At 42.6% G+C, this 128,291-nt stretch overlaps 3 protein-coding genes across 4 annotated transcripts; 2 read left to right on the plus strand and 1 right to left on the minus strand.

The window, feature by feature from the left end:
* The first annotated feature begins 3,701 nt into the window (after nucleotides 1–3,701).
* On the plus strand, nucleotides 3,702–23,003 carry LOC139443451 (protein-L-isoaspartate(D-aspartate) O-methyltransferase-like). 2 transcript variants are annotated; one of them, XM_071224437.1, is made up of 8 exons: nucleotides 3,702–3,729; nucleotides 3,894–4,073; nucleotides 5,550–5,686; nucleotides 7,165–7,269; nucleotides 8,384–8,596; nucleotides 13,897–14,066; nucleotides 20,545–20,585; nucleotides 21,784–23,003. In XM_071224437.1, the coding sequence occupies exons 2-7, from the start codon at nucleotides 3,944–3,946 to the stop codon at nucleotides 20,567–20,569; spliced, it is 780 nt and encodes a 259-aa protein (XP_071080538.1). In that variant the 5' UTR covers nucleotides 3,702–3,729; nucleotides 3,894–3,943; the 3' UTR covers nucleotides 20,570–20,585; nucleotides 21,784–23,003. The 2 variants fall into 2 exon arrangements, with proteins under 2 accessions (XP_071080538.1, XP_071080539.1); XM_071224438.1 differs by lacking the exon at nucleotides 20,545–20,585.
* Nucleotides 23,004–24,164: 1,161 nt separating this feature from the next.
* LOC139442554 (uncharacterized) lies at nucleotides 24,165–53,584 on the minus strand. The gene is made up of 8 exons (XM_071223379.1): nucleotides 53,102–53,584; nucleotides 49,144–49,417; nucleotides 41,321–41,437; nucleotides 38,396–38,539; nucleotides 35,296–36,420; nucleotides 33,568–33,612; nucleotides 33,033–33,137; nucleotides 24,165–27,435 (listed from the first exon to the last, which is right to left on the minus strand). Exons 1-8 carry the CDS (start codon nucleotides 53,510–53,512, stop codon nucleotides 26,861–26,863), a joined length of 2,796 nt encoding a protein of 931 aa, XP_071079480.1. The 5' UTR covers nucleotides 53,513–53,584; the 3' UTR covers nucleotides 24,165–26,860.
* LOC139442555 (protein phosphatase 1 regulatory subunit 14C-like) lies at nucleotides 46,747–93,070 on the plus strand. The gene is made up of 5 exons (XM_071223380.1): nucleotides 46,747–46,839; nucleotides 54,608–54,949; nucleotides 81,051–81,137; nucleotides 87,567–87,608; nucleotides 87,837–93,070. The coding sequence occupies exons 1-5, from the start codon at nucleotides 46,747–46,749 to the stop codon at nucleotides 87,876–87,878; spliced, it is 606 nt and encodes a 201-aa protein (XP_071079481.1). The 3' UTR covers nucleotides 87,879–93,070.
* The last annotated feature ends 35,221 nt before the right edge of the window (nucleotides 93,071–128,291 follow it).

Genomic DNA, 128,291 nt, shown 5'->3' on the forward strand with positions numbered 1-128,291 from the left:
GATGGGGGTAGGAATGACACATGTTCACCCCTGGCTGTAACAGGCCACGAGATGGGGGTAGGAATGACACACGTTCAACCCTCGCTGAAATGATTTGAAAAAACACCAGGTTGTCAATCTTGAAGAGAGAAGGAACCTACAACTCACATTGGTATACACTTTGTCCTTGGTCCTTCCTAAGAGGAACATAAACCTGTAAGCTTTGCAGAGTTATTTCCCTTGTAATGTGAGCTGTTTCAGCTATGTTGGGATTACTGATAGCACTGTGGAGATCATCTGTTAAAGACTGATGCTATTGTAGCGGACATGACATTTCAGAGGCCAAGAACCTTCTGATCCAAAGTCGAACATCTTGTCCACGTGACCAAAAAGATTTACAATGTCGGCAAGCTAATAAGATGATGGTGTCATCAATTATTATGGTAGTATTTGCGATGTGCAATCTGAAATAGTCATGTCAGTTCCCTTAGGTGTGTTTTTGAAACATATTTACTTGTACGTATAAGTTGGTAGCAGTGGTTAAATCTGTATTTGAAAACGACAGCTAAATCTACAAGTCCAAAACGTATTGCTGACATGGAATTGTATGTTGGGCATTGCAGGTGTGAGACACTAGATCACGGTTTAACGTCTACAGCGAGGGGTTCCTCTGCTCAAAACACACGCACAAACTGAACATATTACAATCAAATCGTATTAGTAGAAGGAGCTGTATACGTTCCCTTGACATACCTCCAAATACTTCTCCTTGACTGACAATCTTGGCTGCTCATTGGCAGCAGACGACGCCCTGTCATCAGCCGTGTTTTCACGTGATGCACGTGCATTCTTTTAGGCCACGCCCACTTAGCACGGGGCGGCACCATGGTAATGGTGCTATTTCTAAATTGCATGTTGACTCAGTTATATTATCATAAGATTTGTTTTCTAATATATACAATGCAGATGGCGGGTACATGTCATGGGTACATCATGTCTTGAAAGTGGGACCCCCATCGCGATCCTCAACAGTTGAGCGACATGATATACTGGAAAGTTGCTGACTGAGCTTTCACCGATTCTTTAGTATTTGATTGGCGGGCTATACGTTGAACAAAATTGTCAATATTTATATTTTTCAGAATTAATATGACATTTACTTGATGGAATGCGCACTGTTCTAATAATGTGACGAGTCACTTGATTGTATGTCAACTCACATCCCTGGCGACTTGGTCTATTTCCCACACTAACGACAAACGGTTGCCGTGGTTCAGTGGCCACGGTGATGCAGCTGTGATGTCGTTGACTGGACGAGACACGATCACTCACTCGATAATCTCAATATATTCAGATCCAGTTTCTTGCATCAGAAGAGACCGTGTGTTGCTTTATTTAGCAGATTTAATTTCAATCACTTTGTACCTCAGAACAGTGATCACTGTAGAGATTGTACTACATATCTCTGCAATAGACAACGCTAAAAACGTGAACAGACGCATGTACCTCTGAAAGGGTTACCTGCGACTCGAGATAATTATACGTTTCAGTTTTGTTTGTAAGTGGATTTGGCCAATAAGTTAAAATTACTTCAGGTATATACATGACATCGTTCAATAATGGTCCAATTTCCACTCTCTTCCAGTGATTTAACTACCTGATCTAGAAATATAAGAGACCGCTTGAAACAGCCTCATCTGTTTCACATTTAGATCTATGCACAAAGATTAAGAGTGACAACGAATATCCATAAGACTGTATGTATGGCTAAAGGGATGTTTTTAACTTTCCAATAGTCAATTTTCCCTGTCAGTCGAGCAATATTCCACTACCTCCAGCCTTTGGTATCTTCATTTCACAACTTTTGATGTACAATTGAGCATGCTCTATCTACGAAGATTTCAAAGACCGACATACGACGCTTGCTCAAACTTTGTTTGATCATCATGATGATAACACATTTAAGGACTTAGTTAAAGCTTTCAAAACGTTTTATGGTAGACGTGTGGAGAACATTTCCAAATTTGATCATCAGTGACAAAAATAATATCTGATTCCCCTTGTCTCAGGTGGACAATTGACCTGCCTCTGTGTGTGTTTGGGACGGGTACCACCTTTTCGCGGACACCTGGGATCATATGTAGCTATATTTAATAGTAATTAATGAACACATGCGTATGACATAGTGGGAATCGTGCAGTGGACAGAAATTCTTACGATTATGGAAAGGGTTTTGTCCCTTATATTTATGGTTATGTGTCGCCCTGTGTGTCGGCTGTCAGGAAGCTCTCGTAAAATATATAAGATATGCAGGGCATTGATATTTTATATTAACTGTCGGGCAAAAGAAAGTATACATTTGAAAATTGGATTTGACCATAAATTTACAAACGTTATCAAAACGTTCAAACAGTCACCGAAACACTGGTACCTCAAGGTCCAAATCACGACCCCTTGGTTAAGAAGATGCACGTGCGGAAGTGAAAAATCGCTAAACACCCTTTTTTTTTTCCGGTACCCGAAAAAATGCACGCGTACAAATGGTATAAAATGCAATGTATCGTTGCTGAGACATTACGGGTAATGAAAAAGAACAAAAGATATTTCACGTTTAACTACACAACAGAGAGAAAAAGGGCCGTCATCCTCTATATCTCTAGGGTTAGCATTTCAGTCAACCAAAGGTAGTAACATTTCACCAGATTTACTCCAGGGTATTTACGGTTTCGACTAAAAACTAGATAACGAATAATAACAATTCACAAGAGAGAAAAATGACAATTCAAAGAAAACGGGTAACTTATTTTCGAATATACGATAACAGGACTGTTGAGAAATAACGTATCATAGCTAATTCGTAACGTGAAATGTGGAATCACGGCAAATCAGGGCCAATTAAAAGAGTATAACGAAATATAGTACGTAATCCCTGCCCCCGACAAACAACCAACGAAACAATATAGGCGGACATCTACATTTTCCGATAAATCGTCTTACGTCAAAAGTGAAAGGGAATTAGGAAGTCTTCTAAATTGGTAAACTTTGTATCCATATGTGTTTACATATTTTGAAAAGATGAATACTACCAATCACACATCTATTGGCGCACCCCTAGGACATGTACAGCTACCCGCTCCTTTTCCATTTTGCTGGTTAGGTTAATTCATTGAGATTATACAAATACCTATTTTAGAAAACATGAAATTTTCTGAACATAAATCAGCAAACATCATTAACAAAACAAAACAATCGCTTGTTATTTCTTTTTATGCACATGAATTACAAGTCACCCTACTAAAGCTGAAACACATCTTGATAAGTATTAAGTGTGTGTGTGTGCGTGTGTGTGTGTGTGTGTGTGTGTGTGTGTGTGTGTGTGTGTACGTGATAATATATATCTCCGCGACAAAGAATTTTCTTTTAGGGGAGAAGGAAATCTTAGAAAGACTGATCCACATTCCCTGGAGGAAAGCGAAGTATTTATATTCTAGGTATTTATAGAGACTCCCTCTTTTATATACACACATCGGGCAGTGTATTTTTACTTTATGTCGCAAATGTCGGGAGATATTTTCTACTCGAAGTGTATTATTCTCTTGATAAATGGTCTCGGAAATTCCAACCTAAAAGAGCGTGCGTCATTGCTTCTATTATTTCAATGAACGGCTATCTAGTGGTATGCGTTTATCGTCCCTTCATGAATGATGAGCACCTGTCGCTCAAAGGTGAAGGTCACTGTCGGCGGTCAAGGTCAGTAATGGGGTCTGGTCTGTGAGTGCGCGTGTCAGTTTAAAACGCGCAAGCGTCATCAAATGTACCAATGGCAATTTGACAACATCTGCAAGAAATACATAATGAACTAAGCTTTCAAATTATCATTACTAAATCTGCAATTCCTTTCCCTTATTTTGTAGTTTCGCCGAGTAATGGCGATGGCCATTAGCTGGAATCACTGGGATATGTGATGTTTTGGGACAGACTGAGAGCTGTCGTTTTAAGTTCAGTGTCTTTCGTCTTTGCTGTGCTGCCCAGGGAAACAATGGCGTGGAGATCGAGCGGTACCAGCAATTCCAATCTCGTAGACAACTTGCATGGTAAGCGAAATGTATCGAAATTAGGAGATCAGTTATATCTTTTGTTTTGCATCCGAAAGGTCTGGTCGACATTCCACTCTAGCCTATCGGGTAAATATCTCAAATTTTAGACATAGCAATAGCTTCTATTTCGGATTTTGAGATGTTAGAGCAATAACATATTGTTTGGATGTGTGAAAAACAAAATGATTGGTCTCGCTTTGGTATGTTTACTTCGGTTGTGTGGTTGTTATTATTGTGATAAACATACTAAGGCCACATGCACAGTATGCATACGCAAAAGTGAAGTGCTTTGAAAGTGTTGGAAGTTCTGTTTTATGAACCAAAATATTAATAGTGTTGTTATTTAGTTCATCAACATGAATGATTATATATTTATATTAAAACTAAACCTGTATACTTATGTATTTATGTGTAATTTTAAGTAATTAAGTAATACCAGTTCATGGAACAGATTTGTTGTTTGTATTACAAGATCAATGAATACCTAATCCAGCGATAGTAATGCACTTTATTTTAGCTGTGTGTATATATGCCCAGGTCTGCTACATGTGCAAGAGGTGGTAGATGAAAGATTGAGAAGTAACAAATGTCAGGGAATTATGGAAGTTTCACACAATGCTAATTTTTACGTCTATATTGCAGTGCCAGCGGTAGAAACTAACATGTTTAAGCTACTAGTCCTTATAATGATAACATATAGCAAAACCCTTAAAAATGATGCCTGAACTGGACTACAAGGACTACAGGACTAGTGCCAATTTCTAAAGTTGAGTACTGAGAAGGGCCATGGTGTTGTTCCATCTTAAATTATGTTCTTAGTTTTTCTAACTAATCCTTCAACACAGCTTACTTCATAGTTTCATGATATTTATGCTAAAATATATTCCCATTGTAAGATTTCACCATCTTGTTCGTGTGTTTTTTTTAACTGCTTTGGGGGTTGGAGTGATATCAAGATCATCTTCAGCGGTAGAAACGAACATATTTAGTTTACTAGTCCTTATAATGATAACACATAGCAAAACCCTTAAAAATGGCATATTTCTACTAGTCCTTATGATACCTTAACTATTGTCTAGTTTGGCAAGGTCTATACGACTAGTGCCAATTTCTAATGCTGCTCTTGTGTGGACTTTGATGCCTCGATTGTTAGTGAAGCCGTTTGTGTCAAAGATTTCTGCTGGTCTGTACTCTGAATATTTAAAAAAGACGACGGTGAATGTTATTGCGCTGGGCACACTTAAATTTATACTACCTACCACACCAAATTCAACAGGTAACAGTATTGCTTAATACTTAAAAGCCTTTTTTAAATAGTAAAACAACATATTTGTATGACTTTTAGCTATAAGAAATATAATATCTATGTATAATGACATGTATTTTAGTATTGTTAGTGTGAAAATATTTTCGTGAAAAAAGGACATTTACATATTTCTCTCTAAAGTAAGCAATTTTGTTATTTTGTTTCAGCGAATGGTATTATCAAATCTCCACAAGTTGTTCAAGTAATGAAGGCTGTAGATCGAGTACACTTCTGCAAGTTCAACCCATACAATGACTCACCCCAGAGTATAGGATATGCGGTAACAATTAGTGCACCCCACATGGTAAGTGATAATCATGGCAATAAAGGTTATCACACAAGTTTGGGGATGGTAAATAGCCTGTACATTGTATTTAACGAGCCTTCACAACAGTCAGTATAGTTACAACAGGAATCTATATTTAAGTGGCATTACTACAATACAGGTATAAAGACAATTGTTTTCAAATAATGTTTCAATAATTATTTATTTAAAGGAGTGTCATTGATCCTCTTTTGCTGGAAGCCACTCTAGTCTATGAGATGTCACGTTTGTTTTGTCTGCCTTGTTCAAAACTTGTCATAATGTTATGAAATGCATCAGATGTTCCCCACAGCGACAGTAAGAAACAAGGTAAAATTATGGACATGTGTTTGCCAAATCCAATTGTTTTCAATTCGGGGAAAAACCCCAAGCCGCTGAGGAAGAGAAGCATAGATAAAGGAACTGAACCCACTAGCATCCTTGCTAACATTGCTTTGCAATTTATATATCGATTTATATATCGATAGCGATAACAAGGGCCATGTATGTTTGTAAACACTGAAAGTAGTGCCCAACAGGTACCATTTTTGTCCTTATCCTGCCGAGAAACATACCCATTATATGATAAATTGTTTCATCTGTCTTACACTGGAAAAGATGCTCAGAATATTTGTTGTGTTTTGAATAGGTTATTGTATTTTGTTAGTGATCAGTAGCTATTTAATGTATCAGCTCTGCTACAAGGCCATCAATTTATTGCTCTCCTGTCTATGAGCTGAGCTTCTGTCATGGTAAGGGTGAAATTATACATCGGTGCAATGGTGCATCGTTAGTCTTCATGCGATGATACAATGCAAGATATGTTTTTCCTCTATCAATACAAGACGGTACACTTAATTTACTTTAATTACTTACTACTAGTTTAATGACCTCAGCATTTTCTGTCAGTCAAATATGCACATTGTTTTGTAATTAGCGTTTCAAGTTCACTACTAAAAATAGCTCCTACGAACGTGTGTCTACAGCCTAGCTTTTCCTTTTGAACCTGCTCTGAAATATTTAATGTAAGAAGTTTCCACGCGATTTGACGTAAATATGAGTATCACGATACATATTGTATTGTAACCTATGTATCTTGATACATATATTGTGACCTTGCTGTACCGTTTCACCCCCGTGTCATGGCCATGTCCATCATAGTCATTGTTTGTATCAACAAGTGTGTCTGATGGACCACTAAATTACTCAATACATTTCACCATGGTAACCATGTTGAAATGTTATTTTTTACAATAAAATCACTAGGGATGTCATGATTCACTGATTGTACCGATGCATCTATTTATCTTACTGTTTGAGTTGCTTTGAAATGTTACCATGTGAGCTTCAATGCTGTGGCACTATTTTCATTTTCACACATAGGTTTGATAGATTGTTGAGAAGTCGACATGATATTAATCCAGTAAAACTGTGACATTGAGCTGCTGGTGAAATGACCTTTTCCCTGTACTTGCCAGCATGCACATGCCCTGGAGTTGCTGTCGGAGAACCTGAAGGAGGGTGGGCGTGCCCTGGACGTGGGATCAGGCAGTGGCTACCTCACCGCATGCATGGCACTGATGGTAGGCAGATGGGGGCACTCTGGAGTAGATAGGTCATCCCTACCACATGCTTCTTGTAAAAGCCAAGGGATCAAAGGTGGTCATAAGAGTCACTCTTAGCTGTGGCGGGATCTTCTTATTTTGATAGACTGTTGCTGTGTCCAGACAGTGGCTTTGACACAAAAAGCTGTACATAGGCCAATGACTTTGACCCAAGAAATGTAATAAGTGATAGTCTATGGCAAAGGTCAGTAAGCGAAATAAACAAAACACAAAATTGCTAATGCCATGTCGTCACAAATCAACAAAACTGGCAGATAAACCATAACAAATCATTGCAATACTGTTCACTATTGGATGAATATAGACGATCTGGCCAATAAATGTCGAGATAAGAAAAGCGCTTGACTAAGTCACTATTTTCTCTTTGTTTTTTAATATTTCAAGACGAAGTCGCTACAAATGGATATTTAACCTAGAAATAGACCAGGGGTAACCCTGATGGTAACAGACATGCAGACTTAGTTTGAAAAATGAATATCCCCGATGTTTTGTTCAACAACAAGGATTTATAAGTATTTTATTTACCAATTTTACCGATAAAAACCTGGTAATTACCGGTAAACGGGAACGATGACTAAACCTCCTGACAGTGTTTCCCTATGATACAGAAAGTATGATGCAAAGACATGCACTGCAAAGACATGATGGTGACCGATGGCCATCTGAAACTCTGTGTCAGCACCATATATATACATGGGGGATTCCCCTTGGGCTTCTGTGACACAGCCATGATATCACTCACTCACTCACTCAGCACGAGCACAGGTTTGTCTGGTCTCGGCATGTTGCAGGCTGCAATGGTCATGATGATACAGCTGTAATGTTGCCCAGTGCTCATTTCCGGAGCATCTTATAGAGTTTTAACCTAAGTTTGGTTGGCTCATGATGTGTTGTTTGCTAGGAGGGCTGGTTACACAGGGACAACATTGGCACATGTTGTGTTGGTAACATTACCATTTCCTTGTTTAATGTAGAATATAATATTCATCGACTTGCCAGATGTTGAAAAGGAACATCCTCATGTGAGTCAGTTTTGCCAGGCGTATTCAGCTGTGTTGTCCTGTATCTGCAGGTGGGGGAGAAGGGTGTGGCTGTGGGTATAGACCACATAGATGAGCTTATCCAGATGGCTACCACCAACGTCAGGAAGGACAAGAGCCTGGGCCAACTTCTGGATAGAGGTCAGCTGAAATTTGTTCTGGGTGATGGCAGACTTGGCTTCGAGGAAGATGCACCATTTGATGCTATACATGTAGGAGCTGCAGCACCTGAGCTGCCCCAGGCTGTAAGTCAGTGCACCTGTATGTACCTGTCTGTAGAATCCTGTACCTCCATACACCTGTATGTACCTGTCTGTAGAGTCCTGTACCCCAATACACCTGCATGCACCTGTCTGTAGACAGTCCTGTACCTCCATACACCTGTATGTACCTGTCTGTAGAGTCCTGTACCTCCATACACCTGTATGTACCTGTCTGTAGAGTCCTGTACCCCAATACACCTGTATGTACCTGTCTGTAGAGTCCTGTACCTCCATACACCTGTATGTACCTGTCTGTAGACAGTCCTGTACCTCCATACACCTGTATGTACCTGTCTGTAGAGTCCTGTACCTCCATACACCTGTATGTACCTGTCTGTAGAGTCCTGTACCCCAATACACCTGCATGCACCTGTCTGTAGAGTCCTGTACCTCAATACACTTGTATGCACCTGTCTGTAGACAGTCCTGTACCTCCATACACCTGTATGTACCTGTCTGTAGAGTCCTGTACCTCCATACACCTGTATGTACCTGTCTGTAGACAGTCCTGTACCTCCATACACCTGTATGTACCTGTCTGTAGAGTCCTTTACCTCCATACACCTGTATGTACCTGTCTGTAGAGTCCTGTACCCCAATACACCTGCATGCACCTGTCTGTAGACAGTCCTGTACCTCAATACACCTGCATGCACCTGTCTGTAGACAGTCCTTTACCTCAATACACCTGCATGTACCTGTCTGTAGACAGTCCTGTACCTCAATACACCTGCATGCACCTGTCTGTAGACAGTCCTGTACCTCCATACACCTGTATGTACCTGTCTGTAGAGTCCTGTACCTCCATACACCTGTATGTACCTGTCTGTAGAGTCCTGTACCCCAATACACCTGCATGCACCTGTCTGTAGAGTCCTGTACCTCAATACACTTGTATGCACCTGTCTGTAGACAGTCCTGTACCTCCATACACCTGTATGTACCTGTCTGTAGAGTCCTGTACCTCCATACACCTGTATGTACCTGTCTGTAGACAGTCCTGTACCTCCATACACCTGTATGTACCTGTCTGTAGAGTCCTGTACCTCCATACACCTGTATGTACCTGTCTGTAGAGTCCTGTACCCCAATACACCTGCATGCACCTGTCTGTAGACAGTCCTGTACCTCAATACACCTGCATGCACCTGTCTGTAGACAGTCCTTTACCTCAATACACCTGCATGTACCTGTCTGTAGACAGTCCTGTACCTCAATACACCTGCATGCACCTGTCTGTAGACAGTCCTGTACCTCCATACACCTGTATGTACCTGTCTGTACCTGTCTGTAGAGTCCTGTACCTCAATACACCTTATGTACCTGTCTGTAGAGTCCTGTACCCCAATACACCTGTATGCACCTGTCTGTAGAGTCCTGTACCTCAATACACCTGTATGCACCTGTCTGTAGACAGTCCTGTACCTCCATACACCTGTATGTACCTGTCTGTAGTGTCCTGTACCTCCATACACCTGTATGTACCTGTCTGTAGAGTCCTGTACCCCAATACACCTGCATGCACCTGTCTGTAGACAGTCCTGTACCTCAATACACCTGCATGCACCTGTCTGTAGACAGTCCTGTACCTCAATACACCTGCATGTAACTGTCTGTAGACAGTCCTTTACCTCAATACACCTTCATGTACCTGTCTGTAGACAGTCCTGTACCTCAATACACCTGCATGCACCTGTCTGTAGACAGTCCTGTACCTCCATACACCTGTATGTACCTGTCTGTAGAGTCCTGTACCTCAATACACCTTATGTACCTGTCTGTAGAGTCCTGTACCCCAATACACCTGTATGCACCTGTCTGTAGAGTCCTGTACCCCAATACACCTGCATGCACCTGTCTGTAGACAGTCCTGTACCTCAATACACCTGCATGCACCTGTCTGTAGAGTCCTGTACCCCAATACACCTGTATGCACCTGTCTGTAGAGTCCTGTACCTCAATACACCTGTATGTACCTGTCTGTAGAGTCCTGTACCTCAATACACCTGTATGCACCTGTCTGTAGAGTCCTGTACCTCCATACACCTTATGTACCTGTCTGTAGAGTCCTGTACCCCAATACACCTGCATGCACCTGTCTGTAGACAGTCCTGTACCTCAATACACCTGCATGCACCTGTCTGTAGACAGTCCTTTACCTCAATACACCTGCATGTACCTGTCTGTAGACAGTCCTGTACCTCAATACACCTGCATGCACCTGTCTGTAGACAGTCCTGTACCTCCATACACCTGTATGTACCTGTCTGTACCTGTCTGTAGAGTCCTGTACCTCAATACACCTTATGTACCTGTCTGTAGAGTCCTGTACCCCAATACACCTGTATGCACCTGTCTGTAGAGTCCTGTACCTCAATACACCTGTATGCACCTGTCTGTAGACAGTCCTGTACCTCCATACACCTGTATGTACCTGTCTGTAGTGTCCTGTACCTCCATACACCTGTATGTACCTGTCTGTAGAGTCCTGTACCCCAATACACCTGCATGCACCTGTCTGTAGACAGTCCTGTACCTCAATACACCTGCATGCACCTGTCTGTAGACAGTCCTGTACCTCAATACACCTGCATGTAACTGTCTGTAGACAGTCCTTTACCTCAATACACCTTCATGTACCTGTCTGTAGACAGTCCTGTACCTCAATACACCTGCATGCACCTGTCTGTAGACAGTCCTGTACCTCCATACACCTGTATGTACCTGTCTGTAGAGTCCTGTACCTCAATACACCTTATGTACCTGTCTGTAGAGTCCTGTACCCCAATACACCTGTATGCACCTGTCTGTAGAGTCCTGTACCCCAATACACCTGCATGCACCTGTCTGTAGACAGTCCTGTACCTCAATACACCTGCATGCACCTGTCTGTAGAGTCCTGTACCTCAATACACCTGTATGCACCTGTCTGTAGAGTCCTGTACCTCAATACACCTTATGTACCTGTCTGTAGAGTCCTGTACCCCAATACACCTGCATGCACCTGTCTGTAGACAGTCCTGTACCTCAATACACCTGCATGCACCTGTCTGTAGAGTCCTGTACCCCAATACACCTGTATGCACCTGTCTGTAGAGTCCTGTACCTCAATACACCTGTATGTACCTGTCTGTAGAGTCCTGTACCTCAATACACCTGTATGCACCTGTCTGTAGAGTCCTGTACCTCCATACACCTTATGTACCTGTCTGTAGAGTCCTGTACCCCAATACACCTGCATGCACCTGTCTGTAGACAGTCCTGTACCTCAATACACCTGCATGCACCTGTCTGTAGACAGTCCTTTACCTCAATACACCTGCATGTACCTGTCTGTAGACAGTCCTGTACCTCAATACACCTGCATGCACCTGTCTGTAGACAGTCCTGTACCTCCATACACCTGTATGTACCTGTCTGTACCTGTCTGTAGAGTCCTGTACCTCAATACACCTTATGTACCTGTCTGTAGAGTCCTGTACCCCAATACACCTGTATGCACCTGTCTGTAGAGTCCTGTACCTCAATACACCTGTATGCACCTGTCTGTAGACAGTCCTGTACCTCCATACACCTGTATGTACCTGTCTGTAGTGTCCTGTACCTCCATACACCTGTATGTACCTGTCTGTAGAGTCCTGTACCCCAATACACCTGCATGCACCTGTCTGTAGACAGTCCTGTACCTCAATACACCTGCATGCACCTGTCTGTAGACAGTCCTGTACCTCAATACACCTGCATGTAACTGTCTGTAGACAGTCCTTTACCTCAATACACCTTCATGTACCTGTCTGTAGACAGTCCTGTACCTCAATACACCTGCATGCACCTGTCTGTAGACAGTCCTGTACCTCCATACACCTGTATGTACCTGTCTGTAGAGTCCTGTACCTCAATACACCTTATGTACCTGTCTGTAGAGTCCTGTACCCCAATACACCTGTATGCACCTGTCTGTAGAGTCCTGTACCTCAATACACCTGTATGTACCTGTCTGTAGAGTCCTGTACCTCAATACACCTGTATGCACCTGTCTGTAGAGTCCTGTACCTCCATACACCTTATGTACCTGTCTGTAGAGTCCTGTACCTCCATACACCTGTATGTACCTGTCTGTAGAGTCCTGTACCCCAATACACCTGTATGTACCTGTCTGTAGAGTCCTGTACCCCAATACACCTGTATGCACCTGTCTGTAGACAGTCCTGTACCTCCATACACCTGTATGTACCTGTCTGTAGAGTCCTGTACCCCAGTACAACTTATGTACCTGTCTGTAGAGTCCTTTCCCCCAATACACCTTATGTACCTGTCTGTAGAGTCCTGTACCCCAATACACCTGTATGTACCTGTCTGTAGAGTCCTGTATCTCAATACACCTTATGTACCTGTCTGTAGACAGTCCTGTACCTCCATACACCTTATGTACCTGTCTGTAGAGTTCTGTATCTCAATGCACCTGTATGTACCTGTCTGTAGAGTCCTGTACCCCAATACACCTTATGCACCTGTCTGTAGACAGTCCTGTACCTCAATACACCTTATGTACCTGTTTGTAGACAATCCTGTACCTCAATACACCTTATGCACCTGTCTGTAGAGTCCTGTACCTCAATACACCTTATGCACCTGTCTGTAGAGTCCTGTACCTCAATACACCTTATGCACCTGTCTGTAGAGTCCTGTACCTCAATACACATTATGCACCTGTCTGTAGAGTCCTGTACCTCAATACACCTTATGCACCTGTCTGTAGAGTCCTGTACCTCAATACACCTTATGCACCTGTCTGTAGAGTCCTGTACCCCAATACACCTTATGCACCTGTCTGTAGAGTCCTGTACCTCAATACACCTTATGCACCTGTCTGTAGAGTCCTGTACCCCAATACACCTTATGCACCTGTCTGTAGAGTCCTGTTCCTCAATACACCTTATGTACCTGTCTGTAGACAGTCCTGTACTTGTCCTGTACTTCAGTATGTCTGAATGTTACCTGTGTAGCAGAATATTAGTCCTACACCCTCCCATGTTGCCTACACCTTTGTAAATTGTTACTACTTGACATCTCTTCGGTGATCCTAAGTCAGAATAGGTTCCCAGTACCTCATGCTTGTCATTACAGTCCAGTAAACTGGGAATTGTTGTAAGGGTCTGTTCCTGGCTTACTGCAGGTCAGCCCGCTGGCATAGCTTGGTGCTCAGTCTCTTCTGCAGCATTCCGTCACTGACTGTTTTACTGTTCAACTCTGTCTGAGTGTAGGTTGCTGTATGTTTACAGTTGGTGGATCAGCTGAAACCAGGAGGCCGGTTGATCATCCCAGTGGGAGGACAGGGAGAGAACCAGAAGCTGATGCAGATCGACAAAACCCTTGATGGCCAGGTGGTCAGGAAGAACCTGATGGGGGTCATCTATGTGCCACTGACCAGCAAGGACAAGCAGTGGCCCAGGTGGAGATAGTAGCTGGCACAGCATGTACTAGCATGGGGCACACAGCAGAGGTGCATGCTTAGGGAACACAGCACAGGGACATGCTTAGGGAAACAGGTGCTTGCTTAGGGAAACAAGTGCTTGCTTAGGGAAACAAATGCTTGCTTAGGGAACACAGCACAGGTGCATGCTTAGGGAACACAGCACAGGGACATGCTTAGGGAAACAGGTGCTTGCTTAGGGAAACAAGTGCTTGCTTAGGGAAACAAGTGCTTGCTTAGGGAAACAGGTGCTTGCTTAGGGAAACAAGTGCTTGCTTAGGGAACACAGCACAGGTGCATGCTTAGGGAAACAGGTGCTCACTTAGAGAAACAGGTGCTTGCAAAGGGAAACAACTGCTTGCTTAGGGAAACAACAGCTTGCATAGGGAAACAGGTGCTTGCTTAGGAAACACAGAACATGTGCTTGCTTAGGGAAACAGGTGCTTGCTTAGGGAAACAGGTGCTTGCTTAGGGAAACAGGTGCATGCTTATGGAAACAGGTGCTTGCTAAGGGAAACAGGTGCTTGCTTAGGGAAACAGGTGCTTGCTAAGGGAAACAGGTGCTTACTTAGGGAAACACAGTAAATTCCATGCGGGTATGAGGTGTCTCCCCTCAGTGTCAGGTAGTGCAGGTATAAGATGTCTCTCTCTCAGTGTCAGGTAGTACAGGTATAAGGTGTCTCCCTCTCAGTGTCAGGTAGTACAGGTATAAGGTGTCTCCCCTCATTGTCAAGTAGTACAGGTATAAGGTGTCTCCCCTCAGTGTCAGGTAGTGCAGGTATAAGATGTCTCTCTCTCAGTGTCAGGTAGTACAGGTATAAGGTGTCTCCCTCTCAGTGTCAGGTAGTACAGGTATAAGGTGTCTCCCCTCATTGTCAGGTAGTACAGGTATAAGGTGTCTCCCCTCCCTGTCAGGTAGTACAGGTATAAGGTGTTCCCTCTCAGTGTCAGGTAGTACAGGTATAAGGTGTCTCCCTCTCAGTGTCAGGTAGTACAGGTATGAGGTGTCTCCCCTCAGTGTGAGGTAGTACAGGTATAAGGTGTTCCCTCACAGTACATGTGTGTATGTTGATGCTAGTGTCAGGTAGTACAGGTATTAGGTGTTCCCTCAGTGTCAGGTAGTACAGGTATAAGGTGTTCCCTCACAGTACATGTGTGTATGTTGATGCTAGTGTCAGGTAGTACAGGTATAAGGTGTCTCCCCACAGTGTCAGGTAGTACAGGTATAAGGTGTCTCCCCTCAGTGTCAGGTAGTACAGGTATGAGGTGTCTCCCCTCAGTGTCAGGTAGTACAGGTATAAGGTGTTCCCTCGGTGTCAGGTAGTACAGGTATAAGGTGTTCCCCCTCAGTGTCAGGTAGTACAGGTATAAGGTGTTCCCCCACAGTGTCAGGTAGTACAGGTATAAGGTGTTCCCCCTCAGTGTCAGGTAGTACAGGTATAAGGTGTCTCCACTCAGTGTCAGGTAGTACAGGTATAAGGTGTTCCCCCACAGTGTCAGGTAGTACAGGTATAAGGTGTCTCCCCCACAGTGTCAGGTAGTACAGGTATAAGGTGTTCCCCCACAGTGTCAGGTAGTACAGGTATAAGGTGTTCCCCCACAGTGTCAGGTAGTACAGGTATAAGGTGTTCCCTCTCAGTGTCAGGTAGTACAGGTATAAGGTGTCTCCCCACAGTGTCAGGTAGTACAGGTATAAGGTGTCTCCACTCAGTGTCAGGTAGTACAGGTATAAGGTGTTCCCTCTCAGTGTCAGGTAGTACAGGTATAAGGTGTTCCCCCTCAGTGTCAGGTAGTACAGGTATAAGGTGTCTCCACTCAGTGTCAGGTAGTACAGGTATAAGGTGTCTCCCCTCAGTGTCAGGTAGTACAGGTATAAGGTGTTCCCTCAGTGTCAGGTAGTACAGGTATAAGGTGTTCCCTCAGTGTCAGGTAGTACAGGTATGAGGTGTCTCCCCTCAGTGTCAGGTAGTACAGGTATAAGGTGTCTCCCCTCAGTGTCAGGTAGTGCAGGTATAAGGTGTTCCCTCAGTGTCAGGTAGTACAGGTATAAGGTGTCTCCCTCTCAGTGTCAGGTAGTACAGGTATAAGGTGTTCCCCCTCAGTGTCAGGTTGTACAGGTATAAGGTGTCTCCCCACAGTGTCAGGTAGTACAGGTATAAGGTGTCTCCCTCTCAGTGTCAGGTAGTACAGGTATAAGGTGTTCCCTCTCAGTGTCAGGTAGTACAGGTATAAGGTGTCTCCCCTCAGTGTCAGGTAGTGCAGGTATAAGGTGTCTCCCACTCAGTGTCAGGTAGTACAGGTATAAGGTGTCTCCCCACAGTGTCAGGTAGTACAGGTATAAGGTATCTCCCCTCAGTGTCAGGTAGTACAGGTATAAGGTGTCTCCCACTCAGTAGCGGGTAGTACAGGTATAAGGTGTCTCCCTCTCAGTGTCAGGTAGTACAGGTATGAGGTGTCTCCCCTCAGTGTCAGGTAGTACAGGTATGAGGTGTTCCCTCTCAGTGTCAGGTAGTACAGGTATAAGGTGTCTCCCTCTCAGTGTCAGGTAGTACAGGTATAAGGTGTCTCCCTCTCAGTGTCAGGTAGTACAGGTATAAGGTGTCTCCCCTCAGTGTCAGGTAGTACAGGTATGAGGTGTTCCCTCTCAGTGTCAGGTAGTACAGGTATAAGGTGTTCCCTCTCAGTGTCAGGTAGTACAGGTATAAGGTGTCTCCCCACAGTGTCAGGTAGTACAGGTATAAGGTGTTCCCTCTCAGTGTCAGGTAGTACAGGTATGAGGTGTTCCCTCTCAGTGTCAGGTAGTACAGGTATGAGGTGTCTCCCCCTCAGTGTCAGGTAGTACAGGTATAAGGTGTTCCCCTCAGTGTCAGGTAGTACAGGTATGAGGTGTCTCCCCACAGTGTCAGGTAGTACAGGTATAAGGTGTCTCCCCACAGTGTCAGGTAGTACAGGTATAAGGTGTTCCCCTCAGTGTCAGGTAGTACAGGTATAAGGTGTCTCCCCACAGTGTCAGGTAGTACAGGTATAAGGTGTCTCCTCTCAGTGTCAGGTAGTACAGGTATAAGGTGTCTCCCCCTCAGTGTCAGGTAGTACAGGTATAAGGTGTCTCCCTCTCAGTGTCAGGTATAAGGTGTCTCCCTCTCAGTGTCAGGTAGTACAGGTATAAGGTGTCTCCCTCGCAGTGTCAGGTAGTACAGGTATAAGGTGTCTCCCCTCAGTGTGAGGTAGTGCAGGTATAAGGTGTTCCCTCAGTGTCAGGTAGAACAGGTATAAGGTGTTCCCTCACAGTACATGTGCGTATGTTGATGCTGGTGTCAGGTAGTACAGGTATAAGGTGTTCCCTCACAGTACATGTGTGTATGTTGATGCTAGTGTCAGGTAGTACAGGTATAAGGTGTTCCCTCAGTGTCAGGTAGTACAGGTATAAGGTGTCTCCCCCTCAGTGTCAGGTAGTACAGGTATAAGGTGTTCCCTCAGTGTCAGGTAGTACATGTATAAGGTGTCTCCCCCTCAGTGTCAGGTAGTGCAGGTATAAGGTGTCTCCCTCTCAGTGTCAGGTAGTACAGGTATGAGGTGTCTCCCCTCAGTGTGAGGTAGTACAGGTATAAGGTGTTCCCCCTCAGTGTCAGGTAGTACAGGTATGAGGTGTTCCCTCTCAGTGTCAGGTAGTACAGGTATGAGGTGTCTCCCCACAGTGTCAGGTAGTGCAGGTATAAGGTGTTCCCCCTCAGTGTGAGGTAGTACAGGTATAAGGTGTCTCCCCTCAGTGTCAGGTAGTGCAGGTATAAGGTGTCTCCCCTCAGTGTCAGGTAGTACAGGTATAAGGTGTCTCCCTCTCAGTGTCAGGTAGTACAGGTATAAGGTGTTCCCTCAGTGTCAGGTAGTACAGGTATAAGGTGTCTCCCTCTCAGTGTCAGGTAGTACAGGTATAAGGTGTTCCCTCAGTGTCAGGTAGTACAGGTATAAGGTGTTCCCTCAGTGCCAGGTAGTACAGGTATAAGGTGTCTCCCTCTCAGTGTCAGGTAGTACAGGTATAAGGTGTTCCCTCAGTGTCAGGTAGTACAGGTATAAGGTGTTCCCTCAGTGTCAGGTAGTGCAGGTATAAGGTGTTCCCTCTCAGTGTCAGGTAGTACAGGTATGAGGTGTCTCCCCTCAGTGTCAGGTAGTACAGGTATAAGGTGTTCCCTCAGTGTCAGGTAGTACAGGTATAAGGTGTCTCCCTCTCAGTGTCAGGTAGTACAGGTATAAGGTGTTCCCTCAGTGTCAGGTAGTACAGGTATAAGGTGTTCCCTCAGTGCCAGGTAGTACAGGTATAAGGTGTCTCCCTCTCAGTGTCAGGTAGTACAGGTATAAGGTGTTCCCTCAGTGTCAGGTAGTACAGGTATAAGGTGTTCCCTCAGTGTCAGGTAGTACAGGTATGAGGTGTCTCCCCTCAGTGTCAGGTAGTACAGGTATAAGGTGTTCCCCACAGTGTCAGGTAGTACAGGTATAAGGTGTTCCCTCTCAGTGTCAGGTAGTACAGGTATAAGGTGTTCCCTCAGTGCCAGGTAGTACAGGTATAAGGTGTCTCCCCCTCAGTGTCAGGTAGTGCAGGTATAAGGTGTCTCCCTCTCAGTGTCAGGTAGTACAGGTATAAGGTGTCTCCCCCTCAGTGTCAGGTAGTGCAGGTATAAGGTGTCTCCCCTCAGTGTCAGGTAGTACAGGTATAAGGTGTCTCCCTCTCAGTGTCAGGTAGTACAGGTATAAGGTGTCTCCCCTCAGTGTCAGGTAGTACAGGTATAAGGTGTTCCCTCAGTGTCAGGTAGTACAGGTATAAGGTGTCTCCCTCTCAGTGTCAGGTAGTACAGGTATGAGGTGTCTCCCCTCAGTGTGAGGTAGTACAGGTATAAGGTGTTCCCCCTCAGTGTCAGGTAGTACAGGTATAAGGTGTTCCCCCTCAGTGTCAGGTAGTACAGGTATAAGGTGTCTCCCCTCAGTGTCAGGTAGTGCAGGTATAAGGTGTTCCCTCACAGTACATGTGTGTATGTTGATGCTAGTGTCAGGTAGTGCAGGTATAAGATGTCTCTCTCTCAGTGTCAGGTAGTGCAGGTATAAGGTGTTCCCTCAGTGTCAGGTAGTACAGGTATAAGGTGTCTCCCTCTCAGTGTCAGGTAGTACAGGTATAAGGTGTCTCCCTCTCAGTGTCAGGTAGTGCAGGTATAAGGTGTTCCCTCAGTGTCAGGTAGTACAGGTATAAGGTGTTTCCTCACAGTACATGTGTGTATGTTGATGCTAGTGTCAGGTGGGGCAGGTGTGCTGGAAAACGCTGTGTGGTGGGAGTAACCTGCTTTAGTAACATGGCGTAGTATTGGGCGCTGGTCGTTTTCATAACAAAATGTACCACTGATCTATATAATGTGCCTAATAACAGAAACTGAATCATGACTGGTGCCACTGATATTTTGGTATTGAGAAGTCAGGTTTGTTATCACTTGAATCTTTAAGGACCCATGGATTACGAACTATTATTGTATTCCAATCCACATGACAATATTGCAGCAGTGTATAGCATATACAGCAATATTATGTAGAAAGTAATTATATCGATGCAAATATTTTCAGTACGTTTTATTGGGCATTATAACATTTGTTTCATATTGAATAGCTTGTTTACATTGTTTGTTACAGATAGTTTTATGTGAAGCTTTGGAAACAATACATTGTCCAAGCTGTTGTCTCCCCACATTTTGTCCACATTTTCATAGAAAAATAGACTGTTATAACATAATAACGTAATATATATATATTATAATCTACATGCAACTCAGAATGATGGTTTATCTGTCCCTCATGCAATAATGTTGAAAGTCCCAAGCTTTGGCTTACTCAGGATAGATTGTCCTTGATTCTGTGTTGTGCACAGGTTATTCACTAAATGTATTGGCAAAAAAACTATAACTGATGATGATACTGATTATTAGTTGTAGCAGTATCAATCGGGGTACATGTGGTTTTATGCGTCCCTCGCTAGGTTTTATGCCACAAGCAGGATACTGCTACAACAAATTTATCTTACCAACATGTTTTAATGTGACATTGTAAAAGAATTAAAAAAAATTCAAAACTGATGGAAAACAGACGTTTGATTCAGCTAAGGTTAACTTGTGCTATGTCACTTTCATTGACTTGGAAAAAGAGTGTTGCTTTTTGCTTTGACGCAAGGTATAAGAGATTTATTCACCCGCTCAGAAATATATTTCCCTACCCAGCAGAATTCATAGTATTTTATCAAGATCACATGAACCAATCAGATGTCGTCATTCTGACATGGAGGTATGATAAAGCAACTTCGCCCTATTGCATACATCCACAATGACTTACAATGAATACCTGAAGGGAGACAACTCTTCGAACTTTGCATGCAGTAGTTTTGTGGTTCAGCTGTGATTGATGTAAGGTCTGTTGTCTGTTTGTGTAGGTACAGTCAATGCTGTCTGTTGTAAGGGGGAGCTCTTGTAGGTAGGATTTAGTTGCCAATTCACACTGTAGAAACTTATTATCAAACACAGTGGTGTTAATTCCTTTGGTTATTCAGTTAATACACCATCTTCCCGAGGCAAGGGAGTTAACTGACTGTATTGAAGTCCAGTTTCCACCCTTGCCAACCTAGGCTGGGATTTCGGAGTTATGTTTTGGAATGAGTACGAGTCTATGCATAGTCCAATCAAAATCGCGTAATGAAATTGCCATCTGGTTTGTAAACTGCTGTGCACTTATCAGTTAATTTCAGAATTTGCAAAGCATGTGTACCGTCAATTCAGGTGTTGACAGATATTTTCCAAATCTTTTTAATCAAGGTGCTCAAGTACAGTGATGCATTTTGTGAAGTAAGACCTGTTTTAGTACAATATAGATCTTGATTATCAATCAGATCGTCTTGACTGCACGTCACCATTCTGCTTGAAACAAATGCAAGTAATATGATAGGTGGAATCTAGCAGGGACATAGAAGAGACATGACTCGTAATAGCCACTGGTGGCGCTATGATCTATCCTAAAAATTCCAGCCTAGTTTGAGTTATGTATTGACTGCATTTCGAATATAACACTTCACAAGTAGATTGCATCCTTGATTATCTAGGGTACTATGTCACCATTCTATTAGGATAAATACCCTGAATGACACAATGCTAATAATAGCCATCCAATCAAATTACGCTTTTCTTTCATGACTGCAGCAAGCGGCAATGTCACCATGACTCACTCGCCTTGTTGCATATGGTCACAAAATAAAACTGAAAATGTCTGGTAACATAAGATCTTCCTTCCCAATATCGTAACTATCAGGATAACAGCTTTGGTATTGAAAAGGTCATATTCTGATTCAGTTATATATATCAGGAGGTCTCTCATACAATTTGAATTTCGATGTATGATGATCTCACATTCAGAAGTGGTATTGTAGTTGGTTATTGATTTAAAGCTGATGAACGATAGAAACTGAGTGTAAAGTTAGTGATAACGGAGGTGATTATGTCACTCCTGAAATGAAGTAATGGTGGCGAATGGGTCCAGGGTATTTATACACTGGATAATCGAGGAATTTGAAGAAAGTAGGGTGAACTGTTTGTTGTGAGCAGTATGGAGACATTAGCTGATTTCTGTTGCCTCTTGAGACAATACCGGTACCTCTCTGTAGCTGTGTCTTACATTTCAGACCCAAGCCGGAGCTGTGAGTACAAGAAGCCCTGCTGCTGACCAGTTTGAGTCCCAGTGATAGTGTCTCCAACTGTCTTACGCTTGCTGACAGCCTTGACCTTGATGTGATGAGGTCAGCACTGCAGTCAGTGTCGCTGGTGTTCCCATGCCACTTTGTGCAGTAGTCACCACGGCAACTGTAGAGCAATATGCCAGTTGAAGCAGTGTTTCTCACCTGACTGTAATTGTGTTGATTGTTTTAACCACGTTTCCAGAGTTATGTTTTACCGTACAGTTAACCTGAATGCTGATACATGTTCCACACTGAGCTTATTTGTTAGATGAAAGCAAGTGTTACAGTAGAATGATACATGCGATTTGTTTTTGTTCATTATTTTAGTGTAGACCTGTAATACACTGTAGCATATTTTATTTTATACTTTGTGTACAGGTGAATGTTGCGACAAATCAGTCCTTTTTATGCTGATCATCTCAAACCCCTACGATCCTGTCCATAGTCCCAGGTAGATGACAAACATAGGAATCAAGCCAGCTCCACCATGTCAGATCTCTTCAGGTCAGAACTTAGAAATTACAAACATGTCAAGGTAACTGTGGGCCTGCCCTGTATGTTCACTTCAACCTTGTGCTGTGGATGTGTCCAGGTGTACATAGGTCACTATGCTGAGTGTATATATTTGTCACTGACTGTGGGCGAGGGGTGTATATTTCATGCATCTGTCAGCTGGAGTAGTGTCATGTGTCATGTGACAGGCAGTCTGGAACGGCACCATTGTCATTCCATATTTAGGTGGCTCACATACATTTCAAAAAGGAATTTTTGGCATTGTGTTAAATACATAGCCCCTGTTCCAGTTTCAAATGCTTTCTTCTTCAATGAAATGTTAAGTATCTAGTTGTAGTGATCAGTATTGAGAAAAGCAATGGCAGTCAAAATATGTCTGGATGATAAAGTTTGTAGTGTATTAGTAGCTTGAGCTCTGAGATTGTCTAAATGAGCAATGTTTATCATGGTGTCGTCTCTTAACAACACTCACTGTTGTATGATGCTACAACTAGACCTAAAACCAAACTGGTCAATTTCTTGCTCTTCTTTGCAAAGGCAACTGTGGACTGTTGCCAACCCTCTGCTGATTAGAGCAAATTGTCCATCTACATTTGTGTGCTTGTTTTGTAACAGTTTGTACATATTTGCTCAATAAACTGCTTTAACAAGCTCTTGGTTCCTTATTAAAAGAGATTTGATAGTTTTGATATTAAAGATAACATTTGGGATTGATTTGGGGTTCAGTGTAGCAATCTATGATGACATGCCATCAACCAAGTCCGGAAGTCTGAACCACTGATCTGCCACTTACCACAAGCATAGCTTGCTGGGGACCACTCTAACCCAGAGTCTGAAACTTGTCCCTAAAAGTCGAAGTATTGTAATAATTGCAACTTTTGTTGAGCCATTTGTAACTATGGATGAGCCTTGGGTTCAACACGATCAGCCAGAGGTTAAACAAGGCAGGGGAAACATCCAGTATCAACTCAGACAAAGATTGGTTGGTTGGTTGGTTGTTTTACGCCGCAGTCAGCAATATTCCAGCTATATGACGGCGGTCTGTAAAAAATCAAGTCTGGACCAGACAATCCAGTGATTGATATCATGAGCATCGATCCACACAATTAGGATCGATGACATGCATCAACCAAGTCAGCGAGCTGACCACCCGATCCCGTTAGTCGCCTCTTACGACAAGCAAGAGGCATAAGTCTGTTCCTTCACTAAAGGTGCATTGTTCCACCAGGAAAATGCACCTGTGCACAGGTTTGTTGTCGCCATGGCTGCAATGCATGACTGTGGCATTGAACTCACTGAACATCTACCATATTCACTGGATTTGGTACCATCAGATATACACCTCTTCCCAAACTTGAGAGAACTATCTGACAAGGATTATGCAAATGATGTCATTTCTGCTGTGGTGGATGTTTCACCCCACCAGGAGGATGCCTTCCACACCAGCATTGTTGGTAGAAGTGTGTGGACCTAGGAGGGGGATACACTCAAAAGTAATAAGCATCAAACTCAACAGTCCATCATTGTCAGGCTCATAACCTTTCAGGCACCCCTCCTTCAAGAGCCGTCATGTGTTCATGGCCATAAATGTAGTCCTGCTAACACTGCTGTATGAACTACATTGCCTGATGATCTGTAAAACACAGGAGGTTAGTCCACTTGTCTCACAGCTAAACCAGCAGAGCATATCAGACCAAATACACTTCCTAAAGATTACCTGAGGAGTCGGGAAGTTTGTATCACAAAGAATTCCACTGAGTATGGCCTTCAACTGGTTTCACATCCTCGTTGACAAACAAAAACAATTATTACAAAATACTTTTTATTTCTGTGAAAGAAACAAATATCACAGACAACAGTGAAAAAGAGACTGATGTCATCCCTACACACGATCAATAATGTTTGTACACTAAAACTGAAAGTTACAGGGTACAGGATATATAATATGTGGTAAACTTTCTTTGAAAAACAAACGTTTGATTTCCAATGCTACTCCAGATATCCCCACTGGCCCAGTGTTGGGACCTTTCTACAGCAGTGGGATATCATGCCCCCCACCTGAAGTAAAAACAAAGTTTTCCACCTACATCACACACAAGACACGTGGGCAACACAAAATGAAAGACACAAGAAATACATCTCTACAGTTATTGCAAACTATCACTGATTTTAGATCGTCTTGTTAAATGTCTTGACTAATCAGAAATATGAATAAATAGTAGTCCAACCAACTACAAACTATTATTTATTCATTTACATTTATATAGAAAACTCTCCATTAAATGTTACTAATATTTTTGTTATTACCTAGTGGGTATGTACATCACTGACATGATCACTGAAATACAGGCCTACTATATCTGGAATTCATTCTCAACCTCATTTGAAGCCTTGTTTTCCTGGAGTGAACAAATTCTGCACAGCTGAAGATTCTTGTTCAATGAGATATGACCATTAAGTAGAGAAAACTCCTAAGCTGATGTACATAAATACACTGCAGAAATTTACAGTGACCTACCTCAGTGTTTTTTCTCGCAGTTTTGTCATTTTATGTGCATAATGACAGATGACTTGTGATAGCACATTGTAAGGACGAATGAGGTACTGCTACATAGAGATAAGTAGTACATTTGAAGTTGGCTGCTCTTTAAAGTTGCTTTATGAATAGCTACAAAAAGTTACAATTGTGCACCTCATTTCTAGTCTTTGTCCCAATTGTAAGTAGAGTTCTTGGTTGTCTCCCCCCTACAACCCATCCTGACCCTGTTACCATGGTTGCACAGAAGTTACTGATGCATCATGTCACAGTGATGTCTGCTAACATTAAACATGCATACAATTGATGAGAACCCACTTGCACAAGGCTGGCTTGGCCCCACTATTTAATCACGGTCTTCGATGACGTGGAATGCAAGCAGATTCTTGTCCGTGCACAAAATTAGGATCTACATGATGAAGATATGGACCAGTCCCCATCTGGACCTGTCATTTAGAATCATCAGTCACTCCGATCCAGCAAGGCAGGCAATGTACCATTTTAACTTGAATACACTGCATTGGATTTGTAAACAAATATTCGTACACCTTCATCAAACTTTTAAAATGAAAGATGGAGCAGATCAACTGAACTTGCACAACCATGTCAAAATAAAACATGAACATAATGAAGACTGATTTGTTACTGTCTGATTTAAAACATATTTCATGAAATTTCAAATTCATTGATTTGCAAGAAAATTTGAAGAGCACAGATTTCACAACACATCAGTAAGAGACACACTAAATACTGTTTAACAAGATGTCTACATAGTGTATAAATACAAATGCAGAGCAAAATAGTCACCAACTTGGCATACATAAATGTAGTTGATTGCAGGTAATAAATGAGTTTTTTTCATTAAAATTTGATTTGACATGAGCAAGTCAACAGTGATAAAAAGTATGTCGAGTAACTCAGGGAGTAACAAGGGTAGACAGAAATCAATATTTTCAAAACATCACATATGAGCAAAAGAAATAAAATGGAATGTATAAATATAGTTTTGATTAGAATGTATTTTTCTGGCTGCTGTATACTGAACCGATAACTGCATAATGATCCAGATTGAATACACAGTAACAAACAAAATGAACCAGACAAATTATTTACAATAGCATCCGATACAAACAATACTACTTTGAAGTAATTCAAAGAATAGCGAAGGATAAAGCAACCATATTTCTTCACACATATATGAATATGTTCCTCACAACAGAGGTAACCTCGAGTTCAGTCCTCACTTCTGAATGTTTGGATCAAATATCCTAATTTGTATACACCTATAGAAAACGCTGATTTAGCCTAAATGCACACTGACGTGGAGGGCTGCAGTATTACATGTACATGGGGATGCTGGAGGAAACGGCTAACAAAGCCTGACAATATTGCATCCTAATTAGCAGTGCATATCTACATCGTTAAAGTATAAGATAATAAGAGAAAAGATATTTTTAAGTAAGAACAGTTCTAATAAACTGAGTATGTTATCCTTTCAATGAAAGTCAATGATTAAAGGAATTACCATTGTAAAATCAGTCAAAAATATGCCAATGGATTTCTAATTCCAAGATACACTTCACACACTTAAAGCTGATGTAAAAGTAAGAAATGGGAGTATAAAAAGGTTTCATGTATTCCTTTAGAATGTTACTTTACTAGCATGAGAGTGGAGTGGCAATGCTTAATATGGCTTAATGTATACATGTGTACATTTCCGTCCTTGGTGGGAATTGTTGAAATTAGAGATCAGATCAGAGAAAAATACATCTTGAGATCACTTAAATGTAGGATTTTATGCACTTAATATCATAAACCTCTTTGAAGGAATGTTTAAGTTTTCTCTCTATATTGGATTTGCAACTCGGCAAAATGTTTATTTACGTTTGATACACAAGGACACTGATGTACACAATTAAAAGATATTAAAACAAACTTTTTGTTTGAACAACCTATGATTAGAAATTATTTTGTTTACAAGTACATCCCATTTATGAGATAGTCTGCCTCATTGGAATGTAGGGGTCGTCCTTTTCGTAACCGCCGTCGCACATTTCTAAGACGACATCCAACGAACACAAGCAATATGACTGTTATGGCCAGACCAAGTGACAGAGCAACTATGGGTCCCTGAGCATTGTCTGTTGGGCTAGCTACAATGACTTTTTCCTTGGTGAGAAATACTGTCTCCTCTTCGTTACTTACCACATTAACATGTGGATGTTGTTCTGGTGTAGCAGCTAGTTTCACACCCGGGCCAGCAGCTGGTTTCACACTCGGGCCAGCAGCTGGTTTCACACTCTGGCCAGCAGCTGTTTTCATTGCAGTGTCGCTCTTAGTAGGAGGCTGTGTTTTGTCATCCCTAAATTTTTCTTCAGATTCTGTTGGTCTCATTTTGCTGTCTGTCTGTTGGGTATCTTTGTTACTTTGGCTGTCATTGGACACATGCTTGTCATCTTTGTCTTCACTGACTGGCTTTTTCTCTGCTTTAACCATGTTAGTGGACACTGCTGTATCAGTTTTAGCCTCTGAAGAGTGTGAGGCTGCATCTAAAAAAAAAAAACCAGGACATTTTAGATTGTCGCACAATTTCCATGTCCGGTCTCTAAAGGGATGCATCTCTCACCAACTCAGCTCTACCATTTCAGAATTTTGTAGAATTTTCCTATTCGGAATATTTTTTCCTATTCGGAATATTCTATAAGTAATACGTTACCACTGTTATACAAAGGCTGATGTCCCCCACAACTGCTCTTATAGCGAAATCTTCCACAGAGATCTCAATTACCTCATGCAGCATGTGCGTAGCCACCTAGCTGCCATGTGACACCCTTCACTCTTGTCTCTTGTGAGAGCAAGTGCTCGGGGGACGGACGGGCGGGCAGCAGCCTAGTGGTAACATATTACTTATAGAATATTCTGAATAGGAAAATTCTACAAATTACATTAAGTAATACGTTACCACTGTTCTACCGAGGCTGACTACCACAGTAGGCGGTGGGGAGCACCTACAACCCGAAACCTGACTGCTCGTGTTCCTTCCGGCCAGCGGAAGTATACAACAAGGCGGAAGCACTCGATGCGCATGCTCCCAGCTTGGCGTTACCATATAGGGATACCAAAGCACTGTCAAGCGTTTACCGTAAGGCTCAATCGTCATTGCCAAAACGATTGGTGACTCAAAACGGCCCCACTGGATAGGTATTTCATCGCCTCAGCGGATGAGAACACAGTATCCGTGTGAGCTAAATCTTAGATCAGGTTAAACAGTCGAAAAGAGGGAAATTAATTTCATTCGGACCGTATATCCCGAGAACAAGCCTACTTAAGCGTGTGTAATGGGCGCGTGACCTAAATTCAATATTGGAAAGCATGCATTAGAAGGTTGCAATACACGACAGACAATTAAGTTAATAATTGTCAAATCCAAATAAAGAAACACACAGAAAGCCGCACTCACCTGTGGATGAGCGCGCTGGGTTGCGGGACCCCCACTCCCGTACCCACGGCTGTGGGAGCGTTGGAGTAGACCCAGATTGACCACCGTGCAAGGTCTGAAGCCGGAGGAGTTCGGAATTGCGCTGGGCACGCTGGGCACGCTGAACAGATATATTCGAGTGTAGGGCAAATGGTGCCGCTAGCGCCCTGATCTCGTGCAGGTTTGACCCCGCTACCGGTAACCCCTGAGACCGGTACGCCAGATTGATGACAGAACGAAGCCATAACGCAATCGAGTTGCGAGTTATGTCAACCGTACGATTAGGGTTACACGATATGAACAGACGGTCACGCCCTTGTCTGCGTTCATTCGAAGCCTTAAGATAATACTTAAGGGCCCTAACCGGACACAGCGATCTGTCCTCAGTACCAGCAGGAGGTAAGATTTCTTTGAGGGATCTTACAGTGAATTCTCTCTCCGTTTGGCCAAATTTCTGATTCTTAGCGACGAAGCCCATCAGCAAGCCCAGGCGGACCGCTCCTTCGTCGCCCCTATCGAATCGTACTTTGGTGACATCAAGTGTGTGTATTTCCGACACTCGTGCCGCCGTGGCAAAGGAGAGAAGAAATGCTGTTTTCCAAGTCAACATGCCGGAACGAAGCACCACCCAAGGGTTCATACGGAGCCTCCGTAAGTGATTGTAACACTAAGGAGAGATCCCAGGCCAGTGCCCGAAGGCGGCCCTTTTTAAGATCTTGCTGTTTGAAACCCTTGATAATACCCCGAATCACCGGCTCTTTTGAGAGACGGGTACCCATAGCAACTTCCCGTACCGTAGCAACAGACGAGACATAGTTGGCAATGGAACCCCCGGAGAGTTTCCGGGTCTCTCGTAAGTGAGACATGAAACGAGCAATATCCTGCACAGATACCTTATCTGGCGAATGAATGTGATGTTTGCAACACCACTTCGTGAAAATAGCCCAACATGCATTATACACCTTCTGGGTAGAATCACGATGCATACTAACGTATGCCCGAGACGCCCGACGAGAAAAACTTTTACTCCTCAGACACTCGGTGACAACATCCACGCGTGCAGATTGAACTGCACTGCGTTTGGATGAAGCTGACGGGTCTGAGGGTGGATCAGCAGATCCGGTCTCACAGGCAGTGGAAGTGGCGACTGCATGGCCTGGGCCAGCAAGTCGGGGTAACACGATCTGTTCGGCCACATGGGCGCGATCAGTAACATTCGACAGCGAACTCCTCGGAGCCGGCTTAGAATGAGTGGTATTAACCCCGTCCGCGGGTAAGCATAAGCGTCAATATATGCCCGTCCAGTCTAACGCGAGAGCATCGTGATCGATGGCCCTTGGGTCCAGGACTGGTGATACAAACAACGGGAGTTGATTGTTGAACCTGGTTGCGAACAGGTCGACCATCGGACGACCCAAACGTTCGCACAGCCACTGAACACCACTGGGATTAGCATCCACTCCGTGGGGCTCGGATCCCGAGGCATTGATAGAGCGTCGGCCAGTACATTCCGCACACCTGGGATGTGATGGGCCGACCCTGGCACGGGACACTGTCCACCAGAGCGTAAAACTCGAACGCGAGATCGAGTAGCGAGGGACTGTGGGTTCCCCCCCGTTTGTTCACATAGGACACTACCGTCGTGTTGTCGGTCGCCAGCATGAGCCAGGCGTCGACGAGACGATGCTTCCAGTGATTGACTGGTTCAACGTGGCGCGGAAGGGCCGCATAGAGACACCTGATAAGACGTTGCAAGGGACCGTCCACAACTCCAGATGCGGTCGGAGCCGATCTGCGAGGGCGACGATCGCAGTGTTCTCCTGTGCTAACAACCGGATTAGAAACCGTTGCAGGGGGCGGAGTTGGAGACGACCCCGAATGGTGCAGTCCTGGGCTGACACAAGTAGCCCTAACAGCTGTTCCGTCATTCGATTGGCCACTAGCGAGTCGTCCAGATACGCGAAGTACCTGATACCCCTCTTGTGGAGGAACCCCACTATGGCGGTGGTTAACCGGGTGAACAGCCATGGAGCGGACGAAAGACCAAATGGGAGTACAACCCACTCGTAGTGCCTGCCTTGAAAGACAAACCTGAGATACTTGTGATGATCCGAGTGAATCGGAACATGCAGATAAGCATCCTTCAGTCGGCCGGCATGATCAGAGCTTTCAGGTCCGCCAAGGTCAACATTCTGAACTTGGGCGGCATGTGCAGGTAAAACTCGTTGAACGATTTCAGATTGTGAATCATTCTGAGTTCGGCACTGTCTTTCTTGGGAACAAGAAATATCCTGGAGTAAAACCCCGGTGTTATTTCTGGTAGGACTAACTCCCGTACCGCCCTCTTCTCCACCTATGGCATCGGCGAGGATGGGAAGATCGGCTTCCGAATAGAAACCTTCCAACGGGGCGACGGTGAGCGGAGGATCCGCTTTGAGATCTAGCCGATAGCCGTACCAAATCGTGTTGACCACCCACAGGTCGTCGAACACTTTTTCCCAATTCTCCCAGTAAGTCTGGAGTCTGGCTCCTACAGGGGAAGAGAAGGGAGGCCTGACAGGCTGCGGCAGACGCAACTGTCCAGGGCTGAATGACTCAGGTTCGCCTACAGGCCAACCGAAGCTAGCGCTGTTGGCAAAAGAACCCTGCAAGAAAGAGTCATTTGGAGGAGCCCTTACCGTCCCGAGACGGCTTAGGCTTCCCCCAGTGTCCCTTCTTCCCCCGAAAGGGCCGCAGGTTGCCTTACCGGGGCCCTCAGAGCAGGACCTCTTTCCGGAGGAAGAAGACACTGACCCCTTGGACTTTCCGGTCGCAGCATCCTGAGGGGCACTCCGTTTAGGGGCACCACCCAGGCGTCTGAGCAGAGACCCAACCAGATCCAACGTATGCTGCGAAGCCGTGGCAGACGAAGCAGACTGCTGTTCTTTTAGAACACCAGGGATCCGATTATTAAAAAGGGTCTGCGCAGACCAAGGCTGCGAAAGTAACACCTCCTGGTTGGCGGCGTCCAACCCAGAAGAGGCAAGGTACGCTTGCCGCCTCCAAAAATGGCACGTGCCGGAAAGAAAGGCTGAAGCCCCGGCAACGTACTCAAGGGTTGCATTCAAACCGATCAAACAGTTGTAAATGCGCTGGTCTCGGTCCGTGGGGGAACCTTCGACCAGACTGGCGGCCGCCGCCAAGTAGGTGTCGCCATGTGACATAGCGAGCATGGAGTGCCGAGACAGGGTGTCCATCTGCTGTAAAGTCGCTTGAGTGACTGTAGCAGCAGGTGGGGCACGGACACCCAACCTCTCCACATGGGATTCCGGGAAGGCCAAGTCATGCACCGGGAACGAACCCTTTCTCCACGACGGAGGAGGTAACGGGAGCCCCCGACCGGAGGCCGCCGCGAAGGCTTTCTCCAGAGACGGTTTGATCCTGCGCAACAAAGTTGACGCGGGAAAAGCCTCGTCGGCGGACTCGTCGAAAACCTCGGAGGAACCCACCGAGCCGTGGATTCCCCGGGGTACCGGCTGTGGCCGTGGCATGTCCTCAAAGAGGTCATTCACCATGACCACACGGTCCTTTGTCGATAACGGGAGTATCGGCTCGGGGGAAAGACCGGTGACTACGGTAGCCGTCGCCGTACCCGTAGACCCCGCATCCGAACCCGCAGCCACCAAAGGGGCTGGGGCCGGAACAACCTGCGCCAGTTTGGAGTCCACCAATTGCGACAACAAAGCCGCAACGGAATCCCCGGACAGCCCAAGGGCCGCCAAGGGATCCGCCGCCGAGGAGGTAGTGCCCGCAATGGGCGCCCGACCGGACGAACTGGCCACCTCAGGGATGATAGCAGAACGCACGTAGCGCCTGTATGGCGCAAAATCCTCAGGCCCTAGACCCACGCACAGGGTGCACCGGGTGTCCTCGCAAGGGACCTGGCACCGTGGGCATCGATCGTGGGGATCCCGGGACAACAAAAACTTCTGACAAGCGCCGCAGCGCCTGGCAGCAGGAGTAGTCGGGTCGCTGGACAAATCCAATTCCATGTCAGACATTGCTCTTTGAACAAAAAGCAAAACATGGTTACAACACACACACCAAACATATTCACAAACGTAGATTTTCCGAAGAAAAACTAACGATAATAGCGAATACATAAATACATATATTATAGATATAGATATAGATATATATATATATATATATATATATATATAATAATAGGTGATGCAAAAAAACGCCCCACAATATACCACTAAAGGTAGACGGAAAACACAAAGTGCCGCGGCCGCCACACCCCGTTAGTAGCGAAAAAAGGCGGGAAAATTTAGGGGGAAAATTTTCTAAGCGCCGAATAACGAACGCCCCGTAAATTACAGTTTACTTAGGACGAAGAAACAGTAATAAATATCACCAAGGATAGCAGGAGGCTGGTAGAACGCAGAGCAGTCTATGGATACGTCTTGCGAAGGCAAGCGAAGAGACAAGAGTGAAGGGTGTCACATGGTAGCTAGGTGGCTACGCACGTGCTGCATGAGGTAATTGAGATCTCTGTGGAAGATTTCGCTATAAGAGCAGTTGTGGGGGACAACAGCCTCGGTATAACAGTGGTAACGTATTACTTAATGTAATTACTCATTACAGGGTTGCAATTTTTACACACCAATAATGGTCAACACAAACCTGTACTTTTACCGCCATGTTCAGTAGGTTTGTCTTCTGTGACAGCGGGTAAGTTGTTGGACTTGACGGAATCCTGAGATGATGTAACCTGTTCATCTGTCATGTCTGCAAAATAGATATTTTCATCTGACATATACCACTTGACACACAGATCTCACCTCCCAGTACATTCTCATATGAAACACAGATCTCATCTACCAGTACATTCTCATATGAAACACAGATCTCACCTCCCAGTACATACTCACATGAAACACAGATCTCACCTCCCAATACATTCTCACATGAAACACAGATCTCACCTCCCAGTACATTCTCACATGAAACACAGACCTCACCTCCCAGTACATTCTCACATGAAACACAGATCTCAGTACATTTTCACATGAAACACAGATCTCACCTCCCAGTACATTCTCACATAGTACAGATCTTACCTCCCAGTACATTCTCACATGAAACACAGATCTCACCTCCCAGTACATTCTCACATGAAACACAGATCTCACATTACATGACAATACATATATCTCACCTTGGGAAGGTACCATGTCCTGGGCTCTGTTTCCATCATGATAGTCTGCAAATACAAGAAATTGCATGAGTATATGCATGTTCCTCTATATCACAAGACACAATACAAGGAACATGATGTTCCCTTAAGACTTGGAAACCGTGCACATTTTGTACAATACATTTAAAGATGTTTCAAAGTTTTGAAGAATTGAGTTTGATTGAATGTTTACATGATAAAGTTCCCAGAGACTCTAGGGTGATAGATGAAGTCTATATTTATGCAAAACATCTTTGTTGCTACATGTCATAATGTTTAAAAATATGAAAGTTATCACATTATTTAAACAAAGCACTGATAACATTTACATTATTAAAAATGAAAACTAACATATTCAGGAAGTTCAGATTAAGCACCAAGGCAATAATGACAATTTTCGTAACTATTTTGTTTTTTATTTTCAAGTAATCGGAAAATGATGATAAAAAGAGTTTTAAATACCATCTATCATCACCTATTTCCTGATAATAGTTGCTTTCCACTCAGCAACATACGAAAATACCGGGAAATACCTCTGTTTTTGAAGCTTTGTATGAATAAACATGTGCAAAGATTTGTTCGATGTTTGGTACCATCAGGAAGCTTTGAACATGAATAATATTACAGTAACCTTGCCAGGAGTATTTTCATAGTTGTAACACTTGATTTTACTGAATAGAAATTGATATCTAACGGCACTTTTTACTGTTATTTCTATAAGGACCACGATCTATTACCTCAATGGATACTGTCCTCTCGTATGATGTATAAATTGTGTTATTCTGAATGTTTTATGCAGGAAGTCATGACCTATAACTAACCTTAAAATATGGAACTTTGCGGACATATCATGCTTGGTTACAACCTGTGTCTTAGATTTCACATGCATATATTTTGGCATCATGGCTGAGCCTACAAATTGATGATACAAATGCTGATGTCATTTGACTTACATTACACAATTTTGTGAAAAGATAGAACTAGTAACCTAGGTATAACATGTATAAGTTTGACCATTTATAGAAATATTATTGTTGATTTATCACTTTATTTAATTTATTGAATGATTTGCTTGATGTATCTATATTGCTCTTTCACATGTTCAATATGGACAGTTGGGGCATGTGTCTCAGAAATATTGTTTCAACAACACCGAGGAAATAGTTAATATTTCAAAATCTATTGATAAAATATGATAAATTTAAAAGCAATAAGTATTTTCAAACATTGTGAAAAGTGATAAGATTTAATAAATGAATGATGTGACAGGTGGCTGTCAGAGCAAACATTCTGGTGAAAGAATTCAGTGCTATGAAATACAATCTTTTGTGATACAGGTGATGAAGCAAGATGAAAAATAGTGTCACATCAACACGGTACAACACTGACAACTGCAGGGGGTGATGAGCAGAAGAAAACACACAAGTGGCATCCAGGAGAAGCTTGTAGGACTTCAACCAAAAACAACCATAATGTTAAAAAGGATTTTCATAGGAATTACTACATTTTAAACACCAATTTTAAAACAATACAGTTTGTCTATCTGGACTAAATAATTCACAAATACAGCACAGCATAAGAGACTTTCTGCAACTAAAAGGAAAACAAGGAGACAGAAGGAACTGAAGAGTATATTGCAACACAATGAAGACAAAAAGCCCACAACACACTATGCTGGTGGTTCCAGTGAGCACAACAACGATAGAGTACCTCCACCATAAGACTTAAAAGGGTAGTTCGCTTTGTCATGGCTTCCATAAGTTCTGTGGTTGTCAGGACTGTTGTAGTCAGTGCCTTGGAGGGGAACATAGGGATCAAAGTCATTGTAGTCATAGTTGTTGTAGCCTCCTGTGTATGGGTGGTTGAAACCAGTATCAGGGAACTTCCGATACGGGCCATTAGGACGGCCTTGCTGGTATGGTCTCCTCATGGGGTAAGGGCGTTGCTGCCCAAGCCCATACAGACTGGTGTCATAATCTGGAGCAGGAATATTGGAGTTTATTTTCTGGATCCTTGAGGGTTGTCTGTTCAGGCCATGTGGTGAATATGGTCTGTCAAATGGCCTGTAGCCCATGTTAGAGGCAGGTTTATTGTCCATCATGCTGGCATCTTCCTGTGATGGAGCATCAGGGGCCAGTGTCTGGAATGCAGAGTCCTGACTGCTGGGTTTCAGATACACTTGACTTGGCTGAGCTTCAGGCAAGCTTGCCTGTGAGGGAGTGTGAGGAATCTCAGGTTTAGCTCTTTGAGGAGCTCGAGGTTTTGCTTCAGGACGACCAGCTGCAGCTGCATGTAGATCATGCTTTGGAGCCTTGTTTCCTGAAGTCCCTGGAAGTCTATGTCCACTTTCCTCAACAGTTGTGTCGACCCTGTGAACCCTCTTACTGGCATCTGAGTTGCCCTTGTGCCTGTCCTCAAACCTCGGCCCCTCAGGGGTCTCATCATCTCTGTACCATGATGCCACTGGCTTAGATGGGAGGAATGTAGGCTTCACCATAGGCCGGTCAGTCACAGACACGCTTACTCTCTCCAGCTCTTTATCCACATCAGATGAGTACTGGTAATCATGCACCTTTCCCCTGGTATTGCTGTATGCATTGTTGACACTGTCAGCGAGTTTGTCAGAGTGATCAGCATCCTTAGTGTAGCCTCCCAGTCCCACTTCCTTGCCGTCACTCAGCTCCTTCTCAAGATCTGTCCTGGAGTACTTTCCCTGTGGTAAGTCAGGGATCTGTAGGTCATTGCCATAGCCCATACTATCATAGTTCCCATCACCAGGGAGACTTGCTGGGGATTTCCTTTGCCATGGTTCTAACTGTTTATCCGCCACCAGTGCTAACAAAATCAACAACCAATAAACTAGTTATGAACATAATCTCTAACATACCACACCCAGCCAGACTAGGATGTAACTGTTATCACTGTACATCATGCTGAGTCAACCAAGCTCAAGTCTATCTGACAAGGAAGAAACTCCTTTCTAAACCTACAGCATTCTGATACATATGTTGCTTGAAGCAGTTCAAACCTTATTATTCTGAGAAAATATTAATATCAAAATCAGAGCTGTAGATAAGCTGAGTGTTTAATACACATTAAATATAACCGAAATATGCAGACAATCCTATCCCTAGCATATCAAATACACAACAAAAACTATAAAAACATTTTTGAAATAAAACTCGTGCATATAATACAATTGTTAGATAAAACAATTGCAGCTGATCATGAAATTCATTTACAGACAGCTACATTCGGTAAAACGTGTACACTAGGGGTGACTATTGGTCTGGAAATCACTATTGCAATAACTATTGATAATGAAAATAACTACTGCAATAACTATTGATATTGCAAGCAACTATTGCAATAAATATCGATAGTTTTCACTTTCAGTCTATCACTTCAGATGGATTTTAGAGATGAATTAAACTTTGGAACTGAAGTTTATCAACAATAATAAAAAAGTAAAGTTTGAGATATGACTGATTAGTTTTTTCTTTAGCCTATCGATCTAAGAAAAAGAGACTTCCACATTACCATGTGTACTAACACACATGATCAAAAGAAAAACAAATATGAACAGCATTGCATGTACAATCGAAACTTTCAATATTCCTAACTGAAATCGATACAATTGTTTCGAAACTGATTTAACAATCGATTTATTGACTTTAAGTGCTTACCAGTTAGCAATCCATTGATATTTCAATTTATCATGACACCCCTAGTGTACACTACTATTTATTTGTTTTTATGACTTACAGGGATTATAAATAAAATGGGTAAAATACCCAAATAACCAAAAACTTATCTAGAGCTCTGAATTTTCATATTTCTATTTAAAAATGAACTGTATCCAAATAATAACATAATGAAAAATTACCTTAAATGCATGCCATAGAGTATATATTTCATGTTGCCGTCTTAGCTTGGCATTGTAATTCAGATTTATATAAGGAAACTGTACATCCATGAGTTCCATCCATTAAACGACCATGGAAACTATATCAGATGTCATATTTGATTGTGATTGGCCACATAGTAATAACATGGTTCTTCTTATTGAGTACAGTGAATACAATTCCCTTTCTTGATAATTCAATCCCACCACCAGTTGGACATTACATTCGTTCTATTTAATAGTAGTCCTCTATCTCCCAATAGAATTGATAACACAACTTGCACTACGCACCAGTGACTCAGAACAAAAGTGCAGCATTCGGCTTGTTGTTCGCATTCAATCACTTTCATTTCATTTCAGTTTTAATTTGTGTGTGTATGTTTGTGTGCATATGTGTGAATAGGTAGTAGTAATTTTATGTCACCATAATTGAATATGTGAGTCAAGTAGGTTGGGGTGTATGTGTCATGTGCGAGTCTGTAGATATTTGTGTATTTACAATGGTTAAATATTATGTACAGGGTAGAAATTAATGTTATATATTTTAGGTGTATGAAGGTACTATGCTCTCTCTGTATGGATTCAGTTGGAGCCAAGTGAATGATGAATGATAACTGCAGTTCAAATAATAACATCATCCTCCCCCTCTCTCTCTCATATACAGATTTGTGTCGTGTCAAGGTGGTAACATTCTAACAGCCGCATTCATTCCCAGTAATTTTGAATGCTAACTTATATGACAATGAATCCCTATCAATCTAGTACATCATGAATGTCTGATACCCCTCATTTAAAACCTACCTAAACCAAACACTGGAATCCCCCGCCTTCTGGTCATGTACTAAATATTAGGTCAAGTTGGAGGTAAGTAGAATGTTGGCCTGACAACGTGCCAAGTCTATTCACCTGAAGAGGCGCAGTCTCTCTCATCCGATCCATCCGCACATTCTGTGGTACCATCACAAAGCTTGGACTTCGGGATGCAGTCTGGTCCCACCCATGACGTCCCTCGAATCTTGCACTCTGCCTGATCTGGGCCACATACCTCTCCTGGAGTAAACAGTCACAACAATAAATATCACACAGAAGGCAGCACACATGGTGCCTGCACAATACATGCATGCACATCAAAGTGACTCCCAAGTCAGCAGCATGCACCTTATATCAATAATATCAATAATATCAATAATATCCTATATCCTTGGGGCTTGATTGCGAATCAGGGGGGCATCACATTCAGTGTCCGAAGCAACTGCCTGCCCACTTGTCCACATCCTCCCCCAGCAAGGGAGTTTACAGACTAAGAAAGTCCAGTTTCAACCCTTGCTGAACTATGCTGAAATTTCGTGCCTTGATCATAGGGTCACCAGTGGCTATAGCAAGTTATGTCTGTTCCATGTGCCTCCTATTCACCAATCAGATTCCACAACTCATATCACTTGCACTTGCTTCAAACGAAATGGTGGCGCCAAGTCAAGACGATCTGATCAATAATCAAGATCTATGTTTTGTATATACGGGTCTTACCTTGCGAAGGGAATCAAATCATTTGAATATCTTGATGTAAAACATGAAAAACATTTGCAAAATATGTCAACACCCAGTTGACGGTACACATGCTTTGCAAATCCTGCAGTCGATCAAAATTTGCATGTTGAAATTCATGTTGTTTACGAACAGGATGTCTAGTTCATTGTGCGATTTTTATTGGACTATGCATATGCTCGTTAGTCCAGCCAAAACGTAACTCTGAAATTTCAGCCTACTTCGGCCACTTAACTCTTTGCCTTGGGAAGATGGCCTGCCCCTGGTTGGTAACTATTTCAGTTGGGCTGCATATAGTTTTCCTCCACCTGCCCAAATGTCTGGATGATTATTTTAAGGCTACTTACGCATTAGGTTTTATCGTAACTCCTTGAAGATTCTCAAGTAATTGCATTATTTCAAGTGAATCAAGACAATTTGTCTCATATTTTTTTTGACTTTTCAATATTTAAAATGTCTGAATGCAGGCAGTTAATCTCTTACCAGACTGTTTTGTTGGGTGTTCAAATCATTTAAAACACTGATAATATAACAGTGTAGATTCTGAGACTTCAGATCCTATATGAATGAAAACAAACAAACACACAAACACACACACACACACACACACACACACACACACACACACACACACACACACACACACACACACACACACACACACACACACACACACCATGTTAATGATCATATGTAAATACAGTCATGTCAACACTGTATTGCATATTAGACAACTGAACATACTGGAGAGAGCTTTAAGTGTACAGACACAATAATGGAAATCAATATGAGCAACTGGCAATATGATATTCTGGTCTCTTTCATAAAGAATGTAAAACATTCTAAAAATGACAGTCATTTGAAAGAAACATATGAGCTGTGCCAGTACAGAAGAGGTACAGCTCCTTAACTTGAGCATTGGGTGGGTCACGCTGCAGTAGATACTCCTGAAGAACCACCTCACAGGTATAACATGCAGAGAAGAATCCTACCACAAACACCATCTGAAGCAACTAACACAAGTATATTCATTCCATTCCACACTAATTCTGATTGAAATACTTTTCACAACTCCAAATAATACTTCACCTACATAAAGATTTACAGCTGTGTAGCTTTCAAAGCTGGCGTCAGCAAGTAGCCGAAATGACAACAAACTCTGTTTTTCTATCTGAAAGGCAGCAAACATCTGCTATGAGCCTTAATTGGAATTTGTGATTATTAAACTGATGAAACAAAAGTTACATCATCAAAGTTGTTGATTAAGCAAGTGGTTGATTGTTTAAGAAGGTACAGTTGAAGGCCGTTAATAGTCTGAAATACTTGCAGATGCTTACTTCTTTCATATCTAGCCATGAAAGCTGAGCAAACTCAACCACAAAGGCAAGCCAATGCCAACTTCCAAACATTTTAACTGAAACCTGAATCACAACACCACTCCTGCTCTGAGTTCAACTTGTATTGAAACTCATATACGCCATAGCAAAAACTTATTCTTAATCAAACTCTTCAACCTAGGAACATGCAATTTAAAATTAGACACTTGACACATACTGCGATTTTAGCATAAATTTAAATGAAACACTGGCCTTTGACCTTTACAAATTTGACAAACAGGAACTGTTACGAAAATGGAGTTACTTTCTCTATCTGAGCATATTGACTTTGGAAAATGCAATATACGAGTTCATGAAATCTACTTGGCGTCCTGTCTACTCCAACTGTTTGCTCTGCTGGAAGGTAAACACACCAGGGATTGTGAATAACAGGGCCATTAAGCAACCGTCTGACACCAAAACAAGACAGTATTTGAAGGTCAAATACTTATATATATGCATGTCACACTAGGACAGCTTTTTGAAGAAACCAGAGAATCAAAAGCTCATTCTAAAAAAATATAAAATCACATAAAGATTGGGTGGGAGGGATGTGCTAAACCATCTAATTTGTACAGCATACTCCTAAAGATTGGGAGACTAGAATGTAGGACAATGTTGATTGTTGCCAATTACTTTTTACAACTGGTTTGTTTGGCCAGGACTTCCAAGTGCAAAAAGATTTAGTGGTAGTATTTGTGTACAGTGGTAGAAAGGACCATTTTTAGTCCACTAGTCCTTATAACGTTTAACATATAGCAAAGCCCTTCCCTTCAAAATGGCAAATTTCTACTTGTCCTAATGATATCTTGACTATTGGGCAGTTTCTAATGCAGGTGTACAATAGCATTAACTTGTTGTGAACCCAACAGTGTAACCAGGGCCTTGTGCTGACCAACGTGGGACTTACTGCAGAAACCACTTTTCTCATTGTAGCTGTCCTGACATTTGCAGAAACCTGTTGAGGAGCATACAGCATGTGGGTCCTCACAGCTCAAGTCAGCTAGACAGGAACCACCCAAGGCCACTGCAAAATAAAGCCTTTTGTCAGTCCTAGAGCTCAGTGATGGTAATGTTGTCTGAATTGTAAACAGTAGTGATGGAGCAATTGATAGAATAATCTGATGAAATGAATCATTGCTACAGAACTGAAGGTGAGATCAAACTAATATAAAATCAAGACAACAGCTTAATTGACAAAACTCGAATAATCTACATGAACTCATAGTTATAAACAATAAAAAATACCAAATGATAACTACAAATTCCTGTGAGAGGTCACAACCATGCTTATGGCGTGACCACAGACTTCCAATAGCACCAAGTGTCTCCAATAACCCTGTTCACCAGATGTTTCACTGGTCTCGCCTGTTCTTACGATTCTACGTAAAATAGATTTATATTGTATGTTTCATAATCTTATTATATGACAGTGACAGTTGACAGCGTATGTGCATGTGAAGCTGGACTTAGTGTCAGATGCATTACGTTGGCCAATCATTATGCTAGTCTAAGTATAGAAAGTACCGCTTACTTTAGCGAAAGAACTGTCAAACTTATTAGAAGCTGGTTAGTCGTAGTTACTGAACATTTCCTATCAGTGTGCCACGTTTCAACTTGAAATAATTGTATTGTTAAATATATAATATAATTCACGGAAACAATGTAGGGAACAGTGTGGTTATCAGCTAAACCTGTATCAAGGTAATTCATTTTCGAAGGCATGAAAGTATGAGCTGTACAAATACTAAGACAAGCAAACACTGAAGGAATATTCAATGAATTAACTTTACCATGATAAAAGTCTGGGGAAAAAAACATGCTTAAAATAACATCATATTTAGAAATGCATATATTAACTGTTGAACAACCATCTAGACAAAGTTTTTGATATTTACGTCATCGATTGTCTGAAAGTGGGAATTCCATGACGTAAATTTCAAGCAGTAAGCACTGATCAAGAGTGCAGTGATCAGCTAGTGATGGGCATATGTAATTCTTCCCACAGGCATTGTTTACAGAGGCGTTATTTTGACCACAATGCTGTCCTGGAGAGTTTCATTGAATGTTATTTAGTACTTCGGTCTACTGATGTGACTGAATTTGAACCAAGCAACATATCAGGAAGCTTCACTTGCTGGAATCAAAATTCAACTATATGATGGCGTGTTTGCTCACCAATACAGTATGGATTCAAAATAATCAATAACAATAGATTATTGAAAGATTTGAGAGCAGTGTAACAAATAAAAATTATAAATAACTGCCTGCCTGGCTGACCGACCGTGGTTAGTAACTCTTCTGTTGGGCTGCATGGAATTTTCCTCTACCTGTCCCACTGTCTGGCAGATAGTTATAAGCCAACTTATGAATTCCTTTATTATAACTCCTCGTAGATTCTCAAGTAATTGTCAGCATTACTTAAACTGAATTAAGATGATTTGTCTCTAATTTTCACAACAACCAGCATTAGCACACAGGATATAAAAAGTCATTCTTTTCTGCAAATCCTTCACTTTGTGAATTTAGCTATGTCATGAGCGAGGTTCCAATATGCCCACAATATTTCATCTATGCAACCAACAAGTTATCAACACTATCCTGTGTCAATACACAGGTCTCCTGTGACAGCGTAGGCCTGACTATCTGGCTTGTATGACAGTATTATCTCCAAACAAGTCCAGTGGGAGTTCACTCGACTTACCTATGACACGATACGACTGACAAGTCTATAAATGCGTACAGGTCCCTTGTCAGTGGGAATCTACTGGCCCAGGAAAATAATATTCTTCACAGACTCACAGCAGACGATGAAAGGATTGCAGTACACAAATAGCCATCTAAAAGTTATTTTGTGACTTTAAGTCATCACACCATGCTAATGACATTAATCTATACATCCATGTTTTACCTTTTCTCAAGACTAATATTACCAGTGTTGCCTAACCAGCTTATCCGTCCTGACTATTCCTACCCACTGGTCAGTATCTGGTGAATCCTACATTGGAGTTTTCCTATATTGAACTCGGGTGTCATGACGTAAATGAAAATCTAACACTTGAACCCCTGGCTACCAACATACTCTAGAATAAACAGTATCTCATACTCACAGTTGTTTTGTGGTCCATTAGATCTTGTAGATTCAAGATATTTTGATCAATGATTGACTGTCTCTGTGGTTTTTTAAACATCCCAGACCCAATGAATAAAATGCTTGAACAGAGTTTGGGTTGTCCGGTGCTCTTTTAAGTGACAAGACCCAATTTAGCTAATGATGGAGCCAATCTGTTTTGGGCTCTTTCACAATGTTTACAATACACGTTCAAAAATATCTCTTGAAAGGAATATGACAGACTTAAATCTCCTATCCAAGTTTTCTCCTAATCTTCATGAAGCAGTGTTGAGTAACCCTAAAGTTATGAACATAGGCGGTACCAGAGTGCATCAGTGTTACTGTTCCAGTTCTGCATTTGAAATTATGGAGACACCTTACCAAGGATCATGTACAAGTTGCATGCCAAGTAATAAGCAGTCATGTGCTGACAATCAAACGGAGATTAGCACCTCCACAAATCACTGGATGGAACATCAGAGAGGTGGACAACAACAAAGACTTGTCAAGACGCTTAACCTAAACATGGCAGAGTCAGATGCATTATGCTAGGGACTGTAGCATCTCTGAACAAACACCCCACAAATCTCACCAACCTGACACCTTTTGTTATAGACACATATTTTAACAGGTCAAGGAAATATTGGATCTGCAGATTTTTCAAAGGACGAAAGAAACCTAATGTGATTTACCAATTTGGAAATAAATCCATGCTTTGACACCAAATAATGGCCTCACTGCTCTCCTTCATCCTAAATAAGCTCTTGTTAAATCCTTGGCAGGTGTGTTTGGAAACAAACTGTACCAACGGGACCTGAAATCATGTCACAGTCTCCTTCTTCCAGGAATCACTTTGTCTAATCAGCACTATAACATAAATATATTCACCTGCCAACATCCAATTATCATTTTCATTATTTCTTATAATTATAGTCTGGAGTCACTACTAACATGACTGAAGATAATCAATCCCCTGTACGTCTGCCTCAAAGATTGCCCTCAGGTGACACAATCAATACCCACTTACATCTGACTCTCTATAACCCTAAACTGGAGTGTCTCGTGGAAATAATTGAAATTATTGTTCATATTCAGCATTTGAATCATCAGCTTGGCACACATATAATATTTTATATACATTTTATCAGCATTCTGACCACATAAAATAACTGAAATAAACATAGTCATTACCAAGAGTATAGAACTATATTCAACATGCACAAGCAGAATTCATAAATGAATGAAATACTATATTATTTCTAATTTTATCAGGCTTCAATGCCAATTTTTCATACTAAAGGCTACATGAGGAGTTTCATCCAGTTCTTATCCACGTTGTCTACAATACTTAAATGACACGTCTGAATACAACTTTCATATTCAATATTTCCCTAATTTTGATTTTGTTTTTCATAATGTCAGATGTCCTTCCCGCTTTCAATTTCAGTATCTGATAGTTTTTAATAAACCTTCCATGATTGAAACGAAGAGACATGAATAACCTTCCTCTTCTGGGCGTCTATGACCACAACTAACATCTACATCAGCAACTCAACTACTTTCTCATCTGCATCCTGAACACAGGATCAGTTAGCATCAAGGATGAGTAACCATCTACTGGTTCCCCAGTCCAGATATACTAGTGAGTTACAATAAATACACTGTTGTATTTGAATTTGTTGAACTAGTTGAAGTAACTACTTAATACTCAGAGGCACTTTCCCAGACAACTAATCCCTAATCCTGAACAAAGCCACAATACCACTGGAATAAATGTGCCCCTCACAAAAACTTCCTGTTTGGTAATTCAGTTCATATCATCATCTCTCATGCATGACCATGATGACACTGCAACATACATCCTGGAATGGTGTTAAGGAGGACCCGTGTTCCAACTCTTTGTCCTAAACCTGTACACAATTCACTGTGTCTTTCAATCAGATATTCATTCTCCGACATCCATAAAGGTACAGTAGAGGTCTAATACTTGACAATCACATTGGCTGTGTTATAGTGTTTGGATATCAGATATATTTCAACTGGTGGAAAGAGCCAGTCTGGCCCCAGGTCAACCTAGATAACAAAGCATCTGCTGGCAAAATTTCAAACAGCTCAGTGGGTATAGTTGGGAGGGCTACTATTACATCTTGTCAGAGGTGATCATATATCTGGAGCGTGTTCGACACGATATGGGTTGTACAGGCCTAAGGTGTTGCTAGAGGCTCTACTCGCTGTTCCCTCTTGTGTGAAGGTAAGTCAGCTAAACATCAGAAAGGGCTGTGGTTACACAACAAAGCACAATCAACAATTATTAGATCTACTGGTTGGATGTGGGCCATGTAGTAAGACAAGGTGATCAGATGGTGGATGATAGTGTTGATCTGGTTTTGACTGTATGACAGGTGAGCTTGCTCTCCTCTCACTTCCAACTAGCTGTATCAACCCTCACTACTCGTGAGGTGTCATGTCTTGGTTTTGTTTGGCATACAGGTAGGAAAGGTGTGATCTTTCGATGCGGGAAGGACAGATAAAGTCGGGAACATATTTACTTTGTGATCAAGAAATTTCTTCTCCTGGAAGGTCACAAAGACTGATCATGTCCATACAGATAAAGTTCAACATTATTTTCACATATATAGCTTTGTGTTTGGTACAGGAATACAAGTGTCATATGTTATGTACAGCTGTAAGTCTACATGTGGCAATTAAATTATAATAACATTCATTTCTAATGAATTAAAACCTGTTAAAACACAAAACCTATTCGAAAAGACTCATAACTCAATCTAAACAAAGACCCATAACAAAGAAAGAATAATTTGTATCAAACATGGCCAGACAAAGTGATAATCATCTGTTCATTTGTAAAGCAATAGTTTTGTTTTCACTATGTCCCTACTGTGGATGATTTCCTGTCAAGGTATTCATGGTATGTCATGTGGTAATGTTGGACGATTAAATCTCCAATCCCTGAAATGGCATACACTTAACTATGGCATACACAACAAACATTATACATCACAAAATAATATGTTAGAGGAGGTATTTTGTATGTGTTCATTGAAGCAGCGTTTTTTCCACAGCTGGTTAATTATCTTACAGCAAAGTGTATCAGTGCTACGTGATTCTGTCTCCACCGATGACTGGCTACGTATGTCAGTTTCAAAAACCTTAATGTACAGACATTTAAATAGCATGTATGTCACCGTAGGTGTGTCAGGTGGATGTATCATCTGATAACAGCCTTCAGTTTAGTGTCGTGTCAGTTTCACTACAATGTGTCATCTTCGTACAATGCCAGTACGAGAACATATCAGGTAGGTCTCCATCACACTCCTACAACCACAGCAATAATCGACACATGATTTTTCAAGTCATATCCCAGAGGGAGTGATATCTTCAAATACCACCAGCCATCTACATTTGACCATGTTATACATCATATTGATATTAAGAATATTTCACTGGTATATATTCAAAACATTCTGAAAGGTTAAAATATTTGGTAGAATTTGTTTACATCAATGTACATACAGATTCAAAGATCTGCTTTATCTGTGTTAGAAATTAGCACTAGTCCCACAGTCCTTGCCAAATTGCCCTATAGTAAGGTATCATAAGGACTATAAGAAATTTGCCATAATTACAGGTTTTTTAATATGTTATCATTATAAGGAATAGTGAACTAAAACAGTTAGTTTCTGTTGCTGTTTATTAATAATTTAATATATCATTGATCCTCTCATGACATAAGTACTGAAGAGGGTAAGATAGGTACTGGTCCAGTACTTGACACATGAAGTTACTGACAGACATTTTATTGCCACACCACTGATGCCCGAATATTATCCTGTGAAGATAAATGGTCTCACGTCTTTCATAGTAAGAAAATAAGGATTTGTCTCAAAAGCACCATCCTTAACAAAACATGAAACTTCTCACAACCAGATAGCAGACCTGTCAACCCTCCCGCAATTTGATGAAATCTCCCAGTCTCCCGCAAGATGGACTATTTCTCCCGCAAAACAGGATTCTTCATTATTTCAAAAATTCGCCGCCATTGTCCCGTGAGTAAAAACAATGAACGGGAAGTTTGCGTCCCGATCTGTCCGGTAGGCTCCCGGATTAGCGACCCTTATCACAGCCACCCTCAGGGGGAACCCAGATGGGCCTTTGTACAGTTATCAACTGGTAATTAAATTCATATGGTGAACGATTGAACAATGTAAACTGTTAAGAAAACTCTGATAGTCCTAACAGGTGCCTGAAAGGTTGAACTTGAAATGAAAAATCAGCCAAGTATTCATCACTTCATGAAATGAACTGTTGTTTTCATGTTCTTACTCTTAGCGTGTTTATTCTTCCATAATTTAAGAACGTAGATACATATGGCCGGTCCAGTTATACATGACTTTATTGGTTATCAGATTTGTCAGAAACGTTGCTAAAACATCAACATACCTCAAAGTTACGTCATTGAACTCTTGGAAATGAAAACATAATATGTCCTGCAAGCGCCGTCTTCAGAAACAACACTGTGCGTGATTGGTTGATTCGGTAGTCGAAATAACAATGAGTTAAACGATCAGGCTTCCTCACAGCTAGGATTTCAAAGTCAAAGTTTAAAGTGAAACTTACAAATTTCCTTTTGACTGACATCGTGACTTGTGTGCACAGAAAATATCAAAACAGAACTTTATCAAATTTCGCGAGAATGTATCATGTGATTATTTTACACAATTTGATTGGCTAATAGTTTGCTTGCGTCCCAGATCTGCAATCTAATTTCATACAACAGTACTAGTCAACCAATGAGATTAATACACGTCAAGGTCAGAAAGGTCAACAAGGACAACGTGACTCATTTCATTCATAAATTGTAGTAAAACGTAATAGTACTTCCAAATATGGCATACATCTCTTGGAATGGAATAACGTGAACATTTCTAGGAAATTTAAGAAGCGAAGTAATGGGACTGTCAACAGACTACCGCGGACAGAAAAAACCCAGTACATCTTATTGAAATTAAGGGCGATGATGTTGCGTCAGGATGAATGCATTTGATATTTCTTTGGCGAATTTTGTAACCAACATCGCGCCAAATACTCAGAAAACCTGCATCCTAACGAAGCCTGACAACTGGTCGGATTGAACACGTCGTCAACTGGTCAAGCTACCGATTGTGAAATTTCAATATCTGTTTGCGTTTATCTGAGATGATCATTGAACGAAAGTTATATGGGTAGATTGTGCTGGGTTTATTTTTGGAGGAGGAAAATGCAAACGGAAATTAAGCAAGCTGTACGTATAAGAAACTTATTGATTATTTATTGTTTCAAAATATTTGGTTTTCTTTGTAACATTATTAAAAATAAAAGTTGGAAATTATCTTATCTTCACTATCTTAAAAATCTCCCCCTTTGGAGGCAAATCTCCCCCATTTTGAAGTCAAATCTCCCACATTGTCATGATGAGGGGTTGACAGGTCTGAGATAGCACAGAGATAGATTTCAGAACAAAACGTCTACCAAGTCCTATATGATTACCAAAATCAGCATCATGTAACAGTGGATCTTCATCCAATCTGTAATCCACAAATAAAAAAGACAGTAAGCTCTACCTGAATGTGGCAGTTGTGTGGGCCTCGGAGTTGATTTCACCTCGGTATGAGGGGGTATGGTCGGTTCTGTCACTTTTTCCTTCTGCCTACCAGCCAGGCTGTCAGGGTCTGGTTCCACATGATGACCACTGTCCAGTGTGTCTACTGACTTAAGGGTATCCTCATCAGAGCTGGATATTCTTGTGGAGACATAGTCAGCATGGATGTCAAACTTGCACTTGTTCTCCCCCGACACTGCATCTCGACATGTAAACAGGTAGCAGTTGTGTTTTGTCTGAAATTAAATGTTCTTGCTGGTTAATAGTACATTTTCTTTTGCACTTGTAGGTGAATAATCCATCTGAGATAAATGTTATCAAACATATGCGTGAGATTGAATTCTAGGCCTGTGATTGGCTTATCCATGGTGGTGAGCTACGGTCAGATTATAAAAGACTACTTCCCTGATCGTAATTTCAGTCGAATTCACCTACGTCTGTACATGTGTTGAACGGTATGGTTTTAGATGTGTCTCCTCATCAACCCTCACTTCGGGGTCGCTGTATTGGACATTGTTAACAAAATCAAGTTTCACACATGCTGATTATGAGATGCCTATTAGATCACAGACATTTCTCAGCTGTGATACATTAATTCCTGAATTCCAGAATTTCTAAATCAAATGACAACTGGTCTTTGTCATCAATACAAATCATCCAGGTGAAATCAGGCGAAATAAATTAAATGTGGGAATGAACGCTGTGCTCGAAAAACTGTACTTTATTGTAGATTTTACACTGCATAGCATCTTCGCCTATTTTGGGAGATACATTTTCGCGTTTGAGAATATTCATGGGAAGAATAATAAAATCTTTGTTGTGTTCATTGAAATTCCTGCATTCTGATTAGCTGAATTGGTCATGTGTTGTTGCATTCATTTACCAATGAATGTAAAAATTTAGCCACGCCCTAAAGGCACACTACTTTTATTATTGCTTGGACGGTGGCCAAGGTGATGCTGGGTTGTTTGGGCAAATGAAACTTGGAAGCTGGAAACTTTGTTCAAGGATATTTCAACACAAGAAGACGGATAAAATGCATAGAGTGAGATAGGATAAGTGTAAAAATATGGTATCTGACGGAGACTCGTATAATAATCTCTGTATCTCATACCAATAACAAAACAAACAAGAAGACAGACTAACATTAATTCACTGAAATGGAAATATTTTTAAAGGATATTTAAGTTAACTTGTCTTTCAATAGTATGATATACAGTGCATAATGAAGAGAGCCCAGAGAATTTGTTTATTTTCAGGAACTGAAGAAATCTAGACTTGGCGAAGCATTTTAAACTTGCTTGGGATATTTTTCTTTCAGTGTCTGTGTGAGAGACTATGTTCCTACAGTACAGAATCGTTGAGATGCTATTTCCAGTGTTATGGCCTAGTTGTAATGTTTTCACTTTAAGGATTTTTTTGGTTACTAGTCTGACATTTGCTACTGGTCCAAAGCCAAAGTTTGAAAAATCTTAGAGACTAACTATGCCAGAAGAGCTGTTCTTGAACATGCTGAAGCTGTCTAAAAACCTATCGCAACATTATCTTACAACACAAATCGACCCAGGAAGATTCTGGGTAGAATATGTCTTCAGCAACCCATGCTTGCTGTAAAAGGCGACTATGCTTGTCGTAAGAGGCGACTAACAGGATCGGGTGGTCAGGCTCACTAACTTGGTTGATGCATGTCATCGATCCCAATTGCCTGGATCAATGCTCATGATATTAATCCCTGGATTGTCTGGTCCAGACTCGATTACTTAGAGACCGCCGTCATATAGCTGGAATATTGCTGAGTGTGGCGTTAAACAACAAACAAACGAAAACAACACAAATCTTTGCTAATATAGTGAGCTCTATTGAGACTGACGTAAAATAAGTTTTGGGGATGTCACAAACAGATTGCAATATCTGAAATAATTTTTAAACAAAGTTAGGATGATAGGAATGAACTGCTTAACCTTTGAAAGGATATTCAATTTGAACAACTTTTGCATTTACTGATATTGTTGCTGTATGTTATTTTAATATTCCAGCCTGCAATAACTATGCTATACTGAGACTAGTTAAATCACAAAGACAAGTAAAAAGCAGTTTCACCCTGTGCCAGTTATTTAAATATAAATAGAAATCCTGATTTTATTTTACCACAGAATAAGGTTATATCATCTGATCATCTCAAAATTAATTGGCGAAATAAATCTTAGAAAGATTGTGAGTTGAAAACAACCGAAATTTCAGCTAGAAATTCACACCAAACAAATAAACATAGCACTTTGTAAATATCCTGTATGTGTGTTTCTTTGTTTTATGTTCATGATTTCATTGTGTTATCTTGTAAGCTATCCCCTGTAAACTGTCACTATGTATACTGATAGCTTGTGTAAAAATAATATTGCAACCTCAATTCTAATTAAAATAAGATCTGCTTATGTATGCTCTAGCTAGTGTAGTAGACATTAATTATAAACATTTTACTCCAATCTGAACAGACATACAAGGTCGGTTTACAGTCTACAAAAACTCTACGTTGTTTTGCCTGCAAATGAGGTTAAGTATTTTTTACACATCACTGTAACAATAAACTTGAATCATCTCTTTCATTATTTGTTATGGAAAATGCATTCATGGATTAAATATTTTTCAACAAGCATGCTATTCACCAATATATTATCAACAAGGTGGTCACTCCAATTGAATCCATTTCTTTCGCTGTAGTCAAAAGAGAAACCACTCCCACACAATATAAATTCACTGCTCTTGACTAAAAACGGACACATTGATGGCGATAATATGAAAAGAAGCTGCTTGTGGTTCATGTGAGATAAACAAAAAGGTAAACTGATTTTTGTACTGGATAATTTTTGATCTTTTACCAACTGTGTGTAAAGCATAAGTCATAATTGGAAAATTCAATGCTTGTGGTGTGTTTTCAAGGATCTGTTGTTCATGTTTTGAAAGTGCAAGTGGAAACTACTCGGCTAATTTTTTGTAAAATGAAATATGTATTATGATGTGGTCCAACTTTTGCCACATGACTTTGCACAACCCAACAACACTACAAATCAGGTTAAGTCTTTCTACTGGGATCCACAGAGTGTGCGTGATCATGAAAATTTGTATAGGTGTATTTGAGCAACCTGATAGCCTGAAGCATATCTTTCAACTTTGCTGTATATACTGCTCACTTTATTGTGCCCCCACACAGAGCACTGTGACTGACACAATGCTAATGAGAGGGGAGGACAATATACACTGCCCAAACAAACCTTTCTGACAATACATAATCACTGAGGCATGGCTAGCTAGACTTGGAAAGACAATACGCTGATAGCATGATAAAATGATTCGAGACCACTCAACACTGAACAGGTGCAAGTGGACTTTCTGGTAAGTAGACATAACCTGTTTCATTCAGTCTGTTGACTTAACAGAGATATTTTATTCATTTAGTTGGAAGTATTAACTATTATAGGTCAAGTGAGGAAAAGAAACCATATATATCTGCTGAATACAATCTGTCAAACATTACTTGCAGATGCTACTTCTCAAATCAAAATATTAATAATAATAACATAGTCACACTTATCCAGCTGTTAAATGTAAAGGCAAAGAGTTGTTAAACTATTCCTCTGGTTCATAAACTATTGATAGATGGTTTCAGAGAAATCGTACTGTATCCAATGTATATTACTGAATTTCTATCTCCTCACAATTCCTAGGTACAGGCTATAACACCAATCACTGATCCAGTGTATTTTGCATTGGTATATATCATATTGCTGACTTGTGAGGATTAAATTGTTTAGTGAATAGATAATAGATCATCAGGCAGAGCTGATTCCGTACGGCTATTTAAAGATATTTCTCGGGACTCTTTGAAGGTTACTTCATTTTAATCTCTTAATTCAAATACTTACTTTGTTCTCATAAACAGCAAGTTCACAACCTTTCGAAGAACAACATTTCGATACACATTCTTCATTTGTCGCAATATTTTCCAATGAACCGAGAAATATTGCACCGGCTTGTCTAGAATCTTCGGTCCTTATTATCGTCTTTTCAGATGTACGAGTCTTGCATGACAGCTTGTCTTCACTATTAACGAGATCGTGATTAATATCAGTTCCTTCATGTGTCGTCGAATCGGAATGTTTATCCGAATATGATTTTTTCTGAGGAGATGAAGATATATCGACATCACTTCCGAGCCGCTTAACAAGGTCATATATAAGCTGTGGGTCTTTCAGAAGTTGTGAAATATCATCTGCATATTCTTTAGTTGCCATTGAAGGCACCAAAACTAAAAATAAGGCTGTAATTATCCTCATTTTCGCAGTCTGGGGGAATATCTATCACAAAATTTCGCACACAAATAAACATCAAAACATGGCTTCGTACTTGACGCATGCGCAATGGAACCGGGATTAGTTACAACATACTATTCCCCGAACGAAATATTACATTTCTTATTGTAATGGTACCAGGCTTCAGTCGCTCGTCTCACGACTGGCTTAAAATTAAAAAAAAATCCCTCATCGCCGTCATTCAAAACTTACAGTTTGTATGATCTAAAGAAAATGCTCAAGATTAGGTTAATACATTACTATAAACTCACACACACACATTTCTTTATTTAGATGTAAATGAATTGTAAACTGCATAATAAATATTCTTAACTTACTGGGCGATCGGGGAGCCTAGTGGTTAAAGCGTTCGCTCGTCACGCCGAAGGCCCGACGTCGATTCTCCACATGGGAACAATGTGTGAATCCCATTTCTGGTGTCCTTTGCCGTGATATTGCTGGAATATTGCTAAAAGCGGCGTAAAACTATATTCACTGTGAACTTATGAAGTATCTTTTCAGAAACATAAGTCGTTTCTGATTCACTCAGAGATGGTAAGATACCAATTTTTTTTTATGTTTATGGCTTGTTGATTTGAATATACTTAGATGTTTGCATTGTTTGTAAATACCAGTGTATTACATAGATTGCAAGACTGCGTATAGAGGTGAATCCAGAATTTCGAAGGAGGCGTTTGTGTGTAGGGTGGGAATGGTGAAAGGGTCTAATTTTAATTATCAACACGTTTAATATTTTTATGAGTTACAGTTTCAGTATTTAGATTGTCATATTAGGCACTTCGAAAAAAATGTCTTTATACGTATGTCATTAATCTAAAATCATATTTCATTTTGTATATTTGTGTTTAGTATTCTTGAATACATTTGGCATGTCAACGTACTTTATCATCTCAAGTTCTTAATTTATGCGTTCATATATGTAATCTGCTTCGAAGAAACTAGTATGACAAATAATTAATATAGTTCTAACTATAAAAACATGTTTTGTTCGTTTGTATCAATAACATTTTAAAGTAATATCATAATTACATTTAAATACATTTTTTCTTTATTTTACAGCTGAAAGAGCGGCGAGACAGTTGCATTTTAAAAGGCGTATTAATCGAGTCAAGTCGCGTAAGCTGCACTATGAGTCGATTTCCCTTCAGTAGAAAGACAGTAGGCTTCTATCAAGTCATGGCTACACCGGTACCGCAAGCGCCCGAATCAAGTTGTACAATGGATTATAGACAACACGACTCGAATAAGAAGTCTGTGTTATTCAGAAGGGAGCAAGATAAGGAAACCAAGAAGAAATATTTCACGCAGAAATACGGACAGGACCAAATGATGTTGATTAGAAAAAGGCTGGCAGTAGAAGACTGGGTGTTTGAGCAGTTACGGGATTTATACAATTGTGTGGTATGTAACATTTGGATTGTTAATATTTAAGTGGTGATATAATAATTTGAATGTTTAACGTTTGTTGCCAAATATTTCGTTCCAACTTTGGGAAGACCCATTGCTAAGGTGATATTGTATTGAGTGTATTCATTTGTACAACAATGCGACCAAGGGACAGTTCGTTATTAGATTATGTCAAGTTGTCCTGAAAACCCCCAATGCATTATGTCCTCTTGACTGTGTGATAAACCCTGTCCACGAATATATGTAGCACTATGTTTGTTTATGGGCCGATAACTACAGGGCACCCCAAGAACACTGACACCCTGCACACTGACGAGGCATTCTCTCCCAACGTTCAGAGCGAGGAATGAAACCCTATCGCTTTACGAAAAATAGTGTTGGCAAATATTTCCCATGCATGATATAATATTGAAAATATCATCTTTAAAACATAGGAACTTTTACAAATCCATATCTTTGAAACGTTTCAGGATCATATGATATCAAGTTGGAAACTAATAATTTTAGCTCAATAAATTTACCAGTGTGGATATTATTTTTTAGAGTTCACAAATTTGCTTGTAATGGTTGTGTGGCATTTAGTGCAAATGTGATAGTAGTAGTGTAGGCTCTATCTGCTGTAAACCAATATGATAGTAAAGTTGTTTATCTCATTTGTAAATTCTTGTTATCTGTTAATGGACAAGTATCTGCCCGAAGTGACTCTGCACTTTGATAAATTAGGACATAGGAGTTAAGTTCATTCTGAGTACAAATCATCGAATAAAATGGAGTGTATTATGTATGTGATCATTTAATGAACAGTGTACTTCATGGCTGTTTCTGAACACATTAATATGATAATCAAATAGCTTGTGAAACATTGCAAAGAAAGTGTGTAAGTTCCATTTTCATTCACACATGGTTACATTTTTACTTTAATCAGCAATTATAGGAAACTTGGTGTCATAGAAATTGGCAATAGGTCAAATAAAGTAAGAACTATTACCATGATAGCACAATTGCTATGTTCATTACTATTTGCACATTAATATGTGACCTTTAGATTGCTAAACTCCCAATCTATTTGTTCCTCTGTTGCTAAACAGATACATAGCGTGTTTCTTTTTTTGCATGACTTGTGACCAACTGTTCTGTGGAGTACTAGATGACAGCATTTACAGAACCAATGCTGTGTCTCTATGTTGTGGTTTACACCTAACTGTAACTATTGAGGGTCACAGCACACTGCTGTAAGGATATTGAGACATTCATCCTTTGTTCTTGTATTATGTGCCCCAATCTGGTCTGTACAGAGGGAGCCAGGACCAGGATGTGTCACAAGGTGTTAAATGTTGTGTCAAGCCTGTAACTATTCAACTGTTGTTGAGGACTTTTCTCTGCTATGTCATGTATATGTACCTGTCGTGCGCAGCATGGCTGTACAATGGGTACTGTGAGAAGTTGAAACACTAAACTTTGGCAGCCTTGAGGCAGGAGTTATGTTCTCCTGCAGTACCAGGCCTTTGTTAGTGTTAATCAGATAAGCAAGTTAAAATTGTGCTGTACTAGACCAGGCAAGGCTTGAGCTCTATCATGCCACATGGCCACTAGAACAAGCCCACATGTTCAATGAACATAGACCTGCACTGAATATAGCCTTTTTGTTGTGTTAGTCATTGTTAGTTGTTTTATAACCATGATAACGCTTTTAGCACAGTCTTTAGTGTACATGATGAAGGTGATGAAATGGGAGAAAAGTTACCCCTATGTGATCATCATATAGTTTTATCTCTGAAATAATGTACAATGTAAGGTAAGGATTGAATATGAAAAAAACCTATCCCCTAATGGAATCTTATAACCACACACACCGTTAGATAATATTTTGTTCATGATGTCAATCACTGGATTGTCTGGTTACAGACTGACGTCATATAGCTCGAATATTTATGAGTGTGGCGTTACACAACAAACAAACAAAACAAATAGATAATATTTATTGTTACACCAAATGACGGGGATGTCACACCATTTTCCTCAAAGAAAAAATGTAGTTCACAAGGAATGGGCAGCTTAGAAAACAGAACACCAGTGTTCTAATAATGGAAAATATGTACTCGCATATATCATTAGTGTGCTTCTTTATACTATTATGATCATTATAGAACAATACAGAACACATGTTCAGCAAATAGACCATATATGTTTTATGGCACACATTTGCGCTCCAGGTAAAATCAGCCAATAGAATACCACTGTTCTGATACATGTAAATGTCCTGTAATGCAAGCAAGTTATTTCCATGTACATGATGTTGTATCGGTAAAATGTATTTCAATCATGTTTCTTGTGATATTCAGTCAGGCTACATATGAGTGATTATTAAATAATTATTGAAATTCCTGCATTCTGATTAGATGGTATTGGTCACGTGTTATTGCATTCATTTCCCAATGAATGTAAAAAAATAAGCCACACATTCCCCCCCCCCCCCCCCGAGGCGCACTACTTTTATTACTGCGGAATGTTGGGGAATCCCAATATTACAATCGAGGGAATCCCCTTTCTGCTCACGTGTATCGTCATGCACAGGTCATTCGGCGACTTTCATGCATATTCATTGTCGGAACTACCCTTTGAAACCGAAGGCCGAGAATGAATGAAACAGCAAACGTGCAGGCTTGCTCGCCTGTTTTTTCCTGCTCGCTTCGGTTCAACTTTCATGTCCTCGGGTTTCATTTCTGACTAGCATTTTTACTACTGTGTTTTACCGTAACCAGGGATGTTTGAATCTGGCGGTAACTGACCATGGTATTTGGCACAGCCGCCTTCTCCCGGATATTTCTTCCGGTTCGTTACAGTCTGACTGTTGCAGTTCTTTTCACCTCTTGTCTTAATTGACAGGTCCAATGAACATTGTTTTGATCCTACTCTCCGTTGATTGGCTACTTACCATGTAGGTGTGTCAAGTTATGTGCATAAATGAAACAATCACCTGATTCATGTCACGCCACAGTATGTATTCCTACACCTTGAATGTTAATCAATCTCGTCATTTTGTCTGTTTTGATATATACAACTGTTTTTGGTTTTACTAATGTAGATAAAACATGTTTTACGTTGTCGAATTTAATTATAAGCATTGACTGTGTATTTTTTTTTCGGTTCATTGAGGTATGAATCGCAAAGCCGATGTGCAAACTTTTGTAAGAATCCAAACATGGTGTTTCATCACTAACATGAAGATGAATTTCATATTTCCTTGGCTGCCCCATGATCCATTGAAAGCCAGTATGGCCTACCATGACTTGTTACAAAACTTGCCCACAGCAAGAACAAGGAAGTAAACAATACTCTACTGTCAGTTGTATTGGTCATACTCGTGATGTTTACAATGTTTCTATTATGAATATTTTATCGAACTTGGCGACGGTCTGCTTAGTTTTAAGGTTGTCAGTGGATAACTGAAGCTTGTTACGTTTTTTGGTCCTGCCCTCTCACACAAGTCGGGCATTGATTTTCCACATCCTAGGGCAGGAAATGAAGCACCATTTCTCAAAACAAGTAGGATTCCTTCCTTCAGTATTAATTATTAATTTGAACATTAATTTTCCTTAGCAATTACATGTTTATGACATATTTATGATCACCTTCAACTGAGCATTTTGTAGAGGGGGCTATTGTTACAAGGGAACACAAGTTGAAAGTGGTTGAAAGTGGGTTAAACTTAAAGTCCCACTGTCCTTGGTATCCTGTATGTCCCACTGTCCTTGATATCCTGTACCTTCCACTGTCCTTGATATCCTGTAAGTCCCACTGTCCTTGATATCCTGTAAGTCCCACTGTCCTTGATATCCTGTAAGTCTCACTGTCCTTGATATCCTGTACGTCCCACTGTCCTTGATATCCTGTAAGTCCCACTGTCCTTGATATCCTGTACGTCCCACTGTCCTTGATATCCTGTATGTCCCACTATCCTTGATATCCTGTATGTCCCACTGTCCTTGATATCCTGTAAGTCTCACTGTCCTTGATATCCTGTAAGTCCCACTGTCCTTGATATCCTGTACGTCCCTCTGTCCTTGATATCCTGTATGTCCCTCTGTCCTTGATATCCTGTATGTCCCACTGTCCTTGATATCCTGTATGTCCCACTGTCCTTGATATCCTGTACATCCCACTGTCCTTGATATCCTGTATGTCCCACTGTCCTTGATATCCTGTACGTCCCACTGTCCTTGATATTCTGTACGTCCCACTGTCCTTGATATCCCGTATGTCCCACTGTCCTTGATATCCCATATGTCCCACTGTCCTTGATATCCCATATGTCCCACTGTCCTTGATATCCTGTAAGTCACACTGTCCTTGATATCCTGTACGTCCCTCTGTCCTTGATATCCTGTAAGTCCCACTGTCCTTGATATCTGCAGGATCACCCTTGTGTAACATGTCTATAGTAGATGCTGATGGTCACTGTTGCAATTTTTTCTAGGAACTGCCCTGTGTACCATGTCTAAATTAAACTGCAATTTGTGCACACCACTGCATGTGACAACATGTGTAATTCAAGTGGGTAGGTTCTTGCTGCCCTGCATGTGATCCCGGCTGCAGGGAGCACCAGCCAGCCCCATGTACGCACTCCAGGCACCCCTGCTGCTCGGGTAGGTTCTTGCTGCCCTAGGGTGCTGTCTCTGTGCTGCATGTGATCCCGGCTGCAGGGAGCACCAGCCAGCCCCATGTACGCACTCCAGGCACCCCTGCTGCTCGGGTAGGTTCTTGCTGCCCTAGGGTGCTGTCTCTGTGCTGCATGTGATCCCGGCTGCAGGGAGCACCAGCCAGCCCCATGTACACACTCCAGGCACCCCTGCTGCTCGGGTAGGTTCTTGCTGCCCTAGGGTGCTGTCTCTGTGCTGCATGTGATCCCGGCTGCAGGGAGCACCAGCCAGCCCCATGTACGCACTCCAGGCACCCCTGCTGCTCGGGTAGGTTCTTGCTGCCCTAGGGTGCTGTCTCTGTGCTGCATGTGATCCCGGCTGCAGGGAGCACCAGCCAGCCCCATGTACACACTCCAGGCACCCCTGCTGCTCGGGTAGGTTCTTGCTGCCCTAGGGTGCTGTTTCTGTGCTGCATGTGATCCCGGCTGCAGGGAGCACCAGCCAGCCCCATGTACGCACTCCAGGCACCCCTGCTGCTCGGGTAGGTTCTTGCTGCCCTAGGGTGCTGTCTCTGTGCTGCATGTGATCCCGGCTGCAGGGAGCACCAGCCAGCCCCATGTACACACTCCAGGCACCCCTGCTGCTCGGGTAGGTTCTTGCTGCCCTAGGGTGCTGTCTCTGTGCTGCATGTGATCCCGGCTGCAGGAAGCACCAGCCAGCCCCATCTCCACACTCCAGACACCCCTGCTGCTCGGGTAGGTTCTTGCTGTCCTAGGGTGCTGTCTCTGTGCTGCATGTGATCCCGGCTGCAGGGAGCACCAGCCAGCCCCATCTTCACACTCCAGGCACCCCTGCTGCTCATGTAGCTTCAGCTGTGCTTACAAGGGTCGCTTCAAAGGGCCACAGATTGAGAACATTAACAGAAACTGAACTCAGTAGAGTTGGCAGAGTATGTGAGAACTGTGAAAACATGCTCTCTGATACTGATCAGTTGCTGATAGTTTCCTCTTTTGGAGTTCAATTAGATTTGGAAGTGTTGTAATGTACAGCAGCATGTAGTTAAATAAGTACCACAAAGTCATGACAGTTACACTGTCTGTTGTAACAGATCTCGATAGAACAAGACAGGAGAATATGTGTCAGTCAGGAATGGCAGGAAGAATACACATTGTGCTGTTGTGCACAACACTGTCACTAGTTGTTGTCTCAGTTACTATGCTAGGAATATTCATGTAGGTTAGGAATATGTGAATTGATATGTGTTCAAAGGTAGCATTTTCCCCCCCCCCCCCCCCGGTAAAAATAATGACATTGGACAAGGAAGATATGTATAAAGCTATATTTCAGGAAGTCTTGATCTCTACTTGTGATCTATACAGCTGTCTCCGATTTGATCAGTGTGTTGTATTTGCAGCTCTCAGTTTCAAAGTATCCCAGGGCTTAAGCGAAGCAGTTGATCTGTTGTTTTGGTGGAATAGTTCCCCATTGTGATGAAGCAAGAGTTGTCCAAATGTTAGAGGCAGTGTTTGCTGACATTTGACTTGTGACATTTGGATGTCGTGGTGAGTTTCCTGTGCTGTGGAGCAGATGACATGGTGACAGGGCCGAGAGGAGCGGGCTAGGGAGCACAGCTTGGGATGGGTCTGCCAGGAGGAAGCCAAGCCTGGAGTGGATCATGATGCACACATAAACCACTAGGCTGTGACATTCTTCACACACAACTTGTGCTGCCTTGGACACTGTCAGTGCTACCATCATGTCAACTCGGGAGGCAGGGCTGGAGTTGGTCTGAGACACTCTGAGCAGGGTATACTGACCCTGCACTTCTCAAAGAGACAAACTTGCCTCAACACTGTTTGTAAGGGGTTCCTCCTCAACAGAGCTGTGTCTGGCTGAAGGATATTCAGGGGCCTGTTATTAACCTGGATTTAGTCTCTCGACCAAACAAAAGCTTGAATGCCCATTGGGATTTCCTTGAGTGTTTCAAAACATCTGTTTTATTTAAGTGTTTCTGTCTGCAGTGTCTAGCGTGTCTAGCTGATGTCTTCATGTGTGCATGGGGATGGAAGTGGGAGTATATCACTACAATGGTGCATCAACCGTTTGTGTTGTCATCTGTCAACAAACCACTTTCATCTGACTAATTCTAACCAAAATAATAACATATATATCCCAGTAAATCAATTACCATATTTGCCAATTTACCAGTATTACCAATTGGCCATATTAAGTTCCTTGCTGCAAAAAGCACCCCTGACCAGTTATCTTTATCACTGCCCCCTACTAATGGCAAACAATTACATGTCAGTTACTATTGTCAAGTCTACATTACAGATTTGTTTTACAACAAACAGCAGCCAAAAGGGTGCTTTGAAACAAATATTTAAAATGTTTTAGTTTCATCAACTATGAATGTTCACAACTGCTTTATCTCCGAAAACAAGTTTAACTCGTCGCGTGTGGTTGTCATAAGCCCCCCTCTTATATATTTGAAGCATGTATATTTGGTAGGACAATGTATATGGTGTATTTCATCTGTCAAAGAAAAAAGGAAACACACTTGGCAATTTCTTTGTCTGTAGGTACTTTATGATAATTAATCTATTTATTGCCTTATCATGCTAATAGCAATAAGTAATGTGATTACTATATGACAATAATGTTGTGCTTGGACATAGATGTACACATTACTAAATAAGTTTCCAGATAAGCATTATTGATATAAAACATGAATGTTGTATATTAAAGGAAAGTAGAACACCATTCTTCATGCCTAGCATCAAAAATCAGTGTTCATCGACAGAAGCTGTGAACCCAGCTCACGAGGCATTGAATTGTCCTGCTTGTACTACTATGTGTTCCTTGTTTAATTACACACCAACATTTATTCTGCTTTCGACTGCTACCATTGAAACTGGGGTTTTGCACCAGGTACTTCACACTTCTACAGCCAGCAGCTGTCTTGGTAGCAGTTTAGTGTACCATTGACGATTAGAACTGTTCAAGAATGACTGGGTAGTTTGTTTTATCAGATCATAAGCCATGGGGGATGTCACATTGATATCACATTGAGACACCTGAGTGTTCCCTCCCCACATCCATGTGCATTATACAAGTTGAAAATGGAGGAACAGCCTTGTTTCATACAAGGGGAAAAAATGAAGCAGTCATCTATTAGAAATATGGGTGCAGAGTTTTATGGTTTGATGCTTCTGAGCAATGTTACAGCATACACTGGCCATCTTCAGAATGTAAACTGCTGAAACCTAGCTGGCTATGTGTGTGGGAATGATAGGGAAAGTCAATGTAAAGTGTTGATTTGGTCCCACCTGTGCTTCAGTTTCAGGACGGCATGCAGCTATCCAGGCATTGGTAATGATCTGACGATTTAGCAGTCAGAACACCTATGATATATATCTGTGGAAAAGCCATGAATATCATGGAGTACTGATAAATGTGCCCCACTTCTAGCCTACCGGTAGTGTTTACACTACCCCATAGGTAAGGTCTCTAGTTCCCAGTATATGTCTCCCATGTAAGTAGGCAGTCAGGCCCGCCGGGCTCACTGATAGTGTACAGAATGGTCTGCAAAGTAAACACACAGCCTTATCATGGGCCTTGTGCCGTGGAAGAAGTAGTCATGACTTTCGTTGGGGTGCCGCCATGTGGCTGTGAGGCACCTGACCAGCTTAGTGAACACTACATTTCCATCATGCATAATTGTGCCTGTACTGTGTATTGGTTACAGTTACATAGCAGTTACATTGTTCCTGCTACATCCTGGTACTTGGTGTGAAGGTACCGGTCGTCCTGCTACATCCTGGTACATCCTGGTACTTAGTGTGAAGGTACCGGTCGTCCTGCTACATCCTGGTACTTGGTGTGAAGGTACCGGTCGTCCTGCTACATCCTGGTACTTGGTGTGAAGGTACCAGTCGTCCTGCTACATCCTGGTACTTGGTGTGAAGGTACCGGTCGTCCTGCTACATCCTGGTACTTGGTGTGAAGATACCGGTCGTCCTGCTACATCCTGGTACTTGGTGTGAAGGTACCGGTCGTCCTGCTACATCCTGGTACTTGGTGTGAAGGTACCGGTCGTCCTGCTACATCCTGGTATTTGGTGTGAAGGTACCGGTCGTCCTGGTACTTGGTGTGAAGGTACCGGTCATCCTGGTACTTGGTGTGAAGGTACCGGTCGTCCTGGTACTTGCTTTGAAGGTACCGGTCGTCCTGGTTCTTGGTGTTAAGGTACTGGTCATCCTGACACTTGGTGTAAAGGGACTGGTCGTCCTGGCACTTTTTGTGAAGGTACCGGTCATCCTGGTACATCTTGATGGGACATTGTGTGAAGGTCACTTGTCCCTTGTAGGGTTCATCTATAGTTATATTAGAATTACAAGACTTTAATTTGGTTCTGCTATGAATGTAAATTTCTTAATCAAAATGTATTTTCTGACCAGAAAATAAATCAGGCACTTATAATTGTGATTGAAGTCACAGGTATATTTATTCTGTCTGTTACATTCTGGGAAACTCTGCTTCAGAAATAACATGTGTGTAAGGTTTGACGGTTTAGTTGCATTAATATCTCCTACCAAGGCAAATGTACGCCAGACTGCAGCATCACTCAACACCTAACAACACAGACTTGTGTCCCTAGCAACCAGAGAAGGTGAACAGAGTTGGGTTGAAGTGCATTGCACTACATGTTCATTTCCCAGCAGCAAGGACAGCAAGGCAAGACTGACTTGTCAGGCAGTGGAGTGGTGGTGTTGGTTACCATGTATACCAGGGATACTTTCACCACTTGATTCACATGTTTGCCTCTTTATTGACTTGTATGACCGACAACATCCTGTGTTGTGTTTAGTGCGGCAGTACTTATTTAATTGCTCTTCTCTGCCCGCTGGTTAAGTTTGTCCCCCTTTACCTGGGTAATCCACATAATTAGTTGCCACCTCTTGTGACACCAGTGACTTGGTGAGATGGATGTGCCAGTTGCATGTCCTTCCACCATTTTGAAGATGGTGGTGATCCTCACAGCAGTGACAATTGGTGAGGAAATTATTATCTGTCCTCATGTCACTATATGGTGTCAAGACAGCCGTGGACTTCATGCAGGGGAAGCAGGGTGTCTTTGTCTGCTGACAGTGAGGTGGGGGGGCTGTAGATCTGTTGGGGAATTTGTAGAACATTTTTGATATTGTTTGTCTCACAGTGAGGTCTAGGAGAAAATGTAGAACATTGTTGATAATTAGGTCTGTGTAAGGGAAGCATTATCAAATTCTATTTATGTTTGTTGATATATGGCCATAGCAGTAATTAGCTTAGGCATGATACATACTGAGGATTTGCTTCTTTGCATATCTGTGAGTTAGGTAGTTGACATTGTATGAGCTGATTGTCGCACATCTCTGTTCCTGACCTGGAGGAGGCCAACAATTGGCTGATGTAGGCTCTTCTGTACTGTATTATGTCACAGTAAAGTAGGTCATGAAATAGGTTGTCTACATTGAAGTTTCGTGTGGATAGGTATTAGGATAATTCCACAGCAGTGTTGAATAGAGCAGTCACCCAGCAGTGAGATACTGACTCAGCCAAGTGTGTCCTCGCCCATACATGTGAGATTGCCTGGCTACGCCATGGGAATGGCACAACTTGACACTTATCAACAGCTATCAATACACATAATGTGTATGTATGTATCTGTGACCCCAGTATGAGGGCAGTGTGTATGATTGCAGGAGATGGATGTATGTTGATATGTATCTGTGACCCTAGTTTGAAGGCAGTGTGTAGGATGGCAAGAGATGGATGTATGTTAATATGTATTTGTTACCCTAGTTTGAAGGCAGTGTGTAGGATGGCAAGAGATGGATGTATGTTAATATGTATCTGTGACCCTAGTTTGAAGGCAGTGTGTAGGATGGCAGGAGATGGATGTATATTTATATGTATCTGTGACCCTAGTTTGAGGGCAGTGTGTTGGTTGGTTCATTGTTTTACACCGCACTCAGCAATATTCCAGCTATATGACGGCAGTCTGTAAGAATCTGGTTGCAGGACATGTTGGACTGGAAGAAGACACTGTGTTCGACTGAGGAGCATGAAGGGGAGGAGGCCTATCAGCTCCAGTCTGTGCCACACAATCCTGTATTGGCTTGCCCCTGATGTGGCACCATCCACAACATCTTCTGCATCACAGTGCAGACATCCATCTGTAAACCTTTTTTGCCATCATTATTGTGGTGTAGATCAAGCATGGCAAAGACTACTCTTGTTGGGGAAGGTCCTGGTTTACTTGCTTCAAGTTGTAATATTGTAATAGTGACTGTAATATATCCTATGGCTATGGCTACCATGGCTTTCATAGCAGCAATACATTTGTCATGTCATAGACAATGATAGAAGAGACACTGAATTATATATGTGTACCTGAGAACTTGAACTAATGCCAGCTAAATATAATAGATGATCATTGGTTGCAAGTCCTGGGGGTGAGTCTAGTCATTGGTATTGTCAGCTTTTTCATGTTTTTAAAATAAAAACTCATAATATCTGTGCATCATTCTTTATTTTGTACCTAGAAACAACTTGGCTGGCTATTGATATAGATTATAGAGCTCGATAATCGCTGACTAAATATCAATCAATTATCGATAAATATAGGAGATGTAACAATTTCATATTGATAATTCTTAATATTTCTTCTTGAGGATAATTCCGATTATCGATCCCTTTAGCTAGTCCCAGAAACAACACTGCATGTGTCATCAGATCGGAAAGTGGGCAGTTTGGTGTCAAAAGTTGGCTGTCGGCTGGAGTGACAGCCTCGTCATTACTGCAGGCACTTCACAGACATGTACGATGATGTAGTTTATGAATCTTCATGACACTGATAGCTTGGTTCATGTTTGTTGGTTAGTGTGGTTAGGGTCATGAGCGTATTCAAGCAGACTTGATAAGTGGTGACAGTTTCATGAGTTAATAACAGCTTCCTGTCAGAGGTTTGTGGTGTTAGTTGTTTCATCATGTACGTTCATGGGCACAGAGAGACACAGCAGTAATTAATGACCACATGATGTTTCGGTGATGCCATCTAGATGCTATTTGGCTTGCTTGGTGCAAGGATAAAAGAATGGTGAAGACAGGAATAAGGCACACCCAGACACGTGGAACTGAAACACTGCAGTGGTTGTTGCATACTACATGCATCCACTGCCTGTCCAACAGTGAACAGCCAGGTTGTCTGTGTCTTGCTTTAGCCGCTTGCTGGCTCACACTTGAAATTAGCAGCCACAAGTTAAAATGTTGCCGGCTGGCTGTTAGTTCAGCTTTCTGCTCTCCTCACTATGGGTAGTTAACATTGTCAACATGCTTTATCAGTGGCTGAACTTTACCTTTCATTTCAAATGGTACCTTAGTGTGGGAACAAACTCAGTGTCACTACAGGGATATTTTCATTAGAGGCGTGCACCTGTTCTCAGTTTATTGAGATATGACTTGCAGGATGTTTTGGCAGTACAGATAATAGGAGAAGCATGCATATTAGATGGCAAATTAATTTTCATGGGAGGGAATTGTTTTGTTTTTGCTCATGAAATACAAGGAAATATCCTCTGAGCTTAGTTATTGCTGAGTTTGAGTTTCAAAGGGGTGTAAATGAAGCAAGTTGTCTTTTTTAAGGTCCACTTTGTCTGTGTTTTGCCATAGTTGATAAAAGGGAGCATCAGTGTTGATGTGTGTTGCCCTTGCGCTCTCCCTCAGTCAATAACAAAGGCACAAAAGGTGAAGAGAGAAACATGTTTAACCTATTGAGGACAAACAAATCCCACAATTCATTTACTGTTTACTTACTTGGCTGAAAAAAGGGGTAAAGCAGGAATTCAAACACCCAGTTAGAAGACAAACAGACAAAAAGGTTTAATAAGTATGAAGAAAGAACTGGGTGTTGGTCTGAAACGAAGGTGGTTGAATTAACCTAAGTAGCTAACCCATGCTAGATACCACAACAAAGCCAGCACTGGTTGTGGTAAATACCTGATAATTTGCTTCACCAGTTTACAACACAATCTCCTTGTCCCTCTGTCTGGTTGGGTCAGCCAAGCAAATTCTTGTCCCATGATGCAACTGAATGATGAAAGGCCCTCTCCTACTCAGAGCGTGTCATGTGGCATTCATTTGTGCATGTGTCAATGCAACATTTAGCAAAATTAACTTCCATGAAAATATAGGGTAAAATTTGTATCTGAACAATCTGGTTTCAGAAAGTTATTTCTGAAGAATATGTGATGTGAGCTAAACTTTGACCTATGGAGAACTAAGCCAGAAGGCCGCAATCTTGTGTTAGGACTTTGTAGATGCCATTGTTACCATATATGATATACACATTTATTCCCCATCAAGGTTGGGATATATATATATATTCGCCTTCAACATTTGGTTATCTATGCAGATATATTCTTCTTCACTGTTAGGATATATACACATGTGGTGATAGCTAATGCCTACATGCAGACAAATGTCAGCATCAGGTGATGCCCTGCAATACATGTTACAAGGGACTGTTTTGCTGGTATTCTATGGAGCATGTTGAGTTTATTGAGAACACATTTACATTGCCAAATATTGAACCAAGGAAAACCACTCACCAATAACCAATGAAATTTAAGTTCATGATTTAACAATTTCCCTGTGCCTAGCTAACAACTTACAATGTTGCAGCAATGCCTGTGGAGTTGAAGTGATTACAACTATTGATCTGTGAGGAAGCCAGTGGTAAAATGGCGACAGCCTTATTTGGCAGACTATAGTCAAGCCTCTGAGCTGCTGCTGGAGTTATGGATATTGATGAACATATCTGCATATAAACCAGCCGGTGTATGTAGTAAAGGTTCTGTTGACAAAGCCAACTTCTCATTCAACTCATTGCATGTCCATTGCTGTTGATTACACACCATTAACTTTGTATTGCCAACCACACCCAACTTTCACTCCATCGGCAGCTATTTCATGGTGACTTGATTACCTGTTGTTATGGCAATAATCTCGGCAGCTGTTAGCCATAAACAATGTGTTGTATGAATATAATCAATGTACAGAAAGTCAACACCTGTGCCACTGATGGCTCCTGCCAAAGGTGTGATAGCTTCTATACACAAACAGCCTTCAATTAATAATGTAACACAATCCACAACTGCACACTGCCAATTCTTGCCCTAAGTGGCATCTTAGAATTCAGAACAAAACACACCCAATTGATGAAGAAGGATGGTGATGTTTTCGTCTGTGTCCTAGTGGTGAGAATGCAGGTAATTGGAGGATTGGGTCACTACTTCGGCCATTTTCTGAATGGACTGCTCTTGCTTGACGATTACACACCCTTGATCTGGTCACTGTCATGAAACAAGTGAATATCCATCATGTGCGTACAAAAGGATGGTGGGTCAGTGATGGGTGGTTTGTGTCTGCTTAGAATGAGAATGAAGTAGGACAGGTGGGTGGAAAGCATTTGTAGTGGACAGAATGAAATAAGATGGGTGGCTGGGTAGTGGTCGCTAGGGCCTCAGGACACAGAATGAAATACGATAGGTGGCTTGGGAGTGGTCGCTAGGCCCTCAGGGCACGGAATGAAATAAGATGGCTGGGGAGTGGTTGCTAGCGCCTCAGGGCAACAAGAGGGTGGGCAGTGGTTGCTAGGGCCTCAGGGCACAGAATGAAATAAGATGGGTGCCTGGGTAGTGGTCGCTAGGGCCTCAGGGCACAGAATGAAATAAGATTGGTCACTAGGGCCTCAGGGCGACAAGAGGATGGGTAGTGGTCACTAGGGCCTCAGGGCGACAAGAGGATGGGTAGTGGTCACTAGGGCCTCAGGGCACAGAATAAGATAAGAAAGGTGAAAGTAACTTGGGTTGTGGTCGCTGTTGTGTTTGCCATGTTGAATGCCTGAAATGAAGCATTAAGTACGCAGCCCGCGATTGTAGGGTCTGTGTGTGTATTGGCTGATTGAACACATGCTTAGATAGGGTTGTCAGGTGTGTTTACAAATATGTCTTGTTCGATTGTAGTCTGCCATGGTCACTGTTAATATTTGGTAGATCTATTTGCTGTGTCTCTATTTGCGATTTAATTAATTTGCAACTGAGAGGTGTTTTTCATCATCTATTCATTGTCCCTGAAAGAAATATTCAACCTGGATAATGTTTTTGGAGCCTATTAGTGCATAGATCCTTGAAGCATAGATCCTTCATGGCCACATTGTAGTTGTCAGGGGTTGTCATCTGCCACCTGGCAGTGTTAGGCTACTCTGGTGGGACAACATCTACTCACAACGTCATGTACATTGGAGGAGATTGAGCATTTTATACAATGTCAAATATGCAAATAATTTGAAGGAAAAGAACTTGACTTGATTTAGATTTGATTATGTGCTATTGTTTGAACAGTGTATTGAGTTGACTGTTGAGTGAGACACACCCGATCAAGAGAGCGGACAGCCCTGGCACACTGCCAAGTCGGGTACAGTGTTGTTGAGTAGTCACCCAGGTTTTATATTGATCTCTCTGCACAGGGATCTCACAGTGGGAAACTCGGGACAGGGGAACACAGCACATGAAAGAAATGTTCATTGCTGAGTGCATCTAAATTCAAATTGTTTCTGTGGGTGTCTACTGTTCTAAATGAGTATCTAGTCCAAGATGATCGCTGAACAATATGTTGGTCCAACCTGTTTCCTTCGCGCCGTGTCCTGGGTGCTGAAACCACTGACGTTGGTTCCTGCCGCTCACACCCTCTTCTCCAGTCTATACATGTCCCAACTCACACAGATACAGGACACGGAGGATCAGAGGGAATCTACAGCAGAGTAGTGTGTAGAATGCTTGGCAATACATGATCTGTATCCTCAACAATGATTATACGTTACACTTACATGCTGGGAAGGATTACCGGTAATCATGAAATCGTTTTGGTATTTAGTTTTCAAGTATTATGTGAGAAAAGACAAGTCAACAAATAAATGATATATAAAAATATATTCATAAGATATTAATTTGAGCTATGCAGAGTTTGGTTTTACTTTGTCCTAGGTCTCTGCCCATGCTCATCATGTTGCATGGTAGGTGCAGTTGTGTACGGCAAGTGAGCTGCCTGGCAAACATGGCCATGACTCCATGTACCACAGCAAACAGTGGTCACTGCTACCTGGCAGCCCATGCCAACACCACTGGTCAACACAGACAACCGGCCCATGACCCTCCTCCACCAGCCATTACCTGTTCATGTTTGGTCAATAAACACCAACACACACTCTTAGGTTCAAAACAAGGTTTAAACAAATGCATTTAGAATTTCTTATAGTGCAGCAACACAATGAGTAGACAGTGCAGTGTTTTTGTCTTCAGTCAAAGCTTGCTATGATGAAAGAATTGCCAACCACAGAGAACCCTGTCCTCAGCCCACCAGCATGCTGCAGGGGTGGAGCCTACTAGCATGCTGCAGGGGTGGAGCCTACAGAGCACTGAGCTTGCTGTATGGGTGGAGCCCACTAGCACACTGCAGGGGTGGAGCCTACTAGCACGCTGCATGGAAGGAGCCCACTAGCACACTGCATGGGTGGAGCCCACTAGCACACTGCATGGGTGGAGCCCACTAGCACGCTGCATGGGTGGAGCCCACACAGCATGCCGCAGGGGTGGATCCCACTAGCCAATGGACCATGGAGCAGGGGTGGAGCCCACTAGCACACTGCATGGGTGGAGCCCACTAGCACACTGCATGGGTGGAGCCCACACAGCATGCCTCAGGGGTGGATCCCACTAGCCAATGGACCATGGAGCAGGGGTGGAACCCACTAGCATGCTGCAGGGGTTGAGCCTACAGAGCACTGAGCTTGCTGCATGGGTGGAGCCCACTAGCACGCTGCATGGGTGGAGCCCATTAGCCAATGGACCATGGAGCAGGGGTGGAACCCACTAGCATGCTGCATGGGTTGAGCCTACAGAGCACTGAGCTTGCTGCATGGGTGGAGCCCACTAGCACACTATGTGGGTGGAGCCCACAAGCACACTGCATGGGTGGAGCCCACTAGCACGCTGCATGGGTGGAGCCCACTAGCACGCTGCATGGGTGAAGCCCACAGAGCATGCCGCAGGGGTGGAGCCCACTAGCCAATGGACAATGGAGCATGGGTGGAGCCCACTAGCACGCTGCAGGGGTCTATGTGCTGCAAGGTACAGGTCGTTGCACCGCCTGTCTGGCAGCTGTGTGTGCAATGCTGTGCGTTGCCCCCAACAGACACACTATCTGTCAGTGTCCCAGCAGCAGCAGCAGATACTGCACCATGCCCCGCAGAATGCCTCATAACTGCTGCCAGCTCAGATAATAGCCCAACATCCCTGTTAAACGACACATTTGGTATATGCTACATTCCTCATCTAATACACGAGCAGATGTGGAAACTGATTCACTAGTTTTATTGAGGCACATGCAAAAATGTCAACATCAGAATGTGAATGTCGCTTTTCACTGCCAAGATCAGCAAACTGTTTCAGTACATTTGACATGCAGCTAAGTTCAGTTACACATGCAAGCATGATTTCAACATTGATGCATAGGCAGCAGGTTGAGAATTCCAGTGACAGTCACTGTGTTTAAGTGAGCAATGTGCTATTCAAGTAATGCAATCAAACTGGTTTAGCTTGAATCAGAAGCAGGGTTATATAATAAAAGGGATTTGTTTGTGCAGCAAAAGATGCATAGTTATTGAATATAACATGTCCAGAAACATCCCATAGATCGTTTTATATTTTAAGACTGAACAGAAACTGGCCAGACTGTGCTAAGGACAACATGCACACTATTAATGTGAAACAACGCACCTACCAATGTCAACTACTCCGAGGCAGACAGTTGGAACCTACCACAGACATATATCTCTGTATCTGTTTTCAATGGCATAGCTCATCACTGAGGTCCATACTTAGAGGTTAAGTATTCTGTAGCTTTATCCAAAAAGTAAACATAACACCAAACAGGATACTGTAGGGTAAAGGGCCAGAGGTAATGAATAATGGACATTACAAAGAGGGACAAACTTGGTGTCAGACTGCAGACAATCAATACCTTTTGAATAAGCATGTTAAAGACTTGCTTAACATCAGGGCTGACACTGAGTACGCTGTTTGCAAAACATAAATCAAAAAGTTTAAAAAGAAGAAAAGTTGGTTAAAGATAAAAAGATCTGTGACAGCTTGTTGAAGATGAGGCAGATGAAGAAGCCTTGCCAAGGGCAGATAATTAGGATACAAACACAGGGAAGCAACTGAAGCTTTACGGCCACAGCAGCCTGTGGGGCAAGTGTGGCCGCCAAGACAACACACAACCATCGTGTCAACAACACTTGGGAAGCCCCAAAACATCCACACAGATAAAGATAATATTCACACTACCCATGTTTAGATGCTATTAACACTAGACCCTGGTGGGCTTGGACAAAAGTTTGGTGATCGCCCAGTACACATTTGTGACCTAATTTAGTGAATGTTCAAGAGGTGTTAGCTTTAAAACATGCAAATGACAGCCACCGATAGAAGGGATGTAAGATGTAGCAGAAATGTGACAACAGTTTAGCATTTGCTTACCAATACATAAGTACACATAGCCCCACTGCTAGCAAGGTTGCAGGCATGTTCACAAAATAACATGAGTGCATTTATACCAATCAAGAACAAGATTGAAATGATTTATTGGAAATATAGGCAAATTTGTCGTAAAAAAAAGAAACTATTTGTGGATGTGAGCTGCCCTTCGTCATAAAAGGTGAACTGATGCATGTTTAAATGCAGAGCCACATTGGTTTTTCTTCAGTCAAAAGAATGGGTTGTGATATTTCTCTAAGGTCAAATGTCAACAGTGTAAATTAATTGTCAAGTTTGTGTAGTGAGCAGCAGATAATGAGGCGGAAGCATGCTCTTGACATGTTGACCTGCGCCATTAAGTTTGTCTTGGATAGCTTCCTGGGGCTCCATGTAATCAATTGATCGTGGCAGACTTCTTGACATGCTGCAACCAAAGGCCAAGTTACGTGAACTTGGTGTGTAGCCAGGGTAGTGCCATGAGATTATACTGTGTGGTGTAGCGACAGGGGATTATACTGTGTGGTGTAGAGACAGGGGATTATTAAGTGTGGTTTAGCGACAGGGGATTATACTGTGTGGTTTAGCGACAGGGGATTATACTGTGTGGTGTAGAGACAGGGGATTATACTGTGTGGTGTAGCGACAGGGGATTATACTGTGTGGTGTAGCGACAGGGGATTATACTGTGTGGTGTAGAGACAGGGGATTATACTGTGTGGTGTAGCGACAGGGGATTATACTGTGTGGTGTAGCGACAGGGGATTATACTTTGTGGTGTAGCGACAGGGGATTATACTGTGTGGTGTAGCGACAGGGGATTATACTGTGTGGTGTAGCGACATGGGATTATACTGTGTGGTGTAGCGACAGGGGATTATACTGTGTGGTGTAGAGACATAGGGATTATACAGTGTGGTGTAGCGACAGGGGATTATACTGTGTGGTGTAGCGACAGGGGATTATACATTGTGGTGTAGCGACAGGGGATTATACTGTGTGGTGTAGCGACAGGGGATTATACTGTGTGGTGTAGCGACATGGGATTATACTGTGTGGTGTAGAGATATAGGGATTATACTGTGTGGTGTACAGTACAGTTTAAGTACAGATGTCTACACTCTAAACCAGTGTGAAAGCTATGTCTGCAGTGACTCATGTGGCGATGTATTGTCATTGTATATTCTGCACTAATTTGATCATGTTGACCAGACACAGTATTTGTTGTTTAAAGCCACACCAAGAAATAGTCCAGCTATATGATGGCAGTCTGAAAATAATGGAGTCTGGACCAGACAACCCAGTGATTGACATCATGAAGACATATTCTAACCACCGAATGTTCATTACATGAATGACCGAATTCATTACAAGCACCTTTGTCATGATGACAGCTGGAAACATTGCGAAACTAGATTAACTTGAGATGTCGTTTTTATTTATTGATGCCCTTTCCTTTCATTATTGATCAAATTTGTGTTCTTTGTCCGATTACTGTATGGAAGTTGGTACAATGAATAGGTATTTTGATAATGTCATATTGTGTGTACATAAACACCTGGCTCAGTCAGGTTTATGGTGGAATGTGGCAAATCTAGGTGTGTAGAGGAGACATCCTGGCACACCTAGTGCACCTAGTGTTCGCTGGTTGGGTTGGCACTTCTATAAATCTTACAAAAATATAGAAAAAAAGTTATAGTCTTTAAATTGAATAATGTTGAGTATTATAAATAGACATTAAACTATTGAATAATGTGGAGTATGATAAATAGGCATTAAACTATTGAATAGTGTTGTATTATAAATAGACATTAAACTATTGAATAATGTGGAGTATTATAAATAGGCATTTAACTATTGAATAATGTTGTATTATAAATAGGCATTAAACTATGGAAAAATTTGGAGTATTATAGATAGGCATTAAACTATGGAATAGCATGGAGTATTATAAATAGGCATTAAACTATGGAATAATGTAGAGTATTATAAATAGGCATTAAACTATTGAATAATGTGGAGTATTATAAAAATTGCATTAAACTATGGAAAAATGTGGAGTATTATAGATAGGCATTAAACTATGGAATAATGTGGAGTATTATAAATATGCATTAAAAAATATTGAATAATGTGGAGTATTATAAGTAGGCATTAAACTTTTGAATAATGTGGAGTATTATAGATAGGCATTAAACTATGGTATAATGTGGAGTATTATAAATAGGCGTTCAACTATGGAATAAGGTGGAGTATTATAAATAGGCATTAAACTATGGAATAGCGTGGAGTATTATAAATAGGCATTTAACTATGGAATAGCATGGAGTATTATAAATAGGCATTAAACTATTGAATAATGTGGAGTATTATAAATAGGCATGAAACTATTGAATAATGTGGAGTATTATAAATAGGCATTAAACTATGGAATAATGTGGAGTATTAAACAACACATGAAACTATGGAATAATGTGGAGTATTATATATAGGCATTAAACTATTGAATAATGTGGAGTATTATAAATAGGCATTAAACTATTGAATAATGTGGAGTATTATAAATAGGCATTAAACTATGGAATAATGTGGAGTATTATATATAGGCATTCAACTATGGAATAATGTGGAGTATTATAAATAGGCATTAAACTATGGAATAATATGGAGTATTAAAAAACACATTAAACTATGGAATAATGTGGAATATTATATATAGGCATTAAACTATGGAATAATGTGGAGAATTTTTGGGGTCTCGGGCTTTAGTTTGAGGACTGTAATGATTTGTTGTGTCGCTGTGAGTTACATACTCTTGTCATGTGCGCTGGCAAAGGGACTAGGAGTTGAGACTCTGCTAAATCATATTCTGCCAGCTGGAGTTATTAATCATTGTATTGTCTGGTTCAGACTTGATTATTTGCAGAATGTCGTCATGTAGCTGGAATATTGCTGAGTGCAGTGTTAAACAACATCATTAGGCTAGCAATTTTTTGATAACTCTTGTATAGATCATCAGAAAATAGTATTTCACAGTTTATGTTTCACATAACATGTATATCATGCTATAGCCCATCATTATTATAACCCTAGCGGAAAATCAAATAGTTGACACAACTGCTTTGGTTGCATATGTAAGACATGACTTAAGTCCTGTTAGTCAGTCAGCATGTTGTCCTGTGCACTGCTACTGGTGCTAGGAAAGAGTAAATCTACAATGACACTGCTCCCTTTGTGTTGAAAGTAGACAGTTCTACTGTAGGCAGTTCAGGGAATGCCATTCACTAGATCCTGCCCTAAAGAGCAATTGTATTGCTAGCAATTGAAAGTGAGTTGAACCAGTTATCACAAAGTATGGTAGGTCTCCTGCCAAGAATAAATGTCTGGATCAGCAAACACTTGAAGAAGAATGTGATCTATCACCTGGGGAGGGTATTGCTATTGGATAGGGTTCTAATGGATGTCATTTCTATTGAGACAGTTTACTGCTTAAGTATGTATATCCTTCTCCGCTCTCTTCTGTCCATCACCGTGTGTGTGTGCGTGATAAGGGGCTAAAAGCATGAGTGTGTGATGCAGGACTGACAGTATGCATACATAATGTGTGTGTGTGTGTGTGTGTGATGCGTGCGGGCATGGGTGTATGTAATAAAGGGTTGACAACATGCATATCTGTGATAATTGACTGAGAACTTTCATGCATATAGAACACTTATATGGCACAGATATAAGAACATGGTAAATATACATAACATAAATTCATGAAAACATGATGAAAATAAAAATACAGGCGACAAAGCCCTTTCCATACATAGAATTTTACAAATGTTATTGGCAATGTTCATCAGTGAATGTTTGGAAGATAACGTTATCCTATTATGATTATTGCACAGATGTTAATGACGCATCAAAACAGAATTGTCCCGTTTTCGTTCTTATGTTGGTCTTAGCTGAAACATGTGAAATACAGTCCAGGCAACAAAACTTGACCATTAATTTGAAAATTTCAAGATTTGTTTTGATAGGTTGGTTTTGTAATTCTGAGAAGGGTTGCCTATTTCTAACAGAGCCATTAGATTGCTCCATGCATGCATGTGTTAAGAGCTAACAGCATGTGCTGACGTGTGTGTGATAAAGAACCTCCTTACAGAAACAGCTTGAAATTAAATGCCCTCCTCCTCTCCCCCACCCCCCAGCACGCACGCACACGCACACGCACACGCATACGCACACGCACACACACACACACCTGGACCAACTTGATGGAGGTGTGGGCATGAGTGGGTGACTAAACAAGTATTAATTGTCTTATTGCTCTGTCGATAGATTCATTGAACTCCTGGCGATTTGGGTGGCAGATAATGGATTGTGACTTAAACTACAGCTTGATTTCTGTATGTATATATCTTAGAAGCATAGAAGTCTGTAGACATGGACAGGCCTGTTCAAATGTGTCAGGCACACACACTCTGGACTAAATTAGTATCACTTATTCAGCCTCATTAGGAACACTAGGGATCGTGTCTTTCTTCACTGCTGCTTGGAAGGCATTGATAAGCATGTTCCCAGTGTAACTCTACATAAGTCATTTCCCAGTGTAACTCTACATAAGTCATTTCCCAGTGTAACTCTACATAAGTCATTTTCCCAGTGCAACTCTACGTAAGTCATTTTCCAAGTGTAACTCTACATAAGTCATTTTCCAAGTGTAACTCTACGTAAGTCATTTTCCAAGTGTAACTCTACATAAGTCATTTTCCCAGTGTAACTCTACATAAGTCATTTTCCAAGTGTAGCTCTACATAAGTCATTTTCCAAGTGTAACCCTTTATCAGTCATGGGTGCTTGGCCATGTGGCCTGACATTATATTATCCACTGCTGCAACTATTACATGCAGATTTTCATATGTTGGTTTCTGAGATGCAATTATCTAAAGTGGTTAGGCATTAAACATCATGAAACTGGTTCATTTGAGAACACATTCAAGTGAAATTTAGCTTCCTACTAGCCATTGTGCAAGTACACACATCCTCTTTGGCATGTGGAACTGGTTGTCTGGACGATAGCACAATGTCTGCAGCACATGACCACCTCCTGCAGCCATTGTGTTCTACTTCCTGAAGCTGCCTCTGGTATGGCCCCAACAGATGGTTGCTCTTGCATCATGCCACCTCATTCCGGCACTCGCCAGAATCACAACCACAAGATACTCTTTCATAAAATTGTATGTTGATGCCAAGGAATACATGATTTGTTTCAGCTCACCTGATCCATCTGATGGCCTCTTACCTCATCTCTCTGACCATTAACTGCATCATCACTGACCATTAACTGCATCATCTCTGACCATTAACTGCATCATCTCTGACCATTAACTGCATCATCTCTGACCATTAACTGCATCATCTCTGACCGTAACTGCATCATCTCTGACCATTAACTGCATCATCTCTGACCATTAACTGCATCATCACTGACCATTAACTGCATCATCTCTGACCATCAACTGCATCATCTCTGACCGTAACTGCATCATCTCTGACCATTAACTGCATCATCTCTGACCATTAACTGCATCATCACTGATGGTTAACTGCATCATCTCTGACCATTTGCTTTGACCAGAACTGCATCATCTCTGAAACCTCTGAAAGGAAGAGCCTGACACTGTGTCTTGCATAACAAATAATCTAATTTAGATTTGTTCGTTATGTGAAATGTTTCATTCTTTTAGATGAAATACAAATCCAATTATGAAAATTCTTGGAAGAATAGTCTTAAATACATGCAAGGTCTGGGAATCTGAAACATTGATAATATAATTTGCAGGGTAGGTAGCACTATAATAGGGTTTCGATTTAATCCTGGCACTTTTTCAGTTAAGATTATATTTTAATTACTCCTGAGAAGTAAAAATAGAAAACCCAGTGATAAAACTTGAACTTGGACTAGCTCATAATGTTTACTTTCATGTGCCACCATCTGTATTCACTGTGACCATTGTGGACAGTATTAAAAGAAAGAATATCTCCAGGACTGCTTTACCAAATGCAGTGATACTATACATGAATGCTATGCGTAAAATAGGAATAGGAATATTACACTGATAATTCTAACCTCCCTGCAATCAGGTCACATTAAACAGCCACACAATCTTAACTTGATGACTAATGATTTCACGGCGTATGTCATTCGGCTCACTTTGAATATGTGTGATGAGCAACAGTCCTTGGTGCTATTATTTTACACACTTCTGCAAGGTGACATCATCCTTTGTGGACTATACTAATGTTACTATCGATTAGCAAAGGTATTTCCTGTAATGGAATGAAAAGACGAAGTGAATCATTCTTCCAAATGCTGAGCATGTAGGCTATAGAGTTTCACACAGGGAGACACTCAAGCAGTTACTCATAATTTCAGTCACTAGTTTGTCTGAGCCAGACTGATTATTTATAGGCTGAAGTGAAACCCCTGGCATATGGCTGAGAATTAAACAACAGACTGATTCCCGTGTGTAGGAATACAATGTCAAACAGGTACTCAAGCTGCTGGATCCTGTTGAGGTGACCAGTTCAGTATGGGTTATACTTTAGTATGGGTCATACTTTAGTATGGGTTATTAACATCTTGTCCTTTCCTTGACAGCTCTCTTTGCTTGTGGTGAATACTGGGGATATAGGAAGGGAGTTCATCTGTCCTTCCTTCTATCTGTCCGTTCGTCTGTCCGCTTCTCAAATGGGACACATTTTCTTGAAAACTATTTGTTAGAAAAATGAAATTTTTACAGACTGATATTACTTGTCATGATCTTTAATTAGTTCAAAAATTGGTGCCGTAAAAAATGTTTTTTTTAAGAGTTATTGCCCTTGCTCCATGCTCTTCAACTTTGTGCATGGTCTCTGCAATGGGGACACATTTTCTCAGTAACTATAGAAGTTAGCTCATCTAAGAGATACTTATCAAGACCATAAGTTCTTTTTCCAGAGTAGGGGTCATTTTTGTGTTATAATTTCACATTTAATCATATTGTTTATGACAGAAAGCAACCCAAATGCCTATCTCTTCTTAAGGCTTTATATGACTGTTATTTGTCCCCCACCGCGCGAAAGCGCAGAGCGGGGGATATAGTATTCACGACCGTCCGTCCATACGTCCCACCTGTTTGTTGCCGCGATATCTCAAGAACTAAACACCGGATTGTCTTCATATTTGGAACTATGGTGTATATACAGACACCGCAGACACCAGTCGGTTTTTGTGACCTTGACCCCATTTTCAAGGTCACAGCAGGCAAATCTGCTATTTCTTTTGGAAAACGGTGTTGCCGCAATATCTCAAGAACTAATTGCTGGATTGACTTCATATATGGAACTATGGTGTATATACAGACACCACAGACACCAGTCAATTTTGGTGACCTTGACCCCATTTTCAAGGTCACAGCAGGCTAATCTGCTTTTGAGTTGGAAACGGTGTTGCTGCAATATCTCAAGAACTAATCGCTGGATTGTCTTCATATTTGGTACTATGGTGTATAAACAGGCGGGGGACATTTCGTCACTTTGCGACAAATACTTGTTTATAGTTTATATTCACTACTATATGAACAAACAAAATTCTAATGTGCCCCATGGTGGAGATAGTGATAACACTGGTTTCTTGTTGAATTTGTGCTCAGTTGGTATCTGGGCCAGTTGTTGGAGGATGTGGTGAAAAGTATTTTTTATGTCAGTAGCACCCCAAACTCTCAGTGGTTGTTGTTGATTTTAATGAAATTGATGACTTTACTCTCACAATTTTCCTTTTCCTTCTTTCAGGAAGCTGAAGAAGATCATAACTGCAAGTTAGACTTAGAAGAAGTTTTAAATTTCGACAATGATATGGAGAGAAGAGAATATGCATTAGTAAGTAAAATTTCACATTATTTCATACAAGTGCTTGTCAAAAGTCAATGTCCATGCTTCTATGTCGTATACTCCTGGGGAAGTGTCCATACATCTGGGGAAGTGTCCACACACCTGGGGAAGTGTCCATACATCTGGGGAATTGTCCACACACCTGGGGGGGAAGTGTCCATACACCTGGGGAAATGTCCACACACCTGGGGAAATGTCCACACACCTGGGGAAGTGTCCATACACCTGGGGAAGTGTCCATACACCTGGGGAAGTGTCCATACACCTGGGGAAGTGTCCATACACCTGGGGAATTGTCCATACATCTGGGGAAGTGTCCATACATCTGGGAAGTGTCCATACATCTAGGGAAATGTCCACACACCTGGGGAAATGTCCACACACCTGGGGAAGTGTCCATACATCTGGGAAAGTGTCCATACATCTGGGAAAGTGTCCATACATCTGGGGAATTGTCCATGCTATCTGCTTGGATCATCTTGAGATAACCAATGTGGTAGTATTCCTTGATCTTATTCTAGTGCCCATGCGTTGAGGAAAGGCTATGCTGACAGTACCCCACCTTTGTAACGCCATAGACAACATAAGGCTAAGGGAGAGACGGGGACCTCTGTGCAACAAGGAAGTTACCAGTGTATTCTATCTTTCTCCAATCACTTTATTAGGAACACTGTGTTGAATGATAAGAAGTAGAGTTTAGCAAGTCATCAAGTACAAATGAATTGAAGCATGTTATAGAATCCCTGTGTATTGTACCAGCCCAGTTTTTCTGAAGTAATATTGATCTAAATGTGTGGATGAGGTGACTGGGGAGTATTGATGAGGTATTGAACATGGAGTCAACAAGTGCAGGTGGGAGGACAACTAGGAACTGCCACACACATATGGTGCAGGCTCCCTGTTGCCACACAAGTGGTGCAGGCTTCCTGTTGCCACACACATATGGTGCAGGCTTCCTGTTGCCACACACATATGGTGCAGGCTTCCTGTTGCCACTCAAGTGCTGCAGGCTTCCTGTTGCCACACAAGTGATGCAGGCTCCCTGTTGCCACACAAGTGCTGCAGGCTTCCTGTTGCCACACAAGTGCTGCAGGCTTCCTGTTGCCACACCAGTGCTGCAGGCTTCCTGTTGCCACACAAGTGCTGCAGGCTTCCTGTTGCCACACAAGTGCCGCAGGCTTCCTGTTGCCACACAAGTGCTGCAGGCTTCCTGTTGCCACTTAAGTGGTGCAGGCTTCCTGTTGCCACACAAGTGGTGTAGGCTTCCTGTTGCCACACAAGTGGTGCAGGCTCCCTGTTGCCACACAAGTGGTGCAGGCTCCTTGTTGCCACACAAGTGGTGTAGGCTTCCTGTTGCCACACAAGTGGTGCAGGCTCCCTGTTGCCACATATGTTGCAGGCTCCCTGTTGCCACACAAGTGGTGTAGGCTTCCTGTTGCCACACAAGTGGTGCAGGCTCCCTGTTGCCACACAAGTGGTGCAGGCTCCCTGTTGCCACACAAGTGGTGCAGGCTCCCTGTTGCCATACAAGTGGTGCAGGCTCCCTGTTGCCACATATGTTGCAGGCTTCATGATGCCATGGTGTAGGCTTCCTATTGCCACATCCCAATTGCGTGGATCAATACTCATGATGACAATCACTGGATTGTCGGGTCCAGACTTGATTATTTACAGACCGCCGTCATAACTGGAATATTTCTGAATGCTGCGTAAAACATCAAACCAAACCAAAAAATCCTATTGCCACACACATGGTGCAGGCTTCATGTTGCCATGGTGCAAGCTTCCTGGCAAGCTCCAGTGTTGCTGAAGCGTCACTGACAGCCAATTTGCAGCTACAAATGCTGTGGTCATTGCTGAATGAGCTGACCTGTGATACATGTTGATCACAATGAATCACATTGCAGGGAACTGTATTCACCAACACAGGAATTTCATGCAGAATGTCACTGTATTATGAAACTTCGTCTTCATGTTAATTTGCTGAACCTTGTCAGAGCATGAAAGAATATAGTTGGGTGTTTAGTATGAGTGTGAGTCAGTCAAATGCTGTCTTCATCTGAACATCATAGCACTGATAAGCCATATACTGTTGAGCCGTTGTGATTCACTCGGAGGAGACAAAGCCTTGCTTGCTATTTTGTCATGCTGCTGCAAATGGCCAGATCTTCCTTAGCATGTGTCACACTGGGTTGAATGACAGCAAGCTAATCAGGGGAATAATCACTCTGAGTGAGGCCTTAGTCATGCAGTATACAGTGTTTGAAATATAGTTTTATTGGCAGGTCTACTTGTTAAAGGTTGATTTATGAAAGGAGTGAATCTAATCATAGACATTCATACCAGGTGGAAGGCAGTCTTGTCTGGAGACAATGCACCACGGCAGCAGAGTATTGATTGGCTTGCACGAGCTGGCATATTGCAAGTTTTATATATGACACATTGGTTCAATTTGGAGGTCTAACTGGTGATAAGGGTACTCTAAACATAGTGATGTGTGTGACAGTCATGTTGAAAGTGAGCTTTTGCTGCCCATAACTTAGATCATTGCAACTCGGACTGGTTTTGCCCCTTGGAGTGTGGACAGATTGGTCTGTGAGGTGGGTTGGGGACTAACTAGATGTGCGGAAGTGTGGGGACTAGACATAGTACAGTAGAGGTGGAGACTGACTAGATCTAGTAGAGTGGAGGTGGATACTGACTAGATCTAGTAGAGTGGAGGTGGGGACTGACTAGATCTAGTAGAGTGGAGGTGGGGACTGACTAGATCTAATAGCGCGGAGGTGGGGACTGACTAGATCTAGTAGAGTGGAGGTGGGGACTGACTAGATCTATGAAGGTGGGGACTTACTGGATCTAGTAGAGTGGAGGTGGGGACTTACTAGATCTAGTAGAGTGGAGGTGGAGACTGACTAGATCTAGTAGAGTGGAGGTGGGGACTGACTAGACCTAGTAGAGTGGAGGTGGGGACTGACTAGATCTAGTAGAGTGGAGGTGGGGACTGACTAGATCTAGTAGAGTGGAGGTGGAGACTGACTAGATCTAGTAGAGTGGAGGTGGGGACTGACTAGATCTAGTAGAGTGGAGGTGGGGACTGACTAGATCTAGTAGAGTGGAGGTGGAGACTGACTAGATCTAGTAGAGTGGAGGTGGGGACTTACTAGATCTAGTAGAGTGGAGGTGGAGACTGACTAGATCTAGTAGAGTGGAAGTGGGGACTTACTGGATCTAGTAGAGTGGAGGTGGGGACTGACTAGATCTAGTAGAGTGGAGGTGGGGACTGACTAGATCTAGTAGAGTGGAGGTGGGGACTGACTAGATCTAGTAGAGTGGAGGTGGGGACTGACTAGACCTAGTAGAGTGGAGGTGGGAACTTACTGGATCTAGTAGAGTGGAGGTGGAGACTGACTAGATCTAGTAGAGTGGAGGTGGGGACTGACTAGACCTAGTAGAGTGGAGGTGGGGACTTACTGGATCTAGTAGATTGGAGGTCGGGACTTACTGGATCTAGTAGAGTGGAGGTGGGGACTTACTGGATCTAGTAGGGTGGAGACTGACTAGATCTAGTAGAGGGGAGGTGGAGACTGACTAGATCTGGTAGAGTGGAGGTGGGGACTGACTAGATCTAGTAGAGTGGAGGTGGGGACTGACTAGATCTATGAAGGTGGGGACTGACTAGATCTGGTAGAGTGGAGGTGGGGACTTACTAGATCTATGAAGGTGGGGACTTACTGGATCTAGTAGAGTGGAGGTGGGGACTGACTAGATCTATGAAGGTGGGGACTGACTAGATCCAGTTGAGTGGAGATGGGGACTGATTAGATCTATGGAGGTGGGGACTGACTAGATCTAGTAGAGTGGAGGTGGGGACTGACTAGATCTAGTAGAGTGGAGGTGGGGACTGACTAGATCTATGAAGGTGGGGACTTACTGGATCTAGTAGAGTGGAGGTGGGGACTGACTAGATCTAGTAGAGTGGAGGTGGGGACTTACTGGATCTAGTAGGGTGGAGACTGACTAGATCTAGTAGAGTGGAGGTGGGGACTGACTAGATCTAGTAGAGGGGAGGTGGAGACTGACTAGATCTAGTAGAGTGGAGGTGGGGACTGACTAGATCTAGTAGAGTGGAGGTGGGGACTGACTAGATCCAGTTGAGTGGAGATGGGGACTGATTAGATCTATGGAGGTGGGGACTGACTAGATCTAGTAGAGTGGAGGTGGGGACTGACTAGATCTATGAAGGTGGGGACTGACTAGATCTGGTAGAGTGGAGGTTGGGGACTGACTAGATCTAGTAGAGTGGAGGTGGGGACTGACTGGATCTATGAAGGTGGGGACTGACTGGATCTAGTAGAGTGGAGATGGGGACTGGTTAGATCTATGGAGATGGGGACTGACTGGATCTATGAAGGTCAAAACTGACTAGATCTATGGAGATGGGGACTGATTAGATCTATGAAGGTGACTGACTAGGTCTATGAAGGTGGGGACTGACTAGATCTAGGTCAGTGGAGGTGCATAGCTATTGTGAATATGTATGATCATTACACAGATAGGCAGAACAAAACTAGGCATCATATATCGTGCCCGCCCCAACATGGTTAGCTCCCTGTACAGTACACATGGTATACTGGCCAAGATGAGGATTCTCAATTCAATGAAATTTACGAGTGAGTTGCACATTGTGCTCCCTGAGAACCCAACAATGTAAGTAGGTCAAGAGGCGATATGTAGGACCTGTATTTATACCTACAGCCATTCACTACATATTTGCATGTCTGATGTGAAAGGCTGAACCAACACAGTGAAAGATTGTAAATTATCCTGATGGAATTTAAGGCTTATGACTAGAAGTGTGCATTGTAACTGGTATACTGCATTACGGCCGTCAGCAATACACACATCGCAGTTCAACCCTTGTGTATTGATATTTTCCAACATAGTCCCAGAAGAATTAATATATAATTATGTAAGGTCTTTGAAAGGCATTTAGAAGTGATACACATAAGGAAGAGAATCTATGGATGTCAACTTCTTTATTATGAGGAACACAACGTTTCGGAGTACATGCTTACCCCTTCTTCAGGTGAATGAATGCCATGAGGCAGAGGGTATGAGCGGCCATTCGGTAAAAAAATACAAAGTTGAAAAAAAGGACAAAAGTACGCAATTAAGGTCAAATATGACAAATAAAGAACTAAATGTTACTACTAAAGGTCAAAATACAATATTAATAGTCAAATGTTACGAAAAGATGTTATAAGAAAAGGAGGAAACAATGTGTACGATATATACTCCTAGGCATTGTGTTCCTCATAATAAGGAAGTTGACATCCCTTAATTCTCTTCCTTATAATTATATAAATTACGTCTGCTATTCTGAGGCATTTGGATGGACTGGGTCCCATCTAAACCATGTAAACAGCACACACCTCATGCTGTTTATATGAACACTGAATATATATGGACGTAATCTAGTTATCCATACTACCCATCGTGCAATCTGAGGTCTGGATTATTGAATGAAGGAGTACCATTTAAACAGTACAAATATATATAGTTTGGGCACCAATACGTATTGTAATATGTATCACAATACAGCTCTCCGTATTCGATATGACTGACCTGAAATACTTTCATGCCAACCGGTGGCTCACTTTCAGTGTCAGGAGCAGTTACTCTGGAGAGTCTCCATGGCAGAGTATGAGCTACCCTACATAAACCCCCTGTTGTGTTGGCTACACCACTGCCACATTAACCCTTCTCATTCCCTCCTGAGTTTAGCTGCGTAAACCCACTAGGAAGATATTAACCCTTTCCACTCTCTCAGGAGTTTATCTACATAAGCCCACTATGTCAATGTAACTCCCCTCAATCTCTTGTATCTAGTTAGAATATTGTCTGCAGGGTCCTTTTCATTGTATTATGACCCGTGAAGATCTGGGGTAGAATAGGTCTCAACAATGCTTGATGTGAAAGGCGACTATGCTTGTCGTAAGAGGCAACTAATGGGATCGGTGGTCAGATTGATGCATATCATTGCATCCCAATTGTGTATATGGATGCTCATGATGTCAGTCACTGGATTGTCTGGTCCAGAGCTGATTATTTACAACGACCGCCGTCATACAAACTTCTCTTACAATGGAATATGCACTTGTTCATGTTTGTTACTTAATTCTCCAGTATGCATGACCCTCGGTATCCATGTTTATTAAAATTCAGCTGGACACATATTGTCCAAGCATATGTGATTTTTTATGTAAGTACAAACCCTACATATCTTAATAATTTTTGTGAGTTCAAAATAACAGATGTTATCCCAATCTGTGACATATAATTATGTTGCTAGTTTCTGTAGTGTTCAACATGTTTAACTAACTTGAGAGTGACAGTTTTTAATTTTTCTGTTTTCAGTCAGAATTAACAGATGCCAAAAAGCCAGAGGCAGATGTTTTTGTGAGTATTTTTAAAATGTTAGCATTTTCACTCTAAAAATGTAAAAACTTGAGTATGAAATCAACTTGAGTGTGACCTATTTCACTGTGAAAAACTCCTTCAGCTGAAGAACTAAGAGTACATGTAATAACTCGTATTAGCCAGGATTAAAGGAATTGGTCTGATCTTGGTTAATGATTGTGCGTTCATAGTCTGCACTATAATCTTTGTACATTTCCTTTATTTCAGAAATTCGTAGATGAATTATTGCAGAAGGCACGGACATTATAACATGGTGACCTGTCTTTTCACATCGTGAATGAATGAACTGTGCGTGTTTGTGCTACAAGTCATGTGACCTGGTCACATGGCAGCTGAAGATGCCGAGCACACAGTGAGGTGGCATCGCCTGGTGGCCAGTGCCCCACACTACGGATATTATCATTGTACATAAGTCAGCACAGCATCGTCCCTCGACTCCCCTCCTTCCATGGACACCTGGACGACTCACAGATATGGCTGGGCGGGCCATCTTGTGTAGAGCAGTATTACCTTAAAGAACCTTGGTTCCTGTATCCCTGCTGTAAATACAGAACGTACCTCAGAAAGCTGGTCCACACCAGTCAACATACCGGGCTAAAGCTAATACATCTCACCAAATAGGACTTGATCCAATGGCCGAGGTTGCATGACATTCGAGGGCAGCTCCCCCCCCAGCTGACGGGATCCTGATGGAGATCCAGATCTCTGAAGCCAGGCCCCCACCAAGCATTTGTCCCAAACACTCTGCTTAATGTTGCTTCCTGGCAAATCTACAGTCATCTGCTGCTACCATGTACTAGGATTCCATGACTGTGAGGTACACACAAGTCCATACACAAGATGGACTTCCTAGTTCATGATGTTGTGGGGGCGGTGGCGCCAGCTCCCCCTGCTGCTGCTGCTGCTGCGTCAGGTCCTTCTGCTGTTCAGCCTTCACTGCCTACTGGGAAGAGTGTGGCATTATAATATAATTTGAACCTAGGCCTGATAACCTGTCAACTAGAATATTTTTGTTTATCATTGGCCTGGGTTTCAGTATGTTGTTATTTTAGTACCAATTTTTACGCATATTTTATGATGATTGTTAAGGAAAACTGCTGATGGTGTCTATCCGAATCAGTCAGTGTACACACATTGCCTGTGATGGTTGTTAAATGGTATTTTACAGATGAATGAATAATATTAAGTGAAAGTAAAACTTAGCAGCCATATCTTGTGGTGACATGTATTTGAATTACTGAAGAGCAAGAGTTATTGATCAGCTTGGGGACTTAATCCACTTTCCACTGGGCAGCATGGAGGGGAAGGGCAGCATACACACATGCCAGTCTCCAACCTGGAGTCACACAACTAAGGCATTATCTGCCTGGCTTTTTATGCAGTGATGGAAAGTAAAATAGAGAGAAATATGTGAGCTATGGTATTTAGAAAAAAAATGGCAGCAACATTTCCACTGAAGTGAAGTTCCATGAACTTTATTATTGAAAAAAGAAGCTTTAGCTTGTCTGTGTTAAAGATTTCATCATGGCATAATGAATTTCTAGATGCTTGCCTGTAGTACTGCTTCTAGCTTCTATCAACACATGACCTGCACTTCAGTGATGTCGGTTAACACATTTCCCAGTTGAATCCTTAGATTGTAATCAAAGGAATGGTGAGCAATATACCAGTTTTCCGTTTTTTTGCTGATATGAAATTGCTGCTGCTCTTATTGTGCTTTGAATCCTGCTGTCATGTGAACATAACAATTTGGTGTTGTATGGCTGCAATGTGATCTCAATGTGACTTTTTATAATAGTTCATGTCATGGGGATCCAGGTTAGAATTGGGTCTCAGCAACCCATGCTTGCTGTAAGAGGCGACTAACGGGATCGGATGGTCAGGCTCACTGACTTGGTTGATGCATGTCATTGTATCACAATTGCCAAGATAGATGCTGATGTGATCAATCACTAGATTGTCTGGTCAAGACTTGATTATTTATGGACCTGTATAGCTGGAATATTGCTGAGTGTGGCATTAAACAACAAGCAAACAAACAAACAAAATCATGTCATGTGTGCAGCATTCTGTTTTGCATGGGGTGTGGACATTGTTCAATACATTGGCTACATCGCATTGTTCCAGTGCTGATATAATGGGGACACTCCAGCAAACTCTTTGGGTAGAATAATAGTTCCACACATCCCTTGTTTGTCTTTTCTCTGGTTTTACGTATATTTTAGTATATTGGTGACAAAACAGTAGTAATTTGTTTACTGTTATTTATCCTCAACCAGATTGTCTCTTGAGATAATTGTGAAGTGTTTAGCTGCTGGTATATAGCATAACTTGTAACATAACCGGACAAACATGGGATGCCTGAGCCATTAATACATAATTTCTCTGGGTTGTAGTGCTCTTTCAAAGAAATTTTGATGTTGTGCCACTTTGTCCATGTTTAAGACTTACCATTTCCATATGTTCATATGAACACACTACCAAAGTAATATGACATGCCATTGGTCGAGATACTACACTTCTTCTTGGGCAGGACATTGTGTTTATGTGCCCTGGGTGTCCAGGCAACCACTCCCAGGTCTCAACTACAGCATTGTGAAATCCTTTTGGGGAACTTCAGGCTTGCGCACAATGATCAGTGTTCAGGGAATATCTGTAAGCTGTGTTTGTTGTGTTGATCAACAATCTAGCAATAAAAATACATCGGTAACATCTTCATTATAGAGGATTATGTATACCATTCAGAAAATAGCAATATTTGGATAAATAAACATGATGGAGAAAACATTAATAATCAGGGCGGACCATGTCTCCTGTGTCGGCTATTCCCAGCCAATTGGAGTCCCTGTATGTTGTACCTACATTCATAAGCAATACCCTGCAATCTCCGGTCACCCTTCCTAGCAAACATCATGCATATTTTGATATCCTTGGCCTGAAATCCAGTTATACAGTGTGTGGTATTATTCATCAATATTGCCTTGCTGAATGATATTGGAAAAATCATAGGAAATTATTTATGTTATATATTTTGTATGTAACTTCAAGGTTATTTTAAGGTCCCAAAAAGAAGTATAATCCTAAATATGTTCAACAATGAGGATATTAATATATGCAATTTACTCTTTGTTATTTGACAAGTATGTTTGTGTGTTAGTTGGACTTTTCACTTCAGTGTGATGCAGTTCACTTCATTGTCTTAGTGATAATGCACATTTCCCATTGAATCTGTCCATACCGTTCCATATTGAATTACATGCTACATGTGCCAAGATAGATGTCATGACGCAAGCACGACTCTGTTCCCCAACTTGCCACAGGTCATCAGGATCTCCCAGGAAGCAACAGTGCATGATGGGAGAAACATACCTCATTGGACCACTCTTCCTGTACACTGCGATCTCCTTGGCAGGAACAATGCATGATGGGAGAAACACACCTCATCTGACCACTGTTCCTGTATATACACTGAGATCTCCTTGGCAGGAACGGTGCAACTAGAGGGTGGTTCTGATGATTTATGGCAATTTGGTGAGGAGCTGTGGATGATGGTTGTAAAAATGTAATTATGCTGTATGTTGTGTTTATTTGGTTAGATACTGTAGTGGGTTATATTTTAGTTGAAATCTTATGTTGATGCTACGGGTTCTCTTGTTCATGTTGAAAGAAAGGCCACTCCAACCCATGTTTCACATGGCTTTTAGTGTGATTTGTGTTCTAGAGTAGACAGACCACTAATATTTTCTCTATACAATGTGGGTGTGGGCACAAGGCAAATGCCTCCAGTTTAAACCTCTGTTGCCAGTTACTACCACATTCTCCCTCAGTTTCAATCACCTTTTGACTCAAGTGGCAGGTATTGATCTCCTGGCTAGTACTGCAACTCTACAATCTTAGACACCTGTTACCACACCACTCTCGGCTGCATCCAACAACCATCCACTCCCACCCCCTCCACACTCCACTCTCATCCATCACCCAGTGTTCTCACCAGCAACAACCACCTGTCCTGAGTCCCCCCCCACTTCCCCCACTCTCCAGTTGTATCCATCACTCAGCGTTTTCACCAGCAGCAACCACCTGTCCTGAGTCCCCCCCACTTCCCCCACTCTCTAGTTGTATCCATCACTCAGCGTTCTCACCAGCAGCAACCACCTGTCCTGAGTCCCCCCTCTTCCCCCACTCTCTAGTTGTATCCATCACTCAGCGTTCTCACCAGCAGCAACCACCTGTCCTGATTCCCCCCCCCTCTTCCCCCACTCTCTAGTTGTATCCATCACTCAGTGTTCTCACCAGCAGCAACCACCTGTCCTGATTCCCCCCCCCTCTTCCCCCACTCTCTAGTTGTATCCATCACTCAGCGTTCTCACCAGCAGCAACCACCTGTCCTGATTCCCCCCCCCTCTTCCCCCACTCTCTAGTTGTATCCATCACTCAGCGTTCTCACCAGCAGCAACCACCTGTCCTGATTCCCCCCCCCCTCTTCCCCCACTCTCTAGTTGTATCCATCACTCAGTGTTCTCACCAGCAGCAACCACCTGTCCTGAGTCCCCCCACTTCCCCCACTCTCTAGTTGTATCCATCACTCAGCGTTCTCACCAGCAGCAACCACCTGTCCTGAGTCCCCCCACTTCCCCCACTCTCTAGTTGTATCCATCACTCAGTGTTCTCACCGGCAACAACCACGTGTCCTGATTCCCCCCCCCTCTTCCCCCACTCTCTAGTTGTATCCATCACTCAGTGTTCTCACCAGCAGCAACCACCTGTCCTGAGTCCCCCCACTTCCCCCACTCTCTAGTTGTATCCATCACTCAGTGTTCTCACCGGCAACAACCACGTGTCCTGATTCCCCCCCCCTCTTCCCCCACTCTCTAGTTGTATCCATCACTCAGTGTTCTCACCAGCAGCAACCACCTGTCCTGAGTCCCCCCACTTCCCCCACTCTCTAGTTGTATCCATCACTCAGTGTTCTCACCGGCAACAACCACGTGTCCTGAGTCCCCCCCCCCCCCCCCCTCTTCCCCCACTCTCCAGTTGTATCCATCACTCAGCGTTCTCACCAGCAACAACCACGTGTCCTGAGTCCCATGGGGATTGGGGAGTTTGATTAAGTTCCCAGGATAAGTGGTGGCTCACCCGTTACTCTGTCACCCCTCTTCCTCACTTCCTACATCACAGCCTCACATGAGTGACTGCTAATCTATACTTTCCCTATACATACGCATGTAGTACATGTATGTGTCCATGTTTCACTGCTGAGTATCCTTGCATGTAGTGTAAGTTGTCTTCCTCTTTAGTTCCTGCCACCACAGACTGCCTGAGGTCAGTGAGTTGGTCTGCTGGCTGCTGCAGTATCAGAGTGGACTATGTTGCATGTAAACACTAACTTATATTGTCATCTTTGCAGAAAGTCTACTGTACAGATTTGAATAAAAAATTGAAACTGCTAAAACATGTTGTCATATATGATTGGTGCTGAAGCTACCGTATTTGATACTGCGAATGTCTATTGACAAAATGTAGCATACCAGGCCAGGCAATACTAACTTTCACCCGAGTGAATGTCCCTTGGCAATATACTACAGTGGGACAGGCGATACTTTCACCAGAGTGAATGTGTCTTTGCAATATACTACAGTGGGACAGGCAATACTTTCACCAGAGTGAATGTCTGTTGGCAAGATACTACAATGGGCCAGGAGATATTTACACCAGAGTGAATTTCCCTTGGCAATATACTACAGTGGGACATGCAATACTTTCACCAGAGTGTATATCTCTTGGCAATATACTACAGTCGCCCAGGTGATTTTGACTGACCAGTGTGGATATCGGTCAGTGCTGTGCTGACACCGGCTGGAGTGGGAGCATCTACTTGAGGCTTAGTGTTGATTCAGTGTGTGTAGAGAACTCTAGCCAAATACCAACTACTGGACTCCTTAAACACAGGTATTGAGCGAACTAAACAGGTCCATTGTTTTCTCATCAGTGGACAATAGTTTTAAAGTGCATTTCTGCTGAATAGATTCACACGTATCTGTGTCTATGGGTTGTTTACAGCTGCATCTGGGACGCTCTGTGCCATGCAGCTTCCACACTACGGTGAGCGAGGATACATGTCCACACAGAAGCATAGTTAAGCATATTTAACAGGATAATCAAAAGGCCGAACCAACTTCAAGTCATTATGATTCAATTTTGCTTTGACAATCTGTATTTGTGTTAGCTACTAGCGGAAGGTCCGGTGTTCGATCCCGGCTCCATCATACCAAAAGACATATAAGATGGTACTTTTTGTTACGCTGTCTGGCGTTCGGCATTAAGGGGCTAAAACAAGGACTTTCCAGCTTGGGGTCAGTATACTGTGTCTGTAAAGTGCAGCGTGGTATCTCTGTAAGCTAGCACTATAGGTCGGCATTAGTCTAGTAGTACGAGCAGCCACACATACACACACACACGTGCATGCACATTGCTATGTAAGTGATATAATCTTGGACGCGACGTTATACCCAATTTCACCACCTCTGACATGGAGCCACCAGTTGTCTGCGTAGTTCTAACATGGAGCCGACAGTGGTCTGTGTAGTTCTAACATGGAGCCACTAGTTATCTGTGTACCTCTAACATGGAGCCACTAGTTATCTGTGTAGTTCTAACATAGAGCCACCAGTTGTCTCTGTAGTTCTAACATGGAGCCACCAGTTGTCTGTGTAGTTCTTACATGGAACCACTAGTTGTCTGTGTACCTCTTAACATGGATACACTAGTTGTCTGTTAGGTTCTAACATGGAGCCGCTAGTTATCGTTTTGAAAGACAGAACATTCACCAACATGGAGCTCCAACGGCACTACTATTGGCGCCAGTTTGTTGTCTCGGTAGTACAAGACAGTGGCCCTTCCCCAGAAAATATGCACTATCCAGTGACCCTTCCATAGACAGTATGCACTGTCCAGTGATCCTTCCCTAGACAATATGCACTGTCCAGTGACCCTTCCATAGACAGTATGCACTGTCCAGTGACCCTTCCATAGACAATATGCACTGTCCAGTGACCCTTCCACAGACAATATGCACTGTCCAGTGACCCTTCCCTAGACAATATGCACTGTCCAGTGACCCTTCCCTAGACAATATGCACTGTCCAGTGGCCCTTCCATAGACAATATGCACTGTCCAGTGACCCTTCCCTAGACAATATGCACTGTCCAGTGGCCCTTCCATAGACAATATGCACTGTCCAGTGACCCTTCCCTAGACAATATGCACTGTCCAGTGGCCCTTCCATAGACAATATGCACTGTCCAGTGACCCTTCCCTAGACAATACGCACTGTCCAGTGATCCTTCCATAGACAGTATGAACTGTCCAGTGATCCTTCCATAGACAATATGCACTGTCCAGTGACCCTTCCACAGACAATATGCACTGTCCAGTGACCCTTCCCTAGACAATATGCACTGTCCAGTGACCCTTCCCTAGACAATATGCACTGTCCAGTGGCCCTTCCATAGACAATATGCACTGTCCAGTGACCCTTCCCTAGACAATATGCACTGTCCAGTGGCCCTTCCATAGACAATATGCACTGTCCAGTGACCCTTCCCTAGACAATATGCACTGTCCAGTGGCCCTTCCATAGACAATATGCACTGTCCAGTGACCCTTCCCTAGACAATACGCACTGTCCAGTGATCCTTCCATAGACAGTATGAACTGTCCAGTGATCCTTCCATAGACAATATGCACTGTCCAGTGACCCTTCCATAGACAATATGCACTGTTCAGTGACCCTTCCATAGACAGTATGCACTGTCCAGTGACCCTTCTATAGACAATATGCACTGTCCAGTGACCCTTCCCTGAACAATATGCACTGTCCAAGTGACCTTTCCCTAGACAGCGTGCACTGGCGTTCTGTTAGTTCTGGTGATTCATCATTTGTCATTACAGCCTACCCTCAAATCTATCATGTAGACTTATGTTGACGTTCGCATGACGTTCGTTAGAGAATCTGGACTCATCTGAAAACATTACACAACATCATCGGCGATTCGCCCAGTTTCTGCGACCTAAACATCATTGAGATCTTAGTGGAATGTACCTATTAACGGTGGCAGAACACGTGGTCGCCGAACATGCGCGATGGTGCGGTCAGTTACTTGTACTCCAGCAACCTAGCGCAATTGAACAGCTATTTGACTGGCTGTCTGGACTCGATTTCTTTCTAAAAGCCTGTGCGGTGCGATCATTCACATTTGGTTAACAACCTGTTCCAAAGTCTGCACATCACAGACTGGGACACATTGTACATCTTAGCAACCTCTTGCCGAGTCCTATCAGTTTTAAGCCATTTATTATAATAGACGTTCATCGCGTTGTCGACGATGCATTCCCAATCTGATCACAAATACTGAATTAAAGCACGAATAGAGGGCTTACGTGTTACTGTGGATAATGAAAATCAACAATACTAATGTCTCTCTGCGATTTTACGACCTTTCACTGAAATGTCAAACTCAAGTCTGACCCCACTCCCCACGTGTACGGAGGAAGTGCATGGTCCACGTGCAATGTTTCGGGTGTGTTGTAACGTTAGGTTTTGGTGCCCAAACCGTTCTGTCTGTAGCAGTCATTCATCGCAGCTGATCTTTCTTCTGGCGACCTATATATCATAACATTTATTGATACCCTACTTTATTTGGAGAGTATAGGAGGTGAAGCGCCCGCCTGGACGGGTATATGAGGTAGACGAGTGTAAGTGTTCACTAACTCAGGAGTGTCCAGGGGTTCCTGGGAAAGAAGGTAGTGGAAAATGAACTATCCATGTCCGATCATGTTACAGACACGCCTCCTACTCCTCGATAGTCTCATTGAGTTTAGGTTCCCTAACAGTTGCCTGTGTCAGTGCTGGTCCTGGGCACTGGAGCGATGTGTCCGTGTTCTATTTATGCAGGCCATGCCACAGGGTGTGATCAGCACAGACGTGTGTTGAAATTCAAGGATATGAGAAGGGAAACGTCGCGATTTGAAATGTTAGGAATGTTTTCGTTTTGTTCTCAAATTTGAAATTGCGTTTCAAGCAATATCTAACATAGCATCGAATACCACCACAATTGGTTATTTTGTACATCATTGTTCTTAATAAACAAACAAGCACACCAGTCTCCCAGTTGCACCTCGTCATTGCCCCTGAATGGATCACGCCATCTCATTTCGTCACGTCGCACCTGTCGAGGTTTTAAGGGCATCCTTAACATTAGTATTCTTGACAAACACATTTATTTTTCCCCAAAAGTTTTAAAGTGACAATTCAGTGTAAATCGCATGTGTGTTAAACATACCCCACTGAATAGCATACAAAGGCATGTCGGAATGTCGACTATCACGTTCCATGGAGTGGCGCATTTCGAGTCAAAGCACGTGGCGCGTGAACCCCACGTGGATCAGCACAACGAACAGGGACACGAACGTGACTCGGCAATGTGTGTGTGACACATATTAATGCACATTTTATTTAAATTGTTTGCGTATCTTATAATCACTGTTAAGTAAGCGGAGGACTTCCCCGTCTCGGAATGACGTGGAGGTCGTTGCGCCTTCCGTGGGAGTGTCTGGGTTCTGGAGTGTTCTTGACGACACTGAACACCATAGCGTGTCCAACACATTGTTGGGTTGACCAAGATTCACACATTTATATCGCAAGCTATACTGATTCATATCACACGCCACTTATGTAAAATATATAATCTGACAACCACAACCCACCAACCCAAATTCTGGAATAATCGTTCGGTATCTTCAGTCAAAATTCACTTGATTTAATCTGAACAGCAATGTGCTGCTCTTGTAGTGTTGCCACCATGAGTTAATCCAACTGGGTTCCGTCCAAGAAAGCGATCATGGTAGACCTACGTTACACTAGTCGCAGCGCTACGAGTGGCGCGGACTCCAGTGGGATTTAAACATGTTTCACATTTCCCCGCCTGATGGTATTAGTAACATAACTGAAAACTTCCACATGTTTACTATTGTTGTGTCAGAATTAACGGACAAGTGGCCATGATTAACTTTTTCTTGGTCATTTCCAAACTAAAACATGTTTGTTCCACCACAACTATGTTGTAACTACAACACTATGGTTATATAAAACATATCAACTGTGTTGTCCACACATATTTTCTGGCCGAAACCACACGTGTTGGTAGAATGTCACTGCCTGGGTGTGTGAAATAATAGTCCGTTCTAGCATTGATTCTTGGTCTGCCCCGCGTACCGGATGTACAACCATTTACAGAGGGCGAGGCCAGGGAGCCAGATTTAGACTGCCAAAGTCACGCGGAATTGATTGATTGATTGACATTGAACACTCGTCGATTTGGTCACGTGACACGTATTACAAACAAGTCGCTCAGGAAGTAGTGGTTGTCGTCGAAGGGCAGATTATGACCACATAGTAAAGTATTAGCTTCCCTTTCCAGCACAGTGCCGAGATAAGAGGCCGAGTTTCACGCACTGGCCATCAATCAAGGAACAGTGTCAGATGTTCTTTGCGTAAGTGAAACTGCCTGCGGATAAAAGTCCCGTGATGGGTGTATAGTCTGAATATCCAAGACTATCACGTGTTTCAGTAGCCCGTGAATAGAGATGGATAAGTGGATCGACCTAAGACCAGGCCTGGACCTGGCAAACCAGCGGCTGATACAATGAGCAATGGTGGATACAGAATCAGTCATGACCGACGTTGTGACCACGCGATCCCCTTTTAGGTCTCTTGCGAGACTGAGACGTCAGCAATGATTTAATCAGAAGGGGATGCAGCTATAACAGTTTGCAAGTCATGAAATTCATCATGTGATTTCCAAAGTTTACACTCTAATCCTGCACGAGACAAATGGCGCGACAGGTCATTTTGGATCGAAGTCCTGATATCGTGTTTCGGGTCCTTTACATATTTTTTTCATCGGATCAAATTTCCAGATATTTTTGTATGGCTTAATCACGTAATGGCTCTAACAGTTGATCTTTGAGAGCAATTTAAAACTGTCTCGGCAAAGCGCAGACGTGGTGACGGGACTGACAGCCCTCGCCTAGACCGGCGTGTCCCGTCTGTCCGGCCATTACTTGATGTTGTCGGCTGCAGGATCTTCACACACGTGGCACAATACCAGGCGGGACACTTGCACAGTAGGGGGATCTCATTTCAAACCCTGAATTTAAACAGGATTTTAAACTCTGATTGAAGACGCGTGCTGAACTGGCGAATGCTGAAATAACTGCAGCTCCGCCAGAGGCCGCGGGATTAAACATATCAGCTTTGCTGTTTGAATGAAATGTTTTGTGCCCGGCGTTTTAACCTGCCTTCAATCTGCACTCTAAATGATCTAAATACAAACTGTTCTGTGAGATCCCAAACAAACGAATCTATTGACTACCGTAAAACTGACAGGTACGTGTTGCATTCGGACGGCGGCTGTGAAACGTAACAAATCATAGTTGTATTTCACATTTTGTTATTTTCCTCTGTCCAATTAAACCTTTGTTGTCGAGCTAGTTCATGGTAAACGTGAGGCTACTGGTCAGACTGGAATGTTTTAAACCACAAACAGACGGAGCTTGTGAACAGTAGGTCACTCTACTGTGTCCGCACCCTGGTCACAAGGGGGCAGGAAACTTCACCAATATGCTGTTCATACTGGACCCATATGGGGAATCGAACCCGAACAGCGTGTGCGCTGCGCCATCCCCTGCCCTCAGATGATAATTGGACGGCGTCCGAGTATGTCCCGCCACGCTGTATCAAGGGTATCCGGGGCAGTGAAATTTAGAAATGATTCTACTCGAATGTACGTGATTCTTATGTGGATGGTTACAAGCGTGTTGTTGGGGTGAAAGTTTATCGATTGGGATCGAAATCGTTATATGAGACTGGCGACACCACGAACCGCTGTTTGTGACAAATTCACGATTCAGTCAGTGATATCCACTGCTGTTGAATCGTCACAGTTCTCCAAACGAATCAATAAAAAAATGCGGCCTGTTCCGACATGCGCATCTTCAATCAAGTTGTAGTGACAGCCTAAAAAGACAAGTCACAATAGCAAAAGGCTCTTCGGCCCATGGTTAAAACAGGTACCAAGTTTGAATGAAGTTTTCCCCCGAAAACTAAATATGGACAGACAGACGGACCCGATGATGACTGTATATCCCATTATACGAATATATACTCCGACATTTTTCACCTTAAAGTAGATTTGTTATTATTAATACAATTCAAGTATTTAAATTGGTACTGTGGGTTATTCATGTATACATTGAGTCACGTCACAATAATTGTATGGATTTGGTTTCAGACACAACCAAAGTTTTTCACGTAACTCATGACGGAAAGCGCCACAGCACAAATCCCACTAGTAACCTCATACGGCCGCATGTCGGACCTCCAAGCGGGACAGGGACAGGTGAGTCAGCTGTGTTGTGCACAGACGGGGAGCGAGGGCCGCCACGACAACATCCTTGTAGGCTTGTCGACAATGTCCGCATAATAATGACTGACTTTCGTTTCCCGTTAACGATAGTTTCAAGAACTGGGTAAATCTGTGCACAGCGCCACCTATCCGTGGCCATGTGAACCTGTGCTGCACTTGCCACGAGGCGGGCTGACGCCAGTCTGTGTGTCCAGTGCCGCAGTGGCAGGGAGCGGCGTAATGTCTGCTTCTTCCAGTGTGCTGTCCCCCGGTCAGGGTGTGTTCTCTGTGAACCAAGTCTCCCTATGTCTCTAGTTCTACAAAGAAATATGTAATGACGAGGCAGTGATACTAAATCAGAATAGTGCAACAATTTCCACGTACACACAGTTAAACCAGAGCCTTTTCACATTTCAATGAACCAGTCCAAACTGACGTTCAGTTTAAATTGATAGCATTATATTACATGGTTTATTTGACTTATGTTTGCGAATCAGACGCATAAGGTAGTGAATAATTGTTGATGAAGTGCTGCTGAGAAATCTGTTTATATACACATGCACAAAAGTTAAGCGCCACCATATTCATAGTCTCTTGATATCACGTGTGGGAATCAGAAATACGAAATATGATGATGTATGACTGAATTAGGCTTCCATAGTTTCATGAACCCAAATTTGTCCACATGCCACAAGGAAAGCGTGCTTTACGTGTTGCTTCAGTTCCCCTACCCTATAAATAGTGAAATTCAAGTTTCAGACACGTGGTTGCATTTTGCTCCTGTGTGAGATTCCCCTTCCAATAGAGGTTGAAAATCAGCCATGGTGAGGAGAAAGTTAACGAACGCTGAAAGATGGCATATGATAGGCATGAAAAATGCTGGCATGTCATGCAGGGCCATTGCAAGACAAATGGGTCGTCATCACAGCGTTATCACTCGTTTGATTGTCAAACATGGACAAACCAATGATGTCAATGACAGGCATAGGTCTGGTAGGCCAAGAAAGACCTCTAACAGAGAGGATAGACATCTTTTCAGGATAGTCTGATGAAATCCATTTGCCACTTCAACAGATTTAAGACTGCAGTGGATTACCCATCAGAGACTCTCGACGATGCGACGATGACCGTAAGGCGTCGCCTCAGAGCGGCTGGTTATAACGCCAGAAGACCAGTAAAACGTCCTCAACTGACTGAGAGGCACGTGCGGAATCGTCCGATATGGTGCCGTGCCCGTAGTCGATGGAACTTGGCCAACTGGAGAAGGATCTATTGGTCTGACGAGTGTCGAATGCTGCTACGAACTGTTGATGGTCGAATACGTGTTTGGAGGCAACGAAACACTCGTTTTGCACCAAGTAACATCCAGAAGACCTTAGCATATGGCGGGGGGTCTGTCAGGATATGGGGTTGTGTTTCCATAGGCTGCAAACTTCCGCTGGTGATGACAATTCGTGGAAAACTGAATTGCCAACAATACCAAGATGCCTTTCTTCGTCCCGTAGTAGTCCCTCATTTTGACAACCATCCTCTTCAGACAAGACCTGTTTACATGGACGACAATGCTAGACCACACAGATCTCGGGCAGTGTTGGCTTATTTGCGTCAAGAAGCTATTGCCACTCTTCCTTGGCCGGCCTGTAGTCCGGATCTTAATCCGATTGAGCATCTCTGGGACATTCTTGGCCGGAAAATCAGACATCGTGATCCCCCAGTTTAAAATCTTGCTGGACTTGAAGCCACACTTCATGAAGAATGGATCCGTTTACCTCAGAGAAGCATTCAGCGACTTGTAATGAGTATGAGGCCTAGGGTTGAAGCTCTGGTCAATGTCCGTGGATCATACACACGTCACTGACGTTTCTGTCTTGCAATAGACTCGGCACTCCCTAGGGTGTCTATGTGACACCTGATATGGTCTGTTGATATCATGACAGTTACATGACAAAAAACGTTTTTCAATGTTTCCTAATCCTTCAATTTCTGGTCTTCGGTAAAATTCCTTTCTGCTCATATTCTTTTGGAACAGGAGATAAACTTGCTTTTGGACAACTTTTGCATCACATGAGGTTTACATGTACGGCTTATAACAATCGTACATCTCGTTATGATAGTCATCATTAAGTGCCAAAATTAACAGCTCACAAATATGGTGGGTGGCGCTTAACTTTTGTGCATGTGTATACATTCCTCGTTCCTGGTCCCGTGTAGACTTTGTAAGGAAGCAGACGAGGAGACATACGGCTGATGAAACATGGAGGTCATGGCGACATCGAAGACACGGGACCTCTATTTATGGGCCCCTATTAAATTCTTGTTCAGATATAAAATGTGTTTGTTCTAAACACAAACCTAAACACGTTCCTTGTCCCATAATTTTGACCCGTTTAAGTCTAAATATGTTGAGGAGCTGGACTTGCTCTAAATGTGGCAAAGACCCGTTTATTTGTACATCTGTATCTTAATTTTGTACCAAGTTCGCCGTAAGTCCTGGCGATATATCCGTTAAGCAAGTGCATATCTTGTGTCAATATATGTTATACATTATATCAATAGTTGACTTAATGACCAATGCTATGCCCTTTCCCTAAACATGTTTAGATATGGGGATGATGTGTTTAGGTGGTGATTAGTCTGTTAGACGATAGATTATTTCATGAGTTTAGATTCCAAACGTGTTTAGATAGAACACATTCCTAAACATGTCTTGTATGCGTTTACGTTCTAAACACAGGACTTCCAGGTATGGGCCCCTCTAGCCTCGTGCATGTATTTGAAGGAAGGTGAGAGGTCACGATGTTGCTCGACAAACAACACTCCCATATAAACCGCCAATGTCAGAGGGCCGGATGTGAATATAATTAATGAGCGTTGCCCGGGAGATGTCTTACTCACGCCTTCATGTAGCATCAATCAGAGTTATATTCAATAAACATAACATGGTTTCATCGATGGCATCAAATAACTACCAGGTAGACAGTTTCATCCATGACATTAGATAACTACCAGATACAAAGGGTTTAATCCATCACATCAGATAACTTCTAAATAGACAGTTTCATCAATTGCACCAGATAACTACCAGATCGACAGTTTCATCAGTCACTTCAGATAGGTAAGACAGTTTCTTCAACGATATCAGATAACTATTAGATACGACAGTTTCATCGATGACATCAGATAACTACCAGGTAAGACAGTTTCATCAACGATATCAGATAACTACCAGATACAATAGTTTCATCGATGACACCAGATAACTACCAGGTAAGACAGTTGCATCAACGATATCAGATAACTATTAGATACGACAGTTTCATCGATGACATCAGATAACTACCAGGTAAAACAGTTTCATCAACGATATCAGATAACTATTAGATAAGACAGTTTCATCGATGACATCAGATATCTACCAGGTAAGACAGTTTCATCAGCGATATCAGATAACTATTAGATAAGACAGTTTCATCGATTACATCAGCTAACTACCAGGTAAGACAGTTTCATCAACGATATCAGATAACTATTAGATAAGACAGTTCATCGATCACATCAGATAACTACCAGGTAAGACAGTTTCATCAATGATATCAGATAACTACCAGATAGACAGTTTCATCAATTGCACCAGATAACTACCAGATCGACAGTTTCATCAATCACTTCAGATAACTACCAGATACAACAGTTTCATCGATGACACCAGATAACTACCAGGTAAAACTCTTTTCATCAACGATATCAGATAACTACCAGATAGACAGTTTCATCAGCGATATCAGATAACTATTAGATAAGACAGTTTCATCGATGACATCAGATAACTACCAGGTAAGACAGTTTCATCAATGATATCAGATAACTACCAAATAGACAGTTTCATCGATTACATCAGATAACTACCAGGTAAGAGAGTTTCATCAGAGATATCAGATAACTACCAGGTAAGAGAGTTTCATCGATGACATCAGATAACTACCAGGTAAGACAGTTTCATCAACGATATCAGATAACTACCACATAGACAGTTTCATCAACGATATCAGATAACTATTAGATAAGACAGTTTCATCGATGACATCAGATAACTACCAGGTAAGACAGTTTCATCAACGATATCAGATAACTACCAAATAGACAGTTTCATCGATTACATCAGATAACTACCAGGTAAGAGAGTTTCATCAGCGATATCAGATAACTACCAGATACGACAGTTTCATCAATCACATCAGATAACTACCAGATACAACAGTTCATCAATCACATCAGATAACTACCAGATACAACAGTTCATCAATCACATCAGATAACTACCAGATACAACAGTTCATCAATCACATCAGATAACTACCAGATACGACAGTTTCGTTCAATCACATCAGATAACTACCAGATACGACAGTTTCATCAATCACATCAGATAACTACCAGATAGACAGTTTCATCGATGACATCAGATAACTACCAGGTAAGACAGTTTCATCGACGACATCAGATAACTACCAGATACAACAGTTTCATCGATGACATCAGATAACTACCAGATAGACATTTCATCGATCACATCAGAAAACTACCAGATAGACTATTTCATCGATCACATCAGATAACTACCAGATACGACAGTTTCATCAATCACATCAGATAACTACCAGATACAACAGTTTCATCGATGACATCAGATAACTACCAGATAGACAGTTCATCGATCACATCAGATAACTACCAAGTAAGACAGTTTCATCAACGATATCAGATAACTACCAGATAGACAGTTTCATCAATCACATGAGATAACTACCGGATAGACAGTTTCATCGATGACATCAGATAACCACCAGGTAAGACAGTTTCATCAACGATATCAGATAACTACCAGATAGACAGTTTCATCAATCACATGAGATAACTACCAAATTGACAGTTTCATCGATGGCATCAGATAACAATTAGATACGACAGTTTCATCAATCACATCAGATAACTACCAGATAGAAAGTTTCATCAATCACATCAGATAACTACCAGATAGACAGTTTCATCACTCACATCAGAAAACTACCCGATAAAACAGTTTCATCAACGACATCAGATAACTTCCAGATAAAACAGTTTCATTGACAATATCTAATAACTACCAGATAAGACAGTTTCATCAACGACATCAGATAACTAATGAAAGCTGACTAGACAGCTATACATTCTCGACGACTGGCTTTCTGAGAATAATTAAGGCAATGTTAGGCAATGTCAATCTGTTGTTAGGCAATGTCAATCTGTTGTTAGGCAGCGTCAATCTGTTGTTAGGCAATGTCAATCTGTTGTTAGGCAGTGTCAATCTGTTGTTAGGCAGTGTCAATCTGTTGTTAGGCAGTGTCAATCTGTTGTTAGGCAATGTCAATCTGTTGTTAGGCAGTGTAAATCTGTTGATAGGCAATGTCAATCTGTTGTTAGGCAGTGTAAATCTGTTGTTTGGCAATGTCAATCTGTTGTTAGGCAATGTCAATCTGTTGTTAGGCAGTGTCCATCTGTTGTTAGGCAGTGTCAATCTGTTGTTAGGCAGTGTCCATCTGCTCAGTAACTTCCGTGTGTCTTTGTGTTTTTCACGGGAGTATGGTACATTTAAATTTGGTTATATCCGGAAATAGGACTGAAAGATACGCACTTCCCCTAATGCTATATTCGTAGAGCTAATGGAATATATAGCACATGGTGTACACGAACACCTCTGGGATATATACAGGCGGTTTCACTTGGACAAGAAGGGTCTACGTTACGTTGCTGCTCGGACCTTAATAACCTGGTAGTCTAAATATCTTCGTATATGAATACAGACATAATAGTTTGGTATTGATAAACCATCACACACACATACGTACAATTCCCAGTAATCATTTTTTTGTGCGCCATTTTAATTATATATTTTTTGTATTTATCGTTTAGTGTGTCGTTTTATTGGAAACTAGCAGAATGATGACATCGCGATGTACACATCTTGGTGTGACAGCATGGCCACCTCTCTTGAAGACCATGAGGGTGGAGGGACTCAAATGTCATCTGGTTGTGACATCTTCTTCGTCACCGTCACCGGATTTATGCCCATGCTACCATCCATTGGTTTGTCTGGGCCGTGAAATAGCTGTACTGTAACATTCTCACTGACAGGTCAGCTAGTTGGAATAAGTGAAATGCAATTTAAGTATCAAAACATATTAACCCCCCATCCCCCACCCCTCCCACCCCCTCTCCACTATCAGAAAAGAACATTCCCATTATTTAAATGTTGTTTGTGTTCCTCGTCACACGTCTCATTTCTTCATTTAACCACAGTCAACATGGCCATTCTAATCCCGTGCTATGCACTGCCTGAATAGTCCTATGCGTGAACCAGTCACCAGGTGCACCCCACGTCCCAGGTAATCCTACAACAAACAAACACTGTTTGTAACCGTGACCCCATAATAATTACAACAACCCATCGTGACGTCATCGAAGGAAAAAGCCTGTTGTCCGATGGTGTCGGCCGAGCAGCGGAATAGAACGTTACCTTGAGACCAATCCGCCCAGAGTGGAGAATCACATACTTTCCTATGGGGGAGAAGGGGAAGGGGAAGGGTACACACCTGCTATTAACACTCTGCACCTTGGTACAACGGCTTAACGCGCACATGTTGGGATTATGAGGGTGGTCGTAACGCTGGTTATTTTTGTTTTCGTTTTAAATTAACCAGGGTGACCCGGTGCTGTCACATCTTACATTGGTTTAAATCTTCGATTGACAGCAGGAATTAATAAAACAGTATCAAGAAATGTTTCTTATTCTGTAAAGTCATTTGGAAGAATTCTCAATTTCTGGAACTTAAAAAACAAAATCGGCCTCTGAAACTTTGGGGGATAAACTGCTACCCGTACATTCGATTGCCACACCGTCACCCACACCACACAGGCCACACCGTCACCCACACCACCCAGGCCACACCGTCATCCACACCACACAGGCCACACCGTCATCCACACCACACAGGCCACACCATCACTGACACCACACAGGCCACACTGTCATCCACAACACACAGGCCACACCATCACCCACACCACACAGGCCACACCGTCATCCACACCACAAAGGCCACAGCGTCACCCACACCACACAGGCCACACCGTCATCCACACCACAAAGGCCACACCATCACTGACACCACACAGGCCACACCGTCATCCACACCACACAGGCCACACCGTCATCCACACCACACAGGCCACACCGTCACTAACACCACACAGGCCACACCGTCATCCACACCACACAGGCCACACCATCACCCACACCACACAGGCCACACCGTCATCCACACCACACAGGCCACACCGTCATCCACACCACACAGGCCACACCATCACCCACACCACACAGGCCACACCATCACCCACACCACACAGGCCACACCGCCATCCACACCACACAGGCCACACAGTCACTGACACCACACAGGCCAATCCGTCATCCACACCACACAGGCCACACTGTCATCCACACCACACAGGCCACACAATCACCCACACTACACAGGCCACACCGTCACCCACACCACAAAGGCCACACCATCACCCACACCACACAGGCCACACCGCCATCCACACCACACAGGCCACACAGTCACTGACACCACACAGGCCAATCCGTCATCCACACCACACAGGCCACACTGTCATCCACACCACACAGGCCACACAATCACCCACACTACACAGGCCACACCATCACCCACACCACACAGGCCACACCATCACCCACACCACACAGGCCACACCGCCATCCACACCACACAGGCCACACAGTCACTGACACCACACAGGCCAATCCGTCATCCACTCCACACAGGCCACACTGTCATCCACACCACACAGGCCACACAATCACCCACACTACACAGGCCACACCGTCACCCACACCACAAAGGCCACACAATCACCCACACTACACAGGCCACACCGCCATCCACACCACACAGGCCACACCATCACTGACACCACACAGGCCAATCCGTCATCCACACCACACAGGCCACACTGTCATCCACACCACACAGGCCACACAATCACCCACACTACACAGGCCACACTGTCATCCACACCACACAGGCCACACAATCACCCACACTACACAGGCCACACCGCCATCCACACCACACAGGCCACACAGTCACTGACACCACACAGGCCAATCCGTCATCCACACCACACAGGCCACACTGTCATCCACACCACACAGGCCACACAATCACCCACACTACACAGGCCACACCGTCACCCACACCACACAGGCCACACCGTCATCCACACCACACAGGCCACACTGTCATCCACACCACACAGGCCACACCGTCATTCACACCACACAGGCCACACCATCACTGACACCACACAGGCCACACCGTCACCCACACAACACAGGCCACATCATCATCCACACCACACAGGCCAAACCGTCAACCACACCACACAGTCCACACAGTCACTAACACCACTGACCGGGTCTCCGACACAACACAGTCACTGACACCATGGACTGGGTCTCCGACACAACACTGTCACTGACACCATGGACTGGGTCTCCGACACAACACTGTCACTGACACCATGGACTGGGTCTCCGACACAACACAGTCACTGACACCGTTGACTGAGTCTCCGACACAACACAGTCACTGACACCGTTGACTGGGTCTCTGACACAACACATTCACTGACACCGTTGACTGAGTCTCCGACACAACACAGTCACTGACACCGTTGACTGAGTCTCCGACACAACACAGTCACTGACACCGTTGACTGAGTCTCTGACACAACACTGTCACTGACACCGTTGACTGAGTCTCTGACACAACACAGTCACTGACACCGTTGACTGAGTCTCCGACACAACACATTCACAGACACCATGGGCTGGGTCTCCGACACAACACAGTCACTGACACCGTTGACTGAGTCTCCGACACAACACAGTCACTGACACCATGGACTGGGTCTCCGACACAACACATTCACAGACACCATGGGCTGGGTCTCCGACACAACACATTCACTGACACCGTTGACTGAGTCTCCGACACAACACATTCACTGACACCGTTGACTGAGTCTCCGACACAACACAGTCACTGACACCGTTGACTGAGTCTCCGACACAACACAGTCACTGACACCGTTGACTGAGTCTCTGACACAACACTGTCACTGACACCGTTGACTGAGTCTCTGACACAACACAGTCACTGACACCGTTGACTGAGTCTCCGACACAACACATTCACAGACACCATGGGCTGGGTCTCCGACACAACACATTCACTGACACCGTTGACTGGGTCTCCGACACAACACTGTCACTGACACCGTGGACTGGGTCTCTGACACAACACTGTCACTGACACCGTTGACTGGGTCTCCCACACAACACAGTCACTGACACCGTGGACTGGGTCTCTGACACAACACAGTCACTGACACCGTGGACTGGGTCTCCCACACAACACTGTCACTGACACCATGGACTGGGTCTCTGACACAACACAGTCACTGACACCATGGGCTGGGTCTCCGACACAACACATTCACTGACACCGTTGACTGAGTCTCCGACACAACACATTCACTGACACCGTTGACTGAGTCTCCGACACAACACAGTCACTGACACCATGGACTGGGTCTCTGACACAACACATTCACTGACACCGTTGACTGGGTCTCCGACACAACACTGTCACTGACACCGTGGACTGGGTCTCTGACACAACACATTCACTGACACCGTTGACTGGGTCTCCGACACAACACTGTCACTGACACCGTGGACTGGGTCTCTGACACAACACTGTCACTGACACCGTTGACTGGGTCTCCCACACAACACAGTCACTGACACCGTGGACTGGGTCTCTGACACAACACAGTCACTGACACCGTGGACTGGGTCTCCCACACAACACTGTCACTGACACCATGGACTGGGTCTCTGACACAACACAGTCACTGACACCATGGACTGGATCTCCGACACAACACTGTCACTGACACCATGGACTGGATCTCCGACACAACATATTCACTGACACCGTGGACTGGGTCTCCGACATCACACAGGTGATGTGATCATGACCAATGAAAGGTAGACCTTGTACGCAAACACCTCTCAGGCTTGGACAGATCAATAGTTTTTAGTTCACAATCAAACAAAATCGATAAAAAGCAATCTCGTGTTTCTGAAGACGTAGAATAAATTCATTGTCTAATTCCCGTAATTCCGAAAGCTATACAAACATTGATTTTATCTTAGGCCCGTCTTTCCCACAATGTCATTGTGCCATAGCACTGTACGGGTAGAATGCCACAATGTATCAGTGCCTTAGCACTGTATGAGTAGAATGACACAATGTTTTGGCGTGCATAACACAATGTATCAGTGCCCTAGCACTATACGGGTAGAATGCCACAATGTCTTTGTGCCCTAGCACTATACGGGTAGAATGCCACAATGTCTCAATTCCCTAGCAGCGTATGAGTAGAATGACACAATGTCTCAGTGTGACTGACACAATGTTTCAGTGCCCTAGCACCGTCCGGGTAGAATGACCCAATTTCTCAGAGCCCTAGCAGCGTATGAGTAGAATGACACAATGTCTCAGTGCACTAACACCTTATGTGTAGAATGACACAATGTCTCAGTGCCCTAGCAGCGTATGTGTAGAATGACACAATATCTCAGTGTGAATGACAGTATCTCAGAACCCTAGCACCGTATGTATAGAATGACACAATGTCTCAGTGTGAATGACACAATGTCTTAGAGCACTAACACCGTATGTGTAGAATGACACAATGTCTCAGTGTGAATGACACAATGACTCAGTGTGAATGACACAATGTATCAGTGCACTAACACCGTATGTGTAGAATGACACAATGTCTCAGTGCCCTAGCAGCGTATGTGTAGAATGACACAATGTCTCAGAGTGAATGACCCAGTGTCTCAGAGCCCTAGCACCGTATGGGTAGAAAGACACAATGTCTCAGTGTGAATGACACAATGTCTCAGTGCCCTAGCAACGTATAGGTAGAATGACACAATGTCTCAGTGTGAATGACGCATTGTCTCAGAACCCTAGCACCGTATGTGAAAAATGACACAATGTCTCAGTGTGAATGACACAATGTCTCAGAGCCCTAGCACCGTATGTGTAGAATGACACAATGTCTCAGTGTGAATGACACAATGTCTTAGAGCACTAACACCGCATGTGTAGAATGACACAATGTCTCAGAACCCTAGCAACGTATGTGTAGAATGACACAATGTCTCAGTGTGAATGACACAATGTCTTAGAGCACTAACACTGTATGTGTAGAATGACACAATGTCTCAGAACCCTAGCAACGTATGTGTAGAATGACACAATGTCTCAGTGTGAATGACGCATTGTCTCAGAACCCTAGCACCGTACGTGAAAAATGACACAATGTCTCAGTGTGAATGACACAATGTCTCAGAGCCCTAGCACCGTATGTGTAGAATGACACAATGTCTCAGAACCTTAGCAAGGTATGTGTAGAATGACACAATGTCTCAGGACCCTAGCAACGTATGGGTAGAATAACACAATGACTCAGAGCCCTGGCCCCTATTGGTAGAATGACACAATGTGTCTTTATCCTTGCAACGGAGACATCCAACACCTCCTTACAGTGTCTAGATGAAGAGTATCGAGATGTTTTCCTGTGTCTGGGCAGATTTGATGCGAAGATATCCAGGGTAGCATGCAAACTGAACGAGTACATGCGATCATGTGTCCGGCTTTATACAGGGGGACACAAATTAATCTGAGAGTCTCTATGGTCTACTTCCAATTCACGTGTGTAGCTTTATCGTAGCATATACATGTGAAAAAACATCTCCCGAGGCAAGGGAGTTGACCGACTATAAAAGTCCAGCTTCCACCCTTGCCGAACTAGGCTGGTATTATGGAGTTACAATTTGGCTGGACTAACGAGTCTATGCATAGTCCAATCAAAATCGCGCAACGAAATCGAAATCCGGTTCGTAAACTGTCATGTAGATTTCGGTCGATTGCAGGATTTGCAAAGCACGTGCACAGCCAACTCGGTGTAAACAGATATTTTCCGAATCTTTTCATGTTTTTAATCAATTTGCTCATATTATTTTAATGTACTTCGTGATGTAAGATCCCTTTTATCACATTATAGATCTTGATTATCGATCAGATCGTCTTGACTGAGCGGCGCCATTTTGTTTGAAGCAAATGCAAGTGATACGAGGCGTGGAATCTGATTGGTGAATAGGAGAGGCATAAAGGGGACATAACTCGTAATAGCCACTTGTAGTGCTCCGATCAAGCCAAGGAATTCCAGCCTAGTTCGGCAAGGGTGGTCAGTTAACTATCTTGCCTCGGGAATAGGTGAAAAACCTGAAACTTGAGGGACTGGTTCATATTGCGAGATTTAACCACTTTGGGATGTTGTTCACCATAGACTACCACTTAACAGTAATTTACACTTGTTCGCCTGTACATGTAAGACAGAAAGAAGAATTATTAAGCTATAAGGAGACATTGTAGACGTGCCCTCGAGGACGATTACGATGGACATTGGTGTTAGGTGGTAAGCCCTTTCACAGAAGTAACAACACATAGAGGCCAATGCTTTCTTCCTGTACAGAGTGAAATTCTCTATGGGAAAACACAAGTACACCGGAACATCTTTAAGATGGCAGCAGACAGTAACAATTATCCATAACAGTATTCGTTGTGAAGGGCACCTTTAAACTTCGGGTACAATTCAGAACTGTGCCAAAAATGTCTTCTAAAATATAGTATACATGTATATGGACAAGACACATTTCAACAAGTGTGGGGTTTATATCAAACGGCTTAACGTTGAATGGGAAACGAAATACGTATGTTAAGTTTGACAGTTCTGAACACAGTACTATTTAAGATAGTCAGTCAGTTTGGTAAATCACTCAAAACAAGCATGAAATACTCATATCCCCCGACAATATGTCTGGTTGTGTGGAATGCATTAGCTCATGTGAAGTATGTTCACTGGACCTTTTTGTAAATGGCGTAATTGCAGCACTAAAAAAGTTATTACTGGTGTTGTTTTGCCATCTTCAGTATATGATAGAATATGTAACTGTATTTGTAATGAGTTTATGTTATCACTTAAACAATAATCAGAGAAGTAACGGAGTTCTTACTTTACTTAGAGATTATGAGAGCAGGGGTCACCATGAGGTGTAGATGATGATCTGAGTAGTAGGCTGGAGTGTCACAGCACTGGCATGATCAGAAAACAACAAGTCCAGTGTAGCTCCAAGACAGTGAGTTGGAGAGTGAATGAGTTGACTCATTTTCTGCACATTAATGAAATCTTAAAGTTTCAGCTTTTCCCTCAGATCACAGTTGAAATCCCCAGTAACTAGTTCACATTCAGGCTGCTTGGAGAGATCCAGACATGGGTCATTCGTGATGCTTTCAGTAACTAGTTTTGGTCCAGGATTGATACAGCCAGCTTTGATACGTCTGGAATGAGTACATGCATGGTGATATGTCTTATGATCCTTAGTCTTCAAGGGAGTCTTCCTTTCTTAAAATTGTTTCTGTGAAACACAAAACATCAATACACAAACAAACTTACACTGCGAGGAAGTTGGCTGGTTCGGATGCCACTGTTCATGTTACCGACATGCACTGCGAGAAAGTAGCCTGGTTCGGGGTGCCACTGTTCATGTTACCGGTACCCACTGTGAGGAAGTAGGCTGGTTCGGGTGCCACTGTTCATGTTACCGGTACCCACTGTGAGGAAGTAGGCTGGTTCGGGTGTCCCTGTTCATGTTACCGGTACCCACTGTGAGGAAGTAGGCTGGTTCGGGTGCCACTGTTCATGTTACCGGTACCCACTGTGAGGAAGTAGGCTGGTTCGGGGTGCCACTGTTTATGTTACCACCATGCACTGCGATGAAGTAGGCTGGTTCGGGTGCCACTTGTAAATTGTATTTTCACAATAATTCACCATATACATTGACCAAGTTCCTTTGTCAAGTGGTATACATCTCAATTAGGTAATTATGGTAACGGTTCTCAGACAACCGTACGTAGATGTTTTTGAGAATATGTAAACGGTTTCCGAGTTAGGCTCCTTCGAAGGAAACATTCGTAAAAACTCCCAAACTATCAAAAGGCACCATTTTACCACTAGACCTATTTATATGCCAAGTTTGGAAGAACTATTGTACGTTTTTCAAGATCTGTGCCAAGTTTGGGTAATTTCAGTGTTAGTCAAAGTCGTTGCCATGGAAAATCGAAAAATATTTCTTTCAAAAATCCCAAAGTATCAAATTTCACCAATTTTCCACTAGATCTATTTATGTGCCAAGTTTGGTGAAGAAATATTGTTCGGTTTTCAATGTCTGCTCCGGAAACGAGGACTACCGCCATTTTCAGTCTAAGTCCAAGTCGTTAACTCAAGGGAAACTCAAAAAATAACTTTTTTAAAAATCCCAACTATCAAAAGGCACCAGTTCACCACTAGACCCATCTATGTGCCAAGTTTGGTTAAGATATCTCTCATGGTTTTTGTGTTCTGCTCCGGAAACGAAATGTGACAGACGGACGGACGGCACCCACTCCTATATCCCCCCTCCACTTCATGGAGGGGGATAATAAACTCGAATTAGGAAGCGAAAGGACTCAGTATCAGTACAGATTAACTGTCCCAAAAACATAAACATTGTTCATAGGGTCCTTCCACATACTTTAGAGAATGATCTGAAATACTATCTGAAACGGTTTTTCTTTTATTTATGATTAGCTATTATCCTCCTATTTGCATTGTCTATCATCAATGAGCGTTACTGGTGTACATGCAGTCTAGTCGGACAGTAGTGATACGCGAGACAGCATGAGTGTATCCCCCGTACAATTTCCATAGTTTCTAAACATAACATTAAATAGGAAAAAGGCCAAATGATATTTCATGTCGCACTACATGAATCTGCTTAGATAATCCTCCACAGTAGAAAAGGCATGTTCCGCCGCATTGAGTCACGCCATTGATGTTTCTGCACGTATCGCAGTGTGCAGGAACTAACCCAGGTTCGTCCGGCCGGCCCTGTATCGTCACGGTCGTCAACTTGAACGTTCTAGCGTCTAAACATCATACATATTATCACAAGGATGTGTGAGGGAACATTTCGTTATTGAAGAAAAACTAAACATTACGATTTAAAAGAAGATAGCTGTATGATTCAAATAATCCAAGTTTTAATCAACTACTTATAAAGTAGACACGGCCCGATGGTAACATGCATATGATAAACGTTTATTTGTTTTATACATTATTTGAAACTTAGTGCATGTATTTTTCACTTGATACGTTCGTGATAATGTAGGTTATTCGCAACAATAAAGGCGTGTTGGTCATATGCAGGACACTGCTGCACATCTCAAACACAAATGGTGTTAATGAAATCTGCAAATAAAACACCATATATGAATGTCATCCCAAGTTGCTTTGATTTTTTTTCGATTGTAGACCCTTCATAAGTGAGAATGAGTGAAATCAGTTGACAGTCCATCGTGAAAACGCCACATTCATCATGGAATCTCATTTCTCCAGATCACATGTCTGCTTCTTCGTGTACCATCATCTAAGAATGTGTATTCAGAAAACTGAACAATTGCGAATCCTGTCCTCCCTCTTAAAATGTCGTGACTGACGCTTATAATAGATATTGACATACAACGCCGCGCTTCGTATTTCACGGTTGGTGGGTTGTATTATCTCCGCGTGATCTCTGACGTCACACCTACCTGGTCTTCTTCCTGGACAAGTTCACAGACAGAAGCAACACTCAACAGTGTGCTGCCGCTCAAAGCCTCCGCGTTTGAATTCTTATATTGGAATTATTGTGTATTGATGGGAACACTTGTACATATATATTTGCACAAATACTCGTAGAACCCTTTTCACACAAGGTGTACAAATTAGGACAGTAAGGTGTGTAGCAAGTATGGGCCATGAGTTCATAAACGACCGTTTCTTGTTAATATGCGTATCCACGTGCTGGCCTGATATGTGAGTGCCCGCCATGCATACAGACACGCCCTGCTGTCTCCACACTGAAGATTATACAGTCAAACAAGATTAAACACATCAGACCATTCCGCCCGATATTATCTACTACAGCACATCTTTGTCAGTAACAGCCGCTACTAGCAGTTCCAAAGACATTCTCGGTGTGTACATCCACGGTACACAACTACAACGGCTTTCCACATACCAGACACGTGTTAACTTTTAGACCCGATGTATTTAAACAAGAAATACACACTTTGCGGCTAGTGTTTTAGAATCTAAACACTTTTCATAATCGAAACATGTTTCTCTTTCCATTAAAATCATTAAGCCCAATAAATCACAAGAAATAAGAAATTATCTCTCTGCATCCTACCCCACCATTCAGCCTTGTGTTTTAGGTCACGTGACTTAGTCTTTGACATCAGTACTTCGTGACAATGCGCATCTCCATGGCAACACAATTGGTTTTTGGATTCAAACTAGCACTGCTTTAGTCCTGGGTAATGTGTGCGCAGTTTTCAGGTAGTCAGCTGCGCTATGGTATCAGGGGGCCGGATGTGGCATGGTTTCTGGGTGAGAACGCTGTGACCACAAGGCTATACCACCGATAATAATGACAGGCTGGAATTGCCTCTATTGATATCATGACATCACACCCGACTTCCCTAACGACGTGTGTAGTAACATGTCGACAGGAATCACTCAAAACAGCCTAGTTGGCTGGGTGCGCACGATTGTCTCCCCAAACCCTTCCACCCAATACCCCCCCACTTTGTTAAAACAACAAAGGGAATTTGCCTGCTGTACTAGTAGAACAGTCATATGAAGGTTAAAGCTGATTAACCCATGAGTGTAACGATAAGCTCAGAGGGAATACGCTGAAGATCTCATGATCTTATTTATTTCCCTTTACTGTGTTGTAAGGAATCCGATTTAATTGCACATTTTGTTAATGATGACCACCCACCCAAATATAACCCCAGCTTCTTTAATGATGTTGACATTAAGAAACATATAATATTATTAAATCACTTGATAATTTAAGTTAAAGTTATTTGACTGAAAGCGTAAGCTGATGTCCGAATCATGTGCTAGAATGTTTGCATTTTAAGTGCACACATATACACACACACCTGGATCCGACCCTGTGGTCTATTGGATAGTATGTACAATTGAATTATTTGTGTGCAGCACGTCATACAACTTAAATCCGATGTTATTTTGAACAATAGTGCAATTGTTATTTTGAACAATAGTGCAATTGCAGTTCAAGCGGCAGTGTCACTGCTTATCACATACACAAGAAAGGCAGAACCATGTAGAAATAGCGGGGAAATTTTTTAAACACATAAAGTTTCTCACGTTTACCGACAGAGACTAGAAAACCGTCATACCAGGGGGCGCATGCTGGTTGTCTCGGGAGGCCACTGCGTCGTTACAAAGTGCGCGGATATTAAACTATAGTCAAAGGGAGGCAACCGATACCTGGTTAATTGCACGCCTGATAAACACTGATTTATGGCTACTTATAGAAAATATATATAGCGGCGTGAAATATTGATTGTGAAAAGGAGTTCGTGACATACGATGAAGAAAAAACAGCCTGACTACGCAATTATATTAATTTGCATAATTTCTCCATGTGGGTAGGTGATGTGTCACCTTCGCAGACGAAGCCCCGGGGAAGCGTGGCGTCCACTTCTGATGGCTTTCAGTCCGGGATATCAACGCTAGTTTTCGACAAAATAAATATTCAGCCCTAGGGCTGCGAATACAACACCACGATAGAAAGGCAAATCGTAAACTAACAGTCATTTAGATCTAACTGGTTCAAATGTCAACACTGATAATGTAATTGATATAGTTCTGATAATGGTATTACTTTGGTAGTTAGACGTCACTGGTTGCGTAGTGGGTAGAATGACAAGTAGAGTGAGGTAAATACTGGTATATAGCTATGAAACACCATCTTTACCAGCGCAGTTCTGGTTTATAAACAACAGGGTTGAAGTACATCTGCAGGGGTTTTTGGTCAAAGGGAGATCACTCCCGCGCGTTGTGCTAACATAAACACATTTTTCTATATCGAGATTTGAGCTAATGTGCACGTTTATTCAAACAATATTTTTTCATGTAAAAAGTGACGAAAATCTCTGTATCGTTCACATTTCTATACTTCAGTACATATAATTTAAATTCACTTATTCACACACTTTATTCGTCTCCTGTATGGTTAATCACGGAGATCACGCCATGTCACTCCTACCAAACAGAGATATTTCCACGTCACACGATCCCCTGAAACAGTGCCTACGAATAGACCATGGACTACACCTCGACCTACAGTAGGCCTGGTCACATTTATCTGACGACACGCTGCAGCCTCCTCCAACACGGGACCTTACAGCTGAAACGCTAGTGCATCACCCCAGGTACACTGTGGTTCGGATACAGAAGCGCATGTAAAATATACCCCAAAGCGCCATTCCCCTTCACACGCTGTCGTGCCTTCGTTTGTCTCTCAGAACCTTGAAAATAAATTGAAAAAGGAGTCCAACTCCAGTCTAGAATGATTTGGCAAGGCTATATTGCCTCAGCGCGAGGAAGTTGAGGATTGTTCTGGGCTCCATTTGGACTTAATATATAGTTTATATTTTGTAACTATATATTTTTTCATTGAGATGTAACTAAATGTCGGTCTATGTATTCACTAACCTCATCTGAACAAGGAACAAGTGAAAAAAGAGGTGGTCAAGATAGACATATACACCCGGGAGATTCAATGTTATCGTATAGGCTGATGAACACGTGACAACATCGCAGCCAGTATGCATTTAATAAACCAATACTTCTGATTCATCTGTGTCATGTCATGTCAGTTTCAACTATGGGTATTTAAAGTGGGAATCCCGGGGTATTTGTCAACTGGATATAGGTTATTTAAAATAATTTGTCTTAGACACGTGTTTCTGTATGGGTAGAAGTTGTCCGACGACGAGATGGAGACATAGATCTGGGTACCTGGTGATGGAGACACATATCTGGGTACCTGGTGATGGAGACATAGATCTGGGTACCTGGTGATGGAGACATAGATCTGGGTACCTGGTGATGGATGGAAACATAGATCTGGGTACCTGGTGATGGACACAGAGATCTGAGTACCTGGTAATGGAGACAGAGATCTGGGTACCTGGTGATGGACACAGAGATCTGAGTACCCGGTGATGGATGGAGACCTGGATCTGGGCTCCCGGTGATGGATGGAGACCTGGATCTGGGTACCTGGTGATGAATGGAGACCTGGATCTGGGCTCCCGGTGATGGATGGAGACCTGGATCTGGGTACCTGGTGATGAATGGAGATCTCTGTAGTATAAACCTTGGTATCGGAATGGTAGCAGGGTGGTTATGAACCATGTACTTCTGGGAAGGAGAGATATTAGTTCAAGAACTCTCAAATAGACGCAGAAATATATATTTTAATTACCACTGCAGAGACAACTCTCAAATAGTTGAGCGTGGCGACAGATCTCTATAGTTTAGCGTGGCGACAGATCCCAATAGTTTAGTGTGGCTACAGATCCCAATAGTTTAGTGTGGCTACAGATCTCAATAGTTTAGCGTGGCGACAGATCCCAATAGTTTAGTGTGGCTACAGATCTCAATAGTTTAGCGTGGCGACAGATCCCAATAGTTTAGTTTGGCTACAGATCTCATTAGTTTAGCGTGGCGACAGATCCCAATAGTTTAGTGTGGCTACGGATCTCAATAGTTTAGCGTGGCGACAGATCCCAATAGTTTAGTGTGGCTACAGATCCCAATAGTTTAGTGTGGCTACAGATCTCAATAGTTTAGCGTGGCGACAGATCCCAATAGTTTAGTGTGGCTACAGATCTCAATAGTTTAGCGTGGCTACGGATCCCAATAGTTTAGTGTGGCTACATATCCCAATAGTTTAGTGTGGCTACAGATCCCAATAGTTCAAGCACGTGGTCGACTCTTTGATTCAGGCATTCCACTGGGATATTAGAAAATCTGTAACCGACAATAGGATGTTGATTTCATATCAGACGTTGTACATTTCATACTTCCGTGATCAATGTTTAATAAAAGTAATTAAGTCAAACAGTTGTAGATTGGCGATGTCGAAATGAGGCAACACTCGTTCCTCGTGCCCAGCACAATACATCATAGGGTTGGTTGTGCTGGCAGGCAAGCAATTTGTCGGGGCGACAATCTCGGCAAATACACGCGCCTTGGATATTACAGGAAAACGTCTGCAAATCGTGTTGGTGTCGCCATTAGAAGCAGATTGTGTTTGCAGATTTAATGTCGATGAAAATGTTGTTATAGCCACGAGTCTTTCATCTGGGACTTCAAACACTTTACACTTTCTCTAATCTGTTTAAGACGGAAAGGAACATCAATATGACGATTCCGACTAAACAGATGAGTCTCGGGCGGACAGAGGTCGCTGCAGCAGTCTTACCCTCTGGCGCTGGAGCCGACCAGTGAACTGGAGATCTCTTAAAGGTGCGATAACTGATCTGCAGCAAAGTCAAGTTGATTTCAAACTAAACGCTCACTTGCCTTCTTCAGAACACGTCACCTATCACAGTCACATTGTGTTCTCCACGGCGATTTCCTTTCGCTGATACGTCGCGTTCAAAATGATTGCACATGTGTATGTTTGTGTCCGTGTGTGTGCGTGTGTGGTATATGCGTGTGTGACCGCCTCTTGTTTTAGCCCGCGCCAGGCAGGGTAACAACACGTACCCTCTTTTAACGTCTTTTGATGCGGCTGGGGATGGAAAAATCGCTTTCTGTTCAGACGCTCTATTCCATATTAACCAACCTGTCCTTTTAGATACCCCGCCTATCTCCTGTGCTTGTAATGGCTCATCCTCCCTCCCGTGCTTGTAGAAACCCCGCCTATCTCCTGTGCTTGTAATGACTCATCCTCCCTCCCGTGCTTGTAGAAACCCCGCCTATCTCCTGTGCTTGTAATGGCTGATCCTCCCTCCCGTGCTTGTAGAAACCCCGCCTATCTCCTGTGCTTGTAATGGCTGATCCTCCCTCCCGTGCCTGTAGAAACCCCGCCTCTCTCCTGTGCTTGTAATGACTCATCCTCTCTCCTGTGCCTGTAGAAACCCCGCCTATCTCCTGTGCTTGTAATGGCTGATCCTCCCTCCCGTGCCTGTAGAAACCCCGCCTCTCTCCTGTGCTTGTAATGACTCATCCTCTCTCCTGTGCCTGTAGAAACCCCGCCTATCTCCTGTGCTTGTAATGACTCACCCTCTCTCCTGTGCTTGTAATGGCTCACCCTCTCTCCTGTGCTTGTAATGTCTCATCCTCTCTCCTGTGCTGGCTCATCCTCTCTCCTTTGCTTGACTACATTTTCCATTAGTCAGTATGTATCACCAGAGACCATAATCACCTCTTAGTACATATCAAAATGGATATTAAACTGAATAAAGTTTGAAAAGCTAAACAAATCGTCAGCGATAAAACATTCTTTTTTAAAGAAATTGAATTAATGTGTGTTATTGTCTCCCTTAAAGGGTATGTAAGTTCCACATAATTCACAGTTTTTTTTATGTATGCTAGACTTCGAAATGAAACTAACATTGGTTAGATTTATGGCCAGAATTGCTTACAATCGCTAGCACCTGAAGAGATGGTGAATCGCAAGTCCCCGTGGTCCCTAGTGTGGTGGGCTAACTTTAGTTGTTAGCGATCTATAACCTGTTTTCATATTGTGATGCTGAATGATAGCTGATTATTTCAAATATTCTCGAACTAGTTTTAGCTAAATTCTGTAACCTGTAACCTTGGCTCTCAGCGTTGAAGCATGACCTGTAACCTTGGTTCTCAGCGTTGAAGCATGACCTGTGACCTTGGTTCTCAGCGTTGAAGCATGACCTGTGACCTTGGTTCTCAGCGTTGAAGCATGACCTGTAACCTTGGTTCTCAGCGTTGAAGCATGACCTGTAACCTTGGTTCTCAGCGTTGAAGCATGACCTGTAACCTTGGTTCTCAGCGTTGAAGCATGACCTGTAACCTTGGTTCTCAGCGTTGAAGCATGACCTGTAACCTTGGTTCTCAGCGTTGAAGCATGACCTGTAACCTTGGTTCTCAGCGTTGAAGCATGACCTGTAACCTTGGTTCTCAGCGTTGAAGCATGACCTGTAACCATGGTTCTCAGCGTTGAAGCATGACCTGTAACCTTGGTTCTCAGCGTTGAAGCATGTCCTGTAACCATGGTTCGCAGCGTTGAAACATGACAGGCCACACTATTTATGTGTAGCTACACTCTTTAAAAAAGAAACGCACAGGTAGATTTTAAGTCAGTTTATTGTAACTAAGAAAGTCGATATATTTAATTTAATATCATAGATACAAATATGACAATATGGATCTCGATAGTCACATGTCGTTGTACAAAGGAATTTAAAACTGTTCTTTGTCATGTCACATAAGGCCACAAGGTTGCTCGTGTGGCTCGCCCCGGGCAGAAATCACTGCTCTGCATCTCCTCAGCACTGACTGGATAAGTGTATAAATTCAGTCCTGCGGGATTCTGCGCCATTCTGCTTGTAACGCGTTGGCCAGTTGTGGGAGTCTGTGGCGTGTTCTGACGTTGACGTACACGTCGATCGAGCTCATCCCAGAGGTGTTCGATTGGGTTGAAATCTGGAGATCTCGACGGCCAGGGCAAAACGTTGATGTTGGCATTATGAAGGTAATCTAAAGTGTCACGAGCTGTGTGCGCTGGAACGTTGTCCCGTAAACAGCTCCCTCTAGCGGTCAATTATTGGAAGAAGGTGAGGTTGAAATTATCGAATCCACGTACACAATGTGGGGCAAGACGCTCATTTCGACGACGATAAACACGCTGTCTTCCATCTCGCCGGTGAAGAAGAAATCGTGATTCCTCGCTGAGCCACACTCGTCTCCAGTTTCTCAAATTCCAAGGCTGTAAGGTATGGCACCAACGCAAGCGTTGCTGTCAACGAATCTGTTGCAAAACAGGGACGATAACTGGTCTTCTCGGTCGGATTCCAGCCTCGCGAAGATGGTTCCTGACAGTCGGGTCTGATATCCTCCTCAAACCAGGGATGTGTCCTGCAGTCTCCGTAGCTGTGGCATTGCGATGATGTAGGTGGAGCTGTCGAATGTAGCGATCCTATGCAGGGGTGGCAATTCTTGGTCGGCCGGTTCCCGGAGGGTCTGCAGTGGAAGTGAACTGTGTGTATCGGTCACAAATACTGAGTACTTCTACAGTGACCGAAAGGAGAGTCGCCCGCCATACGCGTTGATGCCATATTATCAGGAATATTTCCAATTATCAAGGGTTAATACACTCAACGAGGTTTTCAACTTTCTTGGGGATAAAACACATTTATTTACACACCAATATAATGGCTCCAGCTATCTAAGTCGCCAAGATATCAACAGATATTTGTAAGATTGTCGGCCATTTTTCAAGATGGCCGCCAAGATCACCAAAGGTCACGTCAACGATGTCACTATATCTAAATTTAACCGTATTGGTCTGATGTATATTGATGCCAAATTTCATGCTTTTACCACAAAGTGCACGATTCTTTTTACAATATGCCATAATACGCTTGACTAGTGGTAGGCGTTGAAGTGGCATGCAACAGAGGTGAGGTGAGGTGAAATGGGTTAACGTCGCGTCCAAGATTATTGCTCTTATATAGCGACGTGCATGTACGTGTGTGTGTTTGTGTGGCTGCTTGTACTAGTCCGGACTGATGCCGATTTATAGTGCTAAAGTACTCACGGAAATGAAAACAATATGTTTTTTCGATCCCAAATTTTAAATAAATGCAGTTAATATACAAAATATATAAATATTCAAACAACTCAATTAGAGCTTATTGGGCCTTGGCCTATGACACCTTGACGACAGGTGAACAGGTGCTTGAAACCCACATGCATGTGATTTGTCAGTGGTTAGTGATTTGTAAGTGGCATTGTGGGATAGTGAATCATCGTCAAAATATCAAAAGTAACATATTCCCTTCTCAAACAACTTACATGTCATTATTATTATGTACATAAACATAGCTGTTATTTTTATTGTTGTTTTGATAACTTTTTTTCCAGGCTAATTTGCATGATGCCTATAGCCTGTTTCTGTCATGTCAATTAGGACTAAGTTTTATTTTTGAATGTTGAAAGTGCCTACAAATTACCTCCTGTAAAGTACATTTTGTATTGAGCACTGAGATATAACTAGCAAATCCAGACTAGTACTTTTCCAGTTGTTTTGTTATTTACATCTACGTAATGCTTTGTAGCGATTATTAAATCCAGCAAAACATTTTTTTTTCCATTTCCATGAGTACTTTAGCTCACTGAGATACCATACCGCTGTTTAACATGAATAACCCGCTCAGACACAGTATACTGACTCCGAGCCGACCAGTCCTTGTTTTAGACCCTTAATGCCGAGCGCCAGACAGGGTAACAATAAGTACCATCTTTTAACGTCTTTTGGTATGACGCGGTCGGGGATTGAACTCCGGATCTTCCGCTCTCTACCACTAGACCACGGATCGGTCTACAGCAGTTTGAAAACGTCGACTCCAGAGAATAACTAGTCCCGAACATCCGCCGAAGCAGCTTAAACTAAACTGACGGCCAAAACTGAAATTGCAAATATTTAAAAACACAAATACAAACTAAATCCATGCAAAACACATCGCCCAAACACAACAATGCTCCACGCAGAACGTGATACACGTCCACGGCACGTGTTTTTATTTAGAAAATGTGAAAAAAAGAGAAAAACACATGTCGCTTGGGCAGCCGAAACTACACGTGCATTAGGGTATATAGATGATACGGACGGAACGTCAAACACACACAGTGATACAAAAGCACCACAGAAATGCCACGAACAACGCGAGCGGGCCCTGGGTATGATACAGGTGGGAGCCGTTTACACGGATGAAAGCCGGTTCTATCTGTTCAGAGCTGATGGAAGTCAGCGTGTTTACAGCCGAAGGGGAGAACGAACGGCGGCATGTTGAGTTCAGGAGGTCGTATCGTATGGTGGAAGGGGTGTTATGGTGTGAGAGGGATTTGTGGGCAGGAGAAAACACTACTGGTCATCGTAAACGGAAATTTGACAGCTCCGCGTGACATGGATGACATTTTTTGTCCGATTGTTCTACCATTTCTTGCATCCTCGCAGCCAACAACGTCAACGCGTGCCGTGGCATGCACGCTCCCCAGACATGTCCCCCGTAGAACACCTCAGGGATGTAATAGATCGCCGTGTTTGACAGCGACCACATCCTCCAGCCAAACGACAAGAACTGAAGAAGAATGTATCCCACGTGACGTCATTTGACTTTTTCTGTGCGCCGGAGAGTTTTTGCGTGTCTTGTAACAGGAAGTATACACGCTATTAAGGTGACGTGTCACCGAATTTGAGCGATTTTAGATGCTTGTGCCCTTTGTCCATTACGTCGTTGAAAGCTTTCGTTTGCTATCCCACCTCAAATCGGGCAACTGCCATGCCAATATCGGATGTTGTATGCCAACCATTACGCTGATTTCGTTGAGATTTTTATCTTTTCAATACATTTTACTTCATGCATCAATCTTTTGTGGTTTATAAACTAGAGTGATTTAAAACTATGGTCAAGATTCTTTTGGCCGTCAGTTTATATGAATGGATTATTCAGCGATGACACCAAGTGTTCGCAAAAAAGGGTGAACATGTCCCGCCATTCCGGTAGCACCCACCACTCACAGAATTTGCATAAAAAATATTTCAAGTGTCCACCGCAATGATGTTGCTGGCATATTGCTAAAAGCGGCGCAAAACCATACTCACTCACTTGACCTTTGGTAATTTCCGACATGTTATAAAACACACATTCCTGCAAATATATCTACTACAGCATACATCTCGTACAGACGGTTGTCATTATATTTTGGTCATATTTTGGATAATTGATTCTGCCTGTAAACAAATTTAATAATTTTGATTTCACATTTCTGAGATATACCCAAAACGTTTACAACCTGGTTACCCGAGTACAACCTGACAACGGGTGCTTAAATATACTGAACAACAAAAGTTCCTGTGACACTGAATAAGATTTCATGCAAAGTTATGTTTTTTACCAAATCTGAAACAATTTCGGTTTGCAACAGATAAAAGACTCCTGTAAGTGTTCAAATGGTTTAATTTGCCATACCGACTTCAGAAAATGCGTGATTTCATAAAAAAAAAAGCATGAACATGCCAAAATGTCAATTTACAAATCAATAGCGTGTGTGTTCACCTCTGGCTGCGATGCAAGCAACACATCTTCGTCTCATGGAATGGACCAGGCGTCGCACCAAGTCCTGTGGGATATCTATTCATATCTGCTGGAGCATGTTTCGAAGTTCCTGGAGTGTCTGTGGAACACATGGTCGAAGGCGCCGATCCATCTCATCCCACATGTGCTCGATGGGTGAGATCAGGGGAGCGAGCCGACCAGGGGATGACATTCACGTTGCTTTGTTGAAGAGAATCCTGAACAAGTCGAGCAATTTGAGGCCAGGCGTTGCCATGTTGAAAGGTAATGCCTGGGCCACGACGACGCAAAAACGGTAGAACAGGGCCGATGATCTCGTCGCGGTAGCGCTGTCCATTGTGTTTTCCCGCTACCACTATCAAACGGGTCCTCTGTCTTGCTGTAATCCCACCCCATACCATAACGTTGCCGACCCCGAACTGATCTTCTTCCATGACACAATGATTTACGTAACTTTCACCTCGACGTCGGTACACTCGAATCCGTATAAACGCTGTGGCTGAGGTGAAAACGAGACTTATCAGTGAATAAAACTTGTCCCCACTGCATGGCCGTCCAGCGTAGACGCTGTCTACACCACTGTAGACGTGCTTGACCGTGGTTTCCTGTCAAAATGGGACGTCTGGCGGGTCTACTGGCGACAATCACTGCACATCTCAGGCGACGACGTACGGTTTGTGAAGATACTCGTCGAAGGCCAGGGATGCGTCTTGCAGTCACTGTTGCTGGCTGGAATCGATTTCGTAGGTGTGGTGTTCGAATCCAGTTGTCTTGTCGATTATTGGTTACACGTGGCCTGCCACTCCGAGGATGGTCTCTGACTGCATTCGTCTGTTGCCTACGTTGCCATAAACACCAAATGGTGTTTCTGTGGGCGTTAAATTTTCTCTTGCATTATCACGTTGACTCGATCCTGCTTCAAGCATACCAATGCCTCGAAGACGCTCATTTTCGGACAGGTGTGGCATTTTGTAATGTTGAATAATTGCGTAATTTTGTTGTTTTTCAGAGTGGTTGATGTCCGCACGATGCTAAACAATGTATACTGAACACCAAAAGAAACGCGAATCAAGAAGGTATAGGAAACATGATGTATTTTGTTTCACCTGGCATAAACATAATAATGATGAATACAACACAATTCATTAGCAATAAGAAAGAGTCAGTTCTCTGGACATGCTGAAGTCAACTGGGTAAACCTCAATACCTGGTATGGCCCCCATTTGCATTCACAAGCGCGACACACCGTCTGTGCATGGAGTGAATAAGACGGTTGATAGTGTTCATGGGGATGTGACGCCACACCTGCAGGATGGTAACCTCGAGCTGTGCAGCTGTCCTTGGCCTCGGACGCGCCATGTTCAAACGTCTCTGCACTTCGTCCCACAAGCGCTCAATAGGGTTGAGATCAGGACTAAGAGCCGGTCAGGGCATGGTGTTATCCTGTTGCAATTGGAAGTTGCCATGTCTTGCAAAAGACGGTACAACCTGGGGCCTCAAAACCTGATCGATGTAACGCTGAGCAGTGACGCCATTGCCCCTACAAGCTCCAACGTTCTGAAAGATTACAAGGTCAGTTCTCTGATTTAACCCTATACCACCCCAAACCATGACACTAGGTCCATCCCACGAGTTCCGTTCAAGGAAACACTGGTCATGATAGCGCTCACCGCGACGTCGC

The sequence above is a fragment of the Haliotis cracherodii genome, unplaced genomic scaffold (genome assembly GCF_022045235.1).
Source record: "Haliotis cracherodii isolate W230 unplaced genomic scaffold, xgHalCrac1.p SCAF_5, whole genome shotgun sequence".
Classification (NCBI taxonomy): domain Eukaryota; kingdom Metazoa; phylum Mollusca; class Gastropoda; order Lepetellida; family Haliotidae; genus Haliotis; species Haliotis cracherodii.

Bases quoted from the DNA above. Each gene is read 5' to 3' on its own strand.
- LOC139443451 (XM_071224437.1), top strand. From the start codon at position 3,944: ATGTTTTGGGACAGACTGAGAGCTGTCGTTTTAAGTTCAGTGTCTTTC. The intron at 4,074-5,549 runs GTAAGCGAAATG...ATTTTGTTTCAG, and splicing joins TCTCGTAGACAACTTGCATG to CGAATGGTATTATCAAATCT. The intron at 7,270-8,383 runs GTAGGCAGATGG...CTGTATCTGCAG, and splicing joins CCGCATGCATGGCACTGATG to GTGGGGGAGAAGGGTGTGGC.
- LOC139442555 (XM_071223380.1), top strand. From the start codon at position 46,747: ATGTATCATCTGATAACAGCCTTCAGTTTAGTGTCGTGTCAGTTTCAC. The intron at 54,950-81,050 runs GTATGTAACATT...TCCTTCTTTCAG, and splicing joins GGGATTTATACAATTGTGTG to GAAGCTGAAGAAGATCATAA. The intron at 87,609-87,836 runs GTGAGTATTTTT...CCTTTATTTCAG, and splicing joins AGCCAGAGGCAGATGTTTTT to AAATTCGTAGATGAATTATT.
- LOC139442554 (XM_071223379.1), bottom strand. From the start codon at position 53,512: ATGAGGATAATTACAGCCTTATTTTTAGTTTTGGTGCCTTCAATGGCA. The intron at 41,438-49,143 runs GTAGAGCTTACT...TTTATTTTGCAG, and splicing joins CACACAACTGCCACATTCAG to TGGCCTTGGGTGGTTCCTGT. The intron at 38,540-41,320 runs GTAAGTCCCACG...TGTTTACTCCAG, and splicing joins TGAGAAAAGTGGTTTCTGCA to GAGAGGTATGTGGCCCAGAT.